Raw genomic sequence first — 131,601 nt, 5'->3', positions numbered from 1 at the left:
TTTGTTAAAAAATAAAGATATTTGATAACGTTGGAATGTTTTATCAGTGCTTTTCTTGTGGAAATCCTGATGCGGCCCAGTCTCACCCAGACTCGGCCTCTAGAGGCCCCCAGGTAAATTGAGTTCGAGACCCCTGATGTATAGTGAGGCTTTTTTTCCTTAAAAAACGACCATAGATAGTAAGGCTTTTTTCTTAAGGCTTTTTTTCTTAAAAAACGACCATGAATAGTGAGGCTTTTTTCTTAAAAAAATGACCATGTATAGTAAGGCTTTTTTTCTTCAAAAAACGACCATGTGTAGTAAAGCTTTTTTCTTAAAAAAACGACCATGTACAGTAAGGCTTTTTTTCTTAAAAACGACCATGTATAGTGAGGCTTTTTTTCCTTAAAAAACGACCATAGATAGTAAGGCTTTTTTCTTAAGGCTTTTTTTCTTCAAAAAACGACCATATATAGTAAGGCTTTTTTTCTTAAAAAATAACCATGTATAGTAAGGCTTTTTTTTCTTAAAAAAATGACCATGTATAGTAAGGCTTTTTTTCCTTAAAAAACGACCATAGATAGTAAGGCTTTTTTCTTAAGGCCTTTTTTTCTTTAAAAACGACCATGAATAGTGAGGCTTTTTTCTTTAAAAAAATGACCATGTATAGTTAGGCTTTTTTTCTTCAAAAAACGACCATGTATGGTGAAGCTTTTTTTCTTAAAAAAACGACCATGTACAGTAAGGCTTTTTTCCCTTAAAAACAACCATGGATAGTAAGGCTTTTTACTTAAGGCTTTTTTCTTAAAAAACGACCATGCATAGTAAGGCTTTTTTCTTTAAAAAAAACACCATGTATAGTAAGGCTTTTTTTCTTTAAAAAACGACCATGTATAGTAAGACTTTTATTCCTTAAAAAACGACCCTGTATAGTAAGGCTTTTTTTCTTGTCCAGAAGCTTGATACCGATCCCAATTATTTGATTCTGGTGTTTTGGTGGAGGCAGATATGGAAACATGACCAAATAGCGGCTCTCGAGGAACAGTCGGCCACCCATTTATAGTAAGGCTTTTTTTTCTTAAAAAAACAACCACCATGTACGACCATGTATAGTAAGGCTTTTTTCTTAAAAATGGACCATGTATAGTAAGGCTTAATTTCTTAAAAACGACCATGTATAGTAAGGCTTTTTTTCTTACAAAACGACCATGTATAGTAAGGCTTTTTTTCTTAAAAAACGACCATGCATAGTGAGGCTTTTTTTCTTTAAAAAATGACCATGTATAGTAAGGCTTTTTTCTTTTTAAAAAAACGATCATGTTTTTTCTTTTAAAAAAACCGACCATTTATAGTAAGGCTTTTTTTCTTAAAAACATGACCATGTACAGTAAGGCTTTTTTTCTTTAAAAAAAAACGACCGTGTACAGTAAGGCTTTTTTTCTTAAAAAAAACGACATAGTATAGTAAGGCTTTTTTTCTTAAAAAACGACATAGTATAGTAGGGCTTTTTTTCCTAAAAAACGACATGGTATAGTAAGGCTTTTTTTCTTAAAAAAAACGACAGTATAGTAAGGCTTTTTTTTCTTAAAAAACGACATAGTATAGTAAGGCTTATTTTCTTAAAAAACGACATAGTATAGTAAGGCTTTTTTTTCTTAAAAAACGACATAGTATAGTAAGGCTTTTTTTCTTAAAAAACGACATAGTATAGTAAGGCTTTTTTCTTAAAAAACGACATAGTATAGTAAGGCTTTTTTTCTTAAAAAACGACATAGTATAGTAAGGCTTTTTTTCTTAAAAAACGACATAGTATAGTAAGGCTTTTTTTCTTAAAAAACGACATAGAATAGTAAGGCTTTTTTTCTTAAAAAACGACACAGTATAGTAAGGCTTTTTTTTCTTAAAAAACGACATAGTATAGTAAGGCTTATTTTCTTAAAAAACGACATAGTATAGTAAGGCTTTTTTTCTTAAAAAATGACATAGTATAGTAAGGCTTTTTTTCTTAAAAAACGACATAGTATAGTAAGTCTTTTTTTCTTAAAAAACGACACAGTATAGTAAGGCTTTTTTTTTCTTAAAAAACGACATAGTATAGTAAGGCTTATTTTCTTAAAAAACGACATAGTATAGTAAGGCTTTTTTTCTTAAAAAACGACATAGTATAGTAAGGCTTTTTTTTTCTTAAAAAACGGCATAGTATAGTAAGGCTTTTTTTCTTAAAAAACGACATAGTATAGTAAGGCTTTAAAAAAACAACCACCATGTACGACCATGTATAGTAAGGCTTTTTTCTTAAAAATGGACCATGTATAGTAAGGCTTAATTTCTTAAAAACGACCATGTATAGTAAGGCTTTTTTTCTTACAAAACGACCATGTATAGTAAGGCTTTTTTTCTTAAAAAACGACCATGCATAGTGAGGCTTTTTTTCTTTAAAAAATGACCATGTATAGTAAGGCTTTTTTCTTTTTAAAAAAACGATCATGTTTTTTCTTTTAAAAAAACCGACCATTTATAGTAAGGCTTTTTTTCTTAAAAACATGACCATGTACAGTAAGGCTTTTTTTCTTTAAAAAAAAAACGACCGTGTACAGTAAGGCTTTTTTTCTTAAAAAAAACGACATAGTATAGTAAGGCTTTTTTTCTTAAAAAACGACATAGTATAGTAGGGCTTTTTTTCCTAAAAAACGACATGGTATAGTAAGGCTTTTTTTCTTAAAAAAAACGACAGTATAGTAAGGCTTTTTTTTCTTAAAAAACGACATAGTATAGTAAGGCTTATTTTCTTAAAAAACGACATAGTATAGTAAGGCTTTTTTTTCTTAAAAAACGACATAGTATAGTAAGGCTTTTTTTCTTAAAAAACGACATAGTATAGTAAGGCTTTTTTCTTAAAAAACGACATAGTATAGTAAGGCTTTTTTTCTTAAAAAACGACATAGTATAGTAAGGCTTTTTTTCTTAAAAAACGACATAGTATAGTAAGGCTTTTTTTCTTAAAAAACGACATAGAATAGTAAGGCTTTTTTTCTTAAAAAACGACACAGTATAGTAAGGCTTTTTTTTCTTAAAAAACGACATAGTATAGTAAGGCTTATTTTCTTAAAAAACGACATAGTATAGTAAGGCTTTTTTTCTTAAAAAATGACATAGTATAGTAAGGCTTTTTTTCTTAAAAAACGACATAGTATAGTAAGTCTTTTTTTCTTAAAAAACGACACAGTATAGTAAGGCTTTTTTTTCTTAAAAAACGACATAGTATAGTAAGGCTTATTTTCTTAAAAAAACGACATAGTATAGTAAGGCTTTTTTTCTTAAAAAACGACATAGTATAGTAAGGCTTTTTTTTTCTTAAAAAACGACATAGTATAGTAAGGCTTTTTTTCTTAAAAAACGACATAGTATAGTAAGGCTTTAAAAAAACATAGTATAGTAAAGCTTTTTTTCTTTAAAAAAACGACCGTGTACAGTAAGGCTTTTTTTCTTAAAAAAACGACATAGTATAGTAAGGCTTTTTTTCTTAAAAAACGACATAGTATAGTAGGGCTTTTTTTCCTAAAAAAACGACATGGTATAGTAAGGCTTTTTTTCTTAAAAAAAACGACATAGTATAGTAAGGCTTATTTTCTTAAAAAACGACATAGTATAGTAAGGCTTTTTTTTCTTAAAAAACGACATAGTATAGTAAGGCTTTTTTTCTTAAAAAACGACATAGTATAGTAAGGCTTTTTTCTTAAAAAACGACATAGTATAGTAAGGCTTTTTTTCTTAAAAAACGACATAGTATAGTAAGGCTTTTTTTCTTAAAAAACGACATAGTATAGTAAGGCTTTTTTTCTCAAAAAACGACATAGTATAGTAAGGCTTTTTTTCTTAAAAAACGACATAGTATAGTAAGGCTTTTTTTCTTAAAAAACGACACAGTATAGTAAGGCTTTTTTTTCTTAAAAACGACATAGTATAGTAAGGCTTATTTTCTTAAAAAACGACATAGTATAGTAAGGCTTTTTTTCTTAAAAAACGACATAGTATAGTAAGGCTTTTTTTTCTTAAAAAACGACATAGTATAGTAAGGCTTTAAAAAAAACATAGTATAGTAAGGCTTTTTTTCTTAAAAAACGACAGAGTATAGTAAGGCTTTTTTTCTTAAAAAACGACACAGTATAGTAAGGCTTTTTTTTCTTAAAAACGACATAGTATAGTAAGGCTTATTTTCTTAAAAAACGACATAGTATAGTAAGGCTTTTTTTCTTAAAAAACGACATAGTATAGTAAGGCTTTTTTTTCTTAAAAAACGACATAGTATAGTAAGGCTTTAAAAAAAACATAGTATAGTAAGGCTTTTTTTCTTAAAAAACGACATAGTATAGTAAAGCTTTTTTAATTTAAAAAAAATGACATAGTATAGTAAGGCTTTTTTTCTTAAAAAACGACATAGTATAGTAAGGCTTTTTTCTTAAAAAACGACATAGTATAGTAAGGCTTTTTTTTCTTAAAAAACAACATAGTATAGTAAGGCTTTTTTTCTTAAAAAACGACACAGTATAGTAAGGCTTTTTTTCTTAAAAAACGACACAGTATAGTAAGGCTTTTTTTTCTTAAAAAACGACATAGTATAGTAAGGCTTATTTTCTTAAAAAACGACATAGTATAGTAAGGCTTTTTTTTCTTAAAAAACGACATAGTATAGTAAGGCTTTTTTTCTTAAAAAACGACATAGTATAGTAAGGCTTTAAAAAAAACATAGTATAGTAAGGCTTTTTTCTTAAAAAACGACATAGTATAGTAAAGCTTTTTTAATTTTAAAAAAAATGACATAGTATAGTAAGGCTTTTTTTCTTAAAAAACGACATAGTATAGTAAGGCTTTTTTTCTTAAAAAACGACATAGTATAGTAAGGCTTTTTTTCTTAAAAAACGACATAGTATAGTAAGGCTTTTTTTTCTTAAAAAACGACATAGTATAGTAAGGCTTTTTTTCTTAAAAAACGACATAGTATAGTAAGGCTTTTTTTCTCAAAAAATGACATAGTATAGTAAGGCTTTTTTTCTTAAAAAACGACACAGTATAGTAAGGCTTTTTTTCTTAAAAAACGACACAGTATAGTAAGGCTTTTTTTTCTTAAAAAACGACATAGTATAGTAAGGCTTATTTTCTTAAAAAACGACATAGTATAGTAAGGCTTTTTTTTCTTAAAAAACGACATAGTATAGTAAGGCTTTTTTTCTTAAAAAACGACATAGTATAGTAAGGCTTTAAAAAAAACATAGTATAGTAAGGCTTTTTTCTTAAAAAACGACATAGTATAGTAAAGCTTTTTTAATTTTAAAAAAAATGACATAGTATAGTAAGGCTTTTTTTCTTAAAAAACGACATAGTATAGTAAGGCTTTTTTTCTTAAAAAACGACATAGTATAGTAAGGCTTTTTTTCTTAAAAAACGACATAGTATAGTAAGGCTTTTTTTTCTTAAAAAACGACATAGTATAGTAAGGCTTTTTTTCTTAAAAAACGACATAGTATAGTAAGGCTTTTTTTCTCAAAAAATGACATAGTATAGTAAGGCTTTTTTTCTTAAAAAACGACATAGTATAGTAAGGCTTTTTTTCTTAAAAAACGACATAGTATATTAAGGCTTTTTTTCTTAAAAAACGACATAGTATAGTAAGGCTTTTTTTCTTAAAAAACGACACAGTATAGTAAGGCTTTTTTTTCTTAAAAAACGACATTGTATAGTAAGGCTTATTTTCTTAAAAAACGACATAGTATAGTAAGGCTTTTTTTCTTAAAAAACGACATAGTATAGTAAGGCTTTTTTTCTTAAAAAACGACATAGTATAGTAAGGCTTTTTTTCTTAAAAAACGACATAGTATAGTAAGGCTTTTTTCTTAAAAAACGACATAGTATAGTAAGGCTTTTTTTCTTAAAAAACGACATAGTATAGTAAGGCTTTTTTTCTTAAAAAACGACATAGTATAGTAAGGCTTTTTTTCTCAAAAAACGACATAGTATAGTAAGGCTTTTTTTTCTTAAAAAACGACATAGTATAGTAAGGCTTTTTTTCTTAAAAAACGACACAGTATAGTAAGGCTTTTTTTTCTTAAAAAACGACATAGTATAGTAAGGCTTATTTTCTTAAAAAACGACATAGTATAGTAAGGCTTTTTTTCTTAAAAAATGACATAGTATAGTAAGGCTTTTTTTTCTTAAAAAACGACATAGTATAGTAAGGCTTTTTTTCTTAAAAAACGACATGGTATAGTAAGGCTTTAAAAAAAAACATAGTATAGTAAGGCTTTTTTTCTTAAAAAACGACATAGTATAGTAAAGCTTTTTTAATTTAAAAAAAATGACATAGTATAGTAAGGCTTTTTTTCTTAAAAAACGACATAGTATAGTAAGGCTTTTTTCTTAAAAAACGACATAGTATAGTAAGGCTTTTTTTTCTTAAAAAACGACATAGTATAGTAAGGCTTTTTTTCTTAAAAAACGACACAGTATAGTAAGGCTTTTTTTTCTTAAAAAACGACATAGTATAGTATGGCTTATTTTCTTAAAAAACGACATAGTATAGTAAGGCTTTTTTTCTTAAAAAACGACATAGTATAGTAAGGCTTTTTTTCTTAAAAAACGACATAGTATAGTAAGGCCTTTTTTCTTAAAAAACGACATAGTATAGTAAGGCTTTTTTTCTTAAAAAACGACATAGTATAGTAAGGCTTTTTTTTCTTTAAAAACGACATAGTATAGTAAGGCTTTTTTTCTTAAAAAACGACATAGTATAGTAAGGCTTTTTTTCTCAAAAAACGACATAGTATAGTAAGGCTTTTTTTCTTAAAAAACGACATAGTATAGTAAGGCTTTTTTTCTTAAAAAACGACACAGTATAGTAAGGCTTTTTTTCTTAAAAAACGACATAGTATAGTAAGGCTTATTTTCTTAAAAAACGACATAGTATAGTAAGGCTTTTTTTCTTAAAAAACGACATAGTATAGTAAGGCTTTTTTTTCTTAAAAAACGACATAGTATAGTAAGGCTTTTTTTCTTAAAAAACGACATAGTATAGTAAGGCTTTAAAAAAAACCATAGTATAGTAAGGCTTTTTTTCTTAAAAAACGACATAGTATAGTAAGGCTTTTTTCTTAAAAAACGACATAGTATAGTAAGGCTTTTTTTTCTTAAAAAACGACATAGTATAGTAAGGCTTTTTTTCTTAAAAAACGACATAGTATAGTAAGGCTTTTTTTCTTAAAAACGACATAGTATAGTAAGGCTTATTTTCTTAAAAAACGACATAGTATAGTAAGGCTTTTTTTCTTAAAAAACGACATAGTATAGTAAGGCTTTTTTACTTAAAAAATGACATAGTATAGTAAGGCTTTAAAAAAACATAGTATAGTAAGGCTTTTTTTCTTAAAAAACGACATAGTATAGTAAAGCTTTTTTAATTAAAAAAAATGACATAGTATAGTAAGGCTTTTTTTCTTAAAAAACGACAGTATAGTAAGGCTTTTTTTCTTAAAAAACGACATAGTATAGTAAGGCTTTTTTTCTTAAAAAACGACATAGTATAGTAAGGCTTTTTTTTCTTTAAAAACGACATAGTATAGTAAGGCTTTTTTTCTTAAAAAACGACATAGTATAGTAAGGCTTTTTTTCTCAAAAAATGACATAGTATAGTAAGGCTTTTTTTCTTAAAAAACGACATAGTATAGTAAGGCTTTTTTTCTTAAAAAATGACATAGTATAGTAAGGCTTTTTTTCTTAAAAAACGACATAGTATAGTAAGGCTTTTTTTCTTAAAAAACGACACAGTATAGTAAGGCTTTTTTTTCTTAAAAATCGACATAGTATAGTAAGGCTTATTTTCTTAAAAAACGACATAGTATAGTAAGGCTTTTTTTCTTAAAAAACGACATAGTATAGTAAGGCTTTTTTTTCTTAAAAAACGACATAGTATAGTAAGGCTTTTTTTCTTAAAAAACGACATAGTATAGTAAGGCTTTAAAAAAACATAGTACAGTAAGGATTTTTTTCTTAAAAAACGACATAGTATAGTAAGGCTTATTTTCTTAAAAAACGACATAGTATAGTAAGGCTTTTTTTTCTTAAAAAACGACATAGTATAGTAAGGCCTTTTTTCTTAAAAAACGACATAGTATAGTAAGGCTTTTTTTCTTAAAAAACGACATAGTATAGTAAGGCTTTAAAAAAACATAGTACAGTAAGGCTTTTTTTCTTAAAAAACGACATAGTATAGTAAGGCTTATTTTCTTAAAAAACGACATAGTATAGTAAGGCTTTTTTTTCTTAAAAAACGACATAGTATAGTAAGGCCTTTTTTCTTAAAAAACGACATAGTATAGTAAGGCTTTTTTTCTTAAAAAACGACATAGTATAGTAAGGCTTTTTTTTCTTTAAAAACGACATAGTATAGTAAGGCTTTTTTTCTTAAAAAACGACATAGTATAGTAAGGCTTTTTTTCTCAAAAAACGACATAGTATAGTAAGGCTTTTTTTCTTAAAAAACGACATAGTATAGTAAGGCTTTTTTTCTTAAAAAACGACACAGTATAGTAAGGCTTTTTTTTCTTAAAAAACGACATAGTATAGTAAGGCTTATTTTCTTAAAAAACGACATAGTATAGTAAGGCTTTTTTTCTTAAAAAACGACATAGTATAGTAAGGCTTTTTTTTCTTAAAAAACGACATAGTATAGTAAGGCTTTTTTTCTTAAAAAACGACATAGTATAGTAAGGCTTTAAAAAAAACATAGTATAGTAAGGCTTTTTTTCTTAAAAAACGACATAGTATAGTAAGGCTTTTTTCTTAAAAAACGACATAGTATAGTAAGGCTTTTTTTTCTTAAAAAACGACATAGTATAGTAAGGCTTTTTTTCTTAAAAAACGACATAGTATAGTAAGGCTTTTTTTCTTAAAAAACGACAGAGTATAGTAAGGCTTTTTTTCTTAAAAAACGACATAGTATAGTAAGGCTTATTTTCTTAAAAAACGACATAGTATAGTAAGGCTTTTTTCTTAAAAAACGACATAGTATAGTAAGGCTTTTTTTTCTTAAAAAACGACATAGTATAGTAAAGCTTTTTTAATTAAAAAAATGACATAGTATAGTAAGGCTTTTTTTCTTAAAAAACGACATAGTATAGTAAGGCTTTTTTTCTTAAAAAACGACATAGTATAGTAAAGCTTTTTTAATTTAAAAAAAATGACATAGTATAGTAAGGCTTTTTTTCTTAAAAAACGACATAGTATAGTAAGGCTTTTTTTCTTAAAAAACGACATAGTATAGTAAGGCTTTTTTTCTTAAAAAACGACATAGTATAGTAAGGCTTTTTTTCTTAAAAAATGACATAGTATAGTAAGGCTTTAAAAAAACATAGTATAGTAAGGCTTTTTTTCTTAAAAAACGACATAGTATAGTAAAGCTTTTTTAATTAAAAAAAATGACATAGTATAGTAAGGCTTTTTTTCTTAAAAAACGACAGTATAGTAAGGCTTTTTTTCTTAAAAAACGACATAGTATAGTAAGGCTTTTTTTCTTAAAAAACGACATAGTATAGTAAGGCTTTTTTTTCTTTAAAAACGACATAGTATAGTAAGGCTTTTTTTCTTAAAAAACGACATAGTATAGTAAGGCTTTTTTTCTCAAAAAATGACATAGTATAGTAAGGCTTTTTTTCTTAAAAAACGACATAGTATAGTAAGGCTTTTTTTCTTAAAAAACGACATAGTATAGTAAGGCTTTTTTTCTTAAAAAACGACATAGTATAGTAAGGCTTTTTTTCTTAAAAAACGACACAGTATAGTAAGCCTTTTTTTTCTTAAAAAAACGACATAGTATAGTAAGGCTTATTTTCTTAAAAAACGACATAGTATAGTAAGGCTTTTTTTCTTAAAAAACGACATAGTATAGTAAGGCTTTTTTTTCTTAAAAAACGACATAGTATAGTAAGGCTTTTTTTCTTAAAAAACGACATAGTATAGTAAGGCTTTAAAAAAACATAGTACAGTAAGGCTTTTTTTCTTAAAAAACGACATAGTATAGTAAGGCTTATTTTCTTAAAAAACGACATAGTATAGTAAGGCTTATTTTCTTAAAAAACGACATAGTATAGTAAGGCTTTTTTTTCTTAAAAAACGACATAGTATAGTAAGGCCTTTTTTCTTAAAAAATGACATAGTATAGTAAGGCTTTTTTTCTTAAAAAACGACATAGTATAGTAAGGCTTTTTTTTCTTTAAAAACGACATAGTATAGTAAGGCTTTTTTTCTTAAAAAACGACATAGTATAGTAAGGCTTTTTTTCTCAAAAAACGACATAGTATAGTAAGGCTTTTTTTCTTAAAAAACGACATAGTATAGTAAGGCTTTTTTTCTTAAAAAACGACACAGTATAGTAAGGCTTTTTTTTCTTAAAAAACGACATAGTATAGTAAGGCTTATTTTCTTAAAAAACGACATAGTATAGTAAGGCTTTTTTTCTTAAAAAACGACATAGTATAGTAAGGCTTTTTTTTCTTAAAAAACGACATAGTATAGTAAGGCTTTTTTTCTTAAAAAACGACATAGTATAGTAAGGCTTTAAAAAAAAACATAGTATAGTAAGGCTTTTTTTCTTAAAAAACGACATAGTATAGTAAGGCTTTTTTCTTAAAAAACGACATAGTATAGTAAGGCTTTTTTTTCTTAAAAAACGACATAGTATAGTAAGGCTTTTTTTCTTAAAAAACGACATAGTATAGTAAGGCTTTTTTTCTTAAAAAACGACAGAGTATAGTAAGGCTTTTTTTCTTAAAAAACGACATAGTATAGTAAGGCTTATTTTCTTAAAAAACGACATAGTATAGTAAGGCTTTTTATCTTAAAAAACGACATAGTATAGTAAGGCTTTTTTTTCTTAAAAAACGACATAGTATAGTAAAGCTTTTTTAATTAAAAAAAATGACATAGTATAGTAAGGCTTTTTTTCTTAAAAAACGACATAGTATAGTAAGGCTTTTTTTCTTAAAAAACGACATAGTATAGTAAAGCTTTTTTAATTAAAAAAAAATGACATAGTATAGTAAGGCTTTTTTTCTTAAAAAACGACATAGTATAGTAAGGCTTTTTTTCTTAAAAAACGACATAGTATAGTAAGGCTTTTTTTCTTAAAAAACGACATAGTATAGTAAGGCTTTTTTTCTTAAAAAATGACATAGTATAGTAAGGCTTTAAAAAAACATAGTATAGTAAGGCTTTTTTTCTTAAAAAACGACATAGTATAGTAAAGCTTTTTTAATTAAAAAAAATGACATAGTATAGTAAGGCTTTTTTTCTTAAAAAACGACAGTATAGTAAGGCTTTTTTTCTTAAAAAACGACATAGTATAGTAAGGCTTTTTTTCTTAAAAAACGACATAGTATAGTAAGGCTTTTTTTTCTTTAAAAACGACATAGTATAGTAAGGCTTTTTTTCTTAAAAAACGACATAGTATAGTAAGGCTTTTTTTCTCAAAAAATGACATAGTATAGTAAGGCTTTTTTTCTTAAAAAACGACATAGTATAGTAAGGCTTTTTTTCTTAAAAAACGACATAGTATAGTAAGGCTTTTTTTCTTAAAAAACGACATAGTATAGTAAGGCTTTTTTTCTTAAAAAACGACACAGTATAGTAAGCCTTTTTTTTCTTAAAAAACGACATAGTATAGTAAGGCTTATTTTCTTAAAAAACGACATAGTATAGTAAGGCTTTTTTTCTTAAAAAACGACATAGTATAGTAAGGCTTTTTTTTCTTAAAAAACGACATAGTATAGTAAGGCTTTTTTTCTTAAAAAACGACATAGTATAGTAAGGCTTTAAAAAAACATAGTACAGTAAGGCTTTTTTTCTTAAAAAACGACATAGTATAGTAAGGCTTATTTTCTTAAAAAACGACATAGTATAGTAAGGCTTTTTTTCTTAAAAAACGACATAGTATAGTAAGGCTTTTTTTTCTTAAAAAACGACATAGTATAGTAAGGCCTTTTTTCTTAAAAAACGACATAGTATAGTAAGGCTTTTTTTCTTAAAAAACGACATAGTATAGTAAGGCTTTTTTTTCTTTAAAAACGACATAGTATAGTAAGGCTTTTTTTCTTAAAAAACGACATAGTATAGTAAGGCTTTTTTTCTCAAAAAACGACATAGTATAGTAAGGCTTTTTTTCTTAAAAAACGACATAGTATAGTAAGGCTTTTTTTCTTAAAAAACGACACAGTATAGTAAGGCTTTTTTTTCTTAAAAAACGACATAGTATAGTAAGGCTTATTTTCTTAAAAAACGACATAGTATAGTAAGGCTTTTTTTCTTAAAAAACGACATAGTATAGTAAGGCTTTTTTTTCTTAAAAAACGACATAGTATAGTAAGGCTTTTTTTCTTAAAAAACGACATAGTATAGTAAGGCTTTAAAAAAAAACATAGTATAGTAAGGCTTTTTTTCTTAAAAAACGACATAGTATAGTAAGGCTTTTTTCTTAAAAAACGACATAGTATAGTAAGGCTTTTTTTTCTTAAAAAACGACATAGTATAGTAAGGCTTTTTTTCTTAAAAAACGACATAGTATAGTAAGGCTTTTTTTCTTAAAAAACGACAGAGTATAGTAAGGCTTTTTTTTCTTAAAAAACGACATAGTATAGTAAGGCTTATTTTCTTAAAAAACGACATAGTATAGTAAGGCTTTTTTTCTTAAAAAACGACATAGTATAGTAAGGCTTTTTTTCTTAAAAAATGACATAGTATAGTAAGGCTTTAAAAAAACATAGTATAGTAAGGCTTTTTTTCTTAAAAAACGACATAGTATAGTAAAGCTTTTTTAATTTAAAAAAAATGACATAGTATAGTAAGGCTTTTTTTCTTAAAAAACGACATAGTATAGTAAGGCTTTTTTTCTTAAAAAACGACATAGTATAGTAAGGCTTTTTTTCTTAAAAAACGACATAGTATAGTAAGGCTTTTTTTCTTAAAAAACGACATAGTATAGTAAGGCTTTTTTTTCTTTAAAAACGACATAGTATAGTAAGGCTTTTTTTCTTAAAAAACGACATAGTATAGTAAGGCTTTTTTTCTCAAAAAATGACATAGTATAGTAAGGCTTTTTTTCTTAAAAAACGACATAGTATAGTAAGGCTTTTTTTCTTAAAAAACGACATAGTATAGTAAGGCTTTTTTTCTTAAAAAACGACATAGTATAGTAAGGCTTTTTTTCTTAAAAAACGACACAGTATAGTAAGGCTTTTTTTTCTTAAAAAACGACATAGTATAGTAAGGCTTATTTTCTTAAAAAACGACATAGTATAGTAAGGCTTTTTTTCTTAAAAAACGACATAGTATAGTAAGGCTTTTTTTTCTTAAAAAACGACATAGTATAGTAAGGCTTTTTTTCTTAAAAAACGACATAGTATAGTAAGGCTTTAAAAAAAACATAGTACAGTAAGGCTTTTTTTCTTAAAAAACGACATAGTATAGTAAAGCTTTTTTAATTTAAAAAAAAATGACATAGTATAGTAAGGCTTTTTTTCTTAAAAAACGACATAGTATAGTAAGGCTTTTTTTCTTAAAAAACGACATAGTATAGTAAGGCTTTTTTTCTTAAAAAACGACATAGTATAGTAAGGCTTTTTTTTCTTAAAAAACGACATAGTATAGTAAGGCTTTTTTTCTTAAAAAACGACATAGTATAGTAAGGCTTTTTTTCTTAAAAAACGACATAGTATAGTAAGGCTTTAAAAAAAACATAGTATAGTAAGGCTTTTTTTCTTAAACGACATAGTATAGTAAAGCTTTTTTAATTTAAAAAAAAATGACATAGTATAGTAAGGCTTTTTTTCTTAAAAAACGACATAGTATAGTAAGGCTTTTTTTCTTAAAAAACGACATAGTATAGTAAGGCTTTTTTTCTTAAAAAACGACATAGTATAGTAAGGCTTTTTTTTCTTAAAAAACGACATAGTATAGTAAGGCTTTTTTTCTTAAAAAACGACATAGTATAGTAAGGCTTATTTTCTTAAAAAACGACATAGTATAGTAAGGCTTTTTTTCTTAAAAAACGACATAGTATAGTAAGGCTTTTTTTCTTAAAAAATGACATAGTATAGTAAGGCTTTAAAAAAACATAGTATAGTAAGGCTTTTTTTCTTAAAAAACGACATAGTATAGTAAAGCTTTTTTAATTAAAAAAAAATGACATAGTATAGTAAGGCTTTTTTTCTTAAAAAACGACATAGTATAGTAAGGCTTTTTTTCTTAAAAAACGACATAGTATAGTAAGGCTTTTTTTCTTAAAAAACGACATAGTATAGTAAGGCTTTTTTTTCTTTAAAAACGACATAGTATAGTAAGGCTTTTTTTCTTAAAAAACGACATAGTATAGTAAGGCTTTTTTTCTCAAAAAATGACATAGTATAGTAAGGCTTTTTTTCTTAAAAAACGACATAGTATAGTAAGGCTTTTTTTCTTAAAAAACGACATAGTATAGTAAGGCTTTTTTTCTTAAAAAACGACATAGTATAGTAAGGCTTTTTTTCTTAAAAAACGACACAGTATAGTAAGGCTTTTTTTTCTTAAAAAACGACATAGTATAGTAAGGCTTATTTTCTTAAAAAACGACATAGTATAGTAAGGCTTTTTTTCTTAAAAAACGACATAGTATAGTAAGGCTTTTTTTTCTTAAAAAACGACATAGTATAGTAAGGCTTTTTTTCTTAAAAAACGACATAGTATAGTAAGGCTTTAAAAAAAACATAGTACAGTAAGGCTTTTTTTCTTAAAAAACGACATAGTATAGTAAAGCTTTTTTAATTTAAAAAAAAATGACATAGTATAGTAAGGCTTTTTTTCTTAAAAAACGACATAGTATAGTAAGGCTTTTTTTCTTAAAAAACGACATAGTATAGTAAGGCTTTTTTTCTTAAAAAACGACATAGTATAGTAAGGCTTTTTTTTCTTAAAAAACGACATAGTATAGTAAGGCTTTTTTTCTTAAAAAACGACATAGTATAGTAAGGCTTTTTTTCTTAAAAAACGACATAGTATAGTAAGGCTTTAAAAAAAACATAGTATAGTAAGGCTTTTTTTCTTAAACGACATAGTATAGTAAAGCTTTTTTAATTTAAAAAAAAATGACATAGTATAGTAAGGCTTTTTTTCTTTAAAAAGGACATAGTATAGTAAGGCTTTTTTTCTTAAAAAACGACATAGTATAGTAAGGCTTTTTTTTCTTAAAAAACGACATAGTATAGTAAGGCTTTTTTTCTTAAAAAACGACATACCGTAATTACTCGAATATAACACGCAGGTTTTTGCAAAATAATTAATTCCAATAGTTGGGGGTGCGTGTTATAATCAAAAACTATTTTTTTTTTTTTTTTTTTTTTTTTTTTTTTGTGTCTTGTTACATGGCCCTTAGCCTGGTGCTTTTTCTTGCCAAATAAATTGAATTGAAATTGAATTGAATAAAATAAATTACAAATTTTCGATCGAAAAAAGCATTGTCAAACTCACTTTGACGCACGGATTTTACGTCATCTCGTGAAGCCGAGACCACCACTGCCCCCCTCTAGCCTCGTACCCGTCTCAGTTCACCCTCTCTCAGTTCAGTGTTATAATCAATAACTAAAATAAATTACAAATTTTCGATCGAAAAAAGCATTGTCAAACTCACTTTGACGCACGGATTTTACGTCATCTCGTAAAGCCAATCGGATGATGTGTTGTGGGAGGAAGAGGAAGTGGATGAAGGAAGCGTGGACGTTGATAGGATTCTCAACGAAGAGATGTATGAGAGGACAGACAAAGAGAGAGAGGAACTTTTCATTTGAAGGATTCTAATGAATAAATTTGTTTGAACAAAACAATCGTGAAACGAAGAAAAAAAGGTAAGATTTCTGATTTTCGTCAGCGGGAAATTTTAGGTGCGCACTATATTCGAGTACTGCGTTTTTCCAGATTTTTTTGGCCCAAAGTTATACCTGCGTGTTATTTTCGAGTGCGCGTTATATTCGAGTAATTACGGTAGTATAGTAAGGCTTTTTTTCTTAAAAAACGACATAGTATAGTAAGGCTTTAAAAAAAACATAGTATAGTAAGGCTTTTTTTCTTAAACGACATAGTATAGTAAAGCTTTTTTAATTTAAAAAAAATGACATAGTATAGTAAGGCTTTTTTTCTTAAAAAACGACATAGTATAGTAAGGCTTTTTTCTTAAAAAACGACATAGTATAGTAAGGCTTTTTTTTCTTAAAAAACAACATAGTATAGTAAGGCTTTTTTTCTTAAAAAACGACACAGTATAGTAAGGCTTTTTTTCTTAAAAAACGACACAGTATAGTAAGGCTTTTTTTTCTTAAAAAACAACACAGTATAGTAAGGCTTTTTTTCTTAAAAAACGACATAGTATAGTAAGGCTTATTTTCTTAAAAAACGACATAGTATAGTAAGGCTTTTTTTCTTAAAAAACGACATAGTATAGTAAGGCTTTTTTTCTTAAAAAACGACATAGTATAGTAAGGCTTTAAAAAAACATAGTATAGTAAGGCTTTTTTCTTAAAAAACGACATAGTATAGTAAAGCTTTTTTAATTTAAAAAAAATGACATAGTATAGTAAGGCTTTTTTTCTTAAAAAACGACATAGTATAGTAAGGCTTTTTTTCTTAAAAAACGACATAGTATAGTAAGGCTTTTTTTCTTAAAAAACGACATAGTATAGTAAGGCTTTTTTTTCTTAAAAAACGACATAGTATAGTAAGGCTTTTTTTCTTAAAAAAGGACATAGTATAGTAAGGCTTTTTTTCTCAAAAAATGACATAGTATAGTAAGGCTTTTTTTCTTAAAAAACGACATAGTATAGTAAGGCTTTTTTTCTTAAAAAACGACATAGTATAGTAAGGCTTTTTTTCTTAAAAAACGACATAGTATAGTAAGGCTTTTTTTCTTAAAAAACGACACAGTATAGTAAGGCTTTTTTTCTTAAAAAACGACACAGTATAGTAAGGCTTTTTTTCTTAAAAAACGACACAGTATAGTAAGGCTTTTTTTCTTAAAAAACGACACAGTATAGTAAGGCTTTTTTTTCTTAAAAAACAACACAGTATAGTAAGGCTTTTTTTCTTAAAAAACGACATAGTATAGTAAGGCTTATTTTCTTAAAAAACGACATAGTATAGTAAGGCTTTTTTTCTTAAAAAACGACATAGTATAGTAAGGCTTTTTTTCTTAAAAAACGACATAGTATAGTAAGGCTTTAAAAAAACATAGTATAGTAAGGCTTTTTTCTTAAAAAACGACATAGTATAGTAAAGCTTTTTTAATTTAAAAAAAATGACATAGTATAGTAAGGCTTTTTTTCTTAAAAAACGACATAGTATAGTAAGGCTTTTTTTCTTAAAAAACGACATAGTATAGTAAGGCTTTTTTTCTTAAAAAACGACATAGTATAGTAAGGCTTTTTTTTCTTAAAAAACGACATAGTATAGTAAGGCTTTTTTTCTTAAAAAAGGACATAGTATAGTAAGGCTTTTTTTCTCAAAAAATGACATAGTATAGTAAGGCTTTTTTTCTTAAAAAACGACATAGTATAGTAAGGCTTTTTTTCTTAAAAAACGACATAGTATAGTAAGGCTTTTTTTCTTAAAAAACGACATAGTATAGTAAGGCTTTTTTTCTTAAAAAACGACACAGTATAGTAAGGCTTTTTTTTCTTAAAAAACGACATAGTATAGTAAGGCTTATTTTCTTAAAAAACGACATAGTATAGTAAGGCTTTTTTTCTTTAAAAAAACGACATAGTATAGTAAGGCTTTTTTTTCTTAAAAAACGACATAGTATAGTAAGGCTTTTTTTCTTAAAAAACGACATAGTATAGTAAGGCTTTAAAAAAAAACATAGTATAGTAAGGCTTTTTTTCTTAAAAAACGACATAGTATAGTAAAGCTTTTTTAATTTAAAAAAAATGACATAGTATATTAAGGCTTTTTTTCTTAAAAAACGACATAGTATAGTAAGGCTTTTTTCTTAAAAAACGACATAGTATAGTAAGGCTTTTTTTTCTTAAAAAACAACATAGTATAGTAAGGCTTTTTTTCTTAAAAAACGACACAGTATAGTAAGGCTTTTTTTCTTAAAAAACGACACAGTATAGTAAGGCTTTTTTTTCTTAAAAAACGACATAGTATAGTAAGGCTTATTTTCTTAAAAAACGACATAGTATAGTAAGGCTTTTTTTCTTAAAAAACGACATAGTATAGTAAGGCTTTTTTTCTTAAAAAACGACATAGTATAGTAAGGCTTTAAAAAAAACATAGTATAGTAAGGCTTTTTTCTTAAAAAACGACATAGTATAGTAAAGCTTTTTTAATTTAAAAAAAAATGACATAGTATAGTAAGGCTTTTTTTCTTAAAAAACGACATAGTATAGTAAGGCTTTTTTTCTTAAAAAACGACATAGTATAGTAAGGCTTTTTTTCTTAAAAAATGACATAGTATAGTAAGGCTTTTTTTTCTTAAAAAACGACATAGTATAGTAAGGCTTTTTTTCTTAAAAAACGACATAGTATAGTAAGGCTTTTTTTCTTAAAAAACGACATAGTATAGTAAGGCTTTTTTTCTTAAAAAACGACACAGTATAGTAAGGCTTTTTTTTCTTAAAAAACGACATAGTATAGTAAGGCTTATTTTCTTAAAAAACGACATAGTATAGTAAGGCTTTTTTTCTTAAAAAACGACATAGTATAGTAAGGCTTTTTTTTCTTAAAAAACGACATAGTATAGTAAGGCTTTTTTTCTTAAAAAACGACATAGTATAGTAAGGCTTTAAAAAAAACATAGTACAGTAAGGCTTTTTTTCTTAAAAAACGACATAGTATAGTAAAGCTTTTTTAATTTAAAAAAAAATGACATAGTATAGTAAGGCTTTTTTTCTTAAAAAACGACATAGTATAGTAAGGCTTTTTTTCTTAAAAAACGACATAGTATAGTAAGGCTTTTTTTCTTAAAAAACGACATAGTATAGTAAGGCTTTTTTTTCTTAAAAAACGACATAGTATAGTAAGGCTTTTTTTCTTAAAAAACGACATAGTATAGTAAGGCTTTTTTTCTTAAAAAACGACATAGTATAGTAAGGCTTTAAAAAAAACATAGTATAGTAAGGCTTTTTTTCTTAAACGACATAGTATAGTAAAGCTTTTTTAATTTAAAAAAAAAATGACATAGTATAGTAAGGCTTTTTTTCTTAAAAAACGACATAGTATAGTAAGGCTTTTTTCTTAAAAAACGACATAGTATAGTAAGGCTTTTTTTCTTAAAAAACGACATAGTATAGTAAGGCTTTTTTTTCTTAAAAAACGACATAGTATAGTAAGGCTTTTTTTCTTAAAAAACGACATACCGTAATTACTCGAATATAACACGCAGGTTTTTGCAAAATAATTAATTCCAATAGTTGGGGGTGCGTGTTATAATCAAAAACTATTTTTTTTTTTTTTTTTTTGTGTCTTGTTACATGGCCCTTAGCCTGGTGCTTTTTCTTGCCAAATAAATTGAATTGAAATTGAATTGAATAAAATAAATTACAAATTTTCGATCGAAAAAAGCATTGTCAAACTCACTTTGACGCACGGATTTTACGTCATCTCGTGAAGCCGAGACCACCACTGCCCCCCTCTAGCCTCGTACCCGTCTCAGTTCACCCTCTCTCAGTTCAGTGTTATAATCAATAACTAAAATAAATTACAAATTTTCGATCGAAAAAAGCATTGTCAAACTCACTTTGACGCACGGATTTTACGTCATCTCGTAAAGCCAATCGGATGATGTGTTGTGGGAGGAAGAGGAAGTGGATGAAGGAAGCGTGGACGTTGATAGGATTCTCAACGAAGAGATGTATGAGAGGACAGACAAAGAGAGAGAGGAACTTTTCATTTGAAGGATTCTAATGAATAAATTTGTTTGAACAAAACAATCGTGAAACGAAGAAAAAAAGGTAAGATTTCTGATTTTCATCAGCGGGAAATTTTAGGTGCGCACTATATTCGAGTACTGCGTTTTTCCAGATTTTTTTGGCCCAAAGTTATACCTGCGTGTTATTTTCGAGTGCGCGTTATATTCGAGTAATTACGGTAGTATAGTAAGGCTTTTTTTCTTAAAAAACGACATAGTATAGTAAGGCTTTAAAAAAAACATAGTATAGTAAGGCTTTTTTTCTTAAACGACATAGTATAGTAAAGCTTTTTTAATTTAAAAAAAATGACATAGTATAGTAAGGCTTTTTTTCTTAAAAAACGACATAGTATAGTAAGGCTTTTTTCTTAAAAAACGACATAGTATAGTAAGGCTTTTTTTTCTTAAAAAACGACATAGTATAGTAAGGCTTTTTTTCTTAAAAAACGACACAGTATAGTAAGGCTTTTTTTCTTAAAAAACGACATAGTATAGTAAGGCTTTTTTTTCTTAAAAAACGACATAGTATAGTAAGGCTTTTTTTCTTAAAAAACGACATAGTATAGTAAGGCTTTTTTTCTTAAAAAACGACATAGTATAGTAAGGCTTTTTTTCTTAAAAAACAACATAGTATAGTAAGGCTTTTTTTCTTAAAAAACGACATAGTATAGTAAGGCTTTAAAAAAACATAGTATAGTAAGGCTTTTTTCTTAAAAAACGACATAGTATAGTAAAGCTTTTTTAATTTAAAAAAAATGACATAGTATAGTAAGGCTTTTTTTCTTAAAAAACGACATAGTATAGTAAGGCTTTTTTTCTTAAAAAACGACATAGTATAGTAAGGCTTTTTTTCTTAAAAAACGACATAGTATAGTAAGGCTTTTTTTTCTTAAAAAACGACATAGTATAGTAAGGCTTTTTTTCTTAAAAAAGGACATAGTATAGTAAGGCTTTTTTTCTCAAAAAATGACATAGTATAGTAAGGCTTTTTTTCTTAAAAAACGACATAGTATAGTAAGGCTTTTTTTCTTAAAAAACGACATAGTATAGTAAGGCTTTTTTTCTTAAAAAACGACATAGTATAGTAAGGCTTTTTTTCTTAAAAAACGACACAGTATAGTAAGGCTTTTTTTTCTTAAAAAACAACATAGTATAGTAAGGCTTATTTTCTTAAAAAACGACATAGTATAGTAAGGCTTTTTTTCTTAAAAAAAACGACATAGTATAGTAAGGCTTTTTTTTCTTAAAAAACGACATAGTATAGTAAGGCTTTTTTTCTTAAAAAACGACATAGTATAGTAAAGCTTTTTTAATTTAAAAAAAATGACATAGTATAGTAAGGCTTTTTTTCATAAAAAACGACATAGTATAGTAAGGCTTTTTTCTTAAAAAACGACATAGTATAGTAAGGCTTTTTTTTCTTAAAAAACGACATAGTATAGTAAGGCTTTTTTTCTTAAAAAACGACATAGTATAGTAAGGCTTTTTTTCTTAAAAAACGACACAGTATAGTAAGGCTTTTTTTTCTTAAAAAACGACATAGTATAGTAAGGCTTATTTTCTTAAAAAACGACATAGTATAGTAAGGCTTTAAAAAAACATAGTATAGTAAGGCTTTTTTCTTAAAAAACGACATAGTATAGTAAAGCTTTTTTAATTTAAAAAAAATGACATAGTATAGTAAGGCTTTTTTTCTTAAAAAACGACATAGTATAGTAAGGCTTTTTTTCTTAAAAAACGACATAGTATAGTAAGGCTTTTTTTCTTAAAAAACGACATAGTATAGTAAGGCTTTTTTTTCTTAAAAAACGACATAGTATAGTAAGGCTTTTTTTCTTAAAAAAGGACATAGTATAGTAAGGCTTTTTTTCTCAAAAAATGACATAGTATAGTAAGGCTTTTTTTCTTAAAAAACGACATAGTATAGTAAGGCTTTTTTTCTTAAAAAACGACATAGTATAGTAAGGCTTTTTTTCTTAAAAAACGACATAGTATAGTAAGGCTTTTTTTCTTAAAAAACGACACAGTATAGTAAGGCTTTTTTTTCTTAAAAAACAACATAGTATAGTAAGGCTTATTTTCTTAAAAAACGACATAGTATAGTAAGGCTTTTTTTCTTAAAAAAAACGACATAGTATAGTAAGGCTTTTTTTTCTTAAAAAACGACATAGTATAGTAAGGCTTTTTTTCTTAAAAAACGACATAGTATAGTAAAGCTTTTTTAATTTAAAAAAAATGACATAGTATAGTAAGGCTTTTTTTCATAAAAAACGACATAGTATAGTAAGGCTTTTTTCTTAAAAAACGACATAGTATAGTAAGGCTTTTTTTTCTTAAAAAACGACATAGTATAGTAAGGCTTTTTTTCTTAAAAAACGACATAGTATAGTAAGGCTTTTTTTCTTAAAAAACGACACAGTATAGTAAGGCTTTTTTTTCTTAAAAAACGACATAGTATAGTAAGGCTTATTTTCTTAAAAAACGACATAGTATAGTAAGGCTTTTTTTCTTAAAAAAACGACATAGTATAGTAAGGCTTTTTTTCTTAAAAAACGACACAGTATAGTAAGGCTTTTTTTTCTTAAAAAACGACATAGTATAGTAAGGCTTATTTTCTTAAAAAACGACATAGTATAGTAAGGCTTTTTTTCTTAAAAAACGACATAGTATAGTAAGGCTTTTTTTTCTTAAAAAACGACATAGTATAGTAAGGCTTTTTTTCTTAAAAAACGACATAGTATAGTAAGGCTTTTTTTCTTAAAAAACGACATAGTATAGTAAGCCTTTTTTTTCTTTAAAAACGACATAGTATAGTAAGGCTTTTTTCTTAAAAAACGACATAGTATAGTAAGGCTTTTTTTCTCAAAAAACGACATAGTATAGTAAGGCTTTTTTTCTTAAAAAACGACATAGTATAGTAAGGCTTTTTTTCTTAAAAAACGACATAGTATAGTAAGGCTTTTTTTTCTTAAAAAACGACATAGTATAGTAAGGCTTTTTTTCTTAAAAAACGACATAGTATAGTAAGGCTTTAAAAAAAAACATAGTATAGTAAGGCTTTTTTTCTTAAAAAACGACATACTATAGTAAAGCTTTTTTAATTTAAAAAAAATGACATAGTATAGTAAGGCTTTTTTTCTTAAAAAACGACATAGTATAGTAAGGCTTTTTTCTTAAAAAACGACATAGTATAGTAAGGCTTTTTTTTCTTAAAAAACAACATAGTATAGTAAGGCTTTTTTTCTTAAAAAACGACACAGTATAGTAAGGCTTTTTTTCTTAAAAAACCACACAGTATAGTAAGGCTTTTTTTTCTTAAAAAACGACATAGTATAGTAAGGCTTATTTTCTTAAAAAACGACATAGTATAGTAAGGCTTTTTTTCTTAAAAAACGACATAGTATAGTAAGGCTTTTTTTCTTAAAAAACGACATAGTATAGTAAGGCTTTAAAAAAAACATAGTATAGTAAGGCTTTTTTCTTAAAAAACGACATAGTATAGTAAAGCTTTTTTAATTTAAAAAAAAATGACATAGTATAGTAAGGCTTTTTTTCTTAAAAAACGACATAGTATAGTAAGGCTTTTTTTCTTAAAAAACGACATAGTATAGTAAGGCTTTTTTTCTTAAAAAATGACATAGTATAGTAAGGCTTTTTTTTCTTAAAAAACGACATAGTATAGTAAGGCTTTTTTTCTTAAAAAACGACATAGTATAGTAAGGCTTTTTTTCTCAAAAAATGACATAGTATAGTAAGGCTTTTTTTCTTAAAAAACGACATAGTATAGTAAGGCTTTTTTTCTTAAAAAACGACATAGTATAGTAAGGCTTTTTTCTTAAAAAACGACATAGTATAGTAAGGCTTTTTTTCTTAAAAAACGACACAGTATAGTAAGGCTTTTTTTTCTTAAAAAACGACATAGTATAGTAAGGCTTATTTTCTTAAAAAACGACATAGTATAGTAAGGCTTTTTTTCTTAAAAAACGACATAGTATAGTAAGGCTTTTTTTTCTTAAAAAACGACATAGTATAGTAAGGCTTTTTTTCTTAAAAAACGACATAGTATAGTAAGGCTTTTTTCTTAAAAAACGACATAGTATAGTAAGGCTTTTTTTCTTAAAAAACGACATAGTATAGTAAGGCTTTTTTTCTTAAAAAACGACATAGTATAGTAAGGCTTTTTTTTCTCAAAAAACGACATAGTATAGTAAGGTTTTTTTTCTTAAAAAACGACATAGTATAGTAAGGCTTTTTTTCTTAAAAAACGACACAGTATAGTAAGGCTTTTTTTTCTTAAAAAACGACATAGTATAGTAAGGCTTATTTTCTTAAAAAACGACATAGTATAGTAAGGCTTTTTTTCTTAAAAAATGACATAGTATAGTAAGGCTTTTTTTTCTTAAAAAACGACATAGTATAGTAAGGCTTTTTTTCTTAAAAAACGACATGGTATAGTAAGGCTTTAAAAAAAAACATAGTATAGTAAGGCTTTTTTTCTTAAAAAATGACCATGTCGGGCGATCTGATTGGCCGGTTGGAATCGAGCGATCTGATTGGCCGGTTGGAATCGGGCGATCTGATTGGCCGGTTGGAATCGGGCGATCTGATTGGCCGGTTGGAATCGGGCGATCTGATTGGCCGTTTGGAATCGAGCGATCTGATCGGCCGGGGGAATCGGGCGATCTGATTGGCCGGGGGAATCGGGCGATCTGATTGGCCGGTTGGGATCGGGCGATCTGATTGGCCGGTTGGGATCGGGCGATCTGATTGGCCGGTTGGGATCGGGCGATCTGATTGGCCGGTTGGGATCGGGCGATCTGATTGGCCGGTTGGGATCGGGCGATCTGATTGGCCGGGGGAATCGGGCGATCTGATTGGCCGGTTGGGATCGGGCGATCTGATTGGCCGGGGGAATCGGGCGATCTGATTGGCCGGGGGAATCGGGCGATCTGATTGGCCGGTTGGGATCGGGCGATCTGATTGGCCGGTTGGGATCGGGCGATCTGATTGGCCGGTTGGAATCGGGCGATCTGATTGGCCGGGGGAATCGGGCGATCTGATTGGCCGGGGGAATCGGGCGATCTGATTGGCCGGGGGAATCGGGCGATCTGATTGGCCGGCGGAATCGGGCGATCTGATTGGCCGGCGGAATCGGGCGATCTGATTGGCCGGGGGAATCGGGCGATCTGATTGGCCGGGGGAATCGGGCGATCTGATTGGCCGGGGGAATCGGGCGATCTGATTGGCCGGGGGAATCGGGCGATCTGATTGGCCGGGGGAATCGGGCGATCTGATTGGCCGGGGGAATCGGGCGATCTGATTGGCCGGGGGAATCGGGCGATCTGATTGGCCGGGGGAATCGGGCGATCTGATTGGCCGGGGGAATCGGGCGATCTGATTGGCCGGGGGAATCGGGCGATCTGATTGGCCGGGGGAATCGGGCGATCTGATTGGCCGGGGGAATCGGGCGATCTGATTGGCCGGGGGAATCGGGCGATCTGATTGGCCGGCGGAATCGGGCGATCTGATTGGCCGGGGGAATCGGGCGATCTGATTGGCGGGGGGAATCGGGCGATCTGATTGGCCGGCGGAATCGGGCGATCTGATTGGCCGGGGGAATCGGGCGATCTGATTGGCCGGCGGAATCGGGCGATCTGATTGGCCGGGGGAATCGGGCGATCTGATTGGCCGGGGGAATCGGGCGATCTGATTGGCCGGCGGAATCGGGCGATCTGATTGGCCGGCGGAATCGGGCGATCTGATTGGCCGGCGGAATCGGGCGATCTGATTGGCCGGGGGAATCGGGCGATCTGATTGGCCGGGGGAATCGGGCGATCTGATTGGCCGGTTGGAATCGGGCGATCTGATTGGCCGGTTGGAATCGGGCGATCTGATTGGCCGGGGGAATCGGGCGATCTGATTGGCCGGTTGGAATCGGGCGATCTGATTGGCCGGTTGGAATCGGGCGATCTGATTGGCCGGTTGGAATCGGGCGATCTGATTGGCCGGTTGGAATCGGGCGATCTGATTGGCCGGTTGGAATCGGGCGATCTGATTGGCCGGTTGGAATCGGGCGATCTGATTGGCCGTTTGGAATCGAGCGATCTGATTGGCCGGGGGAATCGGGCGATCTGATTGGCCGGGGGAATCGGGCGATCTGATTGGCCGGTTGGGATCGGGCGATCTGATTGGCCGGTTGGGATCGGGCGATCTGATTGGCCGGGGGAATCGGGCGATCTGATTGGGCGGCGGAATCGGGCGATCTGATTGGCCGGCGGAATCGGGCGATCTGATTGGCCGGGGGAATCGTGCGATCTGATTGGCCGGGGGAATCGGGCGATCTGATTGGCCGGGGGAATCGGGCGATCTGATTGGCCGGGGGAATCGGGCGATCTGATTGGCCGGCGGAATCGGGCGATCTGATTGGCCGGGGGAATCGGGCGATCTGATTGGCCGGGGGAATCGGGCGATCTGATTGGCCGGGGGAATCGGGCGATCTGATTGGCCGGGGGAATCGGGCGATCTGATTGGCCGGGGGAATCGGGCGATCTGATTGGCCGGCGGAATCGGGCGATCTGATTGGCCGGGGGAATCGGGCGATCTGATTGGCCGGGGGAATCGGGCGATCTGATTGGCGGGGGGAATCGGGCGATCTGATTGGCCGGCGGAATCGGGCGATCTGATTGGCCGGGGGAATCGGGCGATCTGATTGGCCGGCGGAATCGGGCGATCTGATTGGCCGGGGGAATCGGGCGATCTGATTGGCCGGGGGAATCGGGCGATCTGATTGGCCGGCGGAATCGGGCGATCTGATTGGCCGGCGGAATCGGGCGATCTGATTGGCCGGGGGAATCGGGCGATCTGATTGGCCGGCGGAATCGGGCGATCTGATTGGCCGGGGGAATCGGGCGATCTGATTGGCCGGGGGAATCGGGCGATCTGATTGGCCGGTTGGAATCGGGCGATCTGATTGGCCGGTTGGAATCGGGCGATCTGATTGGCCGGGGGAATCGGGCGATCTGATTGGCCGGTTGGAATCGGGCGATCTGATTGGCCGGTTGGAATCGGGCGATCTGATTGGCCGGTTGGAATCGGGCGATCTGATTGGCCGGTTGGAATCGGGCGATCTGATTGGCCGGTTGGAATCGGGCGATCTGATTGGCCGGGGGAATCGGGCGATCTGATTGGCCGGGGGAATCGGGCGATCTGATTGGCCGGGGGAATCGGGCGATCTGATTGGCCGGGGGAATCGGGCGATCTGATTGGCCGGTTGGAATCGGGCGATCTGATTGGCCGGTTGGAATCGGGCGATCTGATTGGCCGGTTGGAATCGGGCGATCTGATTGGCCGGTTGGAATCGGGCGATCTGATTGGCCGGGGGAATCGGGCGATCTGATTGGCCGGGGGAATCGGGCGATCTGATTGGCCGGGGGAATCGGGCGATCTGATTGGCCGGTTGGGATCGGGCGATCTGATTGGCCGGCGGAATCGGGCGATCTGATTGGCCGGTTGGGATCGGGCGATCTGATTGGCCGGTTGGGATCGGGCGATCTGATTGGCCGGTTGGGATCGGGCGATCTGATTGGCCGGTTGGGATCGGGCGATCTGATTGGCCGGTTGGGATCGGGCGATCTGATTGGCCGGGGGAATCGGGCGATCTGATTGGCCGGTTGGAATCGGGCGATCTGATTGGCCGGTTGGAATCGGGCGATCTGATTGGCCGGTTGGAATCGGGCGATCTGATTGGCCAGTTGGAATCGGGCGATCTGATTGGCCGGTTGGAATCGGGCGATCTGATTGGCCGGGGGAATCGGGCGATCTGATTGGCCGGGGGAATCGGGCGATCTGATTGGCCGGCGGAATCGGGCGATCTGATTGGCCGGGGGAATCGGGCGATCTGATTGGCCGGTTGGAATCGGGCGATCTGATTGGCCGGTTGGAATCGGGCGATCTGATTGGCCGGTTGGAATCGGGCGATCTGATTGGCCGGGGGAATCGGGCGATCTGATTGGCCGGGGGAATCGGGCGATCTGATTGGCCGGGGGAATCAGGCGATCTGATTGGCCGGTTGGGATCGGGCGATCTGATTGGCCGGTTGGAATCGGGCGATCTGATTGGCCGGCGGAATCGGGCGATCTGATTGGCCGGTTGGGATCGGGCGATCTGATTGGCCGGGGGAATCGGGCGATCTGATTGGCCGGCGGAATCGGGCGATCTGATTGGCCGGGGGAATCGGGCGATCTGATTGGCCGGCGGAATCGGGCGATCTGATTGGCCGGTTGGGATCGTGCGATCTGATTGGCCGGGGGAATCGGGCGATCTGATTGGCCGGGGGAATCGGGCGATCTGATTGGCCGGGGGAATCGGGCGATCTGATTGGCCGGGGGAATCGGGCGATCTGATTGGCCGGGGGAATCGGGCGATCTGATTGGCCGGGGGAATCGGGCGATCTGATTGGCCGGGGGAATCGGGCGATCTGATTGGCCGGGGGAATCGGGCGATCTGATTGGCCGGGGGAATCGGGCGATCTGATTGGCCGGGGGAATCGGGCGATCTGATTGGCCGGGGGAATCGGGCGATCTGATTGGCCGGTTGGGATCGGGCGATCTGATTGGCCGGTTGGGATCGGGCGATCTGATTGGCCGGTTGGGATCGGGCGATCTGATTGGCCGGTTGGGATCGGGCGATCTGATTGGCCGGGGGAATCGGGCGATCTGATTGGCCGGGGGAATCGGGCGATCTGATTGGCCGGGGGAATCGGGCGATCTGATTGGCCGGGGGAATCGGGCGATCTGATTGGCCGGGGGAATCGGGCGATCTGATTGGCCGGGGGAATCGGGCGATCTGATTGGCCGGGGGAATCGGGCGATCTGATTGGCCGGGGGAATCGGGCGATCTGATTGGCCGGGGGAATCGGGCGATCTGATTGGCCGGCGGAATCGGGCGATCTGATTGGCCGGGGGAATCGGGCGATCTGATTGGCCGGCGGAATCGGGCGATCTGATTGGCCGGGGGAATCGGGCGATCTGATTGGCCGGTTGGAATCGGGCGATCTGATTGGCCGGTTGGAATCGGGCGATCTGATTGGCCGGTTGGAATCGGGCGATCTGATTGGCCGGGGGAATCGGGCGATCTGATTGGCCGGGGGAATCGGGCGATCTGATTGGCCGGTTGGGATCGGGCGATCTGATTGGCCGGTTGGAATCGGGCGATCTGATTGGCCGGTTGGGATCGGGCGATCTGATTGGCCGGTTGGGATCGGGCGATCTGATTGGCCGGGGGAATCGGGCGATCTGATTGGCCGGCGGAATCGGGCGATCTGATTGGCCGGGGGAATCGGGCGATCTGATTGGCCGGGGGAATCGGGCGATCTGATTGGCCGGGGGAATCGGGCGATCTGATTGGCCGGGGGAATCGGGCGATCTGATTGGCCGGGGGAATCGGGCGATCTGATTGGCCGGGGGAATCGGGCGATCTGATTGGCCGGCGGAATCGGGCGATCTGATTGGCCGGCGGAATCGGGCGATCTGATTGGCCGGGGGAATCGGGCGATCTGATTGGCCGGGGGAATCGGGCGATCTGATTGGCCGGGGGAATCGGGCGATCTGATTGGCCGGTTGGGATCGTGCGATCTGATTGGCCGGGGGAATCGGGCGATCTGATTGGCCGGGGGAATCGGGCGATCTGATTGGCCGGGGGAATCGGGCGATCTGATTGGCCGGGGGAATCGGGCGATCTGATTGGCCGGGGGAATCGGGCGATCTGATTGGCCGGGGGAATCGGGCGATCTGATTGGCCGGGGGAATCGGGCGATCTGATTGGCCGGCGGAATCGGGCGATCTGATTGGCCGGGGGAATCGGGCGATCTGATTGGCCGGGGGAATCGGGCGATCTGATTGGCCGGGGGAATCGGGCGATCTGATTGGCCGGGGGAATCGGGCGATCTGATTGGCCGGGGGAATCGGGCGATCTGATTGGCCGGTTGGGATCGGGCGATCTGATTGGCCGGTTGGGATCGGGCGATCTGATTGGCCGGTTGGGATCGGGCGATCTGATTGGCCGGTTGGGATCGGGCGATCTGATTGGCCGGGGGAATCGGGCGATCTGATTGGCCGGGGGAATCGGGCGATCTGATTGGCCGGGGGAATCGGGCGATCTGATTGGCCGGGGGAATCGGGCGATCTGATTGGCCGGGGGAATCGGGCGATCTGATTGGCCGGGGGAATCGGGCGATCTGATTGGCCGGGGGAATCGGGCGATCTGATTGGCCGGTTGGAATCGGGCGATCTGATTGGCCGGGGGAATCGGGCGATCTGATTGGCCGGTTGGAATCGGGCGATCTGATTGGCCGGTTGGAATCGGGCGATCTGATTGGCCGGGGGAATCGGGCGATCTGATTGGCCGGGGGAATCGGGCGATCTGATTGGCCGGGGGAATCGGGCGATCTGATTGGCCGGGGGAATCGGGCGATCTGATTGGCCGGGGGAATCGGGCGATCTGATTGGCCGGTTGGAATCGGGCGATCTGATTGGCCGGTTGGAATCGGGCGATCTGATTGGCCGGTTGGAATCGGGCGATCTGATTGGCCGGTTGGAATCGGGCGATCTGATTGGCCGGTTGGAATCGGGCGATCTGATTGGCCGGTTGGAATCGGGCGATCTGATTGGCCGGTTGGAATCGGGCGATCTGATTGGCCGGTTGGAATCGGGCGATCTGATTGGCCGGGGGAATCGGGGGATCTGATTGGCCGGGGGAATCGGGCGATCTGATTGGCCGGGGGAATCGGGCGATCTGATTGGCCGGGGGAATCGGGCGATCTGATTGGCCGGGGGAATCGGGCGATCTGATTGGCCGGGGGAATCGGGCGATCTGATTGGCCGGGGGAATCGGGCGATCTGATTGGCCGGGGGAATCGGGCGATCTGATTGGCCGGGGGAATCGGGCGATCTGATTGGCCGGGGGAATCGGGCGATCTGATTGGCCGGGGGAATCGGGCGATCTGATTGGCCGGGGGAATCGGGCGATCTGATTGGCCGGGGGAATCGGGCGATCTGATTGGCCGGGGGAATCGGGCGATCTGATTGGCCGGGGGAATCGGGCGATCTGATTGGCCGGTTGGGATCGGGCGATCTGATTGGCCGGGGGAATCGGGCGATCTGATTGGCCGGTTGGGATCGGGCGATCTGATTGGCCGGTTGGGATCGGGCGATCTGATTGGCCGGTTGGGATCGGGCGATCTGATTGGCCGGCTGGAATCGGGCGATCTGATTGGACGGTTTGAATCGGGCGATCTGATTGGCCGGGGGAATCGGGCGATCTGATTGGCCGGTTGGAATCGGGCGATCTGATTGGCCGGGGGAATCGGGCGATCTGATTGGCCGGTTGGGATCGGGTGAACTTATTGGCCGGGGAAAACGGGTGATCTGATTGGCCGGGGGAATTGGGCGATCTGATCGGCCGTTTTTTTCGTTAAAAAAATCCTTACTATACATGGTCGTTTTTTAAGAAAAAAAGGCTTAATATTCATGGTCTTTATAAAGAAAAAAGCCTTACTATTCATGGTCATTTTTTAAGGAAAAAAAAGCCATACTATACATGGTGTTTTTTACGAAAAAAGCCTTACTATACATTGTTGTTTTTTAAGAAAAAAGCCTCACTATACAGGGTCGTTTTTAAGGAATAAAAGCCTTATTATACATGGTTGTTTTTTAAGAAAAAAAGCCTTACTATACAATGTATAGTAAGGCTTTTTTTCTTAAAAAACAACCATGTATAATAAGGCTTTTATTCCTTAAAAACGACCCTGTATAGTGAGGCTTTTTTCTTAAAAAACAACAATGTATAGTAAGGCTATAGTATGTGTATGTATAGTATACATGGTCTTTTTTTAAGGAAAAAAAGGCTTACGATACATGGTGTTTTTTAAGAAAAAAGCCTAACTATGCATAGTCGTTTTTTTTAAAGAAAAAAGCCTTACTATACATGGTCGTTTTTTAAGTAAAAAAGCCTTACTATACATGAGGTGTCTCCAAACTATTCCACAAAGGGCCGCAGTGGGTGCTGGTTTTCATTCCAACCCAGGAAGAGGGCAACTTTTTTTCACCAATCTGGTGTCCTACAAGTGCAATCAGTGGATTGCAGTCAGGTGCTTATTGTTTTCTGCAGAAATCTCATTGGTCAAAATGTCTGTGCTGGATCGGTTGGAACAAAAACCTGCACCCACAGTGGCCCTCGAGGACCGGTTTGGGGACCCCTGCTATACATGGTCATTTTTTAACAACAAAAAAGCCTTACTATATATGGTGTTTTTTTAAAGAAAAAAAAAGGGCATAGGAATATAAGTTTTTTTTAAATAGAAAACGACATAGGTACCTATATCGTTTTTTGTATAAAACGACATAGGTATATAAGTCTTTTTTAAATAGAAAACGACATAGGTACCTATGCCACAGATTGCCACAGAAGATAGTCGGATCGAATCCCACATCCACCAACTTGTCACTCTTCATCTGCAATGGAAAAATAGTGAGCCAGTCCGAACCAATTTGGGAGGTGTGAACTTAGCTGAAATGGTAAGACATCCACTCACCATGTGAAAGGTGGTCATATCGATTCCCATATCATCCAAATTGTTACTTGTCTGGTCAAACAGAAAAATAGTTAGCCAGTCCGTGACATAGTAAGCGGGTTGTTGGGTTCCTTAGCTCAAATGGTAAAGTACTATACATGGTCGTTTTTTGAGGGAAACAAAGCCTTACTATCCATGGTCGTTTTTTAAGAAAAAAAGTCTTACCATACATGGTCGTTTTTTAAGGAAAAAAATCCATACTATACATGGTGTTTTTTAAGAAAAAAGCTTTACTATACATCGTCGTTTTTTAAAGAAAAAAAGCCTTACTATAAGGGTCGTTTTTTAAGGAATAAAAGGCTTACTATACATGGTCGTTTTTTTAAGAAAAAAAGCCTTACTATACATGGTGTTTTTTAAAGAAAAAAAGCCTTACTATGCATGGTCAGTTTTTAAGAAAAAAGCCTTACTATACATGGTCGTTTTTTAAGAAAAAAGCCTTACTATCTATGGTTGTTTTTAAGGGAAAAAAGCCTTACTATACATGATCGTTTTTTTTAAAGAAAAAAGCCTTACTATACATGGTCATTTTTTAAAGAAAAAAATCCTCACTATGCATGGTCGTTTTTTAAGAAAAAAAGCCTTAATATACATGGTCGTTTTTTTAAGAAAAAAAGCCTTACCTTACTATGCATGGTCGTTTTTTAAGAAAAAAGCCTTACTATACATGGTCGTTTTTTAAGAAAAAAGCCTTACTATCCATGGTTGTTTTTAAGGGAAAAAAAGCCTACTATACATGGTCATTTTTTAAGAAAAAAAGCCTTACTATAGATGGTCGTTTTTTAAGAAAAAAAAGCCTTACTATTCATGGTCGTTTTAAGGGGAAAAACCCTTACTATACATGGTCGTTTTTTAAAGAAATAGCCTTAATATACCTGGTCGTTTTTTAAGAAAAAGACTTTACTATACGTGGTTGTTTTTTGAAGAAAAAAGCCTTACTATACATGGTCGTTTTTTGAAGAAAAAAGCCTTAATATACAGGGAATTTTTTAAGAAAAAAAGCCTTACTATACATGGTCGTTTTTTAAGGAAAAAAAGCCTTACTATACATGCTCGTTTTTGAGGAAAAAAACTTGCTATACATGGTCGTTTTTTAAAGAATTAGCCTTAATATACATGGTCGTTTTTTAAGAAAAAAAGCCTTAAGAAAAAAGCCTTACTATCTATGGTCGTTTTTTAAGGAAAAAAAGCCTTACTATAGATGGTCTTTTTTAAGAAAAAAAAGCCTTACTATACATGGTCATTTTTTAAGAAAAAAAGTCTCACTAAACATGGTCATTTTTTTAAGAAAAAAAGCCTCACTATACATGGTCGTTTTTAAGAAAAAAAGCCTTACTGTACATGGTCGTTTTTTGAAGAAAAAAAGCCTTACTGTACATGGTCGTGTTTTTAAGAAAAAAAGCCTTACTATACATGGTCGGATTTTTTTTAAAGAAAAAAGCCTTACTTTACATGATCGTTTTTTAAAGAAAAAAGCCTTACTATACATGGTCGTTTTTAAGAAAAAAAGCCTTACTGTACATGGTCATTTTTTTAAGAAAAAAAAGCCTTACTATACATGGTCATTTTTTTAAAAAAAAGTCTTACTAAACATGGTCGTTTTTTAAAGAAAAAAAGCCTCACTGTACATGGTCGTTTTTTTTAAGAAAAAAAGCCTTTACTGTACATGGTCGTTTTTTTAAGAAAAAAAGCCTTACTATACATGGTCGGTTTTTTTTTTTTAAAGAAAAAAGCCTTACTATACATGATCGTTTTTTTAAAGAAAAAAGCCTTTACTGTACATGGTCGTTTTTTTAAGAAAAAAAGCCTTACTATACATGGTCGGTTTTTTTTTTTTAAAGAAAAAAGCCTTACTATACATGATCGTTTTTTTAAAGAAAAAAGCCTTACTATACATGGTCATTTTTTAAAGAAAAAAAGCCTTACTATGCATGGTCGTTTTTTAAGAAAAAAGCCTTACTATCTATGGTTGTTTTTAAAGGGAAAAAAGCCTTACTATACATGGTCGGTTTTTTTTTAAAAGAAAAAAGCCTTACTATACATGATCTTTTTTTTAAAGAAAAAAGCCTTACTATACATGGTCATTTTTTAAAGAAAAAAAGCCTCACTATGTATGGTCGTTTTTTAAGAAAAAAAGCCTTACTATACATGGTCGTTTTTAAGAAATTAAGCCTTACTATACATGGTCCATTTTTAAGAAAAAAGCCTTACTATACATGGTCGTACATGGTGGTTGTTTTTTTAAGAAGAAAAAAAGCCTTACTATAAATGGGTGGCCGACTGTTCCTCGAGAGCCGCTATTTGGTCATGTTTCCATATCTGCCTCCACCAAAACACCAGAATCAAATAATTGGGATCGGTAACAAGCTTCTGGACAAGAAAAAAAGCCTTACTATACAGGGTCATTTTTTAAGGAATAAAAGTCTTACTATACATTGTCGTTTTTTTAAGAAAAAAAGCCTTACTATACATGGTGTTTTTTAACAAAAAAGCCTTACTATGCATGGTCGTTTTTTAAGAAAAAAGCCTTACTATACATGGTCGTTTTTTAAGAAAAAAGCCTTACTATACATGGTCATTTTTTAAAGAAAAAAAGCCTCACTATGTATGGTCGTTTTTTAAGAAAAAAAGCCTTACTATACATGGTCGTTTTTAAGAAATTAAGCCTTACTATACATGGTCCATTTTTAAGAAAAAAGCCTTACTATACATGGTCGTACATGGTGGTTGTTTTTTTAAGAAGAAAAAAAGCCTTACTATAAATGGGTGGCCGACTGTTCCTCGAGAGCCGCTATTTGGTCATGTTTCCATATCTGCCTCCACCAAAACACCAGAATCAAATAATTGGGATCGGTAACAAGCTTCTGGACAAGAAAAAAAGCCTTACTATACAGGGTCATTTTTTAAGGAATAAAAGTCTTACTATACATTGTCGTTTTTTTAAGAAAAAAAGCCTTACTATACATGGTGTTTTTTAACAAAAAAGCCTTACTATGCATGGTCGTTTTTTAAGAAAAAAGCCTTACTATACATGGTCGTTTTTTAAGAAAAAAGCCTTACTATACATGGTCGTTTTTTAAGAAAAAAAAGCCTTACCATTCATGGTCGTTTTTAAGGGGAAAGAACCTTACTATACATGGTCGTTTTTTAAAGAAATAGCCTTAATATACCTAGTCATTTTTTAAGAAAAAAAAGCCTTCCTATACCTGGTCGTTTTTTTAAGAAAAAGGCTTTACTATACATGGTCGTTTTTTGAAGAAAAAAGCCTTACTATACATGGTCGTTTTTTTGAAGAAAAAAGCCTTACTATACAGGGTTGTTTTTTAAGAAAAAAAAGCCTTAAGAAAAAAGCCTTACTATCTATGGTCATTTTTTAAGGAAAAAAAGCCTTACTTTACATGGTCATTTTTTAAGAAAAAAAGCCTTACTATACATGGTCGTTTTTTAAGGAAAAAAAGCCTTACTATACATGGTCGTTTTTGAGGAAAAAAACTTGCTATACATGGTCGTTTTTTAAAGAAATAGCCTTAATATACATGTTCGTTTTTTAAGAAAAAAGGCTTTAAGAAAAAAGCCTTACTATCTATGGTCGTTTTAAGGAAAAAAAGCCTTACTATACATGGTCATTTTTTAAGAAAAAAAGCCTTACTATACATGGTCATTTTTAAAGAAAAAAAGTCTCACTAAACATGGTCATTTTTTAAAGAAAAAAAGCCTCACTATACATGGTCATTTTTAAAAAAAAGGCTTACTGTACATGGTCGTTTTTTTAAGAAAAAAAGCTTTACTATACAAGGTCATTTTTTTGAGAAAAAAAAGCCTTACTATACATGGTCATTTGTTAAGAAAAAAAGTCTCACTAAACATGGTCATTTTTTAAATAAAAAAAGCCTCACTATACATGGTCGTTTTTAAGAAAAAAAGCCTTACTGTACATGGTCGTTTTTTAAAGAAAAAAAGCCTTACTGTACATGGTCGTGTTTTTAAGAAAAAAAGCCTTACTATACATGGTCGGTTTTTTTTTTAAGAAAAAAGCCTTACTATACATGATCGTTTTTTTTAAAGAAAAAAGCCTTACTATACATGCTCATTTTTTAAAGAAAAAAAGCCTCACTGTACATGGTCATTTTTTTAAGAAAAAATGCTTCACTATACATGGTCGTTTTTTGAATAAAAAAAGCCTTACTATACATGGTCATTTTTTTAAAGAAAAAAGCCTCACTATTCATGGTCGTTTTTTAAGAAAAAAAGCCTTAAGAAAAAAGCCTTACTATCTATGGGCGTTTTTTAAGGAAAAAGCCTTACTATACATGGTCATTTTTTTAAGAAAAGAAAGCCTTACTATACATGGTCATTATTGAAGAAAAAAAGTCTCACTAAACATGGTCATTTTTTAAATAAAAAAGGCTCACTATACATGGTCGTTTTTAAGAAAAAAAGCCTTACTGTACATGGTCATTTTTCAAAGAAAAAAAGCCTTACTGTACATGGTCGTGTTTTTAAGAAAAAAAGCCTTACTATAAATGGTCAGGTTTTTTTAAAGAAAAAAGCCTTACTATACATGATCGTTTTTTTTAAAGAAAAAAGCCTTACTATACATGGTCATTTTTTTAAAGAAAAAAAGCCTCACTATGCATGGTGGTTTTTTAAGAAAAAAAAGCCTTACTATACATGGTCATTTTTTTAAAAAAAAGTCTTACTAAACATGGTCGTTTTTTAAAGAAAAAAAGCCTCACTGTACATGGTCGTTTTTTTTAAGAAAAAAAGCCTTTACTGTACATGGTCGTTTTTTTAAGAAAAAAAGCCTTACTATACATGGTCGGTTTTTTTTTTTTAAAGAAAAAAGCCTTACTATACATGATCGTTTTTTTAAAGAAAAAAGCCTTTACTGTACATGGTCGTTTTTTTAAGAAAAAAAGCCTTACTATACATGGTCGGTTTTTTTTTTTTAAAGAAAAAAGCCTTACTATACATGATCGTTTTTTTAAAGAAAAAAGCCTTACTATACATGGTCATTTTTTAAAGAAAAAAAGCCTTACTATGCATGGTCGTTTTTTAAGAAAAAAGCCTTACTATCTATGGTTGTTTTTAAAGGGAAAAAAGCCTTACTATACATGGTCGGTTTTTTTTTAAAAGAAAAAAGCCTTACTATACATGATCTTTTTTTTAAAGAAAAAAGCCTTACTATACATGGTCATTTTTTAAAGAAAAAAAGCCTCACTATGTATGGTCGTTTTTTAAGAAAAAAAGCCTTACTATACATGGTCGTTTTTAAGAAATTAAGCCTTACTATACATGGTCAATTTTTAAGAAAAAAGCCTTACTATACATGGTCGTACATGGTGGTTGTTTTTTTAAGAAGAAAAAAAGCCTTACTATAAATGGGTGGCCGACTGTTCCTCGAGAGCCGCTATTTGGTCATGTTTCCATATCTGCCTCCACCAAAACACCAGAATCAAATAATTGGGATCGGTAACAAGCTTCTGGACAAGAAAAAAAGCCTTACTATACAGGGTCATTTTTTAAGGAATAAAAGTCTTACTATACATTGTCGTTTTTTTAAGAAAAAAAGCCTTACTATACATGGTGTTTTTTAACAAAAAAGCCTTACTATGCATGGTCGTTTTTTAAGAAAAAAGCCTTACTATACATGGTCGTTTTTTAAGAAAAAAGCCTTACTATACATGGTCATTTTTTAAAGAAAAAAAGCCTCACTATGTATGGTCGTTTTTTAAGAAAAAAAGCCTTACTATACATGGTCGTTTTTAAGAAATTAAGCCTTACTATACATGGTCCATTTTTAAGAAAAAAGCCTTACTATACATGGTCGTACATGGTGGTTGTTTTTTTAAGAAGAAAAAAAGCCTTACTATAAATGGGTGGCCGACTGTTCCTCGAGAGCCGCTATTTGGTCATGTTTCCATATCTGCCTCCACCAAAACACCAGAATCAAATAATTGGGATCGGTAACAAGCTTCTGGACAAGAAAAAAAGCCTTACTATACAGGGTCATTTTTTAAGGAATAAAAGTCTTACTATACATTGTCGTTTTTTTAAGAAAAAAAGCCTTACTATACATGGTGTTTTTTAACAAAAAAGCCTTACTATGCATGGTCGTTTTTTAAGAAAAAAGCCTTACTATACATGGTCGTTTTTTAAGAAAAAAGCCTTACTATACATGGTCGTTTTTTAAGAAAAAAAAGCCTTACCATTCATGGTCGTTTTTAAGGGGAAAGAACCTTACTATACATGGTCGTTTTTTAAAGAAATAGCCTTAATATACCTAGTCATTTTTTAAGAAAAAAAAGCCTTCCTATACCTGGTCGTTTTTTTAAGAAAAAGGCTTTACTATACATGGTCGTTTTTTGAAGAAAAAAGCCTTACTATACATGGTCGTTTTTTTGAAGAAAAAAGCCTTACTATACAGGGTTGTTTTTTAAGAAAAAAAAGCCTTAAGAAAAAAGCCTTACTATCTATGGTCATTTTTTAAGGAAAAAAAGCCTTACTTTACATGGTCATTTTTTAAGAAAAAAAGCCTTACTATACATGGTCGTTTTTTAAGGAAAAAAAGCCTTACTATACATGGTCGTTTTTGAGGAAAAAAACTTGCTATACATGGTCGTTTTTTAAAGAAATAGCCTTAATATACATGTTCGTTTTTTAAGAAAAAAGGCTTTAAGAAAAAAGCCTTACTATCTATGGTCGTTTTAAGGAAAAAAAGCCTTACTATACATGGTCATTTTTTAAGAAAAAAAGCCTTACTATACATGGTCATTTTTAAAGAAAAAAAGTCTCACTAAACATGGTCATTTTTTAAAGAAAAAAAGCCTCACTATACATGGTCATTTTTAAAAAAAAGGCTTACTGTACATGGTCGTTTTTTTAAGAAAAAAAGCTTTACTATACAAGGTCATTTTTTTGAGAAAAAAAAGCCTTACTATACATGGTCATTTGTTAAGAAAAAAAGTCTCACTAAACATGGTCATTTTTTAAATAAAAAAAGCCTCACTATACATGGTCGTTTTTAAGAAAAAAAGCCTTACTGTACATGGTCGTTTTTTAAAGAAAAAAAGCCTTACTGTACATGGTCGTGTTTTTAAGAAAAAAAGCCTTACTATACATGGTCGGTTTTTTTTTTAAGAAAAAAGCCTTACTATACATGATCGTTTTTTTTAAAGAAAAAAGCCTTACTATACATGCTCATTTTTTAAAGAAAAAAAGCCTCACTGTACATGGTCATTTTTTTAAGAAAAAATGCTTCACTATACATGGTCGTTTTTTGAATAAAAAAAGCCTTACTATACATGGTCATTTTTTTAAAGAAAAAAGCCTCACTATTCATGGTCGTTTTTTAAGAAAAAAAGCCTTAAGAAAAAAGCCTTACTATCTATGGGCGTTTTTTAAGGAAAAAGCCTTACTATACATGGTCATTTTTTTAAGAAAAGAAAGCCTTACTATACATGGTCATTATTGAAGAAAAAAAGTCTCACTAAACATGGTCATTTTTTAAATAAAAAAGGCTCACTATACATGGTCGTTTTTAAGAAAAAAAGCCTTACTGTACATGGTCATTTTTCAAAGAAAAAAAGCCTTACTGTACATGGTCGTGTTTTTAAGAAAAAAAGCCTTACTATAAATGGTCAGGTTTTTTTAAAGAAAAAAGCCTTACTATACATGATCGTTTTTTTTAAAGAAAAAAGCCTTACTATACATGGTCATTTTTTTAAAGAAAAAAAGCCTCACTATGCATGGTGGTTTTTTAAGAAAAAAAAGCCTTACTATACATGGTCATTTTTTTAAAAAAAAGTCTTACTAAACATGGTCGTTTTTTAAAGAAAAAAAGCCTCACTGTACATGGTCGTTTTTTTTAAGAAAAAAAGCCTTTACTGTACATGGTCGTTTTTTTAAGAAAAAAAGCCTTACTATACATGGTCGGTTTTTTTTTTTTAAAGAAAAAAGCCTTACTATACATGATCGTTTTTTTAAAGAAAAAAGCCTTTACTGTACATGGTCGTTTTTTTAAGAAAAAAAGCCTTACTATACATGGTCGGTTTTTTTTTTTTAAAGAAAAAAGCCTTACTATACATGATCGTTTTTTTAAAGAAAAAAGCCTTACTATACATGGTCATTTTTTAAAGAAAAAAAGCCTTACTATGCATGGTCGTTTTTTAAGAAAAAAGCCTTACTATCTATGGTTGTTTTTAAAGGGAAAAAAGCCTTACTATACATGGTCGGTTTTTTTTTAAAAGAAAAAAGCCTTACTATACATGATCTTTTTTTTAAAGAAAAAAGCCTTACTATACATGGTCATTTTTTAAAGAAAAAAAGCCTCACTATGCATGGTCGTTTTTTAAGAAAAAAAGCCTTACTATACATGGTCGTTTTTAAGAAATTAAGCCTTACTATACATGGTCCATTTTTAAGAAAAAAGCCTTACTATACATGGTCGTACATGGTGGTTGTTTTTTTAAGAAGAAAAAAAGCCTTACTATAAATGGGTGGCCGACTGTTCCTCGAGAGCCGCTATTTGGTCATGTTTCCATATCTGCCTCCACCAAAACACCAGAATCAAATAATTGGGATCGGTAACAAGCTTCTGGACAAGAAAAAAAGCCTTACTATACAGGGTCATTTTTTAAGGAATAAAAGTCTTACTATACATTGTCGTTTTTTTAAGAAAAAAAGCCTTACTATACATGGTGTTTTTTAACAAAAAAGCCTTACTATGCATGGTCGTTTTTTAAGAAAAAAGCCTTACTATACATGGTCGTTTTTTAAGAAAAAAGCCTTACTATACATGGTCGTTTTTTAAGAAAAAAAAGCCTTACCATTCATGGTCGTTTTTAAGGGGAAAGAACCTTACTATACATGGTCGTTTTTTAAAGAAATAGCCTTAATATACCTAGTCATTTTTTAAGAAAAAAAAGCCTTCCTATACCTGGTCGTTTTTTTAAGAAAAAGGCTTTACTATACATGGTCGTTTTTTGAAGAAAAAAGCCTTACTATACATGGTCGTTTTTTTGAAGAAAAAAGCCTTACTATACAGGGTTGTTTTTTAAGAAAAAAAAGCCTTAAGAAAAAAGCCTTACTATCTATGGTCATTTTTTAAGGAAAAAAAGCCTTACTTTACATGGTCATTTTTTAAGAAAAAAAGCCTTACTATACATGGTCGTTTTTTAAGGAAAAAAAGCCTTACTATACATGGTCGTTTTTGAGGAAAAAAACTTGCTATACATGGTCGTTTTTTAAAGAAATAGCCTTAATATACATGTTCGTTTTTTAAGAAAAAAGGCTTTAAGAAAAAAGCCTTACTATCTATGGTCGTTTTAAGGAAAAAAAGCCTTACTATACATGGTCATTTTTTAAGAAAAAAAGCCTTACTATACATGGTCATTTTTAAAGAAAAAAAGTCTCACTAAACATGGTCATTTTTTAAAGAAAAAAAGCCTCACTATACATGGTCATTTTTAAAAAAAAAGGCTTACTGTACATGGTCGTTTTTTTAAGAAAAAAAGCTTTACTATACAAGGTCATTTTTTTGAGAAAAAAAAGCCTTACTATACATGGTCATTTGTTAAGAAAAAAAGTCTCACTAAACATGGTCATTTTTTAAATAAAAAAAGCCTCACTATACATGGTCGTTTTTAAGAAAAAAAGCCTTACTGTACATGGTCGTGTTTTTAAGAAAAAAAGCCTTACTATACATGGTCGGTTTTTTTTTTAAGAAAAAAGCCTTACTATACATGATCGTTTTTTTTAAAGAAAAAAGCCTTACTATACATGCTCATTTTTTAAAGAAAAAAAGCCTCACTGTACATGGTCATTTTTTTAAGAAAAAATGCTTCACTATACATGGTCGTTTTTTGAAGAAAAAAAGCCTTACTATACATGGTCATTTTTTTAAAGAAAAAAGCCTCACTATTCATGGTCGTTTTTTAAGAAAAAAAGCCTTAAGAAAAAAGCCTTACTATCTATGGGCGTTTTTTAAGGAAAAAGCCTTACTATACATGGTCATTTTTTTAAGAAAAGAAAGCCTTACTATACATGGTCATTATTGAAGAAAAAAAGTCTCACTAAACATGGTCATTTTTTAAATAAAAAAGGCTCACTATACATGGTCGTTTTTAAGAAAAAAAGCCTTACTGTACATGGTCATTTTTCAAAGAAAAAAAGCCTTACTGTACATGGTCGTGTTTTTAAGAAAAAAGCCTTACTATACATGGTCGTTTTTTAAGAAAAAAGCCTTAAGAAAAAAGCCTCACTATCCATGGTTGTTTTTAAGGGAAAAAAGCCTTACTATCTATGGTCATTTTTTAAGGAAAAAAAGCCTTACTATACATGGTCATTTTTTAAGAAAAAAAAACCTTACTATACATGGTCGTTTAAGGAAAAAAAGCCTTACTATACATGGTCGTTTTTGAGGAAAAAAACTTGCTATACATGGTCGTTTTTTAAAGAAATAGCCTTAATATACATGGTCGTTTTTTAAGAAAAAGGCTTTACTATACATGGTCGTTTTTTGAAGAAAAAAGCCTTACTATACATGGTCGTTTTTTGAAGAAAAACGCCTTACTATACAGGGTCGTTTTTTAAGAAAAAAAAGCCTCAAGAAAAAAGCCTTACTATACAGGGTCGTTTTTTAAGAAAAAAAAGCCTCAAGAAAAAAGCCTTACTATCTATGGTCATTTTTTAAGAAAAAAAGCCTTACTATACATGGTCGTTTTTTAAGGAAAAAAAGCCTTACTATACATGGTCGTTTTTGAGGAAAAAAACTTGCTATACATGGTCGTTTTTTAAAGAAATAGCCTTAATATACATGGTCGTTTTTTAAGAAAAAAAGCCTTAAGAAAAAAGCCTTACTATCTATGGTCGTTTTTTAAGGAAAAAAAGCCTTACTATACATGGTCGTTTTTTAAGAAAAAAAAGCCTTACTATACATGGTCATTTTTTAAGAAAAAAAGTCTCACTAAACATGGTAATTTTTTAAAGAAAAAAGCCTTACTATACATGGTCATTTTTTTTTAAAAAAAGCCTTACTATGCATGGTCGTTTTTAAAAAAAAAAAAGCCTTACTGTACATGGTCGTTTTGTAAGAAAAAAAGCCTTACTATACATGGTCGGTTTTTTTTTTAAAGAAAAAAGCCTTACTATACATGGTCATTTTTTAAAGAAAAAAAGCCTTACTATGCATGGTCGTTTTTTAAGAAAAAAAGCCTTACTATACATGGTCGTTTTGTAAGAAAAAAAGCCTTACTATACATGGTCGTTTTTAAGAAATTAAGCCTTACTATACCTGGTCCATTTTTAAGAAAAAAGCCTTACTATACATGGTCGTACATGTTGGTTGTTTTTTTAAGGAAAAAAAAGCCTTACTATAAATGGGTGGCCGACTGTTCCTCGAGAGCCGCTATTTGGTCATGTTTCCATATCTGCCTCCACCAAAACACCAGAATCAAATAATTGGGATCGGTATCAAGCTTCTGGACAGCTTGCTAAAGGGATGATCATTTTAGTCTGATGTGCTAGAGGAGGGAGATATGGAAAACACACTGGATAGCGGTTCTCGAATACCAGAGTTGGCCACACCTGTAGTGCAGTACAGTTGATAGCACTCAATTAGGTTCATACTGAGAATTTGAGTAATTTAAAATATTACCAGATAAAACAGGTTACAATGATGTGAAATACTTTTACAATTTTCTCATAATCTCATAGCATAGCAAATTGATTACAGAGTAATGGTGCAAGATGTATCAAACTTCAAATTCCAATGAAATAGAGTTATCCCACACTCAGCGGCCACTCACTTTGTCACTCAATTGGGTATTTTGCTTTTGACTGGTCAGGCATATTTTCATTACTTTTTTCTGTCACGCTTGTCCTCCGAGTCATAGCTAAAATAGCGAGAGTACACGCTGGAACGGTACACGGTCGATTGGTCGCCAGTCTTTTGGTCGCCAGTCTTTTGGTCGCCCGGAAGGTAAGTGATAATTACCATTTAAATCGTTGCTCAAATTCTCTAAATACAAACTGTGAATTACTATTTAGTCATACTTAATGCCCTAGTAATTATTAGGCTAAAGAAAAGCTCCAAATTTCCCAGACTTTTATTGTTTTTTGTTGGAGAACTTGTTAGGGCCCTGACTGACGAAGCTTCTAAAAAGGGACAACGCATGTACATACAAACTCTTATACACTCACACGTCGGCTCAGTGAAACTGCTCAGGGCCATTGTTGACTTTTATTGATGCGTAGACCGTGTTGTTTTACCTTGTTTTGTCGCCGGTCTTTTGGTCATCGGTCTTTTGGTCGCCCGTTGTTGCGGTTGGGGCGACCAAAAGACCGGCGACCAATCGACTGCACACACGCTGGAACCTAGTACATATTGGCAAAAAAACTACTCATACATACATTCGCACCAATTAAAAGGGCAATTTAAAGTGTCCAATCAGCCTACCATGCATGTTTTAGGAAAGTAGGAGGAAACCGGAGCCTAGGGAGAACATACAAACTCCACACAGGTGGACCAACCTGGATTTGAACCCACGACCCTGGAGCTGTGAGCCCAATGTGCTAACCACTGAAAACAACAAAATGACTCCACCTGGAAAGGCTCTAAATAAGGTGGACAAAATGAAAGTGAATGAAAGATCAGGATCAATTTTCATCATCGGGGTAAGAAATCATTGTTGGCACAGCATAATGAAATCCATAGGAAGGAGAATGGGAGTCAAACAGACCCAAGGGGTTTCATTTGCCACTGTGATTAGGTAGCAACCGTGCAGTCTTTAGGGAGATGAGCTAAATGCAAAGTCCCATCCGATGGCCAGCAGAGAGAGCGACAAATATAAATGCTTTTGGACATAAACAGGTAGAAACCAGTGAACTCTTATTGGGGCAGTTGAGCTACCGCATAAATTGTGAAGCACTTTTCTGATGGGGTAAACTGCGTTTACATTTCACTCATTATGGGGACCGACTCAGTTTAGCTCAGCGATTACTTGGATTTACATTTTAATGATGTGCTACTGAATTGTTATGCATGTTGGAGGCTACTGTAAAAGAGTACATTTTTATGCTGAACTGACAGAAGGATTTTATACAAATGCTGCGGGATTAATTGAATGCTATGACAGGAGTAATTTACAAGGATCAATTAAAAATATTCAAAGTTTGAACTTTGGTGGTTGATCTTATGACACAAGATTCAAAATATTTTTTTAAAGTTTTAATTTCTAGTTGTAGCTAAGAATACATTAATGTAAAAAAAAGTTCCAAATATTAAAGCAAGTGAATAAATTCAAAGACAAAATCAATGTGTGTGAAAATGAAACTTAATTTAGCGGAATAACAGGAAAATGGAAAAGCTACCTTGCCACATTTAAGCCATGTGAACGAATCTCTAATTGATGCTACGGGTGCGCAGCTTTGATACTCTGGGGTTTAAAGCTAGCAATGTGAATCAGAAGCACACACTGAAGATAATTAGGCATACCTTGTGAACAATGCCATAAAAAGGAGGCAAATCTGGGAAGTTGCTACTTGGCTATCATACTATTCTGTGCATTTACTTTATATGTCTGTGAGTAGAAAGAGCAAAATTTCAGACAATTCCAACATTAGCTACTCTATTACAGTCTACTCTCATCTCGCAAATTCACGCAGTCTAACTGCAGTCCTGTAGAGTCCCCAAATTCCTAATGTCGAGCCCCTTGTGAATTCCAGAAGGTCTTGGATTACAATCACAAATTTGAGGACAACCGAGATCTTCCTTTAATCTTCTCCGTCTCCGGAAGGCTCGAGATGGAGTCCTTCTTGGGTCGTACCGTGTCCCCCAAGGCGGACCCCCCACCTGACCCGTAGGCTCCAAGTGGCATCTGGTGAGGAAGCACGATCCTGTGTGGTACAGCACTGCAGACCCCTGCGTGGCCTGGCAGGGTCTGAGCAGGTCCAATAGAAATGGAGGAAACACGCGTCGATAGGGTTGGACTGGGTGCTGCCGGGTGCAAGCCCTCATGGGGCAATGAGGGCTGAGAGGCTGACAGAGCCCTTGTGTCCTGGCTCAGGGTCCCCATAGGCAAAGAAAATGTACTCTTATGGGTGTCTCTGGGTCTGTGTGTAGGGCTGGCTGCTTGTTGCTGGACCAGAGATAGTTGGGATCCCGTGGCATGATCTGCCAAGACGCTAGATCCGTAAGGGAACGAACGGGGGCTTGACATGGCTGGAGCAAAAGCGCCAGAAGCAAGGAGTTGGGACTGCAGCGGCGAGCCAGGGCTGGATGGGTTCTGCAAAACCTGGAATCTCCTCATCATCCTGGGAGACTGCAACGCAACGGCCCCGACTGAGTTCCCTTGCATAGGCGGACAAAGGCTCATGGCTACGGCCTGCTGCAAGGTGGCGATGGCGGAACTTTGTGGTTGTTGAGAGGGAACTGGCGGAGGAAAAATCCCACTGTGTTGAGGAGACGTTAGAGACGGGGGGTGAGTTCGCGGCACGTCCACTTTTTGAACCATCTCGCGGTCGTATTTGACGATCTCCTGGATCATCTCGTTCTCGCGGTTGTTGAACACTCCCGAGTTGAGGTCATGTTGTACTTTGTGCATTAAGATGGAGTTCTTCTTGCCTAAAATGAAGAAGAAATGGTTTTACGGCAAAAATAATGAATGGGTCTCATTTTTTTTTAGGTCAGGGGATGTGTAACAGGAGAAAAGTAATGATGTTCTTTCTCAACCAGATGCTTCTTATACAATGTGAAATCTGACATGACATTTTCTTGATATTATTGGACCAAAAACTGTAGACTATGAGAGGATGATGATGATGATAATCCTGTCATACGGCTCTCGCCAAAGCTTTTTGCAGTTGAGTCTCGGGCTATTTTCCAATACAAAATGTACTTTTGAATGATGTATTTTACATGATGGGAACAAGTGCATATAAATCCAAAAGAGTGTCATCGTGTACCGTGTGTGTCAATTTAGAATCCTCAAGAAGTGTTCAGGCTCACAGATGCTCAATAGTGAAATCTTTGAAGCGTATCGGATGGTTTGATAACAGATACTGATATTCCAATATTGTTAACTCATGTAGACGCATTGATTGGCTCATTATTTGCAAGTCTATTCAGATTGTGTGTTCTTGGTGCAGCTGCTGTTTGATGTTCCAAACACACTCACACACGAAGTGCAACAATAGAAGGCACGGGCATGATTAGTCTTCATTGAGTGCACGTAGAGAGTGTTTTGGGCTGATTAGCTCTTTAAACACACCCACCGACCGATATGTGAGCTGACCAGCGCTGTGGAATGCAATTGTCATGGCAACAGATGGGAGGCTGTGGAGGCGGGGCTTTTGCAAATATGCAAAGGAGATCGGTAACATAAAAGAGAGCATTGGGGGTATTTTCCAAACAGGAACAACGTTTCTAAAATTAGAATATGGTGAGAAATGTGGAAGAAAAGGTTCAATTTGTACAATTCCTCAGTTTAATGCGAGTTAGTTTCCATATTTTGTTATGAAATTTGGTCAAAGAGTCGGAGGTTTGGAATGCAACAAAAAAGTTGGAATAGATTGAATTGCTTACAAATGTAGAAGGAGAAATATCAATCTGGAAAATGTCTTGATTTATTTCCAGTGGCCCACTAATAATATTCATTTTTCATTCAAAATGCAAACGCCACACAGTGACGATCGACCTGGGATCGAACCCTCGACCCTACAATTGTGAGGCCAAAGCGCGAACCACTCCATGACAGGACCACCTCCATTCCTAATAACAACAATAACAATTTTGGTGCTGAAAACCGTACTAATAAAATAAAACGAACGTACAAATTACTTGTTGCTTCATAAATTTAGCGTCTTCTCTGATGACTGGCATTGCTCCTTTTTTTTAATTAGCCAGACACCAGGAAAAAAAGGAGCTTTGGTTTAAATGACGAAGAGAAAAAGGTGTGAAATATGCTGTTCGAGTGTGGTGTCTGGCGAGAAAAAAAAACACCGCCTGTGAATACATTTTCACACTCTCACATCTTCATGATTATTCATCACTACTGTGAGTTAGTGCCACGATTCCTTATGCTTGCTTGCCTCTCATGAATGACTCCCAGATTTCTGTCAAGACATTGTACTCCACTGATGTGATTAAGAAATCAGTGAAACTAAATCCACAGACATGGCTTTTTTTTTCCAATTCACTTTTTACTGAGATGGGGATTCTCTCTGAAATTGTGATGCAAATAGAAACAGTCAAATGGTATGAAAAGAAGCCACTTACCAATCCTGTCCAGCCTATCGATGGCGACCGTCTCAAAGGCACGCCTCATCATGGGGTACTCCTCCAGGACTTCGTTGAAGTTGTCCACAGAAAGCGAGTACAGGCGGCAGTAAGTGTCCGAGCGCACGCTGGCCGTCCGTCGCCCTCGAGTCAGCAGACAGATTTCTGCCAGAGGAGAAGGAATGCACATTAGTAACGGAAATGTACCTCAAAAATGCACCTAGTGACAGTCCGTAATTTGCTTTAACTCTTCATTGGGCACTCATGTAGCTCATTGGCTGTCACTGAAAGCCATTTTGACTGTGGAAGGCAGGCAATGAATGATCACTGCCAACCCTCGTGCATCCTTAGCGGTGAGAAATGGTTGTATCCATAAGTGGAGGAACAGAAGTCAGTGTGACAAAGCAGATTATTTTTTTGCGCATTGTTGAAAATGACGTACAAAATAATGCTAATTGTTTTGTCATTCCGTTTTTCACGATTTCGTGTCATTCGTGGTTTTGGGGCTTTTTCGAATTTTGCGGGACACAGCGAACAACGGGCTGTGACGTTGTGGCTTTTGTGATTTTTTTGTCAGTGACGACAGGATTGAATGGTGAATGGTGTGCGGTTACGTTGACCCGGTGACTGGAATTGGCGTCTTGCTGACAGGCCATGTTAATGGAGCGCACGCTATATTTGGATATGGGCCTGCTAAACTGGATTACATTCATGTTTTAATATCTTTTTTTCCTCTCCTTTTTTCTGTGGGCCGTTGTCTTGACGACCATGTGTCAAGATACTTTGGAGAGCGTCTGTGTGCACACTCATGAAAATTGGGAGACATGACAAATGAGCACATCATCATCATCTCAATTGGGTTGTTCTAATGGCCTGCACGTGCGTAAAGCGTGACGCGGAACGTGACTCTTTGAGATCATGTCAAGTAGTCTGACCAGTAAAGAAGAAGTCGATATATTATATGTTAGTCGGTTTTGCAAAAGGGTAGATGAGTCATGATATTAAATTCTGGTTGTAAGGGTTTCGTCACCTCCAAAGTAGGAGCCGTCGACCAGCTTCATGCCCACGCTGCCTTTGGTGAGCACGGTGACCACGCCGTGCTGGATGAAGTACATCTTCTTGCCAATGGTGCCCTCGCGCACCACGTAGTCGGCCGGCTGGAAGACCTCGAAGCGCAGCTTGGTCAGCATGGCCGTCACAAAGTTGGGGTCGGCGTTGGCGAACAGCGGCATTGACGCCACTAGCTTGCGACAATTGAAGTTGACGATTTCCTGAAATAGACAGGGACTTGTCTTCTAACTTTCATTAAGTTTATTCTCGTAATATAAATTTAAGTGAGGTGTGCTGACTTTTTAAAATGTTCCAAATAGTATATTTTTCTTGTAGGATTCATTTCATTTCTGTTATTTTTTATTGATCATCATTACATTTTTAGCGACTGTTTTCTGTTAATCTTTGTCTGTTTGAAATGTGAAAAATTGTATGGCTTTATTCACTTTTTTTTCCTGAATAAATTTAAGATAAAGGCATTTTCTTTACCTCTCATAATAATAAGCCTTCCACTATGAAAAAATATTACAATATCACATTTCCTGTACATATAAATAGCCTTTTAATAGTGCATAATTTCCTGTAATCTGTAATATTTCATTCCTGTTCATAAGGCTTTGATTATTTGGATAATTTCCCTTTTGATAATTTATTTTGCCATGCATTTTATCTTATAAAATATAGCAATTCTTGACAAATATATAGGCTGAGATGCATCCCCTTATTAATTGTATTTTTGCAGATACATAATATTATTGTGAGCCTTATAAAAATATAAGTTACAGAAGACATTTTAAATACACATTTAATCTTAATATACATGAAAAAAACCTCTAAAGCTAGTCTGCCACTGTATTTTTAGCATTTAAAAAGAGACGTCAAGAACAGGTAAATCAAAAATTTTCCTCTAAATTGATTAATATTCAACAATATACGTCATAGCCCACACTTCTTTTTGCAACGAGCGTCAGAATGTGTGCATACGTGTTTGTGCTCATACCTCTCGGAGAGGCTCATTAAGCTCCTCCAGAATGCTCTCCTCATCAAACATCTTGCCCTGATATCGGTGCTCGTAGTAGTCGTGGATCTTCTGCCGGAATTCTGCGGGTAACTTGTGGAATGACATATACTGCTCCACTTGTTTGTACTGGAAAAAAAGAGGGGAGAAGCATTGGTAACACATTGGCATGCTGTTGAGGTATAAAATGAAGTGATCAGGAGCCTGTGACCTGTTTCTGTCTCCAAGCAATGAGACACCTACTGTGAGTGAGTGAGTAGGTGCAGGTTGAGGTGTATTACACATTGGAAGTTGCACTAAAACACTCTTCTCATTGTTTCTATTGCATGGTTGCAAACAGTAATGCTTTTTAAAAAATTGTATGTTACTGCTTTTTGTTGGAAGAATAAACTGAATTCGTATGTCCAAATTTCACATTTTTGAAAACACCACCAAAAATTTGAATGATTAGAAATTGACCTTAAAATGACGTTAGAATTAATAATATAGATACTTAATGTGTACTTAAGTGGATATTTAAAAAATAAAAATGGCAAACTTAATCACTTCAGCGTTTTTGGGTGTAAATTTACAAATGAAACATCAATAATGAATATTAAAAATTTTAAATTTGCAGAGAGAGTTTTTACAGAATTTTCCGCATAAGATGAACGTTATTTTCATTAAAAATGTTAAATGCATTAAAAATAAAGATGAAAAAGAAGTGTAAGTTTAAATTTAAAAAAATATATATTCACTGTTTGCTCCTTTTGTGAATGAATTTTATTTTTTTGAAATGAATAATTAGTATTTTGATTTTTTTTTTTACATTTTAATATTTTATTGCCAAAGCAAACAGCTTGTGGATATGTATTGTCTTCACTCTGCTAATCTCGCTGTCTATTAATGCTTTATTCATAAGGAACGAATTACATCACTGAAATATTTAATATTGTTACCAGATGTATCCTGCGTACATTTTATTTAATATTTTATGAAAAGAACAAACACGGCCTCTCATTATTCCGTGTCCAAATGCAACAAAATGAATAATATATAAAAGGAAGCAAAGGGCAGGCGTGCATTCTCCCACTGTAACAGAGTTGATAAATACGTAAGCACAGCCAATAAAAAAAAAAGTTTGTGACGTCCATGAAAAAAAAAATGCCTTCGAGCGAAAATAATGTCTGTAAGAATTCTGAGAAGTACCATATACGCATTGATTTTACCCTCCTACTAAATCAATAGGGTTCTTGTTTGGCCGTAGAATACAGCAAGCGATGCGTGTCAGTTTGAAGACGGTTGCTTGATAATTACAACTTGAAGACTGCTGACAAGAAAAAAAGAAAAGAACTTTCAAACCTAACAAAGGACTTCCCCCAACCTTATGTTTGTTTGCGTGTCTATGTGTGCACGTCACGCTTCGTGAGTCACGACTCTGTGGAATCAGCTGTCAATTGGATGAGTGGTATTTTCCGAGTAGGGGGTCAAGGGACGTGGCTGGCGTCCGCTGTCTGACAACAACAACAACAAGAACTCACACTTCACATTTTCTTCACGGCTTCTTGCCTCTTGTTGAAGTTGTATAAAAGTCAACCATTCCGTCCGGATAATAATTGTGGGACGTGTTAATGTGGTGACATCGTAGTTGACTCAAATATTTATGAAATTTAGACTGGAGTATAAACTATACATGCCCACCAAATTAATTTGTAAATATATATATATATATATATATATATATATATATATATATATATATATATATATATATATATATATATATATATATGTATGTATATATATAATAAACAGTTGAAAAAATAAAATGGATGGACAGAAGATTGAATTAATTCACAGTTGTCCACACAATAAGTTTGAGTTCAGCCTACCTTCAATTGTACTTCTCAGCTTTAACACTAGCCAAAGCTGACATTCAAACTTGAGGGCAATTTAGGGCACACGAGTCAAAGTGGTGGCCCGGGGGCCAAATCTGGCCCGCCGCATCATTTTGTGTGGCCCGGGAAAGTAAACCAAGAGTGCTGACTTTCTATTTTAGGATCAAAATTAAAATAAAGAGTATAGATGTATATTAAATTTCCTGATTTTCCCCCTTTTAAATCAATAATTGTCATTTTTTAATCACATTTGTGTGTTTTTAGTTCAAAAATCATTTTGTAAAATCTAAAAATATATTTTAAAAAAGCTAAAATAAACATTGTTTTAGATGTATAAAAAAATGAATATTCAAGGCTTTTAATCCATTTATTAAAAAAATCTAAATATTATATCTAAAATGGTCCGGCCCACGTGAAATCAAGTTGAAGTTAAAGTGGCCCGCGAACCAACCCGAGTCAGACACCCCTGATTTAGAGTGTTCAACCACCGTACCTTGCATGTTTTGGGGATGTGGGAAGAAAAGCGGAGTACCCGGAGAAAACCCACGCAAGCCTGAGTAGAACATCTGGGATCGAACCTTCGACTTCAGAACTGTGAAGCCGATGCACAAATCACTGCCCCACCGGGGTGCCTACATCAAATCCTTTTCAACTGCAAAAGCTGATATTCAACAAGTTTCACTGCCATTGACGGCGACAGACGTAGAATGCATTTCGACTTGGAATGCTGGCAGCGATGAAACGATTAAATTGGCAATGAATGACAATCAAAAGGACCCTATTATATGTTACTTAAAAATAAATATATTCAAAAAGATTTCAAGTCGGCCCTTCCATCCTTTGATTTTTCTCAAAACGGCCCTACAATTGGCAAATAGTACATTATCTGTGCACATATATAGCAGCTGACCCCGATAAATACTTGATCCATCTTCCAAGTTTTCTGTGTGCCAGTAAGAGTGTCAATACACGAGTCAGAGTAGGAAAAGTGAGTCGCCCTCTATTAAGTCATTTTTCAGACCCGGGAGTCAGTGTGTGTGACACTCTCAATTAAAGCCAAGTGACAGCTCGCTCGCCTTTCCCTCTTTAAGAAGTTGTTGTTGGCAAAAGTTTTATTGACTTTGTGAATTCGGCAGCATTAGACTGAGATTAGCGGCCGCGTCAATCAAAAGTCAAACGTGCTTCGGAAGTTGATGTAGCGGAAAAGTCGCGTTTGAGAAATCTATGCGCAATTTGTGTGACTGCATTTAATTGCGCTTTCACTCGGATTGACAGGTTTGGATGCAGCCAGGGGAAAGGTTGGGAGAGAAAATCCTCAGACCCTTCCAAACTAAAAAAGTCTGATATAAATGTCTATTGTGATGGCTATGACGGCAATCTTTTTTTTTAAAACTTTCCCCCCCAAAATACCCATTTCCTTCTATTTAAATGAATAAATCAATGCATAGCAGACAGCGAAAAATCTTGCTACCTTTTTACAGCCAATGATAAATTGGGCTAGATTCTATCTTCTTGTAATAAAAGTTTTATTTCTATGATGGCACCAACATTATTAAGAGTGAGGAAAGAGCTTCAAAGAAACACTTTGTTCAAGTTAGCTTAATCACTTATATTTAGACTTTCATATCATTTTGGTCTGATTGTACTGATATGTTTTGTGGTTGAGGTACTCACAAGTGGGTCTGAATACCTGAATTTGGAATGATGTTTTCGATTATTAAGCCACAATAACCTTTCTAAAATTAACACAGATAGAATAAAAGTTAGTACTTAAGAATGTGGCACCAACATCTGTCAAGCTTCTCTGACAAGTCATAGAAGTCATACAAACAGCTTTTAATTTTGTAAAAGCCAGAACAAATGCCTAAAAGTCTTTTTGGGAGTTTTTTTTTTTTAACCTGAAAACATGGTTATTAAGCAGCACTATAAAATCATGTCTTGGGGATTATCTGAACCTGCTGGGTTAGGTACTATATGGCGTCAGTGATTAACCGCGTGATTAAGTGAGCCTTCCAATTTGGTGTCGAGGTCTGCTGATCTCATGGGGAACGTTCACGTGCATTGTAAGTGGAGGGGGCAGTTACATAATAGCCAGCGTCCATTCGCTGTGGCCCACGGGCAGATGGCGTGTCGCTCGATCCTCAAGGGTGAATTGACAAGGAGGGACGCTCGGTGGGATGCGAGGAACGCGACATGGAGGCATCGGTCACCTCCATGTAAAGAGGACAAGGTCACCCCCTAAACAAATCTATCTTTATGTTATCTGATACAGGTGTATCATTTCCTATAGGCCTACACAATACGTCGTTGGAACATCGCCATTGCAAGACGGGTGTTTCTTTTTTGGGAATTTAATGAACTGTTGTTTTGGTTCATCATTAAGAGGTGAAATAAATAATGAATAAATACTACAAAATGAATACTACAAGGTTGTCATAGGGAGTCTTTCCAAACAATGAAAATTATTCCATTTTTAATATCCCATGTATTTTATTAGATCGCAAACTTCACAAAAGTTAAAGTCAGTTTTTATTTCCAATATTGTTTAGCCTTGGTGTAATATACTATTATAAAAATGTTAAATATATTTCAGTGAGATTAGTGATAATCTTGCAATCATTGCCAAAGGAAGATCCACTTCAGTTTATTGTAGATGAAGATAAAGATGTGTATAAAAAGAAAATATTTTCATTTTTCGACACTGCTGGCACCAGAGACTTTGTGGGAAAATTAATTTACAAATGAGCATAAAAAGGTACAACACATTGAGTCTTTCACAAGTTTTGCAGATTAACACGGCAGCTGCTGTTACACGCTTAACACTGTGAACCCTCGTTATCACAAACATCTAATTGTTTATTTGGAGCATAACGAAGGGGAAAAAACAGTCACGCAATGAGACACATTCTTTGTCAATAAGTCTAAAGACAAAGATCCCACTAAGTAAAGCAAGTTCTATTGTTTCTTGACACATTTTTGGCCATGGAATCCAAAACTGATCTAGAAACTGATTTGAAATACATAACACCCAGTTCAGTGCATTATGTTTTTATTGGGGGCTTAAATCACCAATTTCATGACGATCCTATATTGATTCCTTTAACAGAAATACAATATCTGCCAATATGACAAAGTCTGCCACAATTCAATTCAAGGGCCACCAATAGATACAACACAACATCATGTACACAATACGTTACATTTCACCAAAACTAATCAAAAATGCAAACTGCTCATCATTCGCTGCCAGTCATCTCACTTGAATTGGATTTGACGTTTATTTGCACCTAGTGATTTGAAAAGCACTGTTTTTAGAATTTGCCTTGCAGCCTAACCATAAATGAATTCAACTGACCTGGCACAGCAATACATGTCAAATTAATTTACAGATAATGCAGCTATACTTTGAACAGAGACCCTTGCTCAAACACACCTGGAATATAGCGATAAAACAACACACAACAACGTACCAACATGCATAGACAATATATATAGCAGTGGAATAATAGGAAATATGTGGGGTTCTGAAAATAGCACCGAGGTGGGAGCCAGTTCATTAGCAAACAAGACCAAACACGCAGCAAACACAAATACAGACCACCAAGGCCACTATCCCAAATAAAATTATGACTTACGGAGACAAACTTTGAAATGTTCTCATTAACAAACAAGTAAAAGGCATAAAAGTCATCTCGTGTAAGAATGTGAGCTCAAAATAGTTCTGAATTCGGAAAATTCAAGAGAATACCAGCGTAAGACGATATGTATGCAATTTAATAAAACAGAGATCAATCCATGATCAATCTCGGCTAAGCGATGACTCGAGGAGCCGGCCAGACAACAAAGCGCCTGAATGTGTAAAGGATATGCCCGTCAGCAGTAATGTTGGTGTAATTAGGCAGCATCTCCTCCGAGATGTAAGGAAGCCCGCGAGACAGACAACGATGGGCCTAAAAGGCAACTTGAGCTCGGCTTTGATCAGCGCCACAGGTGACGAGACGGGCCGAGGCCTTGCGATCGGTGCAGGGGATTAATACAGCACATGCTGCTACCCTCAAAAATTGCTGGGATTAAGGAGGGGAATCTTTGAACTCACTAATTGCACCTCAAATATTAGCTTGCTTGCCATCGATGGTGTCGTCAAGGGCCGTAGTTTGAGTGGCCCTTCATCCGATTTTATGCAGGACACGCTCGAATTTAAATTCCTCAGATTTTCTATTAAAATCTGAAATTTGTATTTTTGCATTTCTATAACGTCATCCAAATATAGTTTGTTCATTTAAAGCCATGAACATCACAATTTGGTATATTATATATTGTTTCTTGATTGACAAATCATATTTTTAAGAATCATGCCAACCATACCCTAAATAAACCCCTAAAAAAACCTAAATACCCCAATGTGGGAATTATCTCTATCACAAGCCTTATTACAGTTTGTCACAAGTAACATTAAAATGTTGAGGACCATTAAATGCAAAGCGTGGCATCCTGCTGATGTTTTGAAGAGAAGGGTTAGAGGAAAGGGGCTTCTATTTTCATCTGTTCATGACTTTGGTTGCTTATTTCTCAAAGTGGTATGTATCAAGGACTTGTGAGGCAAAACAGATCATTTAAAAAAACTAATGTCAAGTCTCCAAATTCAGTTCGGTCTATTGTAGAAAGAGGAAAGCGGACCAACTGAAGACGGCCAACACAAAAAACTGACATCCTTACCTTCTCCTGGTACTGTCGCCGAGACGAGTCGAGAGACTGAATGAGCGCAGTGGCGTGGCCGATGAACATGGCATAACAGGTGGCCCCGACGATCATACTAAGCATGGTGAGCCAAATGTCCGACATACTCTCGGGGGCTTGACGCCCATAGCCGATGCAGAGCATGTGACTCATGGCCTTGAAGAGGGCGAAGGAGTAGAGTTCGCTCCATGTGTCGTTCTGGGAAAGAAACCAGCAAGTGAGAATTTCAAGAAAAGTGTTCCTGTAAGTATTGATTAAAAAAAATTGAAATAAAAGCAGTTGTGTTCACGTCAGCTGTTTCCTTTGACCCAACAGCTCATTTACCACTGAAAAGCATTCGAAGATAATGCATTTGGATGGCGTTGTGTTTGTGTGTGTGAGACAGAGCGCAGAGCCAACATCAGAAAGCTTATCTTGCTTGGCAGAGATCCATTTGTACTTTTAGAATACAGTAAGCAACACAAAAGAGTTTGTGAGCTACTTTGAAATGTACTATTTAATAAGTGTGTTTTACTTTCAAACATCCCAACAACCACTAGATAAATGATGTAAAAATAAACACTAAATGATCAAGTATAGTTCAATTGTATTTAGCTTCAAAGTACAAAATATTTTAATATAATTTTCCTAGCTGTTTTTTTGTCAAAGGATATCCAATTCATTTGAACTGGGAGGGCTGGCAGCATATGCTCGCCAAACCCTTTATTTTCAATGCCACTCCAGGACATGATTAGGCAGTTTTAATGTATTCATGTTGTATACAATATGAAGATACTGTATGAATATATTAGGGCTGTCAACAATTAATCTTTTTCAGATCAAGGAACCAGAAGTCAATTTTTTAGGCTAAAATTTGATCCTAGTAAACGATGACACAACAATCCAGGAACGGATGGTTCTAAATGTTTCAATAAAAGTTGCTAAAAATTAATATTCAAAAACATTCTGAGGATTTTGGCAGGCCTGTTTTTTTCCTACTGATGATCAGAGGATGCTTATTAACTGCCAGAATCCCTTCTCGTTGGACGCCTTACAAAATGTGCACCGCGAGGCTCATTTCAACACCGAGAGTCATTATTTCTGCAGTTTTCCCAGAGACATGAATCAAAAGTAGTCACATACGTTTCCTTGAAGTACAAACCGTGAGCTCCAAGCTTTAAATACCTTGTTAAGGATGGTTTGTTGCTCATTTAAGCAATAGAATTGAGTTTATCTATGTCGAAATTGTAGTATTGGGAATTCGGGACACTGTATGAGCTTTCAGATTATCTAAACAAAGCTATTATGATTAGTGTCACTCTGAGAAATAGGAAAACACTTGAAACAAGCAACACAGACAGAGAACTGTCACACATGCTTCTGCCTGAATGGTACTAAAATGCGGCATATTTTTTTCCATGTGATTTTAGGTAGGCAAGAGACATCCTGTAGATGTCTATATTTGAAGTAAATACAGTGTGTACATCGTGCACTTATTCTTACCACCATCTTATTGAGGGACACCCAGCAATCAGATGGGAAATCCTGCAGCATGGGCACGAGGAACTGCAGGCAGCCATCCCAGTGGCACAGCAGCAGCATCATTGCAATCAGGTTGATTATTCGCATCACGGCGCTGGCCAGGTCGTACGTCATGTGGAATATCTGACGGGAGCAAGTCAATTATTCATGTATTAATGTCATCGGGATTTGACAAACCATATTCCCATGTTATGCTATCAAGGTTTAATTTGACATCTTTTTTTTACATAAAAAATGTTCCTAGTTCAAATCATATTCAATCAAAATGTTAAAATCATTGTGCCATCATGTTTTATTTACATCTGTTCAATGCCATTGATGGGAATAGAAGGTAAACATTTATGTTAACCGAGAAAAAGAGCAGCGGGCGAGTTTTCATTCATTCATCTTATGAAGTGCTTATCGAGGATCGCGGTGGTGCTGGAGCCAATCCCAGCCACCTATTATATCTATTCCCAGACCCATACTCTACTTCTATTTTCAGAAAGCATGCTTTCCTCACACTTACAAGGACCTCAAGGTCTCAGGATTTTCACAGTACAAAGGGAAACTGAGACATCAGCTCAAATGATTAAGACACCTTGTTCACAAATCGACCTATATATTATCCTGTGAGGCCAAAACGGAAATTTGTCAAATGTCAGTGTCACACTATAATTTATGTCTGAAGTTACATCCGTACTACAAGACAATATAAAATTGGATTTAGAATGATGAGTCAGATGCTGCTTCACCAAGTCGCGTTATCTGATGGCAACCTCCTATGCAAAATTTCCATTACAAGTTCCTTTTACTTACACACACACACACACACACACACGCACATGTATTCCGTTACTAAAACAAAAGGATCATCCCTCCAGTGAGTCAAGAGCTCATATGAAAAGAGCTTCCTGCCTTAGGAAATTACTGCACTCGTTCCCGACAATGCTTATCGCTTGGACAAATCACAGACACGCATGCACAAATGCAAGCATACAGAGACTGATATATCAAGATCGCTTATAAATCTAAGCAGTAATAAAATATTAAGCAATTCAACAACAAAATATAGCACTTGTATCTTCAGTATCTTGATTACTTCGGCACTGTGTTGCCTTATGTTATACTCTTAAAATAACATTGACTGATAGTTTAGGCAAGACCTCATTAGATGTTTTTTGTAAAATAATTTCTAATAACTTTTTTATCCCCATATTGTACTTAGGACATGTTCACGTATCGTCTCTACATTATTCGCTGAAATTAAAGTTTTTAAATAATATGAATATTTGTTTTTAATGAATTGGGTGTGTCAAATCATTGTCTTTCATGTAATGTTTTGTAATTATTCTAGTGATATCATGACATGTTTTATGCATAACCTCAGCACTGTAAGATGATGTGATGCATGTCTGAGGTTTGTGTAGTTGTTTTCTTGCGACGAAGACACTAATTAGGTTCTCCCCTAGCTCGATTACAGCTCTGTAATTAAAAGACTATGTGGTTGTTTTCTGTGATTTGCAGCAGCTCCGTTAGCTTAAAAAGTGATTTATGTTTAAACCAGCATGCGCAAGCATACATACGTACATTCACAGTGCACTGGGGTTAATTGTGTTTGTGTAGCATAATAATGCATCTAGCTACTGTAGTGTATAAGTGGATAAGGCTTCAATGCTAATTGCAGTGAAAATAAAATGTCTGCACACCTCGATTTAAATGAAGGAATTTCATGATAAAATGAAACAAAAAAGCAGAGATCCTTTTAAAGTTTTTCCCCCCATCTTTTTCTGACCTATAACCTGTCCAATTTCACAGAAAATATTGCCACTGACGGAAATAGACGCCCAATCTCTTGTGTTTGAGCGGGTTGGCAGTGATTATTCATAAGATTCATAAGATCCAGCACCATAAGCCAGAATTGAACCTTGAATTTTCTCAAAACAGTGGAACACCATATGAACACAATTACGTCATATCATATTGGTCCACTGTGCTGACATCCACTAGGAATTGTAATTGAACTTAACAAAAGCAGCATGCTATAGTACAACAAATCCACTAATAATGTTTTTGTTTATGGTCATGGTGAGGCAACATGTGGCTGATTGATCCAAGGTTATTTTTGGACTGCCAGTTCCAAGTAACTGTCAACCATTGTGTGCTCAGTATCACCAAGCAGCTCTGGGTAAGCACGGTCTAGCCGACAATCGCAGCCAGGCTGATAATGCTGGTAATCTTTTACAGCTTTATCGTAATCACGTGAATTTTGATTCTGGCAAAATTCCAATTTTTGTTGCACACAAAAAAATAGCTGGAACACAAGGTTACTTGGTTATTACCTCCTCCCACTGGTGGATGTAACGGATGAGTCTGGAGAGCCGCAGCAGGCGAAGCAGGCTGAGAATTTTGGTGAAGCGCACGATGCGGAGCGCCCGCGCCGTCTTGTACACTTCTGAGTCGATGCCCTTCTCCACAATAAGGAAGATGTAATCCACGGGGATGGAAGAGACAAAGTCCACCACGAACCAGCTCTGCAGGTATTTCCTCTTGATCTGCTTGGGATCCAGGATGATTTCGGTGTTGTCCTCGAACACGATGCCCGTGCGGAAGTTGAGCACCAGGTCCATGAGGAAGAAGGTGTCGGACACGACGTTGAAGATGATCCACGGCGTGGTGGTCTCGTCCTTGAAGAAAGTGATGCCAACCGGGATGATAATGAGGTTGCCCACCATGAACAGGAGCATGGTGAAGTCCCAGTAAAACCTAGATCAATTCGGATGTTGAAGAATCATACACAATCGAGTAACTCAAGTGAGAAAACAGTAAGCACAATTGAAATAGTAAAAAAATCCTGTCACTGAAAATCATTAAATGTGAGCCATTCCGCAGATAATAGTTGACAATGACAAAATGTGATATGCCCACAGAAACACAGATTCGATTTTATAAATGTTTGATATTTTCAAAACGATTTTTAAATAAACTCCTACCTCCAAAACTTTCATCTCCAGGTTTTATGTGTCTTAAAGTTGTATGTTGGGCGTCAGCAGGGGGCAGTAGTGGTCAATATGTACTTTTGCTGGAAACCCATCGGTTACCTTTTCTTTCTCTTCAAAGTTTTTTGGTGCTTAGTTTTATTGCATAATTTATTGTCTTGTTCTCAAAATACATTTACAATAAAAACTTTATATATCCAATTCATGAAAACAGGTGAATTTACCTTAACTACATTTAGGTAATTTACAGCAATGTTTAATTTGTCCGGAATAATGTTTGAAATACGTAGATTGAAATTGAATGAAGGATAAAGGGATCTGTCCATGGTGCTAGAACGTGTGACCTTATGTATGCACTTAATGAACATTTCAAAAAAGTTTGCAAAGTAGTATCGGCGACCCCTGACCGGTCATGCAGTACCTGAAGTCGCTGTACGGATGTATGATCCAATTCCCCGCCGACTTGACCCTCTCCTGCTCCTTCTCCACCGCCTTCTGGCTGCCGAACATCCGCAGGGAGAACTTGTTGACCCCGGGCTGAAGCATGGAGCTAAACTGCCGCTGCATATACGTCTGGCCCCGGTTGGGCTCGTCATCGTCGGCCACGATCAGGGAGCCTTCCTCCGCCGCTTTGCTGGACGAATTCCTGGACAGCTGACTTGGGGTGTGCCCTCTACCACCCGGCGCGTAGGAGAACGACACCCGGGAGTCTTTTTTCTCCGTCAACGAGGGGCTCCTGACCTCGATCCCGGGCGCTTCCGAGACCGCGGAGCCGTCCATGCTCGCAGCCTGGCCCCCATCCGACGCCTCTACTCCCCCATCGGCGTGCTTATCTTGTCGGGATATGAGTGAGGAAAGGCTCCCCGAGCTGGTGGGCTCCCTCCGACAGTCTCCGTTCTTGTTGCATATCATGCCACCGGTTGGGTGTCCTAGCGCGGGGCTCTCCAGTGCCACCGATCCCCGGGCATCCCTCGTCGAGAAACGAGCCGAAGATTCTGAGGGATCGCCGTCAAGGAGCAAGAGCTCGTTGTTGTTGGACTTTTGGGCGACCCCGCCTCCTCCCGGCGGTGCGCGTCTCTTCATGGTGCGGATACCTCCACCAAGGCGAGCATCCTCGGCGGCTTGAGAGAGGGGGCGTCTAGTGCGCCGAGTGGGGGAAATCTGCTCTGGAGCACACGAACATACAAGAACGCAACAACCCAAACAGTAACAAGGCACACACACCTGGACCATATCACGCAATTAGACGCACACATGCACGCGCACAAGCACTCCTCACACACATTTTAATGTATTGCTTAATTGACAACTGTTCCAAATCCAGATTTGCGGGAAATACTAACCTCTAACTCTTGGATGTTCATGTAATAAACTCCAAACATATTTCGGTTCGGCCACCCTGATGTTGATGGACTAACACGTGTTCGCCTATTGCATTGAAGGCTACATACCGCCCCCTGTTGGAGAATAGCTGGACTACAAAGGCAACGCCTACAACTTCACGAGTAGGACTCTTTTGTGAAGTGAACACATTTAGGTCATTGTATTATTGGGAAAAAAGATGTGTTGTCAAACGCTAACCATCTCAAAAACAAAGCCCTAATTAGAATTGTAATTTTTACATTTTATATTCCGACAGTATAGAACTCCTCACAATATTTCCTTCGGTGTATTGAACCCCCTCCAAAGAAGTTTCCTTTTGTGGATTCAGGTCAACTAAATTTTCTAAATTTCCATTCATTATAAAGCAATTAAAATGAGTTTACCTTAGCAAGGGTAGGCAAACTAGTCTTCTAGGGCCACAGTGGGTGCAGGTTTTTGTTCCAACCGATCCAGCACAGCCACTTAAACCAAATGAGATTTCTGCAGAAAACAAGAAGCACCCTGACTGCAATCCACTCATCGCACTTGTAGGACACTAGATTGGTGAAAAGGTGGCCTCTCTATGGTTTGGAATAAAAACCCGCACCCACTGCAGCCCTTTGTGGAATAGTAAAGACCCATGCATTAAGGTAACAATTCACAACCTACCCGTCTTACCGATACACACTTCACACTCAATTCAAAAAGACACAAAAATAAGCAGTTGCGGCTATAGGAATGTACGTAGTGTGACGTTTTACTTCCTTCACAAACACCACAGACAAGTCAATTGAACAAAGACAACAGTAAAATCTGATGACTTTATTCAGTTTGTGCAAGTTGTACAACAGATGGTGGCGTTTTCACTAACTCACACAAAACTGGCTTGGATCCTTTGTTGTAGTGTAACTTTTAGACAGCAACAACCAATCACAAAAACTCAGTCAGAATGCATTATGCGTTTTTTTTCCAATGACGTGATGAGCCTTCAACGCGCATATAATACCTTACTGAAGTGTTTAAATTTAGATCATTAATGTTAAAAGCAAGTAAACCATCCGTTCTGATCCCTATAAATGTTGCAACTGCAGTTAACTTTTTTTGCAGTTGGTCCTTCATATATTTTTTTTACTGATCAACAAGCTTAAAATAAAATAATTCATTCAAACAAGTTCCTATGGCAAAATCAATGCAAGCAGAGTGCTTTAACCTTGAGGTGACATTTCCAAGTGTTAACAAAAAGCGAGTTGGTGCTCATTAAGTCAAAAACTTTGCAGAGAGGAGTTTGTGAAGCAACCAAAAAAGTGTGTAAATAAGGGCAGTGATCCACAGAGTTAAAAAAAAAGTTGGAAAACGAGCACTAACTAAAATTCATCATTTCAGTGCGATAAGTTATTCTTTTGTAACAAGACACTTGGCTAGGACAGCGTTGAAATTCATGCAACAGTGGCCTTGTGGCCTCAGGCAAGGACGCACTTTACACTAAGCTTTGAGGGGCAGCACAGCATAGTGATGATTATTAGAGAATAGAACAGGAAGAAATCACCCTTAATATGAACACTCGAGCACAGGAAAAAAAAAAAAGAAGGTGCAGGGGGGCACAGTACAGCTTGAACAAGAGTGCCGCCATCTGGTCATCCTAGGAGAGAAAAAAACATCAAGCACAGTTAGGAACATTAACGACAAAAATTAGATGGTGAAGCAATGCGGCTTAACATTTTTGTTTAAGAGGTTAAGGTTGTGGTTTTGTTGAAGTCCAAGCTATCAAACTCAGTGAAGTTTAAAGGCATGTTCTTAAATGGAGAGTTGGGTAAAGCCTCCATGGGAGTACCTGCTTAGCTTCTAGTTGGAATTCCTTTGCCTCACGTTCTTGTCTTGGTGGTTGGCATTGGAGTTGCTCTTCCTGAAATGCCCACAAACATGTCAACATGAGCCTCCACCACCAACACAAATGACGAGCAAATGCCGGCAGCTACTTACAGAGGAGCCGAGCCTGAGTCATCGTCTGGAGCGCAGGACAAGCAGGATCAGGAGGGCAGAAAGAAAGTATGTTAGTAAACAGCAGCTGAATTTTGTCCTTGTGTGTAAAGTGCATGCTACTCCAGCCTAAATCTTGACATCTTCTGCAAGGTGACCTCATGAGTTAAGACAAAGATCAAAAACCCAAAAGCATGCCTACCGGTTGCATCTGACGACATCTTATGCGACTATAAACACAATCGTATATGCGTAGCAACACGCTGATGAAGCTCGTACAAAAAGAACAAGTCTTTACCTACAGACTTCAGAGGCTCATGCATTCAAGCGAGAGGGCAAAAGGAAGACTGCGAGTGGGAGTTTAATATCATACAGTAAAAATGTGGAAATTGCCAGCACGGACATAGTGACCTGATGACAACATAGCCATGTTTGCAGACACTGCGGCGCAATGAGGCAAATGTCTTCATGAAATAACTACAGTGGCACATACAAAAGCATTCAAGCTGACCAGACTTAACATTCTTCGAACTCTTCCTTAATCATTCTACTAATTTCCAAGATGCATCGGGCACAAGTGAGTGACTGGACTTGGTGGTATTATTTTTTTTTTGTGCAGTCCTATTCACTGGCAGTCCCTAAATGGATTAGCCCAATAATGCCGGCTAATGAGTATGCGTGGTCATGTGATTTTTATTCTACAAACGACATTTGGTGAGCAATTGCTTCAGAAATGTAAGAAGCATAGCCATATTTCCAACACTAGACTTATGTAGTATGTTAGCTATATAGTGTCCTTTGGTAAAAACAGTGTTGTTTCACTGCATGGGCTATAATTAAAAAGCTACATGATTTTATTCGAGTTTTATTTAACATTTGTATGACCGCAAATGTTAATGAGATCCATCTGCAGCACACATGACCATGAAGTGCTTTTATGGTAGTAGTTGATGTGCACTGTACATAGGACAGCGAAGAAGGTTGAAATCTTACTTGCCTGCTGACTCAACATTTTTTATAACAACTTTTGAAAGCCGACGAACGTGACGGAGGGCAAAAAAACGGTGTGACCTTTGTGGTGCCACTGTAGCAGCTTTATCATGCACTGAGGACAAAATGCAAAGATTCATGCAGCAATGCCGTCAGTTTCCCTCGTTTCAGGTTCCATTTCACTTGTTGGTCTTATTGACTCTTTCTCTGGCTCAGACATGCATTTGAATGTCATTAACTAAGAAGCAATAAAAGATGGCGTTACGGCTCTTTGTTCTAAAGTGCCAGTGAAAGAGTGGGCGCATATTTCAGCACATTCCTTCAGAGGTGGTGACCAAGAGAGAAGTTCATTCGAGTTTATCACGCGGTCACCTCAGCTCAACCACTTCAGTCTAACATGCAGTTGGATTCACTTACCAAATGCAAAATCAGCAGCGAACAGAGAAGTAAAAATGTAAATAATAAAAACGGGAAAAAAAGGAAAAAAGAAGAATCGTATACAGAAGTGGAAACTGAACTGTGAAAATTCTCCCAGAGAATTGCCCAAAAAAAAATTGATAGAACCAAAAGACAACAGGAATTTTTACAAAGACGCATGCCTACAAGACGACAGGATTTGCTACCAAGTTGCATGCAACTACATTGGAAATTGGTGATTCCAACGTGGCGGCAATTGTTGCTCTCAGTCTTGTCGGTCCAAATTACCAATAGGAATTAAAACAGTAAAAAAGTCAATAGGGTGTTTTAGACTGAGATAAGGATTTTTCCCCTCAACTAAAATCAATACACTAACAGTTACACCTTTTAAGAGTGCTACATACCGTCGGTAACCTCATCGGGCTTTCTCCTCTTCTCATAGATGAGAATGATGGTCACCAGGATGATGACTTCGGCCACGATGCCGAGGAACGGCCAGAGCGCGGCCAGGCGGCTGCGGACGCGCAGGTGAATCGTGTCAGTGTTGGTTCCGATCTCGCTAGTTCCCGAGCAGATGTAGTCGCCCACGTCGGTCTCGATGTTCAGGTCGTCGACGGTCAGCACGGTTTTGTTGGGGGTGCTCTTGATCTCGTACTTGTCGCTGGTGCCATTGATGATGGGCTGAGGCGTTCAATGAAACGATGGCCACCGTCAACGTCATTGAGAAAATTGGCGAGCATGCTGACACGGACGGGCTTACCTCTTGGACACCATCTTGAAGCTTGAACCAGGTCCAGTCAGTGGGCAGCGGGTAGCCGTGGCTCACACACACCATCACACCCTTGTCTTTCTCGTTGCCATGCTCAGAGTGCTTGTAGGCCGCCACGTGAGGGACAGCTGCAATTATGAAGGCAATGGTGGAAAAGCAAAAACAACTAGACGCCAAAGAATTTAAGGTAAAAATGCAAGCGTATTAACCAGCTGACTTTCTGTAGAAAACTTTAATAGGATCGAATCAGTGACTTACTTTTGACTTCAATTGTTTGTTGCAGTTGAGGCTCACTTAGGAAAACACACTCGTACTTTCCACCGGAAGTGTGGGTGATCTTGTCCAAACTGGAAGAAGATTTTTTTTTTAAGTGCAGATATATACTTCATACCTAGTAATTGAAGGAAGCAATAATGTAGCTGGTTTCAGAGAAGAGAGCCAATCCCAAGTAGCTAATTTAAAGGGTAACTCAACCCATTTCCACCCCAAAAAATTCTGAATGCTCTAAAATTGCTGAAAATGAGTTCAACTATAGGTATTTAAAGAGTAAATGATTCAGGTAGCTATGGTCATTACAATTGAGCTTTTGTTTGTGTCTTGCTTGCTCCTTGTCTAATGGCAAATTAAGGTCAGGGTGAGCGTGCAACACCGTGCTGCCAAGAGCACAGGCCATTGGGCACGTCTACACGGTCAGCCTCCTCGCAAATCAGGAGTGGCCAGTGCCTGACAAAGCGCCCCAAGCGCTGATGCTAATAGAGGCAGCAGGCCAGGAAGAGATGGGAAAGAGTCGTCATAGAAAGCATTGGGATATAAATGGGCATTCATGTCAATGGGCAAGCCTATGAGGAATCAGGGAACTAACACATATGCAACTCACCGAAGCACCATACTGTGGTCAGCGGCCGTGGATTTGGACGCCTCGATAACTTTGCCATTGTGTGTCCAGTGCGAACCCTTCACGAGGAGACTGGTGTCCGTCAAATTGCAGGTTAGCACAGCTGAAGTCTGGTTGCTAACTTCAGCGGGATCAGTTACAATGGTAGGGGCTTGAGATAGATGAGAACAAAAAGGCAATATTTCAATTTCTCAACTTTTCATACCATCTGCAACTAAGCTAAAAGCAACTAACCTCCATTTGACCATATTATAATAAACTACTTTCACAAGATAACATAAGAATAATAAGTTGTAATGTTTCTAAATTTTAGATTTACGCTCTTGAAAAAAATGAGCAAGGTTAAGTGTTGTAACAAAGCTTTCACACTTAACTATGGGTTCAAAAAATATGCATAATATTCAATAGAAAATAGAAAGAAGGGAGTTGTAGAGGAACATGGGAAGAGGTAAAATAAAAAAAGGAAAGTAATTAGAGCTGATCAAGTATAGGTCATTAAATATGTTAACATGAGTTGTCAGTAGGACCCACCCCAGAAACCCAACCATATGACCCATATTATATACAGAACAAGACATCCATCATACAGATGCCTTATCCGTGTAATGGAAAAAGGTACAGTGTTAGGTTGAATTCTAAGACAGGAGATTGGGGGTACTAAGCAGGGTGTGTTTTTACTACAGGGCTGATAGAGAAAGGATGGGATTCGACCAGGAGTGGATTGTCCAGGGCTTGACTACTAGGGAGATACTTGGACCCGCGTCTCTCTTGCCTTCTCTCGGCACTCACATTCAATCACAATAATGTTTGCTTGCGATCGGATCCACTTGATTTTTGGCGTCTTCATCAGCTCATTGCGGTCGGGGTCGTTGGAGGCGCGGCACTCGTACGTGCCCGAGTCGTTGAGGCCGAGGCTTGTGAGTAGAATGGCGCTGGTGGCGTGCGTGACGTACGTGGTGTTTATTTGCACGCGCTCATCGCGCGCCCCGTCAAAGAGCTGCTCGAATGTCTCATTGGGCTCCTGGCCTTCTATGAACCACCATTGTACCTCTGGGATGGGGGTGCCTATCACTTCGCAATGCAACTCAGCGCTGTCGTCGAGCAGCTTAGTGACGGAAAGGGGAGACTTGATAAAGCCGGCTGAGTTGCCAAGGCGTGTGTTAAATGATTTTTTTAGGGGTGAGGAGGTTTGAGTAAAGCCAGGTGATTTCATGGATTGATGGTTGAAAAGTAAGGCAGTGAAAGAAAAAAGGGCAACAAACAGAAGAAAAAAATGATTAATAAAACAAATGAAAAGGATAATATGCAAGTAGACTTCCACCCTTATAATTACATATAAACAATGTAATTGTCTACATCGAGGTCAAATTTAATATGACAAAACCCAAATATTAGTTTTATCAATTTGCATTACCTGAGAGCTAAGGCTGACATGTAAGGATTTTAATAGGCCGATCCTAATATTCCGCAGAACAAAAGAACGGATTAATTGGCCAATAAAAAAACGGAATATATTAAGGCCTGTAGAGTATGATTAAAAGTTGCTTTGATAAAAATATGCAATATTTTAAATTGCACATTTTTTGTATAAGGGTGTAAGATCTTATAAGACCAAATAAGCACGATGAATTACATTATGTCTGAGGGGTGGAAAAAGCAGTATATAATTGACAAACTATGACAAGAAAAGCAGATGAGGAAACAAGATAAAAAAATGGAATGAGGATATTTAATACACAATTAGAAATTTGAAAGTCAGACCTGCCCTGTCTTCAAAGTGTGATAATGTTAATGCATATAAAATGAATATATTATAATATTTAATATTTGCCACCACACTTTATTGTTCCAGAAAGCCTCGAGTGCAAATAATCGTAACACAGTCCTTTCAACGACACAGGCACGTTTCTTCCAAGAATATTTATTGCCTGCTGCTCCAGTTCTAAGACAGTGATGTTTTTTCTGGCCCCTCTAAGGAGATGGGAGGTGGACGTCAGGATTGATATACAGTACATTGGGTTGGGCCTGGAAGAGAATTCTGATCTAACATGAGCAGAGTATGTTTCTTCACAATGGAAGGAAAATAAACTCCAGATTCTTCAAGGGTATGAAGCTTGAACAAATGATGGATCCAACTAATTGGCTTATTCAAAGGGGGATTAGTGGTAAACAAGGTCAGTAGTCAATCCATGTAAGTTTTAAACTAGGATGTCTTTGCCACAATTACCAAAGGTCACTTTCAGAATTGCCTTTGTCTGGATCAGAATGATGCAATCCAAAGTAAACTATTGTGCGTTTTTATTTTATTTTATATGAAATATCACCATGAAACTAATTTGAACTACATTCTAGCAAAGTAGTAGAGCTTTGAGATCAAGACCTTTGGCGTGCTTTATCTGTTCATATTTTGTATATCGGGAGGTGGAAAGTGAACTAAGGATTGCGCCACGTTTTGAAAAATCAAGAAAGCACTAGGCTCAGGCAATACTTGCAAATGTTAACATTTTACACTAAACTGGAAAGGCCAGTAAAATGTCAAGACAGCATACAACAGTAAACAGTCACCTGCAAGTCCTGCATTTAAAAAGAATGTTAAACACTGATACAATGAAGCTATTTGATCCTAGCTTTAGTGGAGTGGGAAACCTATTTCAGTAAACCCACATACAGAACATTCAATAGATGTGGTATGGTGAGTGTACCTAGAAAACCACCCACTTAGTCTAATAATAATCATTAATTTGAGAGGGCAAGTGCGTGGGCACTTCCCAGTCCAACTTTAAGGTTCAGGCCATTAATGTTTTTATAAAAATGAAATGATGATTTCACTGAGGAGGATAAGCTGCTGGGCTCTTCAATTGAGTGAGCAGGTTAAGCTGCTAGGCTCACCAATTATGTTAAATTAAAAAAAATAATATTGAACATAATTCCCCAAAAGACTGCATGACCTAGTTTTTAGAACATTATCAGTGAGATAAAAGAGGAAGTGAGGCTGACATTCTAATAATAGTTTTCATAAATGGAAATGGAAAGAATTGTGATTCAGTTCTGGGATTCGATAGCCTTTGATTGTATTGGAAAACTGTGTTGTGGTCCCCTGAGTGTAGTGACGACAAACTCAATACTGGTACTGACTGTGAAAAAAGGAAGAGGGACATTTTGACTGAATCCAACACCCCCAATTGTCATTTTAAAGTATTACTAGTCACCATGAGGAACCACATAGTAATTTGTATTACTATATTTTAAATATTGTATGGTATTGATGTTGGTGCATTCTTTGGAACTCAAGGTATGTGCACGCGAATGAAAGACAAGCGAGCAGAAAAACAACAACGTAGAATGATATATTTATAGACCAAAACTACACCTAAATGGCTTTTGACATTAAAGAGAAATTGTATTATTATTTTTAAACATCTGAATCAATTATCCATTAATCTATTTGAATAACTAGATTGTGTCTCAGCCATATTTAGGAACTATACTTTGAGTGTGATTTAAGTTTAATTCAATTCAATTTGGGGGGCTGGCGATGAAAGGGCGCTGAATTGGACGTCAATCGCTGTCAGTAACAGCCAATGGAGGTCCTTGGTTGACGACAACCTTTAAATACGCTGTTTGGATGTGAAAATTACCACTTTTTCACCAACATCTTATTGAACTGGCTTTGGATTGTAATGTTGTCATCATACCCGTCAACCTCTGCCGATAACTGCCCTTATAAATGATTATGATTCCCCTTACAAACCCCCCAAAAAACCTTACAAACACCGTACGACTCGTACAGTGTTTGTAAGGTTTTTTGGGGGGTTTGTAAGGGGAATCATAATCATTTATAAGGGCAGTTATCAGCAGAGGTTGACAGGTATGAAATATTCAACAGCTTTGGCTAGTTTTGTGCAAATAGCACAGTACTGATGAATTGTATCACTACGTGACAGATTAAAAATAGGCGATGTAGAAATTCCTTGGGGCCTTGGGGAAAAAATCGGCAGAAAACTGAGAACCCCGATACTATACTTTCATTTAATACTGCGTGATGGCAAAAAAAGAGGATGATTAAGCTCTGGATGCACATTGACTCTGCACATAAGCTAAAATGGTTGTAAGGACACAAGTGTCGTCAACTGGATCACTATGCAAATATTTAAAAAAATAAAAATCCAACCGATAAAAAACGAATCAATGCAAACCAGTGTTCATCTCAATGTCTAATTGTTTATTGACGGTGTATATAAGTTGATTAAAAATGGATTTGAGATGTTGAGCAACCAACCGATGGCTTTTACAGGCCGACACACTGAAAAACAACACGATGGATAGGCCATACGTTTCTAATCATTATAAAGCTGCCACGATTTATTGCGTAAGATTCAACATTGCTCGTGGCAAATATAACGAAACCTAACAGACTGGATCGCGTTTTGCATTTAAAAAATACAGCGATTTCAAAAGGTAAAACATGGCAGGGTCATTTAAGCTAATCGTGCTAGTGAATTTCACCCAGAGATAATATTAATGACCTGGAGGGCGATTGTTCTTCTTTAGTTTGAATCGACGAGGTGAGACTATACGATTTAAATCGCAAAAAGACAGAAGATAAACAAGCGTCGATACGATCTAAATAAGCGATTATTGTGCTAAGGGCGAAGTCTTCGATCGTCCACCAACATGGCTGACGAGAAAGAAGGGGAAAAAATCGCTTACCTGTGGACGCGTTGGCTCGCCAACCGCTCAACACGAGGATACCGACAGCTAATAACAGCTTCATGGTTGACCACCTGGTACGTGCCCGACCACACGGCGATAGATGTACTTCACGCCGGCTTGGATTCAGCCGTTGTTTGACGTCTTGGAAGTCGAACGCTTTTGACTGCTCGCCAATGGAGAGCCCCTCTTCCTTCTCGAAGTGAACACGCCCCAAACTGCACGTACGTCTGACGTCACAGTACGGAATACAGTAATCCCTCGATTATCGAATATTCACTCATCGCGAATTCACTTCTTCACGATTTTTATCCACTATAAGTAATAAAAAATAAAAAAAAAAAGTGAAAATCCACACTGAAACTCGTAAGCGGAAGCCACTTTTGCTACTAGTACTCAGCACTGAATAATTTTTAAAAAAAAGTTCATTAAAATGTGAAAATCTACAGAGACTCGTAAGCGGAAGCCACTCTTGCTACGATGACTCAGTACTGAATAAAAAGTTATAATACTACTACAAGATTTTTCGATTACCGCGGCCATGTCTGGTGTACATTAACCGGGGGATTACGCCAATTCACGAGTAAAGGTTCGGCTTGCGGCCTGCAAAACGGGTACGTCGCTCACGGATGTGTATTTTTTGCAGGCCACGCCCCCAATGCAAGTTTAACCACACCCCATAAACCTGCAAGACACACCTTGCCATGCTATTGACGCGCCCTTTTTGATATTGCAGGCAGATAAATGATTTTTTACGATTACCACTAAGATTATCACAAAAAACTTCCATTTTTATGATTATTTTCACTTTAAAATATTGGTATAAGATGTTCAGAGGTTGTGTGAAGCTATTTAACTCATTGGCAGTGTTGCCTTCAAAATAAAAGGTTTTACTAACATTGACATCACAGTAAATTTGGCATGACAGAATACGGAAATATGAAAAACACATCAATCATCATTTTTCACAAATTAACCCATTGTTGCTGTCAATGGCACTGAAGCATGATCATTCAATGCCAGCCACCTCAGGTAAAATAGATATGTCAATCACTGCCAATGGCAGTCAATAAATTTGAGTCTGTTTATAAAATTGCCTATGCCTGATTCAGATGAAAGGGCAACCCATTTATAGCGGACGTAACCCAATTGTTGGAAATTTTTGAATAGTTCCACATAGTCACGTCCATAGTAACAATATGCAGTGATAAAAGTCCTTTGAAGCTGAGAGGACTGATTCAAATGGAGGAAATAGATCTTTGAAGGCCATACAATTAAAATGAAAGCAGAATTGATGACACTATTCAAAAAAATTAACAGGTACTTGGCCATTTACAAAGCAATCGCAATAATCTTATTCTACATTGAAGTTGCAGCATCAAAATGGGTCTCGTTTAGTGGTGATCAAGCTGGAACATGTTCTTAACAAAATCTCAATTCTTTGTTCTTGTGACAAACAAGGGACCTGTTTTGCTGGATTATAAATTACATTGCAGATTGGCAAAAAATAAACACAAGAACGATGTGTCTCACGTGATATCACCCAAACCTCTTTTATTTTTATACTGCAAATCAATTGGCAACCTTTCAAAAGCACTCACTGCCCACTGAGGTTAAAACTGCACTTGAAACGTTCGTACGGGTTTAAATGCAAAAACTGTTGTGTGGAAAGTGTGTTATGATTTTGAAATGGCAAGTGAAGATTTAACAATTAATAATCGCACATTTGAAAACAGAAGCAGCAAAAAAATGGACGCAGAGCAAGTCCTTTGATATGAATATTACTCTTAAAAATGGAATAAATGTACACTTCAATTTGCCTTTCATTCTTGCAAAAAAAAGTTCAATTCCAAAAGTGTTCTGGCATGAGATGTCTTTTGAAATTTTCTATACACTTCCACACATTGTCCCTGACAGCGGCTGTCATCCAAGGGGCTTCCACACACTTCTGTTTGGATCCCTGAAGGATAAATAAAATTAAAAAAATCAGGAGCAGTCAGACCTCACCTGTTACCGTTAAACTGAGAGCTCTCTCAATGAGAATTCACCCCATTTTTTTCCTCTTTAAAAGGGAGACAAGAGAGCAGCTCTGAAGCTCCAGGCAGCTCAAAATAAAAATGAGAGATAAAAAAATGTTTCTCTACGAGTTGTCAGTGGAGCTATCGTTACTGGTAGAGCTTGAAGATTGCGGCGTGGATGAGGATGACGAAGATGTTGAGGAGGTGGAAGAAGATGAGGAGGTATAGTTCATCCCTGATAGTTCTGGCGGGTTAGTCGCTGTGTTCTGACCACTCAAGCTTTTCCTACACACTGGACATGTGTCGTGCTAGAGACAGTGGCAGGGAAGAAAAAAAAATCAGAACAATAGGAATAGAAAGGATAAATTAAACGTTTAAACGTGAACTAAGCTACCATAAAATAGACAGCTCCCTCTTCCCAACAGGATAAATAAAAAGCGATTACAGAGGTACTTTGATTATGCATGACCCAATTTAAAACACCAAAATAGAATTTTGTGAGGTGTAGTTATGAATGCCTACTCAGATGATGTTTTACATTTTTGCATTTTAGGTATGTAATTTTTTCAGGTGAGGGTTTGATATGATTTCTATTCCTTGTCTGTAAAACCTCAGTCCAGATTTTGCTACATCAGAGTATAGAATATAATCTGATTAGATACAGTACATTTCCAGTGTACGTGTACACGGTGGTCTCGTACCTGTTCTAGCCAAGGTACAATGCAATCGTTGTGGAACATGTGATTGCAAGGCAACTGCCTCACATTTTCTCCCACAGTGTAATCTTCTTTGCACACTGGACATTCCAGTCCTGAAGCTGCAAGACAAGCCGTACAATATGACAACAGCCTTACGACAATAATACTTTCTAACATCTTAAGTGCTTCTTACAGGCCATTTATGCTGACTGTTGTGATTTAAAGAACTTCATGTTGTGCGAGTAAAATGCAATTTTGAAACAAAAACTGAACACATTTGTAACAGAAAAAATGTGTAAAGTCTTGAAATAGTAGACACTGTGTGGACCCTTTAAATAAGTAAAAGGGAAAAAAAGAATTATTTCAACTTACCAACATGCTGCTCTGAAACCAAGACTGAAGGAAGATTTTTTATTTTATCTCTATCAGCAGGCGGAGGCCCCGTGTTCTCAAACTGGTTTAATAACTAAAATTGAGGAGAAAATATATACTGCATGGTCAAACACTGCATAGAAAATTGGAATCCATAATAAACTCTTTTGCTGACATTGACGAGACTAACATCCAATCCATGAGTTGAATTGGATGTGGATCGTCAATGAGGTAAACAGAAAATAACAAACCAAAATACCTGTGTTATGATAGCATCTAGCCCGTTAGCACCCCATGCATAATCCATAGGATTTGAATGAAGAACGCCCCTGTGTAATAAAAAAAAAATCCTTGCATTATAATCAATAGAGCAGTTATTGTTGTTGCTAGTAGGACAAGAAGAATACTGTATTGTAAATGTTGTTCTTATTGAATCTGTCTGACCTAATCTTATAGCATTCACTGGATTCAGGCATAACTGACAACTATCAGTGCGTACAACTAATTCAAGCCCTAAATGTTTATGAAATGAGAAGTGTGGACATTCCATGTAAACCTTGTAAATAACACTTAAATGAGATGATGTATGGCTACTTCTACACTTGTTGGCTCCTTCTCATGTGCATCAGAATAAACTCAAGCAGTATTAAAGAAAACGGTAGATAGTATATTTTTTAATTCAAAAAATAAAAATGTAGTTGTGACCATAAACACTCACCAGGGTCCAACTCCAATATTTGGCATTGCAGTAGGTGCAATGATTCCATTGACTATTTGCTGAATGATTCTGCAAAAACAAAGAAAGGAGATTTACGGAGGAGACATTTGGAAACAAGACCGCTTCTACGTGTGAATGGCACTCACCCCTCCAAAGTGGGAACGCCATCATGTCTGCCCGGCTGCCGCCTGGAGCCATGACGACTCCTTGGTTGCCTGGCGCTGTAGCGTTGCCGCGACGCATTCTCCCTTTCTCGCCGGTTTTCAGCGTCGCGGTTGTCTTCTGGTCCGAGTCCGGCACCAAAGTCGAAGGCATCGTCGAAGACACTTAGTGAGAACTGGCCATAGCCCGACGGGAATGTAAACAAGTGCTGGTCGGCCCTCTGGAGGTAGAGATTTAGTTGCCACATATGAGGAATTTTAAAACCTTCAACAGGTATAAACAACAAGGCTGTGGTCACACTTTCTTAGGTTATGTTTGTTCTGCTGTGTTTGATATACGTAGCACAGTTATGCGTTATGCATCGACGACATTCACAGAGTTAATCAAAGCTGGCTATTGGAAAGAAATTCACAATTTGATTTTGACCTTGGTCGCCATTCAATATAAATTTAAATGCTTTGATTTTGATAAGTAAGAAGTAGGAATACACAAAAACATAAAATAAATGGTCATTTTCTATGTTTAAGTGACAACACAATATGACCAGTTACATTATTGAGCAATGAAACATCTTTACTATACTTTGGAAAAATACTAATAACCAAGAATACTTCATCATTTGGAACGAGACTTTACTGTCATATTACTTTTCATTTGATTATTACCTCCTTATCACCTTGTCTTTTTCATAAAAATAATCAATATACTGGCATTAGCAATAATTACAATTCCAAGTTTGTGTACATCAGTTGCAGCTCAATGTTAGACTGTTACATGATGTGTTACATGACCAGTAGGAGCAAAAAAAACATATTGTCTCTTCAAATGTGATTGGGTGAGCATTATATTTAAGAACCTGACATCCAAGCTGGTAAAAAAAAAAAAACGTACAGTATGTATTTAAATTTATTTTGTTAACTTTGAGTTTGAACACTGAAGGTTTTGTTGACTGCTACATCATAAAATGTGATACAGCACTGGAAGAAGTGTTTGCATGTTGACTGACACCACAGGCGTGTTATTCCCATATCATCAACACCCAAACATTGAAGTCCATCCATTTCCTTGAAAGGTTTGGTAGAATGAGTCAACTCATTTGCTGCTATAAACGATGAGTGACATCCAATTTATTCAAACTGAGAGTCCAGTCCTGCCAATACAAATTGGCTGGTCATCAGTCGCCAACTAAAGCAGCCAACTAGTTAAAGGAATGTTCAAGGGATGGCATGGAACATGGTAGTTTACTACTCTTTACAACTCAGCGTCAGCTGGCTGCATGTCTGAAAGCAGCAAACCGGGAAAGTTCAGGCACGCAATCCTATTGATAAGACACAATCCATGTCAGTTGCGGGTCACACGACTTGTTAACTAACTACACACGAAATTGCGCCTGAAAGTGGCTATAAGGTATTGGTGTTCATTGATCATTTCCATTCTGGTGGTGGCTTGAAAGTGGCAGACCTTCTTCCACAAAGCGGCCCTCGTTCTCCAATGTCATGGGCGGAGAAGCCCCATTTTAATTCATTTAGCCCCACTGCTCAAAAATTCATTTCAGATACCCAACAATTTGTATACACGCAACTTAAGTCACTTTCCATATGTCCCTTTTTACACAGAATGACATGTAAGTAAAGAATGAGTTAGGAACCTCAAATGGTTGCTGGTTTTGTGGCCCGCTGGAGATGGAAGACGCAGAGCCATTGTCAGCACTAGACGGGAAACAGATAGTTGACGAGTTACGTGGCGTTATCTTTTTTTTCCTGCTTCAACCACACCAATTGGGCTTGTTTGCTTATATTCTTATTAATGTCACAGCATATCGATTAACAGCCAATTCAATGTACCTGTAACGCTTCCACACTGCATTCATGTAGTTATGATTGTTATTCTATTACACACAATGAATGGTGGAAGATTTAAAATGCGAAAAATTGAAAGGGTACCGGATTTGGATGATTCGAAAAATAATATTGTATATACCTTCTTTCTTCCAGCAACTCCTCAATGAACCCGGACTCACATCTTGGACAGGTGTATTCCTTTAAATAAAAGAAATAAAATGTGCCTCTTCAGTATCACAAATATTAATTAACAGCACAACCCGGTATAAGTCAACATTTATCCGTCTTTCATAGGAACACAATATTTTTGTGTCTAGATCCACCATCACATAATTACATGACATTGATATTTTTCTCTGTTGCTGATCTTAAAAATGTAACAGTGATGCTGTAGTTGCTTTCAGTAGGTACCAATATTGGTGTTGGGACTTGATCTCTAAAGCCTAATATAATACCACAAGTCAATTATTCAATTCATTTGTGCTTTATTTTTGTGAAGACTACTTCAATTCTATATACTGAGTTTTTGTACACATGTAAATTATAATTTTTTTAAAAGGAACCTAATTGATGGGATTCCATAGACCCCGTGTCAAAGTGGCGGTCCGGGGGCCAAATCTGGCCCGCCGCATCATTTTGTGTGGCCCGGGAAAGTAAACCATGAGTGCCGACTTTCTGTTTTAGGATCAACATTAAAATAAAGAGTATAGATGTATATTAAATTTCCTGATTTTCCCACTTTTAAATCAGTAATTGTAATTTTTTAATCATTTTTTTCTGTTTTTAGTTCAAAAATCATTTTGTAAAATCAAAAAATATACATAAAAAAAAGCTAAAATAAACATTATTTTAGATCTATTAAAAAACTGAATATTCAGGGCTTTTAATTCATTTATTTAAAAATATCCATTCATTCGTTATCATCTTATCCTCACAAGGGTCACGGGGGGTGCTGGAGCCACACCTTCATGCATCCCATCTTAAAAGCAGGTCATCATTGGTTTTGGAAAGGAAGGAAGAAAATGTACAGCCAAGTAAATGTCAAATGCTTCGGGCATTGTTAACAGGCACGTTGTCATGGTGACTTTCATTGTCGTGCCGGTGGATCATATGCCCCATTATGTAGGGGAAACTCATAATTAATATTTTGTGACACCAATTCTGACACCACCAACCCATTGTATTGTATAGATCCGAATCACTGCAGCAAGTGAATGAGAGATCATTCCAGAACGTGACAGCCAGTAAACATTACGTAGGATAATGAATGGCACGCTTTCAAGAAAACACCAGCTTTATTTAAACATCTAAATACAATTTACGGCATTTTGTGAGCAAAGAAACAGACGTAATTTGCGCATAACACCACGTCACTGTCGTTTAAACGTCAATAAAAGGTTGTCTCATTTGAATCTGACATCAAAATGTTATGACGTGAAGGTTTTGGGACAAAAAGGGACGTGGCCAATTACATACAAATGTATATTTTAGTAACGAACCGGTTTATACATCATATGCGTTATTAGAACGCGTCTTGCGGTGGCATGATTGTAAGCCTTCTGTTAGCATGGAGTTAAAAGTGTGACCTCGTAGCATTAGCCTGCTCCCATTTGCCTACGATTGCGAAATAGTCCTTTAAAACACATCACTAAGCATCAAACGTTTGTTGTATAACGTGGGACACGTTGTTCTTTAACGGATTCTCGGGGGTACTTACGGGGAGACGAGGACTAATCTCAGCGGAGCATCTGTGACAGAAGAACCGGCTAGGCCATGGATGTGCTTCGGCCATCTTTTAGCCTGTGAGGCGGAGAGGTAGAAGCATGTAGGGGGACCAAGAGGACAATGTGTCCCCCAACCAAAAAAACAGACAAAAGTTGGGGAGTCGTTTTTTTCTGGCCAAATAAACTCATCAATTAACTTATTTCTGTGTCTAGGTTGACGGACGATCACGCTTAAAAAGCTTTAACGTGAACGTACGACTTGATAAAATACATTTTTTCATATGAATTTCATACAAATTATAATAAACGAATTTACGTTGTGTGTGTTTTTAATGTTTATTTTATACAACAGAATAAAAAATAGGTCAGTTGTGAAGTGGTATTTAGTGGCGCACACACGTTGTGGCCACAAGGTGGCAGTCGTGTAAATCTAGTGGAGTACAGTGTATACTCCAACTTGTACTTATTGGGGTCAAAAGTGTAGAAAAAACATGCTTTTTATGGTAATAATTTTAAAAATAATAATTCCCCAGCCAAACAAATTAATCTAGGGGAAAACTATTACTGTGATAAAGGTTGGGGAATAGATTTATTTAATTATAGCTGTCTGGAACTTGGATGTTGTTTTCCAACCGGGCACTTTAGACATTTCTTTTCAGGTATTTTTAATTTAAAAGTTTCTCCCCAAGCTTTTTGATTAAAAAAACAAGCACAATAAGTAGTACATTATCTTAATGTCTAAAATAATAACAAGTGGAACACAGTTGGATGAAAATGTAAGGCTGGTTCTTTTTATTTTTAGATCGTATTCTTTCTTTTCTTCTAGTATTCTTAATGAGATGACCTACACAAGAGTAGTCGCTGGTGGTCTTGTGGGTCATTCGCCGGACAGCAGGGGATCAATTCCCACTCAGTGGCGGTGTGATTATGAGTGTGGATGGTACTGGTGACCAGTTTAGGGTGTAGTTTACCTTTCTCCCAAACTCAGCTGAATCTTTGCTTTGTGATTATTTGGCCACTATCCATGGTGTACATACCTTTTGCATAGAGTCAACTTGAAAGAGGTTGAAATCAAACATGAGTGTTCTGATAGAGTGAAAGGAAAGCCTCACATCTGGACAAAACCTGTGGATTCCTAAAAGGTTTTAGTGGTAAAACTAAACTAATAGTTGTAGGTCTCAGTTTACCTATCAAAGATCTGCACTCAAGAACTGAGAATCCTACATTTCCGCTGTTTCATGGCCTAAGTGTAAACTAATCGGTTCAGGGAATGAAAACAAACATGGCGGATGACTAGATTAAGAGTGGATGTTTCCTCCGGAGCGACGCTGTGGATGTCATGTCTAGTGTGTCTGCTGTTGTGTCTGCAATGGGCCATGTGAGAGCTGGAGAAACCTGTCTGTCCCATGGGTTCAGATTAGAGAAGGTCTGATAGCACGGAGGTTTGCTATGTCTGCTCGGCTGAGGTCATCTATTGTCTCTTTGTGCCCCGGTGCGTCACCGGCCTTCCAGCCCAACGCTCATCACAGCCACCCGAATGTGGCCGGGGAGTGACTGCGGGTCAGCCGCCGGTCATGTGAGCCGCACAAAATACTTCCTAACAAACCGTGGGATCTTTTCACACCGTTTCTGCTGGATTTTCACTGAGTGAACTCTGTTTCTTCGAAGGGAAATACCAACAGTCATACCAATTACAGTTCATTCTTGAACTGTTTGTCTGATTAAAAAAATACCCTTAAAAAGATACATGGGTACAGGTGCATCGCCTATTTATAGATGACAACATGTCCCACCTCGCAATAGATTTTCGGATGTTCTCTTGCACTAACTTCAGATTTTGTGATTCAGATTTAGATTCTCACATACATACATACTGAATGAAAATCAAAAATCTTTGGAGCACAAGAGCAGAAAGTTAAAAAAAAAGTGTACTCTGTTCCCCACATTGATCGCCACAGAATATTCTACAATATAGCGTGACCGGACGTTTGGTCGCCGGACCTTTGGTCGCGGACGTTTGGTAGCCCGGACCCAAACAACTGGCGACCAAACGTCCGGCGACCAAAAGTCCGGTGACAAAACACGGTAAAACAACACGATCTACGCATCAATAAAAGCCAACAATGGCCATGAGCAGTTTCACTGAGCGGACGTGTGAGTGTATAAGAGTTTGTATGTACATGAGTTGTCCCCTTAGGAAGGGACGTCAGTCAGGGTCTTAACAAGTTCTCCAACAAAACACAATAAAAGTACGGGAAATTTGGAGCTTTTCTTTGGCCTAATAATTAATAGGGCATTAAGTATGACTAAATAATAATTCGCAGTTTGTATTTAGGGAATTTGAGCAACAATTTTAAATGGTAATTATCAATAACCTTCCGGGCGACCAAACTTCCAGCGACCAAAAGTCCGGCGACCAAAAGTCCAGCGACCAAAAGTCCGGCGACCAAACAGCCGAGTAACCATAATATGGTACCCTGTTTGGTCACATTATCTAATTGGAAGTTACGCTTGAAAGCTAATAAAGTGATCCTGGAGGGTTCTCCCGGAACCCCAGCCTGAAGGACTTCCATACACATGAACACCTGCACATGAAAACACATGCATGCACACAGCAAAAACAGCCACCCGCTGGCTGTAACTTCCTGGGCCTCTTTCCTGCCTCACTTGTTTTGAGATGAAGACTCCGTTCTGCCAGACACGCTGTCATCTGATATTGTGTCACCAGTGCTGCGCATCACACACAAAAACACGCACATGTAACAATGTGTTCTTAGACGACATCCTTATGACGCATAATGTTTGGAATGACATCAAAACACCTATCAAAATATAGCTGTTGCAATAGCAACATACTGCATGGGAACTATAAGCAGCCCCACTTGTAACTCTCTGTTGTTTTTTACAGATACTTTTAAAAATATTTACACATTCATTTTCTGTATCACTTAGCCTCACAAGGGTCGCAGGGGGTGCTAGAGCCCATCCCAGCCAACTATGGGCACCAGGCAGGGGACACCATTAATCAGTAGCCAGCCAATCACAATCCACCATCACACTGATACCTATTAGGTGCAATTTAGAGTGCTCAACCAGTCTATCATTCATTTTTTTGGGATTTGAGAGGAAACTGGACTATCCGGAGAAAACCCACGCAAGCTCAGGGAGAACATGCAAATGCCTTACAGTGAAGGGGAAACCTGGGATTGAACCCTTGACCTCAGAACTGTGAGGCAGACACGCTAACCACTCAACCATCGAGGTTACTCAAATACTTTACAATATGGATAATTTGTAAAAGTAGTAAATTAAAGTAGTAGTTTGTGGCACATTAAAAAGAATATAAAACAGAAGTTGACAGTTGACAAAGCTATGTTACTAAGAGATTACCACCCAATATCATATAAATAACTCTGTTTCCAAGGTTATCTAGTCCAACATGCTTGAGGTAAGGTCAAATCAACAAATTTCTCGCAGATTTTAAGATTTGAAATGACCGCAAACCTCAACTTTTATAGTGTAAATAATCAGGCCTATTAAAACTCAGTCTGGAAAAAATGTGCAAGTTAGAAAGGGGGAAAAAAAAGAGCAAAACCAAAAGGAATAGTAACAAAGAGGAATGTGTAAATCATTTCCTTCTGGCGTGCCTGGGCTAATGTCTTTGCCATCAATTGTGTATTGTGTATTGTGTGTGTGCGTGTATGTGTGCAAGCGCTTGCTTTTCTTATAAAAGCGTGCCGTGATAATCCCTCTGTGTATTTGCACTACATGCAAGCTATTGAAGCGTGTGGATTGGATTTCACTCATTTTGTTTTACTCTGAATAACATGGAGAGCCAGCAGCCCACTCAAATTTGTGCGAATGAGATTTGAAAAAGTGTTCCTCATCAAGTCGTTGCTCTTACTGACAGGATCAATTAAGAGTGAGTTGAAGCCTTAAATAAGGGGAAAAAGTTGCCGTCATGTAACGGATAACATGGGAGGAAGTGCAAGTCTAGATCTGCTCTCGCTTTTTTAACCTGGAAATTTTGGGGAACAGAAAGCTCAAGTCTAAACTAAGTATCTGGGCCAATGGCTGTAAAAAAGCAAACAAACACAAAAGGTTTGCCTGGTTTTTAAGCCAAAAATAAATAAGAAAAATACGACCATGGGTACACTACTCTCCAAACCGCAAATTACACAATGACTCTCCATGTGTGTATAGAGCCTTGTTACTAGGTACTGCCTCGTCTCTAAAACGAAGGCATCAATTATCGGTGAGCGGTCCAATCTATCAGCAATGTAATGGATAACTACTTTTTCGCACCTTTTAAAAGAGGTCCTGTTCCACCTTGTTAGCGTGCGGAACAATGACGTGTAAGAAAATGACTGTTTACAGACAAGGGTTTAATTATAGCTATAAAGCACTACTTAACAGTCCATTCCTCAATGGATTTGACACAAGACTAAAGAAAACAAAATGTGCTTTTACCTTTAATTTAGGGGATTTACAATTTCTACCACGTTGACCTGGCACACACCATTTCTCATAGAAACAGTACAGTACAAAAATGGCATTGACACAGACTGGTGAGCTGTTCTGTAATCAGAAATGTGACTTTGAACACAAATGGTGCAGGAATAAATGTTGATAAACAGTATGTATCACGTATATATATATACTCACCCTCTGTGATAACATGACATTTACTGCAGCAAATTGAATCATAGCAGTCGTGAGCAATGTTCCCTCTAATTTTTCGTTGGTCTGAGCAGAAAGTCAACCTCCCTGAGCGCACTGAATACCAGTGTGAGCGACATCATCGGTACTCGGATGATTCGCTTAAAGACGTTTCGCCGACGGACGTTTGACAGACGGGCAGGTCGCCGAATGAACGTTCGGCGGAACGTCCATTCGGCGACCTGTCCATTTTTCATGTAAAACATGCTGTAAAACACGAAAAACATAAGTGGACAGAGCTACTGCCACTTGCTGCCGCTTAAACGGCGCCATCATGGGGAAAGGGGTAAAAAAAAAAAAAAAAAAAAAAAAAAAAAATCCGATTTTTTTTTTTTTTTTTTTTTTTTTTACTGCGCGCCATATGATTGCTGCTGCGCAGCGAGGACGAGAGTAGTGCGCAATTGCGCACGCGCGCAGCTTAGAGGGAACACTGGTCGTGAGACTTGATTTGTGTCTGAAACATTACTTGAAATATGAGTGCGTGAGTTATGAAAATGGTCAAAAAGATTTCAATTGGCTTCTGAAGGCTCCGCTGTATAGGATAACACTATAATTTCATGAGGATTTTTCCAAAGAAGCAAAACAATTCCTCGAACAGTCAATAGATCAAATGCATGCTGTGTCTGGGCTGATGTTAGAAGATATGGATTGAGTTGTGGGAACATTTAGGACCACGGAAACTGTGTCTGTTTGCAGATACATTTCCATGGCGGGGTCGTCCTGATATGTATTAGTTTCAGCTGTGGGATGGAGATGTTTACAATGCGGTGGCGCTCTCTTTTCCCTCTTTGGCAAGCGGGTGGTCCAAAGGGCCCACTTTCATCACAAGCTGGTTTGTGAGCTTGCCGTTGTCTGACTTACTGGAAACGGGAGGAGGAACTTTGCACAAGTGCAGACCGTCCCATGTGGATGTCGTTGACATGTCACGGAATGAGAAGGGGGGCCGTCGGAAAGGACATTGTGATGATAGACGGGTATATGACTCATCTGTTTTTGAAGATGTGAGCTTTAGTGAAATAGCCATCATCACCACACGAGACAAATCTGACGGATTGCTTCGGATTATATGATCATAGGAAAACAGACAAAATGAAACTTCGCCATGATGTCATGTTCTTCCTCAAATGTTACCAATACACCCAAAAATTCATCCGTCAATAATTGTCCGCAGTTTTAGGTTCATTTAAGATTTTAATTAGGCACAACGAAAATGTTCAAGAGTTCTTAAGTCATCACGCTAAGATCGTTAACTTGTTAAATATTTTTGTGCTCACTTAAATTGTCAAGTTTTGGCTGGAGGGAAACAGCAGGCCTTTTGAAATGTTAAGTTGCGCTCACTTGAAATGAAAATACGCGTGAACTCTCTCCTAATGCATTCATGTTGCCGTAATTCAAAATATATGACTCAAAATAATTCGTAGTCAAAACAAATCCCTCATAAAAGCAGTGTCAACACACGTATGCGTGACAAAAAACTGTTATTCTGACATTTATGAGTTTATGGTGACATAACAAAGTGTTTGTGCGAACAATTTACTGCCTCCAGGCTGTAAAGACTGATTTGGAGGGTCAAATGAAGGCCACATCTGTATGCCTGACAAGATGGTGTCAAAAACACAAGGCTTGTTTCCTCTTGGTCATGCTTGTTAAACTTGAACAGCGCATGGGCGTGTTCTTCTAGAGAGCGTATGCTGGCACGGGCAACGTAAGATTGCGGCAGTTACATTAATTAAACTGTGCAAAAATAGCCATTGAAAATGTAAGAATATAAACAGGCATCTGAACCAGATTCTGCTACGTGCAAAAAAAAAACAAGGCTAATTCAAGAGGAGGGTACGTGAAATGTGTGTTTCAGAGAAAGAAGACTCAGTTTGTCGCATAGTAGTAATAACTTTATGATGTGAAAACGAGAGTACAAAAATAGGAGGCATTTATTACTTCATTTTTCACAGTAGGTTACACACACAAGGAAGTCCGCGAGCTTATTTGAATTTCTTAGCACTGACTCGGGGGATTTCATCGGGGTCGTCAACACGACACAGACCTGACTCACCTCTGATGGCACGACATCAAGTGTTGGCTACTGAGGTCCATTCTAACTCTAATTCGATCTTCTCCGCTACATTCTTTGGGGGAATTCCGATCAAATTGAAGCACCCAAAACAAACAAAAGCGCTGCCCATCCTACAAAAGCTTGTAGTATTTACAAAATAAAACAAAAACAAAGGCCAGCATTCCACAGAGGAGGTATTGTTGCATAGATGGAAAAAAAAGAAGAGTTTTCTGATAGGAATATTTGAATAGGGCTGTATATTCAGTTATAGTTTCATTTGTGAGACAGTTATTTATTTTACTATGGAAAAAGGGCCTCATCCTCAACTTGAATATTAAGAATATCAAATACATACTCAGATGGCTTCCCATAGTTGTTAGTACATGTTGTGCTGAAGCGCCAAACAACAACTTTCTCTATAGCAGCGCTACTTTCAAATTACAATAAACATGGTTTTAGGTTTTAGCTTTCCGCCCAGATTTTGTCCTGTCAACTTAATGAGGGAAAAAAATCTTGTTTGTCTTGAAACCAGCCCATAAAAATGCGGTTGCCACCGGCTGAGAAAAAAAGGAAAAAGAAAACCACAATAAATACATAGCTTCGTATCGGCTTTCCCAAGATTACATGGATGTGTTATTATGATAAAATCATAAATAGTGATTGATACCTTCTATAATAAATAGTTGCGGTATTCTATTTACAATATGAACACTTCTCTTCTGGACTTCTGTCTACTTGATGTGTTCATCTACCCCAACCTACCTTACAGGCACTTTTTTCACGAGAGCATATTTACACAGTGGTGTAGCGTGGGGGGTACATGGCACCTCAAAGGGATTCATGGGTAAACGCGAACCCAGTTTTGGGGCTTTTGTAGCTTTTTGGGCCACCTTAATTTAGGGAAAAGTGACAGTCAGGAACTCAAACATGCACATGAGGGTATAATGTAACACAGTGGCGGGCCGTCAGGGCCTTCAAGGCCTTCTCTGCTGGCCTAAGAAATATCTGAATCATATATTATATTTGGTCCATCAATACAATAATTCCAAATTGTCTGTTAGCTTCCTTTCATTGCTTTTCCCCCTGGTTGCACTGCTTCCAGATGTGTGTTTTCATATTGAAGCATTTAACCAATCACATTTCAGCCATTATTTGTTGGCAGGGTCAGAAATCTGCCTAAAGGCCTTCACAATCAGTTCTGCAGGCTCTGCTGCATTAAACAAGCGTCGATAAGACTGTTGCTTTAACCAATCAGATTTCGAGTTGGCAACACCACAATGCCTTCTCGCAGGCATAGGGATACGTCATCACTTTCACCAACTATGATTGGCTAGTGATTAGCCAGAGCTACCAAACTGTATCTGTAGCGAGCTGCACAAGCAAATATATTGTTGTGTTGATTAAAAGCCATTTTCAAGACGGACTATGCTAGAAATACGACAGGACAGGCTCGACTTTCAGCATTAGCTTCGATGGCGATAGAAAAGAAGGAAGAAAGAAAGGAGGATGGATATTGTGTACAGTTCAAAAGGATTTTTGGCGAGTAAAATATGGCTATATTCCTGAATAATATTTCAATTGTGGGCCCGGTTCTGATATCTGAAAGGTTCCAGTGTTTGTATTTAAGCTCCAGTGTTTGTATTTAATCACTAAATGCTGCTAGGAAGTTGATTTTACCCCATTTTAGTGCAATTTTTGCCTTTTCGCCATTGACGTCCATCGCTGTCTTTTCCCGGGGAAATCACCCCCCTGGCCCGGTTGTAATGTCTGAAACGCTCCAGTATTTGTATTTAATCATTAAATGCTGCTAGGAAGTGGATCATTTTTGTGCATTGATTTATTGATTATTTTTTATTTTATGTGTCACAGCTGTAGCTGCAGTAGAGGTTTTATAGCCATAAAATAGTTTTTGAGGGTTGGATTGATTTGTTGAAGGCGCTACGAGAAAATGCACGGACCGCCACTGGTGTAACATATTAACTGTATATTTCTGGACAATGCAGAAATTGGAATCTGCCTTCATAGCCAACATGTATTTATCAGTGGCTCGAGTTCTATTAACAAGATGAACATGGACTCAATACTGCTGCGACTAAATATTTGGGAAATGAAATTCCACGTTCACCCTAGGCGACTCACTTGGCACCGCCACACCACTGTGTGCATATCAGAGATATTGTGTACAAAAGGAAGGGATGATTGTCACAAAAGTCACCGAGGTCAGCTTGTGGTGCCTTTGTCGACGTCTAGACAGTGTTTTCTTCGATGTTGCTGAACACATGAGGTTTCCTTGGAGGATCTGCCAAAAAGCCAATAGGATTTAGTGAAGAAAAAATAAGGAAGCCATTCAAGAGGTTTTTCTGATTTGGGAGGTCCTTACTGTTGCAATGGCCGTAGTGGCGGACGCCTATGGAACGGCCAAGGAAGCAGGTGGCACGGCGCAGGTGGCAGGCGCTGGGGTATGAGATGTTGTCATTGCCGCAGATTTGCTGCTCAGAGGGCAGCGGTTTGGGGCAGGGCGTGGTACGGCACATCACGCAGTGGGCGCTGTTTGTCTGGTCTGTCACGCAGGTGTGTGTTCCCGGACACACTACATTGGAGCATGACTCTGACAAAATAAAAGCAGTTCTTCGCATCTCAAAGCGTCACGCTTTACAATTGATAACTTTTTTTTATTACACGCGCTTACTTTTGCACTCTCCCTGGTACATGACCTCCAAGTCGGGGTGTCCCATGCAGCGGGCCATGAGGAGCACGCACTCGTCCTTGTACGACTTCCCGTCGCTGCCGCACACGGCGTGCCCGCGAACGATGTGGGAGCAGTCTGGAGCGCAGACGCACTGCGGCCTGCCCATCTTCATCTTACACACTTTGTTATCGCCACACTTTACGCCCTCGCATGTCTCTGCAAAAAAAGAAGTTGCTTTTATACATGCGGGTCACTCGCTATGCAGTTCTAGGAGTAAATTAAGTACAAATAAACTAGACAGACTTTATTTTTATCATGGCTTACCAGCCAAAATAATCTTGTTGAATGAATTGATGAAAACACAGTATTTTTTTTCTGCCATAGTGAATAAAAATAATAAAAATAAAACCAGTGTGTCCACAAAGTGTTGAAGTATATTAGTGATTATGGGCATGGGTGTAATTGACCATGCAAAGTTGCTGTGTTTCAAAGCGTTTTAATTATTTGTCTTTAAACATTATTTTCTCCATAATCAGAGGTCTAAGAATTTTTGCACTATGCATACTTAAAAATTCATAGCACCCATCTTTCAATATTGTCTGTCCCTTTAAGTAGATTGGTCAAGTCGTATGTCGGAAGCATAAGAAATTATTTTTTCGGTTTCAACGTGCCCACGAAGCATACAAATGACATCAATTCCTCAGATTACAAGTATGTATCTGCTCTTGAGTACAAAATGCGAGTACTTTTACCACCCTTAGCTTTTATGATTCTTCAGGTGACTGTCATTCACAAACCAGACCAGCATGCAAGTTTGAACCTCGTCTGATATTTACAATAAGCACATGGCTTGCGGTGAGCGGTACGCACGGGGGCGTCCCGCCTGATGGAATGCGGGCCTGGCGTGTTTTCATAACACATCCAATGTGAAGCGGCTGCACGCAGACACGGCCTAAGCTCTTGCAGAGGGAGAGGGGGGAGCGGCGATTGGAGTTCAAATGAATTTTGCGGAAAGTTGGACGTGCAGAGCGATGTGGACAAGCTATAATGTCGCCGCACAGTTGGAAGCGTATTCCTACGCAGAGCAAAGTTCACAGCCAACGTTACAAGAGTATCTGTTCCCAAGTCCTGAAATTTGGTAGACATGCCTACCATGAGTAGTCAGTCAAACAAAATTAATTGGAAAGCCATACATGAAAAGCGGTCCATCATAATTTGAAGATAGTGTTCAGAGAAGGTCATCGACCATGAGTGTTCTTACTCCCCTTCTATTTTGAAAAATGGGTCACCTTAAACCAGACATGTTATGTCCTTGGGAGGCAAACTTTTATCAGTGCTTCGTCCTGTTTTTATTCCCCCCCGCATCTCTTTCTTTGAGTCAAGTCCAGCTGAATCGTATGATCACATAAGTTAACAGTTCAAGCGAATGTGGATAAACCTCACAGGGATTTGAGCATTATAGCACAGCCGGCCGGGTGGAGTTATTTGGATCACCTCACACTCCCGTGTCCATTTCTCACCCACGTCTGCATTTTATGAGCAAGCCACACCTGAACATTTTTGACTCTGGGGTGTTAAATGGCTGCAAAGTGAACAACATGAATAAAACTAGATCACAAATAACTACTTAACAAAGGGTTAAAATCATTTTGAAAATCCTTGTAACTTTGCTGCTTCTAATTCCAGTGTTTTTTGCCTGTCTTCCATGCCATACAGAATTAATATTCTTAATCTTATCCAGCTCTGGAAAAAAAGGGACATTTTTAGTATGAAGACCATTTTTTTTTACTTTTATGTGAATCAATGCAGGATTAACATGTATATTTAGAATTTGGTCTCAGTTGAATGTTGTGCAGTTTTATACCTCTGCAAACATATTGTTTTACAGTAATACACATTATATTAAATAACTATTACATCATGTGCATTCTACTCTGAGTCTCATTAGAATATGTAGATTTTCCTGATATTCAAAAATTGGAGTGTACTATATGCTTTCACCCAACTTCCCTAAATATCGGATAATGTTGCTTGGACACTGAAACCACCAGACCACAGAAAATACGTAATGTAGTAGATGTCTGAACATTTCCTGCAACATATTTCAATGCCCGTTCAGAAGTAAGAAAAAATCCTAAAACGTAACAAGATGCTAACTTCCCTCGATTGTTTACCTTTGCAGGGTTTGCATGAAACGATGCCCAAGAAGCCCAGCAGGCTGACCTCGTTCATGGGCAGGCTGGTGTTGGACCATGCCGTGTCCAGGCGGCCCCCCGAGCAACATTCCTCTCTTGTGACCCCTCTCATCAGCACCATGTCACAGCGCTGACTGTGCTGCAGCCAGCACATCCCTGCTGTAAAAATGACAAAATAATGAGTTGCCCATGTTGGACTGAAACCAAAATACTTACTATTTGCTAAGTATCAGAAGAATCCTGTAAAAAGTTTAGGCATCTGGGAATTTCACACAAGGATGAACCAGCCTTGTGCAAGTCAATATAATTCGGTTTCTGGTAATCTTTGCATACTTTCCCAAAAAACAGGTGTCTCCCTAAGTTTCCCCAAATCAAAAGGCATAGAAATCATACAATATATAAAGATGGCAAAAATTATGTAATGGAAAAAATAGCTTTTAAATAAACCCGTACATAATTTATTTTTTTCAAAATAAGGAGAAAAATACACCTTCATGCAATTACTACTCAAAAATCCACTTACCATTGGCAGTATTTCTTCCAATTTGACACAAAGTGATCGTCATAGCTAACAGCACGAAGCTCTTCATCTTCTGTTATACTTCCAAAAAGGCACTAAAGTCACTATTGGGGATAATGGTAATGTTCCTCCTCCGGCTCTAACCTTCTCGTCACTAACTTGGTGTGGAAGCCTCTCTCCCTCCTTATGTGAATGAATGTGTTGTGGCTAAGTGATGTTGCCGGCCCCCCTCCAAATCTCCCACCTCCTCCTCTGTATAAATATTTAGCCCAGATGGAATCATGCTGCTGGGATGGGCGCAGCTCTCCACCAGTCATATGACGGGGCAGGCACGCCACTTTGACGCTGACTTCATTTCCAGAGTCGGGAAATGATCCGTCCGAGTGCCAGATGCCAGTCACTTACATTAATTCAAAAATGCTCTATTAAACTATTTACTGCATGGGCTCTTTAAGTATTCTAAAGGTGTTCCTCGCCTCAGGCCCAAAGTCAGCTGGAATAGGCTACAGCACCCCCCGCGACCCTAGTGAGGATAAAGCGGTTCAGAAAATGAGATGAGATTAGATGAGATCAATTTGACTTTTGATATGGTATTTACCATTCAGGATTGGCACACATTTTCAAATGTAATAATATTCATTTAAAAATAGACAATTTAACTAAAATACACTGTGGAGCTATACACTGTAAGAAAATCTAAAATGTCTTAATTTTTAAAATACTTATTGAAAGATCTACCGGGGCATTTTAATGTTTTTTGGGAGGGCTCTGATCTTACCATCTGTATCAGTGGACCTTATTCAACCATGTGTCCCAAATCTAATTAATATCAAGTGCTTATACTGTTCAGACCCTTCTAGCTTTCTCATAATTTGTTGACAGTCTGTTTTTGCTGTTATCTGATCCAAATTCTGTGGTTGTGATGATTCCTGCAGCTTTTGGGGCAAATGAAAGCACCTAAAGAGGAGATCTGGTCATGCAAAAAAGACTATTTAATGAAAGATTGCTTTGTTTACTTAAGCTCCGCTTGTTTCAGATCAGCTTTAAACCAGGAAGCAGTGCTCACGATGTTAGTGGGCAGGGAGAAAGAATGAAGAAGGCACCTACGTTGTATAATAAGGCACGGCAGGATGTCACATTGGGACTAATTTCTAAACTATTTAAAGATCATTGCAATCAACTGCAAAAGTACATCGTTAGCAATCAGGGCAAACTCCTTTTTTAACCTATCTTATGCATGAAACATTAACAATTACTGGAAAAGGACAATTCAGTTTCTATTATTTCCGACTTGGAGTTTGCACGTTCTCCCCGGGCATGTGTGGGTTTTCTCTAGGTGCTCCAGTTTCCTCCCACATCCCAAAAACATGCACGGTAGGCATGTTGAACACTCTAAATTGCCCCTAAGTATAAATGCATGCGTGAAAAGTTGTCCATCTCTTTGTGCTCTGCGATTGGCTGGCCACCAATTTAGGGTGTCCCCCGCAGTTACCTGGGATAGGCTCCAGAACCCCTCACGACCTTTGTGAGGATGACCGGTTCAATGAATGATGAATTTCCAACTTGACTACTGCGTCTCTGTGCACCCATTCACCTCTTGACTTTTAATCCTGTCTGACACATTTATCGATGGTTAGTCATTTTCTTACTTACTTTCTTTTGTTCAAGTAGCACATGCTGTAATCTCCCAGTCCTCATGTTGTCTTACTTAAACGAGATCCCTCGGGCCCTTGAAGGAATGCCGCCTGACCTGGGAGGGGAGAGAAAGACAAAAAGCGAGCCCGCGAGCCGTGGGTGGCCTGCTTCTTTCACTGGGTCTCTGCCCGTTCACTCATATGGTTTGCATCACCGCAGCCGAGTCATACAAATGAATACAGCATGTCGGGGAACGGGGAGCGCCCTCAAATGCATAATCTTTCGCACGTATTGGGCCCCCCTTTCATGTGGCGAGGCTCCGTGAGACGGCGTGACAGTTAAGAATCGCTCAGTGCACTGTGTCCAATCTGAACTGGCTACGCAACTGCATGTCTGACAGACTGGAGAGGCGAGGAGATCTTTAGTGGGAACCACTTGACGGCCTCGGGGTTCACTCGCCTGACTTCCTTGTGGGCACGCGTGGGTTCGATCCCAGCTGGTGGCGGTGTGATTGTGAGTGCGAGTGGTTGTCTGTCTCTCTGTGAGCGCTTAGGCTGACTGGTGACCAGTCAAGGGTGTGGTCTGTCTTTCGCTGAAGTCAGCTGGGATAGGATCCAGAAACCCTTACAAGAATGCAGGGTATGGATGATGAATGAATCTCTAGTAGGGAGGCCAAAAAAGTTTGAGTTCATGGGTAGAATACATCATTGCCATCTAGTGGAGGAGGCTGACACCCTCAACAGTAAGAGTTGTATCTATTGGACATTCGTGGGAGTCTAAGTAATCGCACAGCAAATGGAGTAAAATGCTTTAATACTCTACTGTCCTCTAATCAATGGAGGCTGCAGTCAATCTGGTATCAGCTTTAATTTCAATTGGGAGTAGTAGAGGAGAGCGGGGTTGGTTGTCCCAAGGGTTGTTTGTCATATTTGCTGCATATCGACCACCAAAGGGCGGTGTTGTACAATATTAAGTATTATTACTATTTTACACTATCAGAAATGATGATAATTGTGCCAATTACTGTACCACATGACTTTTAGGGCAAAAGACAACAATTTTAAGGTCTTTGTTATTCTTTTTATGGGGTTTTACATTTTATTTTATGAAATTGTTGCCATTAAAAAGTATGAGATAAAGTAGATGTCACTCTTAGCCTGCTAGACCTTTAACGAGACCACAAGTGTAGTTGATTCTTGGAAACTGAAACTTTTTTTGTGTTTGCAAATCCCTGCCAGAGGAGGACACCATTTAGCTTTCTATGAAACAAGCTACTACTCTGAACCAGTTTTTGCTTCATGTGCATGTGGGACTACTTGACACGGCCGTTTTATGGCCCCAAAAAGCGCAATTCTGATTAAAAGAGGAATACAATTGTGTTGAAATCTAAACATTCAAATGAAATATGGAACCAGTGAACCACTAAAACACAGAGAGACAACAAACAATCCATGGCCAACTGAACATGCACGTTTTTCCTGTTATTGTTGTTCTTATAACCATCATTTGAAACATGAACCCTGGTCTGAATCCATCATTTGAAACCCTACCTAGAAACCATAAAGTGGGTCATTGACCTTCATCTGAAACCTTATTTTTCATGACTCATTTGACATTCTGAACATGATTTATCATTTTTTCCTTGCACTATTGGTACACGACATCACTGGGAATCTGCAAACACACTCAAACAACATCTAGGGTCGCAAATCCTATTTTAAAAGAGCGGATCAAATGTGATCGATCTTACAAACAGGGTGCCTGCAGGCATTAAATGGCCACCAAGGTCCAAATGTGTAGCCCAAAGGACCGTTGAAAATGAGCTCATCACTGTAGGTACATTGTGATTTAGAAGAACTCATCATTGAAAAACGTTAACGCTTAGCTATTCATTAAATTGGTGTTGCATATTGATGTTTGACAATTTTCTACCTTAGAGAGAGCGATACATGGAAAATTCTTGAATGAACTACTCCACATTCAGTGGCATTGTTATCATCCCTTTTGATCAAGTGACCCATGCCACTTTAGTTGGAGCACTTCATCATTCTACGAGCTGTTTGAAATATTTTCCCCACTCAGGAGCCCCTCTTTGTACAACCTGTACTGACCCAAAGTCAATACGTGAAAGCATCCCCATCCCAAGTGTAGAATGGGTGCGTCACTGTGATGGGAGAATAAACCAAGTTGCTCTCTGAGGATGTCACAGTGTAAACAAAGTTATGAGAGCGCTGAGGCACAAAGCAGCCATGTCACGTGTCCACGCAATTTAAACTTCATTTTGATTGACGGCCCATCTCCTCTGCCACTTTGATGCCGCCCTCAGTCTCTATGCTTCCTTCCTGTGCAAGCTCAGTCCCCCTGGCGCTTCATTAATGGAGAAGGTTAATGTCAGCGCACGCTCTGCTCATACAGCTGCCACAATGCAACTCCTTCCTTCCTCTTCACCTTTATCTCGGAAGACCCCCCCGCCTACGCTCGGCTCTTTGCACATAAGAGCACCGCGCCGAGGCAGTCGTGACTGAAAGGAGCCCCTCCCACTATCACCACATGGCCTCAGGTCAGGCTCCATCTGCATGCTGCTCTATAAACAGATGTTCCACACAGGATCCAGGAACATTTGGAACATTGGCCAGAGCTCATAATGTTAAAGACAGAAGCAAAAACTCCATGTATCCACTATTATCCTGCAATATTAATATAACCACAACTACACTGGAAACAAAAAATAATCATGTTACTTTTGGGCGAAACATTAGTGTTGACCCAAAATGAGAAACAAGGTCAGGGATATGGTGCAAACAGGAAACAAAAAGTTAATTAAAAAAAAATACAATGGCATATTAGATGAAGGGAAAAATCTACTGGAGGTTAAAGACCAAAAACATTGGGAAAAACTGGGCATGCAAAAAAAAAAGGAAAACGTGTGACAGCGACAAAGAACCGATAAGAAGGGAAAGAAAACAAGGAACTAAATACAATCAAAAGTGACAGGACAACAATCTTCCTGGGCAGGACATGGCTGGCTGAGGGAAGCTGATTGGTTGGGTAATCACAAAGAAAGACATGAACAAGAAACACAGGAAAACCAGACAAAGGCTAGGAACAAACCAAACATATCAAAACCAATAATAATATAATACTTTACTGTTTTCTCGCCTGAATTTAACTCAAACACACTGTGTGGGCAGAAACTCATTAGTGTCGATAAAGGATCCCTGACTGGTTAAATGCAAATTTTATAATTTTTAATATATGAAATTGAATCAGCAGGTCATTACAAAACTACAAACGCTTGGTTTGTTCCTTTCAAATTAATACCCTGGAGTCTAAAAATGTGCAGTTCTTATCTTGCCTTTTGTGATACAGTTCTCAAAACACAGCATTTTGATTAACATTCGTTTGTGCAATTATTTAATTTTCATCTATTTTAGGGGCTGGACATTTTTTTCAAAACTGTTTTAGCCTGAGCTGGTGTAGCACTTAAGTGAAAAGGAGCCATCGAGTAAACAGTGAAGTACCGAAGACCGAGCCCGGAAATAAGTTGCGCAATGAGCCTCATGCTGCTTCATCAACATTGAAATGCTTGAATTACATGTAACAGCCAGCTTGGGTATGAAAAAAAAAATGCATGTGTTCACTATGAAGCCCCTTTTGATAGCACAAGTGCAGATGCTCCTGCTGGCAGCAGTTACCATGGCGACAAAGAACCAAGGTGTAGCTGAGGCTTTTGTTACCCGAACAACACCACTAGATAAATAAATCAATTCAAACACAGGCTGAATGGATTTTTTTTGAATAGCTTAAATTGTCATATCCAACATCATTTGCAACAAATTGGACTGCTTTTTGTACTCCACTTTTCAGTGAATGGCCTAAAAATGGTTTTAACACTATTAGAGAAGAATAATGAGGTTAACCTGGAAATGAATATAAACTACCTGCAGCTCATTCTCACCATTTAGTTTCCTCTTTTTCAATCAGGTATTGAAAAGGGTGATTTATGAGTCTGCTTTTCACTTCACTTTCAAATCAATCTCACCGCCAGAGCATGGCTTGATTCACGCAGTGTAAACGAGTACCAGTATACATCCCATATAATACGCCTGACGTGAATTAATATTTAAACGTATGGATCTTTTCAATTAATTAAGCATCAGCTTGCCCGTTTTTATGGACACAAGGGCCTCATGCAGATTTAATGAGTAGAGCATGGCACTAAAAATATTACACTCAAATGTATACATTATTTAAAGAATGTCTCATATAGCACAGATTATACTGGATGATTAGTTTAGACTTCATCCCATGACAATCTCCTCTTAAACCAATTTCTTCCTCTTTTCTCTAATTTGCACCGATTCAAAAAAAAAAGCGAATGACAGCCTATTCTTATTTCCACAAAATCTGAAAATGGAGAGCTTTGAGTGTGAATAAAGTTGTTTTCTCCATAGAAGTATGTGAAAAATCCTTCTATGTGAAAAGTGGTTTTCTAGATTGTGTTCTAATTATTTAACTCAATGATAAAAAGGGTCTTACGTCAAGCATTTGCCTATTAGTTTTATGAAAATGTCACAGGGTGACTGAAAACTATTTTACAAGAATATTAATGTTAATGAGTAAATTCATTGAAAATCAAAGGAAGATAAAATTAAAGCCAAAACATTACCTGGCCTGTTTGTGAATGAATTCATAATATTTCAAGAAATTATTACTTAAACTTATTTTTTTTTAAAGTTAGTCAAGTGGAGAGAGCATCAAGATTTAAACATGTTTAGTTAACTGCTGTGTCCTGAACTTCTATCGCCAATGGAAATATTAATCCTGAAGTTTATGTATCTATATTTCCAGAAAAGCTTGAGGCCATCTTTCCAAAAGTGGATGCTCAAAACAGCTTTATTTCCATTTGATGTTTTAGTTGAAACAGACTCTTTATTCTTGTAATTTTGGTGATGTACAGACCACCCATTATGATTTATAATTGCAGAAATTGACCTGATTCCAAATACTTGACACACGATGCACTTTCTTAGGCCTGCAAACTGAGGTGGGCCATGATTCACTCACTTATCAAATGCATTGAAGTCATAGGTGTAATTGCCATTTAAAGCTCTTTTAAGTGCTCGTTCGTGGAGGTGGCGAAGTAGAATAAGTGTGGCGAATGAATGTGTAGGCTGCTGCTTGCTAAAAAAAATAAAAGAATGCAAAATCACATAAATAGAGAAGAAACAAAAGCAAAACCCAGCCAAGGACTGCAGTGACGACAAAACACCATCTGGATGTGGAACAAATGACCCCAAAAAAAGAAAAGGTATTACCCAGAATGCTCAGCTCTACCTAAATACTCCAGCCTCCCACATGTCACTGCACGCAATCATTTTTGAAAAGCACTTAAAACGCACACACTCTCTATCTCTCACAATGTTTCACCCAATTGTGTTAGCTGTTACTAAAAAAAGGTCTTCACACTGCTTTTATGTGTTGAAGGTAACTGACAAAAGGTAGTACAGATGTAAAACTGCAAATACATAACTTCTATCATAGCGATTGTTGGAAGGCAATTTAGAGAATTATTATTTTTCCAGTGTTATGAGGTGTGGAGGCTGACATTTTGCCATCGACTGTTCATAGCAGGCTTCAAATGTTATGAATGATGAACATGATGAGAAAATAAATGGAGAGGGTACCAGCTGTTCCTACTTAATTAGGGACGCAGAAAGTCCTTGTGTGTTGTTTATGCTTGTCCTTTTTGTTGGATTCGGTCTCCAGTTTTATTTATGTAGACATTTTCGATGCGGCACGGAAAAATCAATTACAATGAAAAGCTCATTCACCAGATGAGTATGTGAACTTGGCACTCGATCTGAATGTGGAACAAACCTAGAAAGGGAACAAACGAATAAGCTGTGGGCAAGGAGACATATTGCATTTTATTTTTCCATGCCCGCAACAAAAAAGGTCAAGGCTTCAATAAAACGTTATTTGTGTTAATGTGTTATCTTTCTATATGAGTGTTTGGATAAATAGTATGTATATCTGGTTGATAATTTCATCCTTGCCGTCCTATGTTATAATAAAAGTAGAATGAACAGGGAATTTTTAAAGTGTGATTTCCTTGCTATTCTATTTTATAAACTGATTCTAATTTTTAAAAAATGCAAATTTCTTATGGCAAAAAAGTGGCGATACCACAAAAATTGAATTCCCTCACAAGCCTAAAGTACACAAAAATATGTGATCAGGTTCCGAGAATAAAGTTTAAACATTGATAGAAAATAATCACATTTACACAAGATTAAAGCCTCTAAGCCTAAAGGAAAAGTCAGGATTTCAGCAAAATTGAGTGATATTACTTCATGAAGGAAAACAACTAAACAACAAATATATATTTATGACAAAAGTGGTAAAACAGTTATCATATATCACGAAGAAACAATGTTATTCTGATAAAAAGCAAGGGGAATAAAGTTACCTCGACTTACAAGTGACTTAAATCATGATTTTCCAATTTGTCCTGAGTTGCACACATAAATTCAAGTTATGTGTGCCAAATTGTAACATTGAACTTTGCTACCATAACACTGTAGGGAATTTCATTGTTCCCAAGATAGAAAAATTCTACTCTTCTATATTACATTGTACTGTTATGAGATTTACGAAACCTCATTGAATGCTTTCGCGGCCACAAAATGAAACTCGCAAGTCAAAGCCACACTGTAAAGATTGATCATTTGATCATATATCAATCATTGTGTTAGCCTCTCTATTGGAAGTTGGAAGATTTCTCTTCACAGCCTAACGAAGTCAGGAAGTGAGCGCGTGTGCACACAAGAGCCAATTAAATTAAACACCGAGGCTTTTCTTTGGTCGGTCCGCTCTTCTGCTTTTCTCCCACCTACGCTAAAGATGGAATATAGAAACAACCCTTTCGTTCTGTGTCAACTCTCAGTCACAATTGGTAAATGTATACAAGTCATGATCCTGGAATGATTCCAAAGTTTTTGTTTGGGGTGTCCTTGTTATTGCAATCTACACTGCCTTAAAGGGTTATTTTATAAGACAAGGATACATTAGCTGGAGGAGATATGGAATGGCGTATCCAAGATTGTAAACGCAGCAAATTCTATCACTGTCACAGTCCAGGGATCAGCGCGGGGCCCAATTACTGGTAAGCCGGCCAGGGTGGTGGATAACTCAAAGGGTTTTAATTGGTGAACCCCCCCCAAAAAACAAAGTACAACCAAAAGGAGTAGTGGCATACAAAACATGGACTACCAATCAATTTCCAAACCAGGAACTTGGACAGGCATGATGTCACATTTTTCCCATTTAAACCTACAAACAAAGATCGATCTGCTAATCATCCATCCATCCATTCGTCGATTCATTCACAACACTTACTTGAAATCAGGCGTCTTCAAACTATGCTGCAGGTTTTCATTCCAACCAAACAAAACAACACTTTTCACCAATCTGGTATTTTACAATTGTAATCAGGTAATTGCAGTCAGGTGCTGCTTGTCCATTAAGAGGACACATTTTCACCACCATTCTGGAACAAAGACCAGAACCCACTTGGGCACTGTTTTGAAGACCCTTGCTCTAAAGTAGATTCACCTTTCAACTCATATACATCCCTCCATCCTTCCATCTATCCATCTAATCATTCTTCTTATTGATAATAAAACCGCATGTTATTTTCAGCAGATGAATGCTTTACAGAAATGTCTTCCCAAGTTGCAGTTTGAATTGGATTTGATCTGAAAAACATCTGACAAACGGACTGGCACCTCTGACATTTCGCTTTAACGGCTGTGAGCGATAAAACCAACGTTGGCGATTGGCTAGCCTTTAAAATGTGCCATTGTCATTCCAAAGGGACACTTTCAAAGTAAGGGAAATAAATGTGTTATGAGGGAGCATGAAAATTCCTTGAGCAATGAAAAACTTTAATGAAAAAAAGGTGGGAGGCCAGACTTTGTCCTGCTTGGCATTTACTTATCAAGGCCATCAGAGCTTTACACCCACATGCAGCATTTCAATACACAATGCTTGTCGCTGGTCTGCCGTTGTATCTGTGCTGATCGTCGTATTTCATTTTATGTTTGTGATATCACAACACCTACACGCCGGTGCCCACGCTGCCCTCCGAGACCCCAAGTGTTTACGGCAACGCTACGTCACAACAACCCTCATCGGTCTGCCAAACCGGCTGTTGAAATTGCACATGAGAAAGTGCGCATGCCTTTAGGTTGTCATAGCAACAGGGTGAGTCATTCTGCTGCAGTCAGCTTAAAGGCACAATGGCGGTAACTCTGATTCAACTCTCTGTTCCACTTCCATTTCACCCACCGACCCTTTGCTATCCGTGCACTCCGTTATCTTCCGAATGGTGTGAATTTGGTACCGATGCTTCCGGAGGAGACGAGCAGGGTGATCATGAGATTCGGGCTTTGATTGCATATTTATGGATTCTGCTAATGAGTAAACCCGCAGCTGAGACCCCGGCGGTGAGGGAGGGGCGATGATGAAGAGGGCAAAATACTGATTTGATACTAATAACATTGGTTGGCGCTGCTTCATGTTCGTTATTTGCTAAGAGTGGATGAAACTTGATTGTCATTGTCTATTATTGTCAAAGGGCTTGGGCTGATGCTGTATTAACTTTCAATGAACCACTTTAGGGTGGAATCTTATCAAATTCAGTAACTTCATACTTAAATAATATATATTTTATGGTAAGCAATAAAATTGTGGGGAAAAAGGCTTTATATTGATAATTGTTTTAGGTGAAATGTAGTTTGTGTTAAGTGGTACATGAAACTAGATGAAATAAATTGAGGACTCTTTGATCAGTTCAAATTGGGACTGTAATGATAAATCGATCCGTATTAATACATTAATTGATTAATAAGCTATTCAACACTGAGCAATATCACTGATATCATTAGAGTGTCATTTTGTAAAAAGAATGGTGTTCACTCATATCCCTAAAATATTTAAGCAAAACAATAAAACTCAACAAATATTTAGTATTTTTAATGTTTTCATTGAAATGTTATGTATTGCGTCGAATGTGTACACATAATCGAATTAAGTCAACGGGAGGAGCTTCAATCAAATCCAAATCGAATTGTGGCGGACGTTAAAATATCGTTTCCAAAGATACGATATCACCCCCCTAACTATAGTAATGAAATTGGGGATTTAAATTTTAGTTTACGCTACAAGATCAATTGTTTATAGGACTTGTAGTAATGGGCAAAGGAATGGTGCCTACTCTAATTGACCATAACATCATGCTGTCCAATAAAAAGCAGGTTACAGTTAATATGAATATGAAAATCCGATATAACCCATAAATACTCATTAAATTGATTTATACATTATGTCGTGTGTCATAAGAAACTGTGAGCCCTAATAGTACTTTAGCAAGCCAAGAAATGACTAACCAACAGTACTTTGATAGAAATGCGAAACAATTTAATAAAAATATCCATGTAAAGTGACAGTTAAAATGCTCCATGCGTTTAAACGGTCCATGCGTCAGTGTTTAGTTCTAGCCATACTGTACAAACATAAACTGTCAGCTGGCACCTGTTTTAACGCACCTGGCGTCCTACAAACACAGTCTGTCTTGTCTGTTTATGTGATATTACGATATCACAGGAGAGAAAAATGAAATACAAGCACCGAAATATTTTTGGTCTTCATAATAGAGCAAAGTTCATATGACGTTGTAATAAATATTAAACAACAAATGCTCGAGGGTATGTGTGTGTTGGGGGGAATTCATGATAGTCCTGCCCACTGATCAGAATTAGATTGGTTTCTGACTAAAATCAAATTGCCAAAAAAGATCTGCAAGGGACTTTTTGTTTTACAGCTGAATTTAATTTCTTCTGTGGCAGCATAACCACAACGTACCCAGAACTGGTACCCATTCATTCATTAATTCATTTTACATGCTGCTTATAGTCAAACGGGTCGCGGGGTTGCTAGAGCCTAGTAGGCGGGGGACGCACTGGATTGGTTGCCAGCGAATCGCAAGGCACACCGACACGAACAATGATTCATACACACACTCACAGCTAACGACAATTTCGAGTGTTAAACCAGCCTACCTATTTTTTGGGATGTGGGAGAAAACCAGAATACCTTGGAGAAGACCCACGCAGGCACTGGGTGAACATGCAAACTACACACAAGAACATTGGAACCCACTGGGGATTGAACCGTCAATCTCCGAAAATGGGAGGTTGACGTGCTAACCACTTTGACACCATGCCAACGTCAATGTTTGTTTGTAAAACAAATAAATGCCATAAATATAAAAGAGTAAAATAAGACTAATGATATATTTTTACATTGGTAGATTGTTTTTCAAATTCCACCCTAAACAAATCTAAATTGCAACAATCAATCTAAGACTAAACCCGAATCTGCAACTACAAAGTCTTACTCAGAACGGAAAACTAAAAATAACCTCCTGCAAAGACGCACATGTAATTCTAAATACATTTTCATCTGATCTCATTTACGAGCCTGCTCTGGAAATTTCCATCACGAAATCTCATTGCCGTGTCCACCGTTTCCGGTCTGCAACGTTGGCTTCATATCTGCGACTCAAACTCATGACACAATATTAACAGTTCGTGTGGACCAAAGACTTCCAAGAAGAGAATAAATGAGCCTTTAGGGTAAGGGCAGCACAAGGTATCATACACTAACAAGCGCTGTACAAGTTGACAGCTTGTGCCATCAACCTATCGTATCTCACCGAGCTTTAATTAACTGGTAGCTGCGTGGGTGCGTGTGGCTGTCAAGCCGTCGATGTTGACATGCAATAAATTGGAAGGGAACTTTTAGTTTCCCTGGAGAGATGGAGAAGGCTAGTGAGGAAGGATGGGGAAGTTAAGTTGGACCAGAGAGAGCGAGGAAGGTGGCGGTACGATACATGGGTTGGACATGAGTGAAGGATGCTGCTTAATCAGCTTTTGAGGGTTTTTCTCAGATCTGTTGCAACACATGCCGTATTTATGAAATAAATTAACGTTTACCTGTTTCCAGGTTTAGAAAAACAACAACTTTCATTCATTCACTGCTGACACAGTGGGATGATACGTAAGGGCAGTAGATTATGGTCTGACTACGGATTGCAGATTTATATGTCATAGTTTGTTTTTCCAAATATTTTTTTTCCTCCAAAGCACACATGTCAAAGTGGCGGCCCGGGGGCCAAATCTGGCCCACCGCATCATTTTGTGTGGCCCGGGAAAGTAAATCATGAGGGCCGACTTTCTGTTTTAGGATCAAATTAAAATAAAGAGTATAGATGTATATTAAATTTCCTGATTTTCCCGCTTTTAAATCAATAATTGTATTTTTTTAATCGTTTTTTTCTGTGTTTTTAGTTCAAAAATCATTTTGTAAAATCTAAAAATATATATTTTAAAAAAGCTAAAATATACATTGTTTTAGATATATAAAAAAACTGAATATTCAGGGATTTTAATCCAGTTCTTTTCATCCATTTATTAAAAAAAATCTAAATATTATATCTAAAATGGTCCGGCCCACGTGAAATCAAGTTGACGTTAAAGCGGCCCGCGAACCAACCCGAGTCTGACACCCCTGCTCCAAAGCAATTTGGCGCTCCCTCCTTTTGCTGGCGCCTCAGCCAACTGCCTAGCTCGCCTTTGCTGAAGGCCGGGACTGAAATTCTGGTAGACTTTAAAAAAAGTGCCTGGGAATATTATTTCAGGCCTAGACAGTACCTTATGTTGTATATTTTAGTGTCAACGTTCTCGCGAATATTAGTCCCATTTTAGTAGGTGAGAACTCCAATGTTTTACAGCATCCAATGGAAAGCACAAGGAAGCCAGTGAGTCATACATTTTTTGCAAATCCAAATATGGCGCCTGGAGGCGCTCTTGCGAAAAGGCGATCTCTTGGTAATTGCGTGGGCACATGGAGACGGAGCCGAGATGGAGGGAGAACAGTGGGTTTTCCTCACAGCATCTCTCGGGGGGAGGGGAGGTGTCGTGAGGAGGAGGGTGAGGAGGAATACGTGCTCATTCATGTGCGCGGTGACTTGACTCGTGCAGCACGTGGGCGGGCGGGCAAGGGCACGACACGAAAAAGCTGGGAAAGCCGCAATTACCACTATTATTTTTTATCTCCAAATGGGACATGATTTTGCTGGGATAATGGTCAAATTATATGATATAATAAATGGGAGGAGACTGCGGAAACACACATTTTGTTCGCAATGCTCATTCAAATGATAATTCGGTAGACTTAGCCATTAGCTTTTTAGAAAGCAAAATTTCCCTTGTTGTTATCTCTCTGTCTATCTATACCTATCTTAATGGTTCATGAGATGCAGCTTTAATCTATTTAAGAAAACTGGTTGCTCATTGGTTGCACTAATGCATGTAAAGACTAATGAACTAATTCCTTAATTTTGTTGGGAGTTGAGACTGTTCAATAGAGACCTGAAATAATACATTTTGAGCAATGTGACATAAGCAAGGCATTTTTAAAGAATTATTTTCTTGGATGTGCCATACGATTTGCAACTCTTTCAAAGAAACGAGAAACAATGGTAGGAAGATTAAACAAGTAGTTTTGAGAATTTCAATTCGAATCTGAAAAATGTACCAATGCGACTGAGAAAAACCGTGACCGGACGTTTCGTCGAAAGACGTTTGGTCACCGGATGTTTGGTCCCCGGACGTTTGGTCGACCGGACGTTTGGTCGACCGGACATTTGGTCGAACGGATGTTTGGTCGCCGGGTTTGCTCGCTGTCAAATTATGACAGAGTTTACTGTTGATATTTTGATATTAGATATTTAGATATTAAACTCACTCTCTCTCATGATTATAATTTTGAGACCTGGTTTCAACAGTAACAACCTGGCGACCAAATGTCCGTTCTACCAAATGTCCGGTCGACCAAACGTCCGGGGACCAAACGTCCGGTCGACCAAACGTCCGGGGACCAAACGTCTTTCGACGAAACGTCCGAGTACCGAGAAAAACAGTCGATTGATTACCTTCATAAGACTTTTACTGCTTCAGATAATTAGGATCTTGGTTACTCCCATGAATGACATGAGTATGAGTGAATACTTATGATATTCAATAAATGTTGTCACTTGATACAAAGTTAACATTGTTTCAAATGTATTTTGGTCACGGTCAGGATGATCAACATTCAAATAAAAATGTTACCGTCACCATTTCTGTGTCACCTTGACATAAGTAATGAAACTAATATAACCAATTGTGTGTCTGACACTCTGCTTGACTTACTTTTATGATATTTGTGGGGAAAAGTAATGCACTGTAACTCCTGCGCTGTCCTCTTTCCAATTCAGTTGGAAAGAAATTGCTCGGAATTATATCAAATGGGAGCAAAAAACCAATAAATGATTTGTGATGCATTCCCAAGTCTAGACTCTAGATTAAAAAAAAGCATATATCTCTTTTTTGCACTATTCATTAATTCACAGACTGGCATTTGGGATACATTATTCTCTGGGCAGTTTTATTTTTAATTGATTTCTGTCTGATTTAGCTACTTTTTGGCCTCTTTAAACACATCCATTGTCTGTATTCTTAGTGGTCACAATTGCCCGGGATTAATGTCCAGTGCCTTTTGTCCTTTGAATCTGATGAGTATTCATTACTCATCACTTGAAAGCAATATTTGATTCCCATCTTCATATTACTCTTGAGAAAAGGGTTATAGAGCATTTGTTGTATAACGCTGAATATGCTAGGCTAGGAATGTGTGTCCTCAGATCAGATGTGATTAGATTAGAAGAGGAAGAAAATAAAGAAGAGCCCACTGCGCCCTCTACTTATTTGAAATCACTTCCTTCCATCAGTGCCATTGTTCCCTAATGAGCCTCCGAGTCCACTCAGCCTCAAGAGGAGGGAGATCTAATCTGGGCGGCCTGGAAAAGGAGCATCATCCTCGCCATAGAGTCCAATCAAAGACGCAGACAAGGCTCATTTATTTCCTCTCCTGAGGAGGTCAAGTGATTGGTTTGCCTTGTTTGTACGTCTCTCAGAAAGATTGTGTAAGTTTTATGCAAGAGTTTCATTTGAATAACTTAACCATTTTAACAACACATTCACAATTTTATTTTTTTGATTTGCTTTCTCAAAGGTTTCATTTAAGATGCAACAGAGGAATGCCTGAAAATAATGTATAATGTCCATGCCAGGGGAGGTTAAAGATATGCCAAAAAATGTCTTTTAAAATAGTAATGAAAAGTCAATAAATAAATACATCCTGGAGAAGAATATCTAACAAAAACATCAAATATTTTCAGTGAAAATGACATCTCAAGGCAAACACTTTCCTTTAGCACCATACAGTTTATGTGACAGCGTGAGGTCAATAGATCAAAATTTCTTCAAATTTGTTCAAATGAACTAATTAAACAGCATCCTTAATGCAAAATGGTGATTGAATTTTTAGTACCAAGCTGCTTCAACTTGACTTCATCCCTCAAATCTGAACTGAAGATACACTGCGGTGCAACAGGATCAAAAAGGGAAAGAGAAGACACGAAACAAGGGCTTCCCCGCTGCTGTTATGATTCATATTCAACACCACACTGTGCAGAGGCTCCCCTAGCTGCGCATGAAGCTGGAAGCCCCAGGGAATAGTGTTCTATCATCAAAACAGGCTTATAATCGAGCAGAGATCTAGGTGCGCAAAATGATTGGTTAGTGTGTGGATTGCGAGTAGGCAGCCATCTACGTATATTGCAGTCATTTTTTTTTAAGAACGGATGAGAATACACGCACGAGAAAAACCAAGATGTCATACGCCAGGCGAATAAAGCCTTTTCTGTCGAGCCTCATGCATAAGAATTCATGCCTTTCATAAAAATCCAGCAAAAACCGCAAACATCCGTGGGAGCGGGTCTCTTATCTCATTGCAATCACGAAATGGCAAACATCAACAAAACCAGAACTGGGCTGTACCTACATCTTATGTTTAGTGTTGTCGTAGTACTTTACAGATTAGAAATGGATTGCCATCTCTAAGATTTTCACACTAAAACACATATAAAAATATATTTAGCAACTCACGATCGATAACATTTATGTTGATTTTGGAAGAAAATATGTCAAGGCAAACTACGTCATTGTTCCATCAGAAGCAACATTGTGTTTTGCAAATAATTCAATGTTTTCCTGTGAGATATACAAGAATAATTATGAGCAGCTGGTTAGCTAACCGCCCAGGGAAACTGTCACTGTTGTCTAATGCAATTGCGACGTGTGCCTGTTTACATCCAGACAAATATAAATAAAACAACAATTGTGACAGTTTTGATTAGGAAAAGAACAAACTTAAACAACTAGCTCAACCTGAAACACCCTGTGGGCAATATTTGGGCTTCAGAAATTCAATTCACATTTTTAAATAATAGGCATAAAACAACTTCCACAGTGGCATAAAAAAACAAATATATAAATAGTTACAAAATAACTTAAATCTGGAATATAGTATTTTGTCTACACCTGAACCACTTCACTTGCCACTCAGAGTACGAGTTAACCTTGTCCGTAACATAACAGCATAAAAAATTCAACAATTTATGGACCATTGAATCATTACCTTCAGTTTTACAAATGATTAAAATTACAAAAATAAACCCATAGATTGCCTCAGAACGGGATTTTTTTTAATCAATTTTGGAATGACATTTATTCATTCATTTTCCGTGCTTATCCTCACAAGGATCGCAATCCTTTATTTATTTATTTTAAAATACATTTCTACCCTTTAATGTTGTAAAGACGATGACGAAAATAGTTCTGTTTTAGTGAGGGTACACTACAGGAAGGCGGAGCTAGCTAACTTTTCCAAGTGAGTGGCCAAGATATACATGCCACTTTTGAGTGGCAACAGACGACAAAAAAAGTGCTATTAAAAACTATAATGGATATAACGTTTTAGTTTGGATATGCATGCACGACTCGATTGTGTACTGATGGGTAACATCATCACATTCGAATGTCTAGCTAGATGTTTAATATTTCAAATAGTACTATAAGAAAGCAAAGTGAACTGTACCACCTGGTAAATTAGTTGATCTAATTTTAAATTCATTGTGAACCAACTGAGGACAAACAAAATCGGTGTTTATCAGCAGCTATGTGGTCGTCCATAAAGACGAGTGTGGCTACACTGGACTGTGATCAGGAGAAGCATGGGTAGCTGTCACCGTCAAACACTCGTTTGCTGGGTCCTTGGTCCTTCGAAGGCTCATATATAGCCTCTCGTCTACGTTCGAAGTCAGTTTGTCCGTGAGCTCTGCCATGATGGTTTGTGGGCCGTAGCCCGAGGAAGAAGGCGGCTGAAGCGGCGACCTCTCGTCCAAGGGTTCAAGGAGGTGTCCGGGAGGTTTGCTGTCCTCTTGAGGCTCCAGATGCTCACTGTGCCCTTCGTCTTTCTCACAAATGGGTGGTTGAAGATGTGGTGACGATGTCTGGTCTACGCTGTAACTTTGCTCTTCCTCCTTCCCTGCAATCTTATTTGCTGTAGTCTCTATCTTTGGAGTTTCGGGCGTGCTGCGGTCGCTGCTCTCCTCGTCTGGTGCGCTGACAATGCGTGGGAGAATGCTGTGGTAGCTCGTATCCATAGGGCAGTTGACACTGTCACCCCTCCTTAGTGGAGTTCGTTGTCTCTCAAAAGAGGAATGGAAGTGTCTGACACCAGGGTCGCTCCACTGCTTGTGCCGCTGCCACTGCTTTCGCAGGTGTATACGGGACCGGTGCTTTCTTAGCGGCGACTCCTGCTGGTCAAACTGAGGGTCATGACGGAGAAACTCATGGAAGAGTGCATCGGTTTTCTCATCAATGCTGTAGTCTCTCCGATGAAGGGTGAGAGGTGGTTGGATGGGAGGTTGTGAAGCCTCCCGAGGGGTGATCATCTGACCATATGGAAACCAACTCGGTGGACCGACACCAGTTTCTATGGAAACTCCCCCACTGGCACCCAGCAATTGCTCATCATCTGGCTCCTCCTCATAGAGGTGAGATTCAAAGCTCTCACCGATCGTACCAGATCGTCCTGCCTTGGTGAAGCGGTGCCTCTTCTCGTGGGCGGTTCTTTCCTTCGGGCTGCTGCTTCCAAACATCCGTAAGTCTTCAGGACCACGGGACGGGGCTTCTATTGACGCATAGCCACTATCCATTTGCAATAATTTACGAGTACACGGTTCCGCGTCACTCCCATCTCGGTCAGAGTCAGTACTTTGATGTCTCCTACTACGCACACCCTTCGCCCGCAACGTCTCATCTATGTACATTAAAAATTCCTTATTATCCTCTGTACCTTCCATTTCGTCTCCCAGATCCTGGGATGAGCAGCTGGGGAGCTCTTCTCTTTCTTTTTCCGTACAGATGCTGTCAACATCGCTGCAGACAGAGTTCCTATCATTGTTGCTGCTTTGGTCAGAGGCAGCATATTGTTCCAGTGATGCACGTAAGGTCCAAATGTCTCTGTAAAGTGTTTGGGGATCCTGAAGGGGAAGAGGCTCTGGGCTTTCCCTTGTCTCCAGGGAAAGCCCTTCATTTTGGGGATCAGGGGACAGGCCAATTACCCCTGCTCCAGTATGGCTGCAGGTGGGCTCCACCATCACCTCTACCTCTACCCTGTGGTTGCGCACATGTGAAGTGGAAAGGAAATAGACAGAATGACAGAATGTCAGAACATTACTTTGAATATGACATTGTTCATCGTCATGTTTTTGTTCCACAGGGCACGGAATGATTGTCATGACTTGCAATGGCTGCCATGGCATGTCTTTATATTTATCTTAGCTCAGTAGCACAGTATTACGGACTGGTTCAAATGTATGGAACCCTGAAGAACTGTAACATATCTTCGCTAAATGTTTTAGGCTAAATGGTTGCAAAGCAAAGCAGTGGACAGGATGAATGGCAAGGGAATTAAAGATACCTGCCGAGGGAAGGGGGTGGAGCAGATGAAGGTGAGCGCACAGGCTGGCTGGTGCTGTAGGTAATGTCTCGGGTGCGGGCGATGTACTGAATGAGGTCAATATTGTGTGTGTCATTGTCTTCTTGGTCCATGCTCTCACTAGCTGCTCTCTGACGCTGGAACTGCCGTCTTTTTGGCGAACCTAATCAAAGCAAAAGAGAGTAGAAGGAAGAAATTAAGAAAGTTTGGCGACTGCAGGCTGGTGGGGGACACTTAATTCTTATTATCTCTACCATCAGCTGTTAAGGATATTTTCAGATCATCTTTCGAGTCTTGGGATAATGAAAAACTGCTCCTGCTGTAGGTAGCAAATTCACTCAAGGATTTAGATCGACTTGGAACAGCTAAAGTTTTCTTCCAAAAGCCATCTGTCCTCTGTGTGTTTGTGCATATCCAAACAACCAGAGCAGCCAATAGGCCCCTCACAGTATATTCTGGTTTATTTTTGTGGAAACAGCTAAGCCACATATCTTTCAGTTTTGACCCAAAAATCTGAGAAAAAAATAGCAGTACTGTGTTGTAGTCATATCGAGAAGGGAAACATTATTAAAAAATCTTAATTTATCATCAAATATGCATTTCATTCACTAATGATTAGCACACTGAAATTGAAGAATTGTGCCACTGTTCCTTTCCTCAATAGATGGGATGGAATATCTGCTACCTCTCATGTCGAGACTTGACGCTCTCTGGCTGCTGTCCAGCTTCCATTTCTTAATCTTGAAATATGGACTGGCCCCTTCCAGGCTTGCGTGGCGCCGCAGTTTGGTAAAGAACTGCTGCATTGGACCTTGGCCACTTGCACCACTACTTGTAATAGAGACAGCGCTGGTGGCTCCCATGCTGATGCTGCAGCCTCGGCCCCGGGGCCCTGCTGCTATCGTCTCCATCTGAAAGAAGTAGCCCATCAAATGCGGTGTCTAACAACATGCTGTTTTTTCTACAGTAGCTCTTACAGATACGCCTACAGATAATGCATAGCTGTTTAGAATAATGAGATATAACTCACAGAGCCTCCATTTGTCTTAGCAGTAGTATTTGGACTACAGCTGGCCTCCACCACAGTCGAGTTGAGGGTGTCTCCAGGGAGAGCACAGCTAGAATTGGGGCTCAAGTTTGTCAGTGCAGTTTGCGGCAGGGGACACAGCATTGGCTAAAAGGGGGGAAAACACACTGTGAATGTTTTTGACTGAATCTATTATGTCATATAGTGAATATCAGACTGGGCCATGACAAAGCACTGATACTATAAGATATATCAGGCTGCTAATTCAAGTTATTGAAGGGAAAGTGCTACGTAGGATCAATTCACGTAGCAAGAAAAGGTCACTTGTGTTTTGTGATCTCGTCCTGACTGAAGTGACTGATGTTCACCATTGGAGCAGGTCAAGGGCAATGATGTAACAGGTCTATAGAACCATTCGGAAGTGTCACCTGGAAGATAGAGAGTGCCGATTTGGCGACAGGGCGCGTTGACGTGGAGATGGTGTTCTCTGCTGAGTCGCACTCATGGATCGTGACTATCTTGAGCGCCGGGGGCGGAATGTGGAGGTGTGTTAACCGTGCGTTCTTTAGGTGGTGAAAGTCACCCTCAGTCAAAGTGTATCTGAAATGGAGAGTGGAGAAATTTTTTTGGAGCACATATAGAGGGAGAGAAGAAAACCAATGTAACCAATAAGTGCAAATTGGCTCAGATTGGAATTGCACGTCCTCTGTTGCTATATGGTGTCCACTGGTAAATATAATTAGATCACGATATCACAGCTACATTCTTGGGTGGCATGGGTGTTTGATTATGTATTTTTCTCACTTGTTTGTTTATTTTTGTCTGTTTGTTTTTTCCCTTGCCTGTCTGCGCTTCCTTTCTCTGTCTCTCACCAAAACCCCTCCCTATCCGGATTTTTTGCCAAATAAACAAAACGATATGTCACAATGTCAATGCCATAAAGGCCAAATTCCCATGTGGCACGTTAAATCTTTTCAGTCTATAAAGATGCTCAGATTCCAATTCTCTGTTCCTTAGTAGCTGAACAGGACAGATTAAAGGAGAAGAAAAACAAAGAAAAAAACATGCATGTCTCATTTTTCACATTTTAATGCAAAAAAAACTAACTTGGTCCTATTTGTTATGGTAACAACATCTGTATTCTCCATTGGCCTGGAAGTATATGGGACTGATTGAATGCTCACTCACTTGCATGATAAGTCCTCTCAAACGAGATAATTTTGAGAAAAAAAAACATCATGTCACAGATGTTTTATTAAACCATGCGGGACCTCAATATGTGAAAACATGTCTCCTGTATCCTTTTTCCTCAACCGATTTCATTGAGTGCACTCGTTAATTGGAATCTGAACAACATTCACTGTTCATTGTTCACATTCAACGAGTGTCCTCGTCAATTATATTTTCAATTGTGCTGGCTGGTAAAGGGTCTCATCCTGCTTGACTGTGAATTTCAAATTTCGAGACAATTTTGCCCACTAAGTTTTCTTAAACCTCTATATGTTCTACTGCTGATATATACTATACTATTTTATTTTTTTCCCTGATGAAAGAACAGAGTTTAGTCAGTCAAATGCTATAAAATGGCTGGATGAATGTGGACCACTTACATGCAGACAAAAATCTTGCGTATTTCTCTCTAACCTTCGACCCTTTTCCTGCGCCTTCTTGCTATGATCGAATAGTGCTGCCTCGTTGAAGGAGACGCGACGACCCATGGTTCCCGTGGAGAGGAAGCGCTCTGTCTCCTGGTCATGGGAGCTGGCCATTGACAGGCAGTCAGACTCATCCACCTTGATGGTGATTTCTACCCAGAGACAAATATAGGAAGAAACGATGCCATAATTATCCAAGAAATTGCGGCTGTTTGATCATTTTACCAAAGGGAAGTATAACATATATCAGCTGCTGAGTTGTGAAACTGCTCCACGAAAATTGCCTCAGAAAAGCAGTTTCATGCCGTCTTTTATTAAAACATTTTCTGCAGGGACAGAATGCATTCCATGGTCCGCAGAGTACCCGAATGTGTTATGGGCACCGTGCTAGCGATTTGAGCAACTGACTTGGAAAATTGCAGCTTTTTAATGTAATAGATTAGACATTGTGCTGACATGATAAAAGCATCAGTGTGCCGTGCATTTTTCCTCTCACTCTTCCCTCTATCAATCACACTATACTCTCCTCCACGCATAGGCACACACACAAACATACCACCCACGCTTACCATGGGTGGGTTGAGACTCCTCTGTAGCGTATGTAGCATTTGTTTTCTCGGCATCATCGTTACCACTGCGAGACAAAAAACAACAACATTTAAATGCATTGTTCTGTCTGGTTTTAACGTCAAGCAAGAGAGATGAGGGTAAAAAAAGCTGCACCATGTATCTTACAGTCAGGTGCGTCTTGTAATCAGAACATTGCGGTAACATAAATTTAAACAATAAATAGAAAATATATATATCCATGGGATCCACATATTTGGACATTAGAATTTATGTCATGAAGTTCACAGATGTACAGTCTTCCCTCAATTATCGCGAGTTCACTTATCGCGAATTCCCTTTTTTTGAAGTTCATAAAAATGTGAAAATCCACGCTGAAACTCGTAAGTGGAAGACACACCCCTGTCTTCCGCTTGCTACTAGGACAAAAAGTATTTATAATAGTAGTGACCCTACTTCACGATTTTTCGATTATCTCAGCCATGTCTGGTCTACATTAACCGCGATATTTGAGGGATTACTGTATACCAAATGTTAACCTTATGGCTTACTTAACCCAAAACATAAGTACATCCAATTTAGGGTCAAGGTTTCTTTGCTAAAAAATGTTTTACCAACCAATACATAAACAAAAATGATGAATCAATGAATTTAATGGAATTGTATTTTTAAAAAAAGTTGAAATAAAAACAACTCTTGAACATAATGCACGTACAAATGCTCCTTTGGCACAATAAAAACAGCAGGTTTTAAGCAAAAACACCTAGTCTGGCAAAACATCTTTGTTTGCCTCACTCCATCCAAGTAAAATCCCAGGCCTGCCATCTATTTTATGAGGAAGCAAAAAGAGAATGATATCCCCTTCCAGTAATTTCCCTCCATCTGATTTCTTGGTGGAGCTCTATGAGCTGCATACATGTGTGTCATTCCACATCTCATCTTCCTCTTGTCTTTCATTTCCTGTGTGGCTCCCACAGTTTTCATGTCAGTGTGTATTTGTGTGTGCGTGCAGAATCTCCACGTGTGCACAGAGGAGTGGGGTGTAAGATTAATCACCCCCGATGGCTGCGATGAAATCTCATTACACTCGTCATTTGCACCAGCCTAGCTGATTGCGTGCCGCCAAAACCTTCCTTGCCTTTTGACGGCTTCGTGTGCAGTGGTTATTTGCTGTTCTCATGTTTTTTAAGTGCATGAGGTGATTTGTGATGTTGTCAAAAAAAAAAAAGAATCAACCCAAACGTTAAAAAAAAACAGATATTCACAGTTGCCTTATTGTGCACGTTTGCCCATGAGGTAATCACGCTAAAGATGCTTCAGGGACTTTTGTACACAAGACTGTTGTGTAGGAAGTTTCATATGCAATTCCATCGAGCCTCATCTATTATGTAAGCAGACATATTTAATAAAGATGCTGTGTCTAAGAAGCACGTGCATGTGAACCAGTCAAACGTGGAATGTTTGTTAGTAAATTACCATCCAGTGGGGAGCACTGTGATAAACAATATTATTCGTATTTAGAATTTTATATGGTATAGTACTTACTAAAAGCAGAATTCATTCAGTTACCAAGTTTGTAATTTAATTCATAGTCATGTACTCATGTATCAGTTTTTCATAATCTTCATCATTATTGTTGATTTTTTGTACATAGCATGATGTGCTCAGCTGTGAGCTTGATAATGTTCTGTATTTAAGAGAATGGCCATGAGTGTTTAGAGATCTAGTTTGCAGTAGATTTATGGTTTAAACTATGAATGCAAGCAATTGCAATCATTTTGTGAGAAGAATCAATGTTTTGGGGAAATTTAAGAGTCTCTCAGTGAGTCAATCACATTATAAAAGTGGTCATAACACCAAATTCCAACGTCAATATTGAAAAATATTATGTTGGGTGCAATAGGAATGAAAAGTAAACAGGGTTTTATAACTATTGATGAATCCCTCAGTGTAGATTCATTGAGAAGATTCATTTTAAACACTAACATCTCCATTGTGATTCGCCGGTTGTGTGTGCCATGCAACAAGTCAAATGATGAATCATTTAGACAAGCATTTTTCTCTGAGTGTGAGGGGCGCCTCTCCTCAGGGACTTTCTTCACACCATTCACTACTACGTTCCCTGACTCCCTCGCTTGCCCAGAAAAGGCCACCCAGACTTTAATTTTTGTTTTGTTTACAATTTTAAATAGTATACATGTTAATTTAATTAATCTCATTCACTTCTGTCTAATGGTATACTTTAAGAGGGTTTAGAACATACTGTGATGCCTTGGTTTTCAAAAACAAAAACTGAGTCGTCTGACAACGGAAGCAACATTTGGCCTTGGAAATAGTGTCAATCCAGATATTATTACAAAATGGAGATGTAATTCCTGCCGATCGACGTCTTTGATTTACATACCTGTCGCAGCATCGGTCTCCTCGGCAGCAGCGACGGCAGGTGATAAGGACGATTGCGATGAATATCAACGTCCCCACTAGGAAGATGGACAGGATCACCAGGAGAAGTATGTAGCCATCTTGCTGACCCTCCGTCTCCAACGGTAAATCCTGAAGCGGAAGGACAATGTTAAATTATTATACTGTGCTTCTACGGTACTCGGACGTTTGGTTGCCGGACGTTTGGTCGCCCGGACGTTTGGTCGCCCGGACGTTTGGTCGCCGGACGTTTGACAACATGACAGAGAGTTTACTGTTGAAACCAGCTCTCAAAATTATATTCATGAGAGAGAGAGAGAGAGAGTTTAATATCTAAATATCTACTGTTGAAACCAGCTCTCAAAATTATATTCACCCGGGCGACCAAACGTCCCGCGACCAAACCTCCGGGTGACCAAACGTCCGGGCGACCAAACGTCCGGCGACCAAATGTCCGGTCACGGGGCTTCTACGAGGGTGAATTAAACTTGCATTGCATTAGATTTACTATTTACTAATTCCGGATCAAGATTAGGAATATATTTATTACCGAGTGTAGTGGATGCACCAAAGACATAAATACAGGAAGTGAAACATGGGCCCAGACTTACAGTAGCATTTTCTGGTTGGATATTCCAGACGGTAGACTCATAGCTCATGGTCCAGGCCAACTATGGAGTCCCCCTGGGAGACAACACACACAGAGGAAATGGCTGCTCATCAAGTCACAAAAGTCAACGCAGAACAGACAGCCGGGTGCCTTTTATCTCCACTCAATACCCACAATCCCTCGCTTGCATTAAATCAAGTAAACAAACTAGAGTCTAATAAGAGATGACAGTTACATACATGGCAAGTGCACGAGATTTCTAAGAGCCTCTGTTGACGATCCAAGTGGAAATAAGAAATGAACTGAGCAGTTTATCACTCGGTCCTCAGTACGTCACAGCAATCTGAACGGACGGCTTCACTAAGCCCTTTGAGGCACTAGTGCTGTTTTTCCCTCCATGATCTACTTGACCTATCCCAAAATAAACCACATGAAGGATGTGAGTAATAATTCATTCGTCGACTAATTGATCATTAATAATTCGGCCAATTGGTTGGAATTGATGGTCTATTCATCACATCATTAACAAGAAAGAAAACACTCAATGAGCAGTGGCACACATTCATGATGAATCTACGACGACAAAATTATTTTTGCATTTTGCCAGCAAAGAGTAGCAACATTTTTACCTAAGAACGATCAAGGACATTTGGTCAAATGGCCACCTGCAAAATTGGGTATTTCAAGCTCATTTCCTAGCTGTTTAACTCACCTTCAAATTTAATATCACATTTGAATTTATGTGCTTGAGAAGTGCAATATAAGGCAGAAAGCACAAAGTGTGATCAGGAGCTCCTAATACTTGTACAGCGATGTTTTAAGCATGACCATGATGACAGAAATGTAGATTTATTGGATTGTTTTGACATCCAGCAACAATTGCATGCTGTGAAAACCAACAGGACATAAGTGAAATAGTAACAACCACATACAGTGTGAGTATAGTCAAGACATTGAAATTCACATTATTTAAATTGTGGATGAACGTTGCCTCATTGAATATCATGAATAAAACTACATACATGGACGGAATGTATTCATTTTTGCTCTTCTTCTCTCAAAATACCTATACTTGTTATCCTTATCTTTAATTATTTCCCGAAAATAGCAATACAGGAGTGATTGGTAACTTTATAGCAGGGGCCACTAACACCTAACCAGTCTGTTTTGAATCAAAAAATCAGGATCATTATTAGCTTTTTGTTGAGTTTGTTATTGTCAACAGGATACATTTGGCACAAATTTTACATGCGATTAACATATTTTCAAGTTGATAGTTTGTTTTCCACAACTAAACCAATAAAATATAAATCCCACAGTGTTCATTGATATTTTTCCCAACTTTCTACCATCTGAGCAAGGCGACACACAAGGGACTGCTTTCACAGATCCAGATTAGTGTTGGTAAATGGCAACAGCATGTTATTTATTAGTACTTGCCGATACCGATGCCAGCAATACAGTACCGCATCGCGGCCATTTCCACAAAAACATATCTATATTGTGTGCAATCTGGTCTTGTTCAGTTGAACACAAAGCTACTAGTATATCATGAACGACAACATAGTATTCGTTGTGCCTTCTACTTCATGGTGGAAAGGCATTAACTAATTGTTCTGCTTGCCAGTATATGTGGCTGACATGAATAGATGTACAAGTATACATTTTTCATCACAAATAAATGACCCTTTCCATCCAACTGAGTGAAATCTATCATGGCACACTAGTGTGACAAAGGACTGAAGTTGGGAAGCACTCCGAGTGTAAGCTTGTGCTTAGTCTTCCCCTAAAATGGGAGTGCTCCATCATTCCAAAACTTCTCAAATAGTACACTTTGTCTGACTTAAATCACGCACTTTACTCCGTGATGAATTGTCTTGTTTTTACCAACTGGCGCTACTATAAACAGGATTTAAAAAATAACCACCAAAAGAATGAATGCAGATGCCGGTTCATTCCTGGGCAATCCTTTGCAAAATCTGAGAGCAGAAAAAGAGCGTGCTCCTCACGTGCTGCTCATGCATGCGTTTAATCATCGGCCCTGAAAAAAGGGAAAGCATCTGTACTATGTAAATCATCATCTTGCACTCCAGCGCATCAAATTGCTAGAATATCTAACTACTACATCCCATTACAGAAAGGCAAGCTCTTGTTATTTATCAGAGAATGAGGTCTACTGCTGCTTGCTTCTGCCATGTCTAGGCTCCTCCAAATCATGGCCATTAATCCTGCTACTGCAGCACTGCACGCCCACACACACACACGCACACACACACACACACACAACCTGCATACTCACCACAGCATGGAAGAAGCAACATGCCCACTGCTCACTGCACCAACTTGACCAGAGCCAGCAAATAGAAGCATTTGATCCCAGCTTATCTAATTCTCCTAGTTGCTTCCAGTGTCTTCCTCCTGATGCAGGGCAGTGCGCAGAAGCAGTGGCTGTGGATGTTTGTGGGTGCGTGTGTGTGGCTTGAGAGAATCCGCCTCCATCCAAGCAAAACGAGTGCCTCCCAACCACCCCCACCAGACCCCATCATCTCTCAGTAGCGGCCTATTGGCCTCGAAGCAACAGGACAACGTGGCGGTACGGCTGGGAACAAAACAAAACTGGCAGAACGCTTGCTTCAATGTAAAGTCATACATTATGTAAGGAAATACACTTCGATGATAACAGGCAAGAATATCTGAATGCTATGTGGTGCGCACGGTGGAATATGTTTGTTTTTGGCTGCCTCGCAATTAGGTTCAGCGCTCATTTTTTTGATATTTAAAGACTGTTTCTTTTTTTTTTTTAAACAGCAGTATTGCAAAAGGTCTCTGGGATCAATTAAAGTGTAATTGGGTTTCCTGCAAGATGATTGGTCTGCATGTTCAGGTAGTCACACCACAGTGTTGTGTATATATTTTTTAATTACTTCCGTTTTCATTGATAGTGGTTTGAATGTTTTTATTGTTATTAGCTATCTTTATGAATCTTTAATTTTCTCCGACATAGCCACCAATTCAGGGTGTACCCCGCCTGGTGCCCGAAGTCAGCTGGGATAGGCTCCAGCACCCCGTGCGACCCTTGTGAGGATAAGCGGTTCGAAAAATGAATGAATGAAATAGTATCTTTCTAGTTAGATGACATTTAAAGCGTACCATCAACCTAAAGAGGCGCAATGAAGGCGAAAGGCACGCAATCGATGAGAAGGCGGGCGTTAATGCAAGAATGCAAGGATGGAGACAACGGCACCGAAAGCATCTGTTCGTTCAGATCAAGCGTCACACAGAAGCAAATTTATATATAAACTGGGTTTACCTGCTCTACCTGCGTGGTCCGGCCAGAGGCGAAGGGGGGAAACCCACCGGGAAGTCTGCCGAGGACACTTTGGAATGTGGAGATCTTTCAAAGGGCTTAAAGGTATTTATGAATGGGAGCCCCTGCGTTTAAGACGCGCCCACTGGCCAGTCAGAGACGTGCCGTGTGACGTCACAAGTGAGGTCTCGACGATTGACTCGGGATTGACCAGCAAATAGAGCACCCACGCTCGTTTACAGTCTTAATAAACTCCCTACTAAAATTTGTATTTTTTTTCTCGAAATTAAATATATCAATAAATATTTTTTTCCGTTTTACAATCCACCAATGCAAATTAGGCCATATAGAAAAATATATGGTACTGTACATACGTATATACTAGTACGTAGTAGCACCGTATACTGGTGAGACCACTGTACTGGGTTTATATCAGCATTTTAGCGCCATCTAGTTGCGAATTCATTTAATAAACTTCCTACTGTCCTTTCGTCCTATCTGTCTGTCTGTCCTTCTAGTTAGCTAGCTAACGAGATAGCTTCCTTTACTTCCTGTTTGCTGACCAAAAGTCTCAAGACTACGTTACCCATAAAGCCTTTACACAGCCGCAAAGCCTTGTGGGTAGGTTGTCAACGTCCTTGTCCACCAAGCTCTCACCGACTGGGAATTTGAGGGTCTCTGCGACTCACGTACTCGTGATTCAAGTCGGGAAATTTCCAACATGATGGCTGCAACATTTCTTCGCCGTTCCCTCCCCGTGCTGCGACAAGCTCGCTGCTATGCCGAGGCTGTCTCTGGTGCCCCGCAAATGTCCTTCACGTTCGCCTCCCCGACACAGGTACCCATGGCTAGCCGGGCCTAGCATGCATTAGCCGAACAGCTTGCTCAATATCCGAATAAATACGGGGTCAGACTTTGTCATAAACATTCAAAACTGTCTGTAAATTTTCTATTTTGCAGCCACACACCTTAATGCATTTTCAAGTGCAGTTCCAATTGTTGCGATTGCACAATTTTTCAGGCATGTAACCGTGTTAGCATGAACAAGCTAGGTAGACTTTGCTGCCATTCATTTATGGTTGACCTGCAGAGTTAAATACTCAAACCCCGTCAGATAGAAATTCTGATTGTCCTACTAAATTACATGCGTTCATAAGCAATATGATCTGAACTTGTTGTGTTAACTAATATATTGTTGGCATGTGTCATGACAGTTCCCTAACCTTCACTTACCCATCTGGCTGTGCACTTCTTTAGGTACACCTAAAGGTTTTATATAGTAGTTTGAATTTCAGTTCCCCCCTGAAACTGGGATTAAAGGAGAGATGACAAACGTACATTCCTCCAAATGAATGGCCTGTTATCCCCAAATGTAAACAATATCAAATTTTCGCATCAATTTAGTTTATTTTTGTAATGCTACATGGACTAGTACTTCTACATAAAGATGGCTCACAGAAGATTTCATTTAAAAATGCATTGTAAATGTGTGAACGCCCTTGTATAGGTCATTGTTTTGTAACAATCATTTTTTTAAAGAATTATTTTTTTTGTCACTCATTAACTTTGTTTTATTTTCAGGTTTTCTTCAATGCGGTAAGTGTAAAGCAGGTGGATGTGCCCACACTCACTGGTGCTTTTGGTATACTGCCTGCCCACGTGCCCACATTGCAAGTGCTCCGACCTGGCGTTGTCACAGTCTATAACGATGACGGCTCTGCAGCTAAATACTTTGGTAAATTGGCCATAGCATATAACTACACAATCAACTCGTATTGTATTTTATATTGCTCATAAATGCGTTTTCACCCCTCATATGTCCTGTAGTGAGCAGTGGGTCCATAACGGTCAACGCCGATTCTACAGTGCAGCTGCTAGCTGAGGAGGCTGTGACCCTCGACCAGCTGGATGTTACTGTGAGTAAAAAAATGCAATAAACACAGTAATTCTGTGTTTGTGTGGAAAAACATGCCCTTACTTGGTATTGTCTTTTTCAACACACCATCTATATGAACAAGTAGGTTTCTCCACTATAATCTAATTTATGGCTATAATAGACACATAAATAGACAAAAATCATCAAAAAAATATATACAATAGAGGCCATGGTGTGCAAAAACACTTTCATTTTTTCCCCATTATTTTTTGCAAATAGAAACATTTGCCCAATTCGGTAACTAAAAGATGCTGTTTAAATAGTGTTTTGTTATATAGAAATAATGATGAAGCTTGACATGCCTAAAATGGAAGTGCATCAGCCCAGGAAATATAGGTTTCGGTACGAGGAAGTCGATTCCTTTTATAGATTTTGTGTTTTTAATTAGAGCTGTTCTTAGCTACGTTGTTGAGACGTTCATAATGACCTCTTTATTCTGGCCAATTTCACAGCAGGGATGTGCCCTTTGGTGGCAGAAAGTATTCTGTGTACCTGTGCAAGATTTCTAATTACCTCCCATTTTGAACTGTTGACTTGTTGGTGATGACCCATCTGGTAGTTTTCTCAGTTCAACTTGACCGTTTAAATGTCAGGCTTGTTAATGGTACACTATCATTCCAACCCCGTCTTGTTTTTGACCCTGGGCACCATCACTGTTAACTTAATTCTGACGGACTGAATATAACCCCCCCTCTCTTCTTCCATCCTCCTACACCAACCCGATTCTTTGAGTCTGCAGCAACAATGCACATGAGGCCACATTGCTAATAAGGAGGAAAAGGTCACTCACTGTTGAGTTATAGCAGATGTGTCAAATCCCTACTGGGAGACCTTTAACTTCCAGCCATGTTTGGCATTTCTACTTTCTAATCGCCACTGTGACAAATGGAGCTTTCAGAGCGAATGCGGCACTTCTGGTTTTTCTCTAGCCGATTTCTGTCAAAATTCACCTTCCGCCTAATCCTACTCTGTCCCTGTTTAAAGGTGATTAGTCGTAAATGTGTGTATATGAACACACATTGTGTGTGATGGGTAGGAGTTCCTTCATTGATAATATATATATGCATCTTTTAAGTAGTCCATCCATTGATATATTTCATTGTGTAGTTTATCCAAATGCATTTTGAAAATAAAAGTGCCCCTTTTTCACAACTCAGATACCAATCTTAGGCCTTGGTTGTAAGTCTATTTTGCCTTTTGTTTTGAATTCTTTGACTAATTGTTGAATGAAATCAACTCACCATTCTCACTCTTCACAGGCTGCCAGGGCCGGTCTGGAGAAGGCCCAGGCTGACCTGGCCGGCGCGTCCGATGAGGCAGCGAGGGCAGAGGTTCAAATAAGCATAGACGCCCATGAAGCCATCGTCAAAGCGTTGGAGTAGACATCCCCTGCGGTACGGCTCAACACTCGACTTTATCCACCAATTTGTCTGTGTAGAAAAATACCGAAAGAATCGAGTCACAATCACAAATATATATTGTATCTTTGCTGGTACTGGACACCCATACACGGTTACCTTGAATTACCAGTTTGGAATTTTGCCTCAACACAGATTACAAGAAGCACATATTTGACAGCTAAAATTAATGACCATTTGTATTTCGTGCTCATCTCTAATTTGTGCTCTCCCCTTTTTACTTTCAGGTCATCTGAGCTCTTTTTTTGTTGATGGAACACCCTTGTGGCATCTCCATCTGTCCTGTGGATTCCATGTTTGCTTTGTACAGTGGACGAAAAAAAACTAAATAAATTTATTCCAAATTAAATGGTGTGCTTATTTCCATTCAATTTTGACTTGCATGTATTCTAAACTCGTCTTGCCTCTTGGTGGCAGCAGATGCCAGCTAGTGGAAATAATGCAAGTACTGTGCCCTGTCAGATCATCTGAATATTATTTAACTGACCTTCAAATATGCCTTCAAGGAAATAAAGCAGCACTACAACCACTTAAAGTTGGGATAACATCTGTTTGTTATGAGCACCTCAGGCTTTGCTTATCAAAAGCCTTTATTGTCATCATACACAGCTGCGTATAACAAAATTGGTGATATTATCAAGTTGAAAAGAGACTTATTGTCCGCTTTGTGGCAAACCAGGACCACCACCTCTTTCATAACATAACTCAAAGCACCAGTTCATTCATTCACATGTTCTATTTAAACCTTTTGTTGTTGTTGTTGTTGTTAATGTCATGACTGGAGGGCCATCAACATGATTGTGTGTGCTAAGAAAGCCCTTGTGTCTGTCTTTCGAATGGGGGAGAAAACCAGAGTACCCAGAGAAACCCCACGGAGGCCCAGGGAGAACATGCAAACTCCACACAGGTGGACCGACCTGGATTTGAACACAGGTCTCCCACTGTTAGGCCGACGTGCTACCCACTCTGCCGCTGGGCCGCCCATCATTGTATTCTTAATTTATATTTTACACAATATGCTGAAATTCATTGAATTTGGAGTTGTGCATGAGGTCAACTTTTGTTCCACACATTTCACTGTCAGCAGTGTTTAACTTCTTAAACCTGTATTAGTTAAGATCGAAGAGCCAAAATTGCCTGCACAGTTAACATTTTGGAATGGCTAATTAGTATTTCTGCACTGACAAACCGCCACCGCCCCCGACAAACAAATACACATCTTTAGTTAATAAATGTGGGCAAGCACAGCCAATGCACATACAGGTGCTAAATGAGGCCTTAGCGGTGGTTACAAGACGGTGAGAGGCGTCCAGAGAGTCGGTGCTGATTGGAATTGTGACCTTTTGTCGGAGACTTACTTGCAGACTCTCAACGTCAGCTGTCAGTTCCTTGTGTGCAGCCTGGCAGTGGGAGGGAGGCCGTGACACCAGCTTCCCACCACTCTGCCATCTTACTGTATGTGCCATCCATCGCTCCATTCTCGCAGACCCTTCTGCGGAACACAAACAACCCACCCACTGGCCCCACTGCCAAACGCAGTCAGACACTTGCCTCCACACAGCATGTTCCAGCCAGGTAGTGAATCTACAAATAGCAAAGTTATGGTCACAATCACATTGCCCACCATGCGTCTTAAATAAATTTTTATTTACATGGCAAACAAAAGCTGTTATCGTTTACGGCATATTGTCTCGTTCACACTCGCAACAATGTAACACATTTAATCATTCTGCTATCTCACAGCAAGCATCCAAAGAAGTGGGCATGCAGGTATTGTTTACATAAGTAGCAAAAACATCATGAAAACATATTTGGTTTCTATGGAACCCCAGAAAAAATGAAATGGCACTGACAAAATGCCATTTTGGAGCCATAAAGCAGTCTGAATGTGCACACAAAGTTTGTAAAGGGACACCCTGAATTGGTGACCAGCCAATCGCAGGGTACGTGGAGACGAACAACCATTCACACTCATTCTCATACCTAGGGGCAATTTAGAGTGTCCAATCAGCCAACCATGCATGTTTTTGGAAAGTGGGAGGAACCCGGAGTACCCGGAGGAAACCCACGCAGGCCCAGGAAGAACATGCAAACTCCACACAGGTGGACCGGACTAGATTTGAACCCATGACCCCAGAACTGTGAGGCCGACGCACTAACCACTCATTCGCCGGGCCACCCCAGTAAGACATTTGTTTTTCAAAAAAAGTTTGACACAGTTTTTGTTTCACTTATGGACAATGTATCAGAATTAAATACTTATTAAAGCACCGTTTTTGCGTTTTCATATAGCAAAGCAGAAAGTGCAAAATGTTACTGTATGTGTGCAGTGATGAAAATGAACTTAAAGAGATTCCAGCGAACCTCAGTCATCTTGCGTCAACATTGTAAGTGTTCTCTTAATGCTTTGATTCAAGTTTGCTACAAATTGTCATTGTGCAAAGACGGCCTCCTGGATTGCTTAAGGCCAGTGATGTGGCCTCTTGACACATTCGTATGTGTATGGGAACAACATGTAATACGTGAATTTCCCCATAGCTACTGACAAAAGTGATTGGACTTTTTTGACATTCCAAATGCAGGTGTAACATGCTTTAGGCCTCTGAAGAGTTCACCAGAAGGGCGGAAACCAACTTGTACAATATAACTGCGTGTATTTGTGTGTGTGTGTGTAGAAATACAAATATCCTGCCAGCAAGATGAGGTTTCAGATTGGAGTGTCGTGGTTTATGGTAAGAGAAGGCCAAACCACACACACATACTGATGCTTGTCTTAGCATGGCCCTGTGGGTGCCCGAATATATTTAGCTTCAGGCTGGCAGACAGGTTCAGTCCAAGTCATGGCATTACATGTCCGGTGCTCACCAAATGTCCCACCTGTGCGTCAGTGGCGGAGTTGACGTCACGGCGCACCCGCCGGAGCTCAGTAAGGCCACCTGAGCTGACAGCTGGCAACCCCAAGATGAATGGTGTTAATCCTGGCACGGGACATTGCTGTCTTCCCAAACAAGGAAGCAGACTGATCTTTGAGCGTACATGACGTTTGATTACTACGTGCTGCATTGTCACAAAGGACGGTAGCGATGGGCGTATTCCAGTCATCATACGTCTTTGCTTCGTCCCCATGTAGGTTGTTGTGTGAAAATTCCCACAATCAGAGCTGTTCTATTATTAGTTCTGTAATTTCAGTGATTCAGATATAGAAAAAGGATTTCCAACGATAACGGAAATAGAAATTATGAGTTATAGGGTGGTAGAGATAGCGTGACATTCTGTCAACTGTCATACAATTCTAAAATTATGGTTTATTATGACAATAAACACTCTTAACTTCTGTGCACTCAGTGCCAAAACCTGCTGTGATACAGCCCATCACACCTGTCACACGACTGATGATGAGCTGTTGAGAGAATGGATGAATAAAATGTGATTTAATGGATTTGATGGATTTATTGGTTTGTTTTTATTTATTTACCCAGACAGGACATTGAGAAGATGTTGTTATTTGAAATGCCAGTTTTTAATTTAATTGTAGATAGGCTAAAGGTGATGTTAGCTATTCTACTAGTATTCTCATACATTATAGGAAACCGGTGACTTAGCAAGACAGGACGTCGCTTGGAAAGGAATAAAAAATAATTTTCAAGACGTAAAAAAAAAATAATACATTGTAGGTCAAGTTGGGAAATGCTTGTTTGTCTTACTCCAAAATGCACAGCCTGCCATTACATCAAGTGTTGGGAACCCTTTTAATTAACAGGATCAGTTCAGTTTTGTGACATTTTGGTCGAAAATGTAACACCAAACCTAACCAATTGGCTATATTTTTTAATGTTTGAATCATTTGTGGGGTTTACACCCATGTTTTATCTTTAGAGTACAAGGCCGTATAGCAAGGGTGTCAGACTCGGGTTGGTTCACGGGCCGCTTTAATGTCAACTTGATTTCATGTGGGCCGGACCATTTTAGACATAATATCTATTTATTTTTTTATAAATGGATTAAAAGAACTGGATTAAAAGCCCTGAATATTCAGTTTTTTATAGAGCTAAAACAATGTTTATTTCAGTTGTTTTATATATTTTTAGATTTTACAAAATGATTTTTGAACTAAAAACACAGAAAAAATTGGTTAAAAATGACAATTATTGATTTAAAAGGGGGAAAATCAGGAAATTTTATATACATCTATACTCTTCATTTTAATTTGATCCTAAAACAGAAAGTCGGCACTCATGATTTACTTTCCCGGGCCACACAAAATGATGCGGAGGGCCAGATTTGGCCCCCGGGCCCGCCACTTTGACACATTGTGCCGTATAGTATCTACCATGGCTTTACACCTTACTTGTCTCTAATATAGATGATGTGGGAGCCAACTGAAAAAGCACCAGGTTGATCTGTCTGGACAAGAATGCACACACACACACACAAACAAGTTCACTCAGTTGTTTGTTGATGTCGTAATTGCACACTAAGCGCGAGATACTGCTTCAGGCTTTTTTGGTGGGTGTTTTGCATTCACAAGCTTCAAACACGACATGCCAACTTTAAAGTATTAAAAAAGACAATCAGCACAACTCCTGATTTGCTGTAACTTGCCGGTTTTATTAGAACTTTCGAAATGGCAACAAACTTATCTGATTCCCAATTATGAAGAAACTTAAATTTGCCCTGGAGTTGTTTCTAATTGTTTTTTATTCTTAAGTAAATTATTCCTAACTGATTTCAACAAAAGCTTATTCAGGGAAACCATTACCAGTGTACAACAGATTCCATTAATAACTTAACCACGGGAATGTTATGAGGGAAAAAAAAGAAACAGTTTTTGGGTGTAGGAGATTATAACTAAAATCACACAACATTTTCTGTTGTGCTCGGTTATATTATAAGATATATCCTTCTAACTTTTAAACCTCATTGTGTGGATATTATTTATGCACCTACCTCCCTTCTAGTGGCAGGTGCTAATATGCTCCCCTTTGACCTTCAAAAGTCCAGCTAATCCTTCAGCGCCTGGTGACGTGATCTGTGAAAGGTCATCCTCGTTCCAAGCGTGCATTTTTCAGTCATGCTGTTGGCCTATTGCTTTCCAGTGTGCAACAATTTGCAGACTTCAAGCAAAATATTCTGGGCAACTATAGCCAAAGAGTAAAAAAAAAACTTGGAGCACAAAATCTACAAAAGATATAAAATCTCACTATTCTACATATATTATACATGCATTTATTTAAAAAAAAGAACAATAAAAATATGATTAAAAGCCTATATACTGTACCTGCTTAACTGAGTTAAGTGGCAGTTTATGTATTTTTTAAAGTTGATTATTTGTTAACATTTGATTGGTTAATGTAATTAGAATTCTTGCAACTGTTATGAGGATATGTGATATTCATTCATTTTCTGAACCGCGTATCCCCACCAAGGTCATGGGGGTGATAGAGCCTATCCCAACTAACTATGGTAGCCAGCCAATCACAAGGCACAAGGAGAGGGACAACCATTTATGCTCACACTCATACCTAGGGGCAATTTCGAGTGTTCAACCAGCCTACCCTGTATGTTTTTGGAATGTGGGAGGAAACCAGAGTACCTGGGAAAAACCCACGCAAGCCCGAGGAGAACATGCAAACTCCATACAGTGAGGACCGACCTGGAATCGAAACCCTCGACCCCAGAACTGTGAGGCCTACATGCTCCTACAATTAATAAAATGGATTAATCTAACTCAAATTTATGATACTTTCAAGTGCAGCAACTGAATATGAAAGGCTCCCAGTTCACAATATTGACAGGTATAGGTTGAGTGATTGTCATTAGGAATGTTGAAATGCCGTTTAAAACTGTGTGAGAGAAAAAAAAGAAAAAAAATAGACTTAAAATGAAAACCACCTGTCAATCAAAAAGCATAAGATGAATTGTTTTCAGTTCGGGATTTTCCACTCCAATTTAGAAGACTACTTGCTTGCTCTTTGGAATGAGCCTGACAACATTAGGCATTTCGTTCAAATGGGGAAATTTCGTCTTTTTCTGCACCTTGTTAAGGCCAAAATTCCAAAGGTGGATCAGTTAAAACTATAAAGCAATTTGGTATCCCCTCCATTACATGGCACCCTAGACAACTGCCTAGCTTGCCTATGCT

General features: G+C 38.0%; 6 protein-coding genes and 1 long non-coding RNA gene across 11 annotated transcripts; 1 reads left to right on the top strand and 6 right to left on the bottom strand.

Moving 5' to 3' along the window:
• Positions 1-45,254: 45,254 nt before the first annotated feature.
• hcn2b (hyperpolarization activated cyclic nucleotide-gated potassium channel 2b) lies at positions 45,255-63,937 on the bottom strand. The gene is made up of 8 exons (XM_077607812.1): positions 62,461-63,937; positions 61,383-61,806; positions 59,023-59,184; positions 57,520-57,738; positions 50,909-51,055; positions 49,889-50,129; positions 48,859-49,023; positions 45,255-47,205 (listed from the first exon to the last, which is right to left on the bottom strand). Exons 1-8 carry the CDS (start codon positions 63,270-63,272, stop codon positions 46,325-46,327), a joined length of 3,051 nt encoding a protein of 1,016 aa, XP_077463938.1. The 5' UTR covers positions 63,273-63,937; the 3' UTR covers positions 45,255-46,324.
• A 271-nt stretch (positions 63,938-64,208) lies between these two features.
• On the bottom strand, positions 64,209-73,378 carry bsg (basigin). Of its 3 annotated transcripts, none has more exons than XM_077607117.1 (9): positions 73,160-73,378; positions 69,239-69,589; positions 68,432-68,600; positions 67,813-67,901; positions 67,546-67,682; positions 67,190-67,466; positions 65,382-65,394; positions 65,233-65,304; positions 64,209-65,040 (listed from the first exon to the last, which is right to left on the bottom strand). In XM_077607117.1, the coding sequence occupies exons 1-8, from the start codon at positions 73,221-73,223 to the stop codon at positions 65,244-65,246; spliced, it is 1,161 nt and encodes a 386-aa protein (XP_077463243.1). In that variant the 5' UTR covers positions 73,224-73,378; the 3' UTR covers positions 64,209-65,040; positions 65,233-65,243. The 3 variants fall into 3 exon arrangements, with proteins under 3 accessions (XP_077463243.1, XP_077463241.1, XP_077463244.1); XM_077607115.1 differs by having other exon boundaries at positions 65,382-65,406; positions 73,160-73,377; XM_077607118.1 differs by lacking the exon at positions 69,239-69,589 and having other exon boundaries at positions 65,382-65,406; positions 73,160-73,374.
• LOC144078775 (uncharacterized) lies at positions 70,927-73,152 on the bottom strand. The gene is made up of 2 exons (XR_013301310.1): positions 72,334-73,152; positions 70,927-72,152 (listed from the first exon to the last, which is right to left on the bottom strand). It is a non-coding gene; the product is annotated as an uncharacterized LOC144078775 (long non-coding RNA).
• A 1,315-nt stretch (positions 73,379-74,693) lies between the features above and the next one.
• On the bottom strand, positions 74,694-80,901 carry LOC144079381 (E3 ubiquitin-protein ligase RNF126-like). 2 transcript variants are annotated; one of them, XM_077608115.1, is made up of 10 exons: positions 80,686-80,714; positions 79,108-79,166; positions 78,972-79,015; positions 78,776-78,836; positions 77,112-77,347; positions 76,966-77,034; positions 76,507-76,576; positions 76,248-76,341; positions 75,879-75,994; positions 74,694-75,485 (listed from the first exon to the last, which is right to left on the bottom strand). In XM_077608115.1, the coding sequence occupies exons 3-10, from the start codon at positions 78,995-78,997 to the stop codon at positions 75,300-75,302; spliced, it is 858 nt and encodes a 285-aa protein (XP_077464241.1). In that variant the 5' UTR covers positions 78,998-79,015; positions 79,108-79,166; positions 80,686-80,714; the 3' UTR covers positions 74,694-75,299. The 2 variants fall into 2 exon arrangements, with proteins under 2 accessions (XP_077464241.1, XP_077464240.1); XM_077608114.1 differs by lacking the exon at positions 78,972-79,015 and having other exon boundaries at positions 80,686-80,901.
• A 6,423-nt stretch (positions 80,902-87,324) lies between these two features.
• fstl3 (follistatin-like 3 (secreted glycoprotein)) lies at positions 87,325-93,098 on the bottom strand. The gene is made up of 5 exons (XM_077608025.1): positions 92,872-93,098; positions 92,328-92,507; positions 90,154-90,369; positions 89,845-90,072; positions 87,325-89,763 (listed from the first exon to the last, which is right to left on the bottom strand). The coding sequence occupies exons 1-5, from the start codon at positions 92,936-92,938 to the stop codon at positions 89,711-89,713; spliced, it is 744 nt and encodes a 247-aa protein (XP_077464151.1). The 5' UTR covers positions 92,939-93,098; the 3' UTR covers positions 87,325-89,710.
• Positions 93,099-108,613: 15,515 nt separating this feature from the next.
• On the bottom strand, positions 108,614-122,355 carry cbarpb (CACN subunit beta associated regulatory protein b). Of its 2 annotated transcripts, none has more exons than XM_077607654.1 (10): positions 122,109-122,355; positions 118,800-118,872; positions 118,172-118,320; positions 115,770-115,834; positions 115,190-115,352; positions 113,974-114,145; positions 113,549-113,692; positions 113,204-113,429; positions 112,501-112,681; positions 108,614-112,193 (listed from the first exon to the last, which is right to left on the bottom strand). In XM_077607654.1, the coding sequence occupies exons 2-10, from the start codon at positions 118,845-118,847 to the stop codon at positions 110,720-110,722; spliced, it is 2,622 nt and encodes an 873-aa protein (XP_077463780.1). In that variant the 5' UTR covers positions 118,848-118,872; positions 122,109-122,355; the 3' UTR covers positions 108,614-110,719. The 2 variants fall into 2 exon arrangements, with proteins under 2 accessions (XP_077463780.1, XP_077463781.1); XM_077607655.1 differs by lacking the exon at positions 122,109-122,355 and adding an exon at positions 121,098-122,063.
• A 343-nt stretch (positions 122,356-122,698) lies between these two features.
• Positions 122,699-125,808, top strand: atp5f1d (ATP synthase F1 subunit delta). The gene is made up of 5 exons (XM_077607656.1): positions 122,699-122,943; positions 123,687-123,840; positions 123,933-124,021; positions 125,301-125,435; positions 125,687-125,808. Exons 1-4 carry the CDS (start codon positions 122,827-122,829, stop codon positions 125,421-125,423), a joined length of 483 nt encoding a protein of 160 aa, XP_077463782.1. The 5' UTR covers positions 122,699-122,826; the 3' UTR covers positions 125,424-125,435; positions 125,687-125,808.
• Positions 125,809-131,601: the final 5,793 nt, after the last annotated feature.

Source organism: Stigmatopora argus, chromosome 8 (assembly GCF_051989625.1).
Source record: "Stigmatopora argus isolate UIUO_Sarg chromosome 8, RoL_Sarg_1.0, whole genome shotgun sequence".
In the NCBI taxonomy this organism is placed as follows: Eukaryota; Metazoa; Chordata; class Actinopteri; order Syngnathiformes; family Syngnathidae; genus Stigmatopora; species Stigmatopora argus.
This window is presented reverse-complemented; position numbering and strand designations above follow the sequence as displayed.

What these genes read in the sequence shown, in the direction of transcription:
- atp5f1d (XM_077607656.1), top strand. Translation starts at nt 122,827, where the DNA reads ATGATGGCTGCAACATTTCTTCGCCGTTCCCTCCCCGTGCTGCGACAA. An exon ending in CTCTGCAGCTAAATACTTTG is followed by an intron (nt 123,841 to 123,932) that starts GTAAATTGGCCA and finishes TATGTCCTGTAG; the next exon opens with TGAGCAGTGGGTCCATAACG. An exon ending in TCGACCAGCTGGATGTTACT is followed by an intron (nt 124,022 to 125,300) that starts GTGAGTAAAAAA and finishes CACTCTTCACAG; the next exon opens with GCTGCCAGGGCCGGTCTGGA.
- hcn2b (XM_077607812.1), bottom strand. Translation starts at nt 63,272, where the DNA reads ATGGTCCAGGTGTGTGTGCCTTGTTACTGTTTGGGTTGTTGCGTTCTT. An exon ending in GGCGACAGTACCAGGAGAAG is followed by an intron (nt 51,056 to 57,519) that starts GTAAGGATGTCA and finishes CTTTTTTTCCAG; the next exon opens with TACAAACAAGTGGAGCAGTA. An exon ending in TTAATGAGCCTCTCCGAGAG is followed by an intron (nt 50,130 to 50,908) that starts GTATGAGCACAA and finishes TGTCTATTTCAG; the next exon opens with GAAATCGTCAACTTCAATTG.
- LOC144079381 (XM_077608114.1), bottom strand. Translation starts at nt 80,760, where the DNA reads ATGGCCGAAGCACATCCATGGCCTAGCCGGTTCTTCTGTCACAGATGC. An exon ending in GGCGTTCCCACTTTGGAGGG is followed by an intron (nt 77,035 to 77,111) that starts GTGAGTGCCATT and finishes TTGTTTTTGCAG; the next exon opens with AATCATTCAGCAAATAGTCA. An exon ending in TTGTACCTTGGCTAGAACAG is followed by an intron (nt 75,486 to 75,878) that starts GTACGAGACCAC and finishes CACTGTCTCTAG; the next exon opens with CACGACACATGTCCAGTGTG.
- bsg (XM_077607115.1), bottom strand. Translation starts at nt 73,223, where the DNA reads ATGAAGCTGTTATTAGCTGTCGGTATCCTCGTGTTGAGCGGTTGGCGA. An exon ending in GCGAGCCAACGCGTCCACAG is followed by an intron (nt 69,590 to 73,159) that starts GTAAGCGATTTT and finishes TTGGCAACTCAG; the next exon opens with CCGGCTTTATCAAGTCTCCC. An exon ending in GACTCAGGCTCGGCTCCTCT is followed by an intron (nt 65,305 to 65,381) that starts GTAAGTAGCTGC and finishes TGGGCATTTCAG; the next exon opens with GAAGAGCAACTCCAATGCCA.
- fstl3 (XM_077608025.1), bottom strand. Translation starts at nt 92,938, where the DNA reads ATGAAGAGCTTCGTGCTGTTAGCTATGACGATCACTTTGTGTCAAATT. An exon ending in TGGAAGAAATACTGCCAATG is followed by an intron (nt 92,508 to 92,871) that starts GTAAGTGGATTT and finishes TCATTTTTACAG; the next exon opens with CAGGGATGTGCTGGCTGCAG. An exon ending in TTCATGCAAACCCTGCAAAG is followed by an intron (nt 90,370 to 92,327) that starts GTAAACAATCGA and finishes CTTTTTTTGCAG; the next exon opens with AGACATGCGAGGGCGTAAAG.
- cbarpb (XM_077607654.1), bottom strand. Translation starts at nt 118,847, where the DNA reads ATGAGCTATGAGTCTACCGTCTGGAATATCCAACCAGAAAATGCTACT. An exon ending in CTAAGACAAATGGAGGCTCT is followed by an intron (nt 113,430 to 113,548) that starts GTGAGTTATATC and finishes TACTTCTTTCAG; the next exon opens with ATGGAGACGATAGCAGCAGG. An exon ending in CCACCCCCTTCCCTCGGCAG is followed by an intron (nt 112,194 to 112,500) that starts GTATCTTTAATT and finishes GCGCAACCACAG; the next exon opens with GGTAGAGGTAGAGGTGATGG.